Genomic DNA, 129,592 nt, shown 5'->3' with positions numbered 1-129,592 from the left:
TTTTGCATGGTATCTGAACACTAGATTGCACCATAATTACAGAGAGATATCATTGCACTAATTAACATTATCTATGAAGAAAGTGGAGTGTGACAAGTAGCTAGCTCGTCGGCCATTACAGGCATATAACTGCGTAAAGGGGAGGTGTTGGCACTACGAGACCTGAGAAAGAACACGAGCAATCTCAAGTGAGATCTCATTCCCTGGAGTGCTGCAGGAAAAGAGAGATTTTATGCCCATTTGATGCGCCTGCGGTGCTTCGAATTCTTCTAAAGCTGTTGCAATGGCAGAATTGAATAGCTAACCCTTTGATTCTGCATGTGGACTCTGGACTCTGGAGTGTTGGTTCGGCGGCCTTTCTCATGGACCTAATATATTTCAAGATCGAGGAAGAGCACTGTAATCTGAATATGATCGACTCTGTTCAGGTCTGAAACCTGTTGAGAAAAAGGTCAGTCCTAACTTGGACACCACCTTATTTATTGTTAATTAGTTTGAGAGGGAACATATACCACTATACGTATCACCCTTCGTTTTCTGAGCACTAGTAATCCAGTTGCACAACCAGACGTCTGCTTTTGCTTGCATTTGCTGTTCGTCATTGTCCATTATTCAGAAGCCCAGTTGTTCATCATATGTTTTTGCAGCTAACTGCTTATTTAAATGGCTAAATACAAATTGTTTAGTCGGCTTGGTGTTTGTGGGGGCTGGCTATATAGGCTTTGTGTCATCTCGGTTCATATCCACTTATTCACTTAACTAAAGATAATTGTACTATATATGCTAGTTTAACACCTTGCGCTGCCCGTTTTGGTGTATCCAACCAGCGAAACATGGCATTTCTCAAAGGCATTTTTCTACACAACTATGCGAAGGGCATCTAACAACAGTAATTCACAGTAGAAAACATTCAGATTCCTTCTCCCTCCTGCTGATGATTCCGGGAGGAAATTCTTGCCCCGGAATCTGCAATTGACACGAGAGGCTGCTAGCGATGGCCGGAAACATGCAAGCAGTTTCGTGTTCTGTCACGAGTAGTACGTATTGCACTCGGATGGCAACATATGCTTGGATACCATGGTCAATTTATCTGGCTTCAGGGCAGATGCCAGGGGACATTTAATTCCTCCTGTCTGCTATATGATCAAATTTCAGTTCATGTTCTCCAGGAGAACAAACGATCCTTCCTTACTCCAGATCTTAGTATCTTACAGCAAATGTTACAGTTGCTTCAATTCCTTTTTACTTTAGAAACATATAGACTTTGTTTAATTATTTTCTTTTCAGAAACTTAAGCGTGAAAGTGTCACTAACTTGATTATCGACGTATTGTAGGGTCCAAATTAACACAGGAGAAGATACATGCAGATCACGTGCGACATGTCCTCTCAGGCTCTAGGGGGTAGAACTTATCTAATTGCTCCGTGCTATGGTTGGCCTACTAAGCACTGATCGATCGATGGTAGCGACTACCACATGGAGTAGACGACGATCTGTGCATGACTGTGCTGTCCCCTACACCCTCTTGATCCCCTTTGTGCTTGTCGATGGATGGATATCCTCGGTAGCCTTTGCATTTGCAGCTACGGTTGTGAGAGCGAGAGAGTGGTCTCAGCATGATGAACTTTGTTAGGTAGCAGGAAAGTTTCTCCAAATTGGCACACGAATTAGCATGCTCCAAATTGGAGTACTACTTAGTAGCAGTAATAATGTAGTGCACTAGTGCTAGTCAAGGAGAGGATTCAAGAACTGCAGGGCATGAGACACGGCTTTGGTAGGGGCGTTGTAAAGATCTTTGCCTTGTCTGTTGCCTCCCTGGAGAGTTACAAGGTAGAGAAAACAACAGATGCATGTGTTGTCTGCGTTAAGGAGAAGAAGAAGCTATAGCTGCTGCTTTAATCTCCTTCAGAGAGAGGGGGGGATGGGAACCTAGCTTGTCAAGGAGGAGAAAGCATTTCACTGCCTTTATTTTTGATAGCTTTCTTCGAGCATTATCAGGTATGCTTTGATCAAGGACATGAACATTGCAACGGCAGGTCTTTTCCACGTAGAGACCTCTACGATTTGTCGGTTTTTTATAAACTTTGGAGACAGCAATGCTATGACAGTGAAGCCTAAGCTTAGTTTTTAACGAGCTTTAATTTCAGATGAACTGTTAGGTAGGTAGAGGTAGGGTATGGTGCATAACTTGGTCATCTCAGGCAGACAGGCTCCCTCAGTTGAAAACTCTAGAGAGTGGCAACAAATATGTATCAGGATGTGCTCGTATGCTTTTCTATGAGAAAATGCTCAAACCACAAAAGGGATTTCCTGGAGCTGCTTTGTACCTAACTAGTAGTAACTACTGCATTTCCAGAATCTATGTATTTCTTGTGTGTTTTGTGGAAGCACTTCCATAGGATATATTTAATTCACTCGCCAATTTTTTTAATACTTTGCCGTTGCACTTTGGGTAGTGACAGTCACTAGTCGCTGCATGTTTTTTCAGTGGAATCGTACATCACAAAAAATTCGAGGACCAGTATACTTATATATACTAGAAAAGGCAAAAAAAAGGTTGAATAAGTGAAACTATCTGAAACATTATCCTGGAGTTCAGTGCTTGGAAAGGTAGAAGAAGAGCAACAAAAAGAAGTTCCAAAACAACATAAGTGAGACAGGACTCATCAGCATTTGACCGCTTGTTTATGGCTAGCCTTGAGCCCTTGACAACTTACCCCATTACATGACCTTTAGATGATCAGAGAGAAGAAGTAAGCCCCTACAAGCACTAAGGAGTCAAATACTCAAATGGCATGACCAGTCTGGCAAATTCTCGAGAAGGATATATTTCTTTACAATTTCTTCCTTCAAGACTACACCAGGCTGTGACACACAGTTGCCTATCTCTTCTGTGACTTCCCCAAAAGGGCTTCAAAGTGTTGCATAATTTAAACAATCATTTCAGCGCCACTTCAAAAGCAAGAGAGAGGATTCAGCCCCATGTGAAAGTGAGAGCACCAAGAATTCCCAATGCCTTTTATTGCTACTAAAAATGCAGCTATTGGTTGTGTGTTGCCTTTTAGATAAGAGACACACACAAAATATTTCCCTCCTAGCTCTAGCATTACTTTACAAATGCTAAGGCCTAAGAGCATTGTAAAATGGAGGGGTATTTCTCCTTTTCTTTAGCCCCCACGGTAAGTAAATAAAAGAAACTAGATGCTGTTGCCTTGTCATTAGAACCCTCATTTGGCATATCTGAACAGAAATTTCCAATGATTAAGCTCTTCATTGGCCTCACCTTGTGGCCTTGCTTCCTTTTGTATCTAGTACCCGACCATCTAACATTAGCATCAAGTTCAAGTGGTCGTATTCCAAACGTCTTTTGAGTCACCACTCTACCTGACACTGAAGACTTTATCCTGTTGAGCAGAGCTGCTCCTGAGACCAGACAGTTGCCGCTAGTCTATTGTTACTTCCTTTCAGTTAAGCTTTCACGTAGGGTCAACTGTACTGGTAAATGCAGAATCTGCTTTCTTCGACTAGTTTATGATAGCACAATAATTGTAACAGAAGCAAACATATCATTGGCGATAGATTAGGCTGCCCTGTGCAAATAAAGCACCTGCATTTTTACTGTAACAGCAGAAATAATAGGAAAGGCAGGATTGATCCTCATCCCAAGCTCACCAACAACAACAGGCACCACCATCACCAGATTGCAGATAGATAGATAGATAGATTTCAGCAGCACTCATCTCGTTCAGCTACCTACAAAAGCAGGTGCCATCCGGTGCTTCAAGTGCACACCTGTACCTCATAAGGACACCTTTTTAAAAAAAAATAAGAGAGAGAGAATGACATCTCATTCAGAAATAGCTACTAGATTTTTTTTAATATGAAAATAAAGGCAGGTCTAATCAGGCCACTAATAAATCTTCTCATTTGTTTAACAGAGAGCAACAGCAGCAAAGTAGTAGTTTCTTCAGTGTCTTACACATGAGGTGGTGGATCACACCACCCATGAGATGCCCCTGCACGGAGCAGCAGCAGATAGCAATTAGCAAAGCGTAGAAAAAGACTTGGTGTAGAGTTGGGCAAAGCATTGCAAGGAGCAGCATGCAGGAGGAGGAGAAGATAGAGAGGAATCTACCGAGCCCATTGGCCAGAGCGGCTGAGCCGCGGGTGGCTGTGTAGGGCCGTGTCGCTGCGTGGCCTCTCCGCTCCACTAATCTCAGTGTCCATAGGAGGGCTCCCCACTTAAACCTGTCATAACCCATAGAAAAGTGGAGAGGGGGCTTAAAAAGCCCCGGGGCTTTTCCCCAATTGCAAAACACCACGCACACGCACGCCGCTGCCTGCCAATGCGCGCGCGGAGTCCGGCTACGCCCAATCGCGCTGCGGCCTTTCAATTATGAGGGAATCCACCGAGCAAAGAGGGGGATGTGATTTGCGCCTCTCCCGATTACTCGCCGTGCATGTGATGCGAATGCTAGCGCGTGTGGTGCTTGTGCTTGTGGCCTTTGCTCCATCGGCGAGTGCTCGCCGCCCCCGCGTGAACATTCCCCCCGTGCTGCGCCCACTGCCCACTGCCCAAATATTTTACGCGACGCGCCCGGTGCGGTGCGGGGCCTTTCCACGTTGGGCGCGCAACGGCACCGCACCGCGCCGCGCGCCTTTTGTGGTTTGTTTCGGTTCGGCCTCGTCGCATCGCGTCCACCTGATGAGAGCGCGGGGTGGGTGGCTGGTGCCTGCGATTCCCGAGAGGCGGCGCGGCACGTGTGCTGCCCCCGGGGATCAGCGCTCTGTCTCTTCTGCATTGGCCCGTGCGTCCCAGCCGCCCGCATCATTCCGTTCGTTCTGGGGGGGCCGCGAGACGCGCTGCTTCGCGGGCTCCCCCTCCCGTCCCGTTCATTCCGCCGCATCGGATGCGAAAGCGTAGGTGTAGTACTTGTCTCTCGTGTAGTTGTGTTTTGTTGGAGCGGGTCCCGAGCCGGCGCGCCCTGCTACTCCTACTGATCGGCTGCGCGGCGCACACCTGTGGCAGTCGCTGCCGGCCGCGCGGCATGGCGAGGCGCAAAAGGCAGCGGCCGTGGAGTGGAGGAGGGGAACTGGAACAGTGACGTCGACGGTCGCGCGGGCGCGCGTCGTGTCGCCAGGGGAGTGGCCGCCGCTCGGTTCCGGGCGCGAGCTTGACAGCCACGCCACCGATGGGCGCCGCTCCACGTAGCGCGCGGGAATCTCGCGGGGGCGGGGGGCGATCGATCGATCGAGATGCCGCCCCACCCGCGGCCCATGGCTCGCCTCGCCGGCCGGTGGCACGACGGGCGGTGACGCTGGCCGGCCACAGGATGCATGGGAAACCGACGGGGGAGGCGGCGCCCTTTGCCCCTTGCAGCTGAACTGAGACATGGGGTGGTAAAAACTGCCGCGAGTGACCGGGATTCGACCGACAAATTTCCTTTTTGGTTGAGGGAATTCTCTCATCTCATGTGACAAGATTGCCACCACCCCACCACCAGGGGCACCAGGGCACCACAGCATGCAGAGACGAGGATTGATGGACACATCGAGTAAAAAAGATAGGGAGAGAAAGAGGGAATAGCACCGGTGCTTTGCTCAAAGGAGGCACATTTTGACCTATATTTAAAGTTTCACGGCATTATTAAGAGAGTATCTTTCAGGGGTGCAGCTACGTGTACGGACCCAAAAAACTCTAGCAACTATAGGATAAGCCGTGCGTGGAGATCTTTTTCTTCTTAGAGACTAGCTAGTGGGGCCACAAATTTTTCTAGTGACTCTGCAAAGCTCCATTCAAACAAATGTAAGGGTTTTTGGTTTATCAGGATATGTCTCGTTCAAACAAAAACCCTTCTATTTTAGTATGGAGGGAGTATATTGATCAGAGTAGCTTTGTCATTTATTTTTTTAGGCTAGTCCATCGAAATAAGCGAAGAAAGAAGAGGAAAATGCTTAGTCACTGCTTAATGATGATTATACCCTCCACACTTTTTTAACGATAATAATGCTCCTTCATATTTCTACTACCGTTGTATGGAGTTGTAATACAAATGAATTTAAACGCTTCGATCAAATGAGATTAACAGTTTATATTACTTTATACAACTAGTAGATAGCACCGCAGTGGGCTCTTTTCTATATAACTATTTTTCCAAGTAGAATTTATGGTATTTATGGCAAGTGGCAGAATAAAACCTTCTTTTTACCCTTTCATATTGTCAGGGTTATGGATACCACATAACTAATAGTAGTTGACTAAATTTCGGCAGGACCCACCACATACCATGTCTTATACGGAAACAACCTTCGGATATAGGAGGAGTTTCGCATAAGGAAGTATTAATAGAGTTCTACATGGAAACGATAAGAACTACTTGGATTATATCCATATTGGTCTCCCTAATTCTACTTGGACAATGAAACACCTATGGGTATAAATACAAGATCCCCTAAGAGTAGGGGAGACACGGAACAATAGATCAAGACACAAGATCAACGTACAAGCCAACATACGCCAAGACAAGACGCTGTATATCAACATTGGAAATAAGCCTAGTAGTCCCCATACGGTTCCTACGACTACCGTCAGGAGGGATCTAGCGTTGTCTCTGATCTCGCCGGATACGGATTCGAGGAGGATGACTACTCTGTTGTCAACTACGGGATGGTTTTATGGCCGCCAAGTCGACAACAGATAGATGGGCTACCCCAAATATTGTACTGGTGTGATTATGGTGAATAAGAGCAACGACCGGCTTCGGCCAATAGGAGTAGGGTTATTACCTGACAATTCAGGGGCCCGAAACTGTATAAAAATCCTCGCCTCCGTCTTTTTTACCTAAGTCTCGCATATATCCTAGTACCAACGATCCCCATACTATGCAAATACCGAAATCGCGACATCAAACGTCGACACATATGCTTATATATCGTGGCACATTTAGAGATAACGTGCTTTTTTAAAAGCCGTTAGAGGTGTAAAAAAACACAACCGTAACTTTTTTCAATAAACACAATATATGTTTGGCAAGTACAACTTTGTTATCAAATACAGACACGTCTGAGCATCTAGACGTGCAGGGGCACAACAATTTGACAATTTACAATTTCTTTTGGCAAACTAGTATCTTTTATTTATTTCTTTGCTAGTGTTTTCGATCAAAGTTACTATGAATTAAGTGGATCTGACATGGCACAACAATTGCAACCAAGGAGATAATAAATATTAGAGAGAATCCATTGCCACTGACTTTATCACAGGTCTACGATTTGCTACTGACTTTGTTACGTTCTACAATATACCATCGACTTTTGCTTAACTTCTACAGTTTATCATCGCCGTCTGGTTAGTCTCCATTAGCACTATACAATTTTGTCCAAATGACTAAAATACCCTTCGGACAAAAACTTCTGAAATTTGGATAAAAATTCCAACACACCATATTATAAGCATAAGATTGTAAATATCCAAAATTTGGCCACAAAATTAAAATCTGATATTTTAGAACTTTTATCCAAATTTTGAAAGTTTTTGCCCCAGGGGTATTTTGGTCATTTCGACAAATGTGTACAGTACTAACGGAGACTATCCGGACGGCGATGGTAAATCGTAGAAGTTAAGCAAAAGTCGATGGTATTTTATAGAACGTGATAAAGCCAGTAGCAAATCGTAGATCTATGACAAACTTAGTGACATATAATGGATTCTCTTTAAATATTATATAGTGCCAAGATACCACAATCCATAGTGGTGGAAGTGATTAAGCTATTCTTGAGTTGACGGATTTTTTATAGATATTTATATAGTCTGTGCATGGGAGTTATTTATCGGCTGATGTTCAATTGCAAACTTTTTTCTTGATAAATATGCATGGATTTCAAGTCTGTAAGTTAGTAAAACTACAAGTATTTATTTAAAATTTCATTGCAACACATGAGTATTTTACTAGCGGTACAAAACTTTTTTCTATTACCTTCCTCATGTACTAGATTAAAAATTACGGCTTCAGTCAAAGACAAACATTTAGGCTATGTCAGTATATCCCCCAAAGTTATTAAAGTTGTACTTGACACAAATTTGTATTTTAAGTACAATTTCATCACTAGATATAAACACGAATAAGCATCTACGCACAACCACGCAAACAATTTGGCCAGTTAGCATTAATAACCACACAAAAGGCAAATCCTTAATAGCTCTTTCGCCCCGTCCAAATTGCAATATTGAATTAACTAAGCCCTTACCTACTAACTAATTTTTTTCCAAACGAAAAGCACGAGAGCAAAACCAGCAAAAAAGCAACACACAACACCACTTCATATTCCACCACTTGATCAAGACCGGTCACGGCTCACTTCCATTTCCACAGGCCAACACAAGTTCCATATTCGAAAGCCAAAAAATAAAAAACCATTATTTTCACTCGCAAAGCCTACTAGCCGCGAGGGGCAAAGACAGAGACGCGAACCGAGATTGTGCTTGCGAGCGAGAGGGGGAATAAAGTCGATCGGGGGGGGGGGGGGGGGGGGGGTGTTTCGTTAGCCAACGGGAGTGAAGGCGAAGGCGCCAATATTTATCAGCCTTCCTCCTCCGCCTCCACTTCCAACCCTTTTTAACCGCTTTTTAAAGGCGCTACACTACACGGCCTCTCCCCCCCGCTGCCGACTGCCGTCTTGCTCTCCCTCCCTCCCAACCCCCCACTCTCCCTGCTCCTCCTGCGAGGGCTCGGCGAGGGGTGGCTGGGCCTGAGCGCGGGCATGGACGCCACCGCCTTCCCCTACGGGCTGCGCGTCCTCGTCGTGGACGACGACCCCACCTGGCTCAAGATCCTCGAGAAGATGCTCAGGAAGTGTTCCTACGAAGGTTGGAATCTTTTGCTTTCCCATCTGGTTCTTGAGCTTTGATTGCTTTGCCGCGGCAGAGGCTAGGAGGAACATGGGCTGTTGGGGGCGTGCGTGCGTGCGTGCGCGCGCGTGGTTCCGCTATCTATGCATGTCGTGTGTTTGTTCAAATTACGCAGCGAGAGTTCGTTTGAGAAGCGAACTCGCTCATGCGACTAGTTGCTAACTTAAATCGGGTACATGGTACTTGTGTATTATTGGATTATACTAAGGTTGTCCGGGGAATTAATTTTCTTCTGTAGATTTTTGTCGGCAATTTCCCCTGACTTTATTGGCTTCTTCATGTGCTCTGTTATTGCTCATATAGACAGGTAGGAGGTGTATGTACCATTGACATAATTCGCAAACTTTGTGTTGTGAACTGTTATGAGTGGGAGCTGCACCTGGTCCATTAGCACAATATGGAACAAATATATCCATTTCAAGGCTTTGTCAACTGCAAAATGATGAATATTTAGCTATTTAGATGGATTGCTACTAAGTACTAAAATTCATAAGGCTTAGTTACTGTCTCATTTTCTCACTTTTGCAGTCCTGCAGACCATTTAATTTCTTTACTTTTTGTGGCACCAGTAATTGGTTTCCAAGCTGGTAAAGATTCCAAGTGAACTAGCAAGCATAGCATATTTTGTTCTTGTGACTATGTAGATTCGATTTGAAAAACACTTATTGGTTCCTTTGGCACACCAATTATCGGTTTATAACCACTGAATGGTCTGCTTCTCAAGAAATTTGGCTGCTGATCCGATATATCATGGTCTCTTTCCCATTCTTCCTCTTCCAGAAAAACCTGTTTTGTACACACCTATTTTTATATTCCTACTAGTCATGAATTATTCAAGACAGTTAAGACTGAAGTGATCAGTTACCTTCTGCAGTCACCACATGTGGCCTGGCAAGAGTTGCTCTGGATATTCTCCGGGAGAGGAAAAACAAGTTCGACATTGTAATTAGCGATGTCAACATGCCTGATATGGATGGTTTCAAGCTTCTGGAACACATTGGACTTGAGATGGATCTTCCTGTTATAAGTCCGTATTCAAGCTCAAAGTCTTTCTCCCTGCATGTTCCAACTAACAAATTTGGTTTGCATATCAATTCAAAGAAAGTACTAAATTGCTCCATTCTGTTTCCACAGTGATGTCCATTGATGGTGAGACAAGTAGGGTGATGAAAGGTGTCCAGCATGGTGCTTGTGATTACCTCCTTAAACCTGTTCGAATGAAGGAGCTCCGGAATATTTGGCAGCACGTGTATAGGAAGAAAATGCATGAGGTTAAAGAGATCGAAGGTAATGATAGCTGCGACGATCTTCAAATACTAAGAAACAGTTTTGAGGGACTGGATGAGAAGAGCCTTTTTATGAGATCTGACTCTGATACCATGAGGAAGAGAAAAGATGTGGACAAAGACCATGCAGATCAGGAGTCAAGCGATGGCAACACTGTTAAAAAGGCTAGAGTTGTTTGGTCTGTTGATCTTCACCAAAAGTTCGTAAATGCTGTCAACCAAATTGGATTTGACAGTGAGTGTTCTCCAAAAACTGATTCATTTCCCTTTTCCTTTCTACAAATTTCTATGTCATATAATCTCATTCCGAAAGAGCAACTGATGCTATCTTGCAGAAGTTGGACCAAAGAAAATACTGGACTTGATGAATGTTCCTGGCTTAACAAGAGAAAACGTTGCTAGCCATCTACAGGTATGACATATATGTTCAAACAGTAAACTGCTATGTTTCATTTTCTTTTATAAAAGGGGCCAAGTTTTGACGTAACATATTAAACAGTCAGTTACAGCGACTGAAAGATTTTAGACTGGAAGCACTGAATTCAGATAACTGCACAGAGATCTGTTGGTCCAGTCAACAGTACCTGGTCTGTTATGACAATATTTTTGCAATATTCAGAAATAAGGCACATGAAGATCAGAAAATGCAAATTTTAATCTGATACACAGACTTTCTAGTGCAATAAGGATAATCCTTTTAATAAGAGAAGACCGCCTCTATCAGAGGTTGCCTAGAACTATAGGTCAAAGAAGATTCATAGTTTACTGACAGAGAAAGGGATGCTATGGTGTATTCATGATAGACTTTTGGATGTATACAATGAGTTTCTAACATGATAGACTTTTGGATGTATTCATGGCTAAACTCTTAATGCTGTTCTTCTGTAGGAACATAGTTATTGAATAGCTTCCTCTTAAACCCTAAAAAACTCATTTGCAATCTACATTTAACTCAATCAATTGCATCCTTACCTTATTTGGACTTGTGGTTAATTATGATGATCATTTGGTTGAGCTGCTTTTACTATGATTGTATAGTTGTAGTATTTCTAAGAAGAAAATTAATTCTGTGCAGAAATATCGCCTCTACCTGAGTAGGTTGCAAAAGCAGAATGAGGAAAGGATATTAGGCGCTGCTAGGCAAGATTTCAGTCACAAGGGAACATCAGAAAACCTTAACCTCCGAAGTTCCTTCCAAGAGCAACCAAGCAACATAGCAAATGGATATCCGCATGCTTCTCAGAATATACAAACTCAGGCCAACATGCTAGATTCTCAGCTAGAGGACACCAAGAGCACAGTGCCCTTGCCTGTGCCAGATAAAAAAAGAACTCTAGCAAGTGATGCTGCTGACTCACAGAATGTCACCAGTGCTTCAAGTTTAGGTGGGGTTCTGTCTTTCAAAAGCATGCCGGTGAATCAGGACAGGAAGCCATCAGAAACAATGATCTTGGAATGCCAGGCCTGGACCGGAGGCATTCCATCGAAGCAGTTCATGCAGTATCCAAAGCATAACCATGAACGCTGTGACCTATTAGGGGATTATTCATGCCTGCCAAAGCCAGACTTAGAACACCCAGTTGGCCCTAGTAATCTGTATGCTCCACCACCTCTTATCTCAATGAGTTGCGGTATGGAGGGGGATGCCAGAGACTTCTCAGACGTGAAGCCAGCTATTATGGACTGCATCAAGTCCTTATCACCGGCGTTGACATGTACAGTGGATTCAGTTTCTGTTCAACTTAGCGACAGTGTGGTGACCTCGATTGACGGTGACCTGAAGTCTTCCGGTGTGGACGGGTTGCCCAGCATTAAAGATTGTTGCCTTGATCAGACGAACAGCCAAGGAAGTTTGCGTCCTTCGCAAGAGCCAAGTATCATAGGCAGCACAGAGTTGGCTTCTCTGCCTGAGGACTTACCCAGTTATCCACTTCACGGTGTCTCCCTTGAGAATATAGGACTGAGTAGCATTGACTTATTAAACTACAGTGACGCAATGATACTATCCGGACTACAAAGTAACTGGTATGATGATCTAGAGTTTAGCAGCGAAATGATGGACTATCCATCGATAGATGAATGTCTCTTTGCATCATCCTGAGCTGCCGCCCTTCTTTCGACAATGCTATTTTGCGAGGAAGGATGATGTTCTTTGGTATGTTCCCATATAGCTCCTCTTGTAGGGCTATAGTCAGCTAACTTGATCCTACGGTGGAAGGATTTAATTGTAGTATCTCCACTTTTGATAAATGTCTGTATTATAGACTGTGCCATGGTATAAGCTATATACCTTTTGAATGATCTTTTGATCTTCTAAACTGCATATATAAAGACTACCCCCTTACACAACTAACATTTTCAGGAGTTTTATCCTCAGATGCAGCATTACGCATGACATATGAGAAAATCAATACAGGTAAATTTTCAGGTCAATCATATACATACTTTCACCACAGTGCCAGGATTGCTGATCAAACCTGGAAAGATTCTATAGGTGATGATGATTTTTAGATAACTGAAGCAATCACTCCAGCATATGTGATAGTGATCGATACAGCGGTAAGCAGAGTTCTGGTGCCATTTTGATGCAAATGGATGCAAAGGGGGGAACAGGAAGTCACTGAGAAGAATAATGCTAAACAACAGAAATAACAGCCAACCTACTAGTTGCCTACTAGTTTGTACAAGGATGAATTATGCATCACAGTTCAGAATTGCAGCAGAACTCTCTTGCTAGCTGCTGAATCAACTGGACCGACTGATGAAAGTGGCAAAATACTTATGACTACCTTTTAGTGGAACTTGCTGTACAGCACATCTGAATTGAAGCTACTCCCTCCGTTTCGAAATGTTTGACACCATTGACCTTTTAGCACATGTTTGACCGTTCGTCTTATTCAAAAACTTTTGTGAAATATGTAAAATTATATGCCTACATAAAAATATATTTAACAATGAATCAAATGATAGGAAAAGAATTAATAATTACTTAAATTTTTTGAATAAGACGAACGGTTAAACATGTGCTAAAAAGTTAACGGCGTCAAACATTTCGAAACGGAGGGAGTATATGTTTTTGCAGGATTCTGTTTCTTCCGTGAAAACTTGGCCGTTGTTTGTGCATGGACTTTGTGTGTTTGTTGATTAGACTAGAGCCACATGTCACATGTGTTTGCTTTGCGTGATTATAGCTAGAAAGTTCTACTTGCTTATTGCCACTGCTGCAATTTCAACTATTTCATTTCCTAGCGTAATGGAGTTGAATGGGGCATGGAGCCTCGAAGACACCTACTAATAAGCTCTGCTGAGACGTGAGACTACGAGAAACGAACTGTTATCTACGAATTTCCGCGTTCATGTTCAGAATGGCTCGAACTGACATCATTTCTCTCTGCCTTTATTTCCAAGTGATGGCGATTAAAGAAGTCAAATTTTGCTATAGGACATCTAATTTTTGTGTAATTTGCTTATAGACATCGAAAAAACATATCATGGCTGAAAGACATCCACAAAAACTGATAATTTGCTATATGACACTTTCGACTCAATTGGAGAGATAAATTGTTGAGAAAGACAAGAACACACCTAGAATCACGTGTTTCAAAGTTCAAACATAATGTTAGAGTAAAAAAATTAGAAATTATGCAACTCTAAATTTATCAACACCCAAGTACATCACTAGTATATATTATATTTCATTTCACTTTAGTATCAGCTCAAAATCTTTTGACCATAATTTATTATATTGCATCTTCACCCAAGTAAATCTTTTTTAAGAAATTCTCTCTTCTATTGAGCCGAAAGTGTCATTCAACAAATTATCCATTTTTTAAGTGTCTTTCAGTGGTGACATGCTTTTACAATGTCTACTAGCAAATTACACAAAATTTAGTGTCATGTAGCAAATTTAACCAAAGAAGGGAAAGTTTAATATACTCGTTCAGTTCCCAAATACTTGTCAATGGACATTGTTCATAATTAAACTACAATCACCTTTTTTTGTATAATATGTAAATATGTATTCTGTTATCATAGTGAATTGCATCCTACATATATATTTACACAACCAAGTTGTCGGTCATGTACTCTAACCTAGGGATGGAAATTTCGGTTCGAAATTCCGGTACTTTCGGAATTTTGCCCTCCTCCGGCAAGCAAATATTTGGTGAAACTTTCCCCCTTTTCAAATATTTATGAATTTGATCATAATTTATTCAAATTCAGTAACAAAAAGTTAAAAATTCAAAAAATAAATAGTTCGGAATATCTAGAATTTTTCTGAAAAAAATCCAAAATTTCAGAATTTTGGTGCCCACCGAAATTTTTCCAGCTTCCCGGAAAGGAAAAACATGATCTAACCATTACAAAATTTAACAACCTCCCACCAACCATCCTCACACCCAAAAAAATGTTAATTGTACAATATTTTATTAGTAGTTTCAAGTATTTTACATTTCAAACTACTCAACTTGAGTATAGCTTTAAAATTAATGGTTAAAGTTGATCCGCTTCTAATTTTATCGAGATCGACATGTAACGTTAACCGAGAAAACCTACACATCAAGAGCTTAATGTCAATGGATTTAACAAACAAGGACCAAAATATTTTATATCAGCAGGTCAAAACTAGGCAAAATGGTGAGCGTGCGCGGGGAGACTTGAACTTGGGGGTAATTTTTTTTTTCCCTCAGAAGCCACCACTGAAAGCAGAGGTAGAGGATGCTTTTGGATTTGCACTGTACTAGAAGTAGCTTTGGAGAAAAACACTTATGACTTTTAGGCCATTCGGTTGGCTTTTGACTTTTGCAAAAGCAAAAGCAGGTTGAGAAACCCAACCAAACACACCCTTAAGTTTTGGGGTGCATAACAGCTGCTCCAAACACTTCACTATGAATGCATCTCCCGGATGAGGGTGTATCAGTGACTAAATTAAAGTTGAAACAATACTAATTAAAGGCAACCATGATGTATATAAAAAAGGTGACCTTAAGGCAATGGTTGCAATTGTAAAATGAGCCATATACATTGTGGAAAGTGTCGATGTTTGATGTCTCGACTACAGTATTTGGACAGTATGGGGATCGTCGGTGCTAGGATATATGCGAGACTGAGGTAAAAGAGATGGGGACAGGGATTTTTATACAGGTTCGGGTCCCTGAGCAGTCAGGTAATAGCCCTACATTCTGTTGGCCGGAGCCGATGTTGCTTTTTATTCACCATAATCACACCAGTACAATATGTGGGTAGCATATCTAATTGTTGTCGACATGTCGGTCTGAAGGTCTGACTCGTAGTCGACAACAGGGTAGCTTTCCTCCTCGAATCCGTGCCCGGCGAGATCAGAGATAGCGCTTTCGTCTCTCCTGACTGTATCCGGAGACACCGTGGGAGACTAGCCGTGCCTATCCCTGAAGTCGATATCCGGCGGTTTGTCTTGGCGTATGTAGGCTTGTATGTTGTCCCGTGTATTGTGTTGGGTGTTGATTGAGGCCGTTGATTGTCTGTGTTGATCGCCCCATGGTGGGTGTCCCCCTGTCCTCCTAGGGGGGCTTGTATTTATACCCATAGGTGTCCCCTTGTCCAAGTAGAACTAGGGAAACCAATATGGATACAATCCGAGTAGTCCTTGTCGTTTTCATGTAGAACTCTGGTTGTCTTTCCTTATCCGGAACTCCCACCATATTTGAAGTCAGTTTCCGTATAGGACATGGTATGTGGTGGGTCCTGCCGAGATTTAATAAACTACTATTAGGTATGTGGTATCCATAACCCTGACAGTAGCCCCCGACTTCAATGCAAATGAACGAATTCATATTCTCGACCGCTGACCATGGAGTAACTGTTATCGAGCTCACGTGACCGTTCTCGGTGAGTTTAGAGATAACGTTAGACTTCCTTTATCAGCCTCGTGCGGGCACCGAAAGGGCTTGTCTAAGTCAATCTCTGATGTCGACCGAGAAAGTACAGAGCGTACGACTAAGTCTCTCGTCTTGCTGTAATCGAGAATTTGGATTGAAGTCAAGAAATTTTATCTCGGCGGGTACACCATCTCATCATTCCATATTGTCGAGATCCAGCAACCGTTCTCGAGCAATCGAGAAGGCGTAGAGTCTGCGATGGAGCCTTGTCAACATTGGTCGTACTCGCCTTAGTCGATCTTGGTGTAGAACCATAGAGACATGGAGCCCTCGTCAATGTCGAATAGAATTTTCCTGAAATCAATACTCAGAAAATAATATCAAATAGAAATAGCCCCCGAGCGAACGCTCTACGGGTAACATGTTATAATATGACAGACTAATGAATTGAATGTACAAACCAGTGTTTTGTTATATAAGCGTCTTCTCTCTTACCGACTCCGATCAGTCAGTTTGTAGAGTCGTACACTCTCCCTAGCCCCCAGTCTTGTCGTCGGAGAATCGTTCTCGAAGGATAAGGCTCTTGGACCCTTGACCTGCCTTGGTTGAATAAGCACTGATCCTAGCCCCCAGCCGTGAAGTTGGAAGTTAATTTCTGATTACACGGCTTGGTTAATACGCACGGCAAGAACTCTTACACGACCAGATCTTACATGGTCTTTCGTCTCTGAAGGATCCGACAAGGCCTTATCGGCTCTGGGCTTCCCCAGCCGAAGATCCCTTAGGTTCCTCGGAGGCCTTGTCAAGACGGCGTAAAGGGACAGTAGGATAGGTTTCAACGCTAGGTGTCATCGTGGTAAGGGATCTCTGGGTAAAACACTTGGCGATATTGTGTACTTGCTATCAACTTTGTTGAAATAGAGGTAGTAGGAGAATCGCTACACCGCTGTTCGAGGACCAGGCAGTAGTTGTAACTCGACCACTTGAAGTGGAAATAGTGGGAGAAACGCTACATCGCTGGTCGAGGACCAGGCCGGGAGAGACGCTACATTGCTGGTCGAGGACCAGGCAGTAGTCGTAACTCGACCACTTAAAGTGGAAGGTCGAGGACCATGCAGTAGTCGTAACTCGACCACTTAAAGTGGAAGTAGTGGGAGAGACGCTACGTCGCTGGTCGAGGACCAGGCAGTAGTCGTAACTCGACCACTTGAAGTGGAAATAGTGGGAGAAACACTACATCGCTGGTCGAGAACCAGGCAGTAGTCGTAACTTGACCACTTAAAGTGGAAGTAGCTGGAGAAACGCTACATCGCTGGTCGAGAACCAGGCAGTAGTCGTAACTTGACCACTTAAAGCGGAAGTAGCCGGAGAAACGCTACATCGCTGGTCGAGGACCAGGCAGTAGTCGTAACTCGACCACTTGAAGCAAATGTACGAGAGATCACTACGATCAACTGGTTGAGAACCGGTGAGTAGGTGTCCCTCGATCATTTGGAGTTGTGGTACGAGGACCGCTACGCTGCCGGTCGAAGACCAGTCGTAGCTGTTCCTCAACCATCTGAAGTCATGGTGCGAGGACCGCTACGCTGCCGTAGTCGTACCTCGACCATCTGAAGTTAAGGTGCGAGAGATTGCTACGTACTGATGCAAGAACCAGTAAGCGAGCGGAATTATCTCCCGAACACCAATGGAAGTTGCGGTGCGAGAGATTGCTACGTACTGGTGCGAGAACCAGTGAGCGAGCGGAATTATCTCTCGAACACCAATGGAAGTTGCAGTGCGAGAGATTGCTATGTACTGGTGCAAGAACCAGTGAGCGAGCAGAATTATCTCTCGAACACCAATGGAAGTGCTAGAGTTGGTTTATTGCAAGTGTATCTCATGTGGCCAACATGACTCACGTACCCAACTTATAGCATATCCAGATGTCCATTCGCAATCATGTCGGGTGATCAAGCCGACGACGTTCGCGAGGAATTATCCGTTAACAACCTTTTCTCGAGTAGTCCAGCCATGGCCGGTGCTATGAGATAGGTCGTCGGTCTTTGTTGGTAGGTTGGGTGCGATAACTCCGCATTTGTCAAGAATGTTCTCGATAATGGAGTGTACTTGGCCACAACCTACTCGAGTACTCAGTTGTTCCTGAAAATTATTTTCTAGAAGGCAAGACATATAGCAGATAATATCGAGTATGTACTCAAAAACTGCGTGGATCTTCTAGTATTATCAGGATATAACGAGCAGATTAAATATCAGGCATTATGTAAACCGTAAACAAGCATGATTTATACAAAAGATAACAGAGCGAGCCCCCAGCGTTAGACCGTAGTTGGTTTAACATCGGAAACATCCGCGCAATAGATATTGTATAAAAGATATGCTCTAGGTAAACATAATAAATTAAAGATCTGACAATGCTGTATGATCTGAATAGGTACAATAAATTGTATATAAATATTGCGTACCTTTGTAGATATATGCCGGATATATCTACGGAACTAGTAGATTAATTTTGAAAAATCAATCTACTAAATACCTCTGTTGATTTATATTTAGAGTAGACTATATATTGCACAGCTGTGTGTACGCAGCACTGGTGTACACGTATGTGTTGTACTGCTGTGCATGCAGGGCTTGTATTCCCTCCTGAGTCTTGTCCGAGTCCAAACAAGAGATATTGCTGACGTCACCCCGCGATCTGCGTTGCTGCACCAGTCGACCAGATGCCAATCGGACTCGATCAAAGACAGGGGCTTTGTAGATTGAATTGTTGATGATGATTCCGATCTCGTCGGAAGACATATTCCAGTCGGGTTAGATCTCCACAGCCGAAGTCGTCGAGTAGCTTGTTGTTGGAGAATCCATCTTTTGAACCCATCTCGTCGAAATCCTAGAGCACCAAAATCCCCCTACCTGGCGCGCCACTGTCGACGTTTGATGTCTCAACTACGGTATTTGGACAGTATGGGGATCGTCGGTGCTAGGATATATGCGAGAGTGAGATAAAAGAGATGGGGACATGGATTTTTATACAGGTTCGGGTCCCTGAGCGGTCAGGTAATAGCCCTACATCCTGTTGGCCGGAGCCGATGTTGCTTTTTATTCACCATAATCACACCAGTACAATATGTGGGTAGCCTATCTAATTGTTGTCGACATGTCGGTCTGAAGGTCTGACTCGTAGTCGACAACAGGGTAGCTTTCCTCCTCGAATCCGTGCCCGGCGAGATCAGAGATAGCGCTTTCGTCTCTCCTGACTGTATCCGGAGACACCGTGGGAGACTAGCCGTGCCTATCCCTGAAGTCGATATCCGGCGGCTTGTCTTGGCGTATGTAGGCTTGTATGTTGTCCCGTGTATTGTGTTGGGTGTTGATTGAGGCCGTTGATTGTCTGTGTTGATCGCCCCATGGTGGGTGTCCCCCTGTCCTCCTAGGGGGGCTTGTATTTATACCCATAGGTGTCCCCTTGTCCAAGTAGAACTAGGGAAACCAATATGGATACAATCCGAGTAGTCCTTGTCGTTTTCATGTAGAACTCTGGTTGTCTTTCCTTATCCGGAACTCCCACCATATTTGAAGTCAGTTTTCGTATAGGACATGGTATGTGGTGGGTCCTGCTGAGATTTAATCAACTATTATTAGGTATGTGGTATCCATAACCCTGACAAAAAGTAGCATTAGCTTAGGGTGCGCCTTATGTTTAAGGTCTACCACAAGGAAAAAGAAAAAATATTTTTTCTCTCTCATTCACTTTATGAACAAGAGATGAAACAATTATTTTTCCATTCTATATGGGCTTATCTTGTGGCTAAATTCTAACCATAACATTGTGGGTATGGCTTTAACAATAGCTCATTATTTATAAGGTCCACCTTAAAGTTACACTACATCACAAACATTGAGCATGCTCTAACAGCGATAAATATTTAGAGACGTCTAGAGGAAGACAATCGAGCTGGTTGAAAATTAACGGTATTTTCAGCTCTTTGAGGTAGTGGGCTGGTGGCGTATAGTATTGAACTTACGCCAACGAGGCTGGCTTGCGTATTCCTCAATCCTCGCATTGTCAGTGTACAGTGTACATACATACACAGACGAAACGAGAAAAAACGAACCAGCGCTAAACCGGAGGTCAGCCCAAAGGCGGGATCCAGGCTGCGAGATCCGGCCCCCACCCACCCCCACCAATGGCGGCGGCAGCGGTGGCGGTGGTCGCCGCGCTCCTGCTGCTCTGGCCGTCCCCGGTTTCGTCCGAGGCTGCGGCGGGGGAGGGGCGGCGGCTGCACACGCTCTTCTCGGTGGAGTGCGGCGACTACTTCGACTGGCAGGCGGTGGGGCTCCTCCACAGCCTCCGCAAGGCGGGGCAGCCCGGCGGCGTCACCCGCCTCCTCAGCTGCGCCGCCGACCAGCTCCCCTCCTACCGCGGCCTCCGCATCGGCCACACCCTCCAGGTCCCCTCCTACAGCCGCCACCCACGAACCGGCGATTGGTAACTATCGTCGTTCACATACACATCGCCGTTCCTCATGCATTGCCATGACTTTTTGTTCCTTTATAAGTTGTCACACTTGGAAAATTTCAACCTTCCCTGCCAAACTATCCGTTGATTTATGGCATAGTTTGATTACTATGTGAAGGATGCAAAATGTTTACGATAGGATTTGGGATGAATTACGGAATGGACCTGTTGAATTCTCAGCATGATGTACTTGTGCATTGTGAATTTTGTAGTGTTGGAATGTTGGTTTTAACTTTTGAGGATGATGAGGTGATTTATAGTCAAAGACCTTTTGGAATGAGCTGTATACTGTTGGATGATATGCAATAGGAAAGATCCAGCTGAGAAATATGCGACCGGAAAGATGAGCCTAGTTGGAGAAGTTGTAACTGCACTATAATATGCCTTCTACAGAACGAAAGTGAGCTTACTTTCTCCTGTCATTTTTCTTGCGAAGGTACCCAGCCATCAATAAGCCTGCAGGGGTGGTGCATTGGTTGAAGCATAGTGTGGAGGCGAATAATGTTGATTGGGTTGTGATCTTGGATGCTGACCAAATTGTTCGTGGTCCCATCATTCCTTGGGAACTTGGCGCAGAAAAAGGCAAGCCTGTTGCTGCTTACTATGGGTATGATTTACGCATTCAGTAATCAGCATTAACTCCCTTTTTTACCTCTCTGTAGTATTTTCGTACTTAATCAGAAAAGTTAAAATTTACATAACATGATTTGGATATTGCGCATTCACCCTTCATCTTGTAAGATACCTATGTTTAGATACCCATTTGTTAATTCAAGTTCCATTTGCCTTTTGTACAGTACACGCCATACTTCTTTGACATCCTTATTTCTAAACGTGTTAGAACAGCAATAAAATAAAATATTGTCTAAAGTTGCATTGTGACTGTAGGCAAGTTTTATATCAATCATTGCATTTCACTTATGAGAAGACCAGTTGTGTGTGCAGTATCTTTCCACTATTGGATCAGGTCATCAGTAGCTGGCTTCTAATATATTTTATCTTTCTAGGTATTTGAAGGGCTGTGATAATATCCTTGCCCAGTTGCACACTGCACACCCAGAATTTTGTGATAAAGTTGGTGGAATTCTTGCAATGCATATTGATGACTTAAGGGCTCTCGCCCCTCTATGGCTTTCGAAGACCGAAGAAGTGAGGCAGGATAAGTCTCATTGGTCAACTAATATTACCGGTGATATATATGGAATGGGTTGGATCAGTGAGATGTATGGGTACTCATTTGGTGCTGCAGAAGTAAGCTCAGTTGCTCGTCTCCTCTATGCATTATTGCCAAAGTAAATAATCTCCACAGGATGTGTTTTATATGATCCTTCCTGCACCTTCCTTATTTGTTCCCTTGAACAGGTAGGTCTACGACACAAGATAAACGATGACATAATGATTTACCCAGGCTATACTCCAAGAATTGGAATTGATCCTCTTATTCTGCACTATGGTTTGCCATTTAAAGTTGGGAACTGGTCTTTCAGTAAGTTAGAACACCATGAGGATGGAATAGCTTATGATTGCAACCGTTTATTCCCTCCACCTCCTTTTCCTAGAGAGGTAAACAATATTCCCAATCATATTTTTTATGTTCTTTTGAAAAGAATATTTTTTTATGTTTTTGTTTGTAGTTAGTTTAACTGTATGAGGCTCTTTAATGTTGCGAATGTTATATAGGTTGAGATGATGGAATCTGACCCGAACGTAAAGCGTGGATTATATCTAAGCATTGAATGCATTAACACCTTGAATGAAGGTCTTGTGTTGCATCATGCATCGGTTGGGTGTCCAAAACCACAATGGTCAAAATATCTGAGTTTCCTTAAGAGCAGACGGTTTTCAGAGCTTACAAAACCAAAGCATTGGAACGGTCAAACGATTGAAAATAGAAATATTGTGCAACATGTTGCATCCTTGAAAGAAGATCACAAGCTACCAAAAATACATACCCTTTTCTCTACTGAATGTACGCCATATTTTGACTGGCAAACTGTTGGACTCATGCACAGCCTTCGTGTAAGCAGACAACCTGGTAATATTACACGCTTATTGAGTTGTAGCGATGAGGACTTGAAGAACTATAAGGGCCACGACCTTGCTCCCACACATTATGTTCCATCCATGAACAGACATCCATTGACAGGGGACTGGTACAAACTTGTAACTTAATATCATGTCTAATACTTCTGTTCAGGGCATGACCTACGTTCTTCATTCCTTTGCTAGGTACCCTGCAATCAATAAACCAGCAGCAGTTCTCCATTGGATTAGCCATGTAGAGACGGATGCTGAATTCATTGTTATCTTGGATGCTGATATGATAATGAGAGGTCCCATTACACCATGGGAATATGGGGCAAAACTTGGACATCCAGTTTCAACTCCTTATGAGTAAGATTTTGCTGTGATGTTATTGAATTTGTAGCTTGTGCTCAGTTGTTTAGTAATATGATTCCCTGTTTATCAAAAATATCATTGGTTTGGCTTAAAGTACTTGGTCAATCATGTGGTAATATCATCCTTCCTGTGTATCAGATATCTCATTGGTTGCGACAACATACTTGCAAAGATACACACTCGCAATCCGTCTGCATGTGACAAGGTTGGTGGTGTCATTATCATGCATATAGATGATCTCCGCCGTTTTGCCATGTTATGGCTGCACAAGACAGAGGAAGTTCGTGCTGACAAAGCTCACTATGCAACAAACATTACTGGTGACATATATTCGTCTGGCTGGATAAGCGAGATGTATGGTTACTCTTTTGCAGCAGCTGAGGTATGTTTAGTTGTGATTTATCAGCTCTACATTCAAGGCTGTGCCTTGAATCCTTCCACATCACACTACAAGCTATACTCATGCAAATGTAATGCAAGCATTTGACATTTTCAGCAGTTACTATTAACGCAATATCGCCTTTATACTCCTTCCATCCCAAAATATAAGAACCTAGTTACTGGATGAGACATCATAGTATTAGAATATGTCCCATCTAGTTTTAGGGTTTTATATATTGGGACGGGGGTAGTAAGTTCTAGGGAGTTATTATGAGTAGCTGCACTCGTAAATTATACAATACGGAGTAGTAGTAAACTAGTAATGTAGTATGGCTCAGCTAGCATTTGGCTTACATGTTCTATTGTTTCAACTAATAAAATTATGTCATCAGCTAGCTCCTGCTCATTGCTTTATCTTGTCAGCTGACACATTCTTAATTCACTTGACATGCAGCTTGGCCTGCACCACATTATAAGGAGGGACATATTGATATATCCAGGCTATGTTCCTGTACCTGAAGTACATTACAAGGTTTTCCATTACGGGCTGAGATTTGGTGTTGGTAATTGGAGCTTTGACAAGGCTGACTGGAGAAATGTTGATGTGGTAAACACGTGCTGGGCCAAGTTCCCTGAACCACCTGACCCAACTACTGTCATGAAAGAAGATCAAGCTGCACGGGAGAGGGATCTTCTCAGCATCGCGTGTGGGAGGGCTTTGAACAAAGCTCTATATTGGCACCACAAGAGCAGAGATTGCCCTCGACCAAGCCCAGTTGATGGTGCCTCTAAGAAATTCCAGAAAGTCACAGCCTCCAACGATTTAGGAGGAGGAAACACGGAGCAGTCATTCATACATAACATTAAGCAAAAATCCCACATTGATGTGGCTAAGCTGAAGCCTATCGAAAGAGTTGCAGCCACTATATCATCTGTACATAGAGCAAGGAGGCTAGCTAGATCTTCAAGGATCTGCATAATTGCTGTCTGGGCAGCATCAATTGCAGTGTTCTTATTAGTGATCTCCATGTTTTTCACTGATCGAAGGAGAAGTGTTTCGAGATCGAGGATTTCCAGAAGCCAGAAGGCCCACGTCTGACTACAAAATAAACAACATTGCGATCATGAAATGTATTCCTCTGCCAATACAGTACATAAAGGGGTAGAGTTTGGGAGCTCTAGAGGCTGACAACACATCTGTAATTGAAGCCATCAGAATTAGCTTTGGGGACATGTAGAGTTGCATGTTCACTTTTTTTTTTGACTAGTTTGTGTTCGTAGATAGCAAATTTTGCTACCACTGGTGTTGTATTTGATTTATTTAGTGTTCTTAACATGATGTAAACAATTATATGTTGCAGTTCTCTTTGATAGAAACAATCATATGTTGTTTTTATGGAGAGATTCAGTGATATATGTGATTGACCAAACATACAGGTACAGTAATTTGATTTTTTACGGAATAGAATTTTATTACTTAGGTCTTGTTTGGTACAACTTTAGATCCTAGATCCACGATGGATTCAAAAGTTTGTATGTTAAATTATACTACCTCCGTTTCAGGTTATAAGATGTTTTGACTTTAAGTCAAAGTCAAACTACTCTAACTTTGACTAACTCTATAGAAAAATGTAGTAATATTTACAACACCAACATAGTTTCATTAAATCTATAATTAAATAAGTTTTCATAATATATTAGTCTTGAATTAAAAATATTACTACTTTCTTTTACAAAATTAGTAAGTTTTCATAATATATTAGTCTTGAATTAAAAATATTACTACTTTCTTTTACAAAATTAGTCAGATTTAGAATAATTTGACTTTGACAAAAGTCAAAACGTCTTACAACCTGAAACGGAGGGAGTAGCAGTTTAAAATTTATATTTTATTTAAAACAGAAATAAATGATTTATCTAAATGTTATTAATGAAATCGTAGATTCATATCTTTGGATTTGTGGAGTTAGAAGTACTCAGTTAAATCTTGGATCTGGAGCTGTGCTAAATAAAGCCTTGTCAAGATATGCTGATTTTTTTTTTGCTTGTAAAAAAAAAATTCCGGTGTGCGTAAAGGATATCACCTAGTAACAGGCTAAATGGCTAATACGCGGCCCATGGAAAAAAAGTCCCATAAGATAATCATACAGCCCACGAGTATATAAGACACCACCTCACTCGACTCGACCGCGGCCGCGGCATTTCGAATTCCCAACCCCGAAAATCCCCACGCCCCGAAAATTTTTCGCGCCCAAACCCACCAAACCCTAGACCCACCTCCGGCCGGCGACGCCGCCGGCGGCGGCCGGCGAGGATGCACATCAAGGAGATATGCCTGGAGGGGTTCAAGTCGTACGCCGGGCGGACGGTGGTGTCGGGGTTCGACCCGCTGTTCAACGCCATCACCGGGCTCAACGGCTCCGGCAAGTCCAACATCCTCGACTCCATCTGCTTCGTGCTCGGCATCACCGACCTCCGCCAGGTGCGCGCCGCCTCGCTCCAGGAGCTCGTCTACAAGCAGGGCCAGGCCGGCGTCACCAAGGCCACCGTCTCCATCGTCTTCGACAACTCCGACCGCTCCCGCTCGCCGCTCGGCTATGAGGATTCACCCGAGATTACCGTCACGCGCCAGGTCAATATACCTTCCCGTTGCTCTCGTTCGCTATGCTGCCTTTTGAGAATTTCTTCTGTGGTCGTGCGTGTTTGGGCTCCTTGGGTGGATTTGGGGAGGAATTCCAGGGATTCCGTTAGAGTTTGGTCCTCACGAGTTCTCCAAATTGACGCTGTTTATCGGTTTATATGTTGGTCTTAGAGGACACTGTGCTGATTGTGGTGTTACTGGGGCACGGAGAAGATGGATTTCAACATCTGAAGATGAATTCCGAGTTTTATTTTTAGTAATTTGGTACTACCACGAGGTGGTGCTGATTTAGGTCGTTGTTAAGTGTGAGGCCTGGTCCCCTGAGACTATTTTAGAGGCTTACTTACAATTTTGTGCGACTAAGACTTACCGTGGGAATGGGTGAAATGGTTGATTCCAGGGTTTAAGTGAATATATGTTGTGTTGGCTTCCTTGAACTCAAGGCGAGCCTTGGTGGTTTTGGACTACGAAAGTTTGAACACGGAGTTAGGCTTTCAAAATGATTTTAAGTTTTTTCCCCTTTACTAAAGCTATGGCCATCTAAGCTTTGAGTTGATCAATATGTTGATTGAGGAGTTAAACTGGGTCTTTGTGTTAGTTTTTTTTTTTTGGTGGACAAAATATGATTCTGGTAGATTGCAAGGAGTTGTGATTTGTACTGTATGGAGCTGGATCAAATCTAGGAGTAATTTACCTGTGATGTTAAATACTTTGCTTCTCAATAGGCTGACAACTAATTCATAAACCTCTATATCATTCTGCTTCAACCGATGCTACTTTCCACATTTTGATGTCTCCTAATTGATGTAACAAGTGCATCTCATTCTTGTATAACTTACTAATGTACTGTTCCTTACATTTGCAGATTGTAGTTGGTGGGCGAAACAAGTATCTTATCAATGGCCATCTTGCACAACCTTCCCGAGTGCAGACTCTTTTCCATTCTGTGCAGCTAAATGTGAACAATCCCCATTTTCTAATTATGCAAGGACGCATAACAAAAGTGCTGAACATGAAGCCTCCAGAAATTCTCTCCATGTTGGAAGAGGCAGCAGGTACAAGGATGTATGAAATGAAGAAGGAAGCTGCTCTGAAAACACTCGAGAAGAAGCAGAATAAAGTGGATGAGATTAATAAACTCCTTGATGAAGAAATCCTTCCTGCATTAGAGAAGCTTAGGAAAGAGCGGTGTCAGTACATGAAATGGGCCAATGGCAATGCTGACTTAGATCGGCTCAAAAGATTCTGCATCGCTTATGAGTTTGTTCAAGCTGAGCGAGTGAGAGATGGTGCACTCAATGATGTCAAACAAATCAGGGCAAAGATTGTTGAGCTGGATGAAAGCACAGAGAAGCTAAAATCAGAGATACAGGAAATGGATAAGAACATATCTAACTTGGCTGCTGAAAAAGAAGCTAAACTAGGTGGTGAGATGAAAACTTTGTCAGAGAAAGTGGATAAGCTCTCACATGCACTTATCAAGGAAACTTCTGTGATGAATAATCAAGAGGAAACAATAAAGTCAGAGGAAAAGGGTGCTGAAAAGGTAACTATATGTTGATGACGCTCACTATACATGTTACATTTATTTCAAGTTACTTACAAGGTGTACATATACATATTCATTTATAGATTCTCAAGAACATTGAAGACATCAAAAGATCTATAAGTGAGCGGGACACAGCTGTAAAAAATGCAGAGGATGGTGCAGCTGACATGAAAAAGAGAGCAGATGATCTGACAAAAGAGTTGGATGAGAGTGAGAAAGAATACCAGGTACGCAAACGTTGACATGCCATATTAGCTAATAGCCTCTTGACTTTATGTAACATGGGATATTAAATTCTCCTTTTCCAGGGTGTACTAGCAGGAAAAAGCAATGCAAATGAAAAGAAATGCCTAGAAGATCAACTAAGAGATGCAAAAGCTGCTGTCGGAGAGGCAGAATCTGGACTAAAGCAGCTGACGACAAAAATAAGCCATTCTGAGAAGGAGCTAAAAGATAAGAAAGCCCAGTTGGTATCTAAGCGTGATGAAGCTACTGCGGCTGAGAATGAGCTGAAAGCTAGGGAAAAGGACTTGGAAACTGTCAAGGCATCCATGCAATCTGTAAATTATGAAGAGGGACAGATGGAAGCTTTGCAAAAGGTATTTATGAATCTAAATAGAAAGCATTACTTCGGTATAAAAGCTACCAACTAGAAGTGCCTTACAGATAATCTAGACCATGCTTGTGAACAGCGTCTCATTACTCTTGTTGTGTTATGATCATTCCCAGGATCGATCTATTGAGTTAGACGCCGTCCAGAAACTGAAGGACAAAATTCGTGCTCTCTCTGGTGAACTAGCAAATGTTCACTTCAATTATCGAGACCCTGTTAAGAATTTTGACAGATCAAAAGTGAAAGGAGTAGTTGCACGGCTTATCAAAATAAAGGATAGCTCAACTGCAACAGCGCTGGAGGTTTGTTTCTGTAAATTTTGCTACTGAAATTAAAGTTTTCTTTCAGTGAAGGTGCTGGTCTATCTGTATTAGTTCAAACTATAGTCAATTGCTGCAGGTTGCTGCTGGTGGAAGGCTATACAATGTGGTTGTTGATACTGAAACCACTGGAAAGCAACTCCTACAAAATGGAGATCTCAAAAGAAGGGTAACCATCATACCATTGAATAAGATCCAGACAGGTACCATACCTGAGAGAGTTCGGCAGGCAGCTCGTAGACTGGTTAGTGCTTCATTGGGTTACAGTTGTTTGATATACTAACCTTTGGTTGTAGATGACTTATCTAAAAAATCAACTGCATATTAATTTGTATGTAGGTTGGAGCTGAAAATGTAACATTGGCTCTAGAACTGGTTGGCTATGTTGAAGAAGTAAAGGTTGGTATTTTATTGTAATATTTGTACAATTGCGTTGTTTTGAAACAACAGTTGGTTGGGATGTTCTTGCCTGCTAGATTCAATTTAACCTAATTTTAATGCTTCAAAGGTTTTTTACAATCAGTTTTAGAAGATCATTCTCCCTTGTGTACCTTTTCTTTCATTAGATCGTAAGTCCCAGAAATTCCATGCTTCTAGATCTGACTATCTAATAAATTACCTTATTGCAGAATGCTATGACTTATGTCTTTGGTTCAACATTTGTGTGTCGAAATATGGAATCCGCGAAAGAGGTAATACTGCATTCAGGAAATTTTTTTGCTTCAGTTTTTACTGAGGGCTGTCAATTGAAGTATGATATATACGTAAAATGTTGGTTCCTATTGTTACATTTGATTCTGTTCTTTCCATAGGTTGCATTTAACAGAGAAGTTGGCAGTACAAGTGTGACCCTTGAAGGTGACATTTTTCAGCCCAGTGGCCTTTTGACTGGAGGTAGTCGCAGGCAAGTGCCAGTTATAACTTTTTTTTGCTTGCGTATTGTTTATACCTGGTTTATGCTAGTAGAATGTGGTAATTGTGTTCCCTTACTATAGTGTCCAATGCTTTTATGTGAAGAACAATGATATCTCCAGCATTGTAAGCCTTTTAGGATAATCTAGGGCAGAAATGTAATTAATTTCTCCATTCCTCTGTTCGTTTGTGCTTGGTCTTTGGTGTATTACAATGTACTATTTATGTACTTCCTGGAGATAAACTCGATGGCTGTCTGATATTAAAATGAGTACTGTGAATTAGTATTTATTGTACTGACTGATATGATCAGATAAACAGATTCTTTGTTTGCTTTTGTTTATTGATTTTGTTGATGCAGAGGTGGTGGGGACTTGATAAGGCAACTACATGAATTAGCTAAAGCTGAGGCTGATCTTGCCAATCATGAGAAAAGACTTTCTGTTATTGAACAAAAGGTATTAACTGAATTCATTGCAACCACTTGCTGCCTATGTACTTCCTACTTCCTTTTGAACTCAGGACTCTACCAAAAACTCAGGACCTTGTCAAGTGATGCTATATCACAGTATATGCAGACTTGCTGCTAACCACATAATAAAGAATCCATTCTAAAGTTTTTATTTTGCCACATAACAATGCCGTCACATAAAATTTGGTGCCATTATACATGATGGAGAAGATCATAAGAGAGAAATTTCATTTACAGTGCTATCATTTACCTTCAAACTCATCAATACATCCTAAATTATCATGCATATGCTACTTTTCTTAGTCTAGTGTCAGCTTGGTGGCTACTAAGCTACTGTTTATTACAAATTTAAATTTGTTTGATACATGTGAATTTTAACATGCCCTGTTTTCCAGATTGCGGTGCTTTTGCCTCTGCAGAAGAAGTTCACAGAGTTGAAATCACAGTTTGAACTCAAATCATATGACCTGTCATTATTTCAGAACCGTGTTGAGCAAAATGAACATCACAAGGTATCAGCTTACCTCATCAGTATGGATACCAAACCCCTTTAAGCTTTCAGTTGGATCAATAATTTTTCTGTTTGCAATTCAGCTAGGTGAACTTGTAAAGAAACTTGAACAAGAGCTTCAGGAATCAAAGCAAGAGCTAAAAGCAAAGCAAGCGCAGTACGAAAAATCTGTCTCTACTGTTTCTGAGCTAGAAAAGACCATCAAGACTTATGGCAGTGAGCGTGAAGGTAGACTCAAAGCTCTGGAAAGAAAAATCAAATCATTAAAATCGGAGTTGCAGTCCATGTCGAAGCAACTAAAGGTTGGTTTTCTGTCTTGCTAACCAGAAGTAACTAATTTACAAATATAGCTTACTGATGTTCTCTGGGGAGTATTTTCATTTTTTTCCTTCTTTTTTTCCCTGCTAATTCCTAACGAACTTTTTTTTAAAAAGAAAAGAAATCTGAAATGCAGTCCATAGGATAGTTTTGTTGTCTCTTGATATGTATATTCAGTTAGATAAACGTATCCTACTGCTTACTTTGAAGATTCTGAATTTCATTAATTTCCATTGATCAACCACTGGGAAATTGTTGAACATACATTCAAGTTTGCATGGTACCCTATGACTGATTTTGGTATAGAAGCTAGACAATTGCATCTAAATATGGAAAACTCACATACTTTTGAATTTCTGGCATGATATTGTTCATGGCTTCATTCTTTATTTCTATTGTCTCTCGTCTTTTGAAGTGTAATCTTGATTATTGATTATTCAATCTTTAAGACATCTCTTGTTTTCCATTTCACTAATTTGCAACAGGCCCATGAAAGTGAGAGGGAGAGGCTTATTATGGAGAAAGATGCTGTTGCCAATGAGCTTGCCATGCTTGAAGAGCAACTGACAACTTCAAAAGCTCAAATTGCCGCTATGACTGAAACTTTGAATAGGCATCAGACCAAGGTAGTGATGTATGCTGTATAATGGTTTCTTTGTTGGGTTGTTACTAGGCTCTGCACTGCATTCATTAAAGTATTGTGCTGTGTTTCACTCACCATGCAGGTTGCTTCCATAAAGCAAGACTATGATCAAGCTGAATCTGAGCTCAACATTGGGCGTTCTAAACTGAAGGAATGTGACTCACAGATAAATAGCATGGCCAAGGAGCAGCAAAAACTGCAGCAGCAACTAAGTGATTCAAATGTTGAAAGGAAGAAAATGGAAAACGAGGTAACTGTTGGTTGTAATCTCTGCTACATATTTCTGCTTTATAGGTGAAGCAGACCTTTTATTTTTTTTTCTAAACAATTGCATGTAACATGTAGGTTAAGAGGATGGAGATTGAGCAGAAGGATTGCTCTTCAAAGGTTGATAAGTTAGTAGAGAAGTACAGTTGGATTGCAACTGAAAAACAGTTGTTTGGAAAAAGTGGCACTGATTATGACTTTGTATCATGTGAACCTCATAAAGCACGAGAAGAACTTGAAAATCTCCAAGCTCAACAATCCAGGTACATATGATTCTGAATAGCTTCAATTGGTTAATCTGCAATTTCATCAAGCACAAATTATCAATAACTTTCACATGCAGTCTTGAGAAGAGGGTCAATAAGAAAGTTATGGCAATGTTTGAGAAGGCAGAGGATGAGTATAATGATTTGATGTCAAAGAAAAACATCATTGAGGTGGGTCTTACCTTTTCTAGTGATAACCTGGGACTTACTTTAAAAGCAGCATACATAAACCTTTTGTTTTCATCTGCAGAATGACAAGTCAAAAATCAAGACAGTGATAGAAGAGTTGGATGAGAAGAAGAAAGAGACCTTGAAAGTCACATGGCTTAAAGTAAACAAGTCAGTATATGAATTCTTCTTTAAATTGTTATTGTTTCCAGTGGCTGCACTTGCTCAGACTCTGTATCACGGCATTACTTTTCTTTGTAACAGACATTGGTAGATAACCTCTCCTTTCCTTTTGTATAGGGATTTTGGATCTATATTCAGTACACTTTTACCTGGCACAATGGCCAAACTTGATCCTCCTGAAGGTGGTACTTTTTTGGATGGTCTTGAAGTTCGGGTGGCATTTGGAACAGTTTGGAAACAATCTTTATCTGAACTTAGTGGAGGGCAACGGTCCCTCCTCGCTCTTAGTCTTATCCTGGCGCTACTTCTTTTCAAACCTGCACCACTTTATATATTAGATGAGGTATGTTTGCATCCTATTACAACTACCAGTTACCATCATCCACTCTAATCTATCTGGTGATTGGAATACTGTGTGTTAGTTTTGTAATAAGAGCTTCAGGTAGCCCTGCACAGGAAATGAAATTAACAATACCTTTTCAACTATCCAGCTTTAACTTGCGAACATGATTAGTCTTGCTGAATTTCCTACACAATATGGTAAAGAGTAGGCCATAGTACGGGTTAGGAAGAATTGCTACCACATTTCAAGTTGTTACTTTGTTGGCTCTTCATTGTTAACAGGGTTGTTCTCTTGTAAAAGCTATGTCTTGAACTGAAAGTGTCTAAAGGGAAAGAGTTGATGTTGTGGTTCCTATACTGCAGGTTGATGCTGCCCTAGATCTGAGCCATACACAAAACATTGGTAGAATGATCAAGGCGCATTTTCCGCACTCCCAGGTATGTGCCCAGCTTGCTCCAAAGATGCAATCATGTGACAGTTCACAATTCACATCCTTGCACACAATTTACAAATGCATATACTAGGCAAATTTATTTCATTATTGGAGTTCAGGGTTCTGAAAATTGGTGCTACTACATTTTCAGTTCATAGTTGTCTCACTAAAAGAGGGCATGTTCAACAACGCAAATGTGATATTCCGAACGAAATTTGTTGATGGGGTGTCCACTGTGACACGAACGGTCCCTTCAAAGCAAAGATGATTGGATTCATTCATCACTTCGTCTGAAGGTATTCTCTGAGCTCGAAACTCTCTTATCCAAACCTAAAGCTGTTAGAACTATGGATTTGCATTCTCACCAAAAGAAATTATGAATTGCCATAACTTATTATTGAACTGCATATTGCAGGAGGATGAAGTCGTTTGTTATGCTCTTTGCTAACTTTTCTGCTGATGCTACCCCAAAGGGTGTGTTTGGATAATGGGAAATGAGGGGTGGGATTGGGATTGAGAAATGAATGAAGGGTTAGGATTAAATGGATGAGGGAGAATGAATGGTTAAGATTTAAAGAGGGGTGGGAAATCATTTCCCTTAGACATTTGCCAAACACTGCCAAAATGTTTCAAGCGCCTCGCTTGTCAGGCCCATAACATTAACGTGACTCAGTAAAATGTTCTAGAACACCCTTACGTTGATGCATCTATCTAGTTCCCTGTATGTATTTGATCTGACAGAATGTAAGATTAACTATTACATTTGTAGTAAATAAGTGTAGCCTTTTATTATTAGAAAATTGGCTTGACTAACTGGAACGTGTCGAAACTCTCGTGTTCCCCTCTTCGAATTGTTGTAGTTTGTTACGATGGGCATGTAAGCCTATCTAGCCTTAACTAGAAAGTCTCAAGTTTGTGTCTAGTATACCTTTTCGTGTCAGCGTCATATTCACATTTATATTCGAACCTATATTCGTATTCGTTTGATATGCCTGTTCGTGTTAACATGTAAGCCTGTGATCACGACTCAAATCGTAGTTTCGTGTACAGCTGCACGGATCACATGGCTCTACGGAGCAACAATTGGACAACGACATTGAGTCATGGAGTCAAAAACATTCCAGCCAATTGAAACGTCGTATGTTTCTTTTTCTCCGTCAGATACACGCGTAGATCTCACGCACTACACGCAGCTCTTTTTGGATGGGCTGAAACATCAGCCTCCAAAACAGCAGCCCTCATTCTTAAACCTCAAAGAATGAACCCTAGAGTATCATCAGTATTCAGTCGCCATTCCTAAAACTGTTACTATATTCAGCAGTTGATAATCTGGTTTCATACATTCTGTATTTCTCGTTCTAGTGCTCTCCAGCATTGGCAGCAGCAGTCATTACTGTTACTGAGACTTGGTACGGAAAGCGTACATAAGTTTTCCTCGTGTCACAATCTGAATCTGAGTGAAGGTTTGTGTTCATCATTTCCTTCTCTGAGGATCCCGGCTAAGACCATGCTTTCTCAAAGTTCTGATATAATTTCGCGTCAGACTGAACTTTTTAGAACCCAGATGATGCAAGTAATCCCATGTGAAGATCCCCGTCTTGTGCAAATCATCAAATAGTATCCTGTGGCACAAATAACTGGTCATATCAGGCGTTGAAGAGAAAAGAACAAAAATCTCTCTTTTTATAGAAGAAAAGTCCAATTGTTTATAAGCGACTAGATGCCACAACCAATTTCCTTATTATTGTAAGTGAAAAATGTGCCATGATTTTTTTAGCATGCAAACGATATTCCCATCATAAGACCCTTACCGAATTGCATAGTTTCCTACTGATTCAGCTGACATTATTCCAACATACCGTTGCCCAAATATAACCTGATCAGGAGTTACAAAGTAAATACATTATAACATTTTCTGTTACAGCAGAGAGCAAAGTCGGAATAAAAAGCATGACTTTGAGAAAGTACTTTTCTATTATATGTATTATTAAGGATTTGTCCTGAGCTTAGTGCTTTAAGGTTTGTAGGACCAAAAAACCAAACAAATGGGTATAGGCAGAATGGTCTATACTCTATAAACAGAAAGTGTACCCCTACAGAAGCAAAATGTGCATAATTTTCCACCCCAGCATAGGTGCGTACGTCTATAAACCATAAACCAGACGTTCCATAAGATCAAGTGTATCATGGAGTGATAGAAAATATACTACGTAGCAGAAAATTACCTTCTCACCAGATACTGATATTATTTTGCTGTCAGCTGCTGGACTATGTACTCTTAGAAATTCAGCTGACAGATGGAATGAGCTACCATCAGTGAATTCAACCTCCACCTGTGAAGAACAGTAAATATAGTTCAATAGTCACCAATACCCTGATCAAGGCATGAGGCATCATGCAGCAATATGGAGGAACACCTGTTCAGCAAGATCATATTAATGAGAAAAAACGAAAAGAAAATTATGTCAGTAATTTCTACAATAAAATTGCACATAAACTAGAGCACTTATCATGGGATGGCTATAGCACTTCAGTCAATGTGAGATTTTCATTATTAATTGTGGCTTGTAAGCTCAATCCAATTGTGACTGATGCCATTAGGTGTACACGACCAAACAATCACCAACAAATATCTTCAAATTATGTCCTATATTAGCGCACATTAGCAAATTGTATGAAGCAACATGTTAGCAGAGTGCTGATATGTCAGGAAGTTTGATCGAGCATGCCTGTAATGATGAAAGGGTGCGTAACCACTTCTCTCAAATTGTGTGTTTCAGTGATGATGATCTTATAGATGCAGACATGGTAACTCTTCGACATTGTGGTTCAATCAAGAATGGAAACCAATGCACTGGTGGAGAAAGAATATTGATTGTTATCGAGCTAATCAGAGACATCGATTATCATGATTTCACAGAATCATGACAAATGACATTACTTAACCGGTTAACCCTTGCAGCGGACGTGTGAATGCGCAAGATTTTTGGGCTCATTTTGGCCTTAATTGCACCCCTCTTTGCAAGAAGGTACTGGCATTCTCCTCGCGTAAATACTGCCAACCTTAATTGGAGTTACAGTACACCCTTCGCTGAACTTGTGCATCTGTTTTTCAGATATTTCAGTACTTCGATTTTGAAGCCAAGGAATCCATCACATTCCGTCAGGTATCAACTTGAATACAATCAACATAATAACTGATGCCTTGCGCTTACTAACATTCAAGGACGTGATGTATGCAGTTCTTGATTGGATGTGCGCACCTCAGGAAGCAGCCATCGTTTCAGGACGCCTGCGAAACCGCGTTTGAGAGGTGTAGGAATCCCCTAACATCTCACATCGGCAGGGAGCAGCTCGCCGATGTCCTGCGGTCAAGCATGCTTAAGGGGCAAAAATTTAATAGTTCTATATAAGATGTGATGAATCTAACTTGCATGTGAAGTATTTTTACCTGAAAGATTTTCAGCAGCAAATTTTAGGCAAACAGATTTAAGCTCCATAGCATGATGTCGGTCAGCCAATGCTAGGGTAGTTGCCACAGAGTTTACAGAAATATGCTTGCACAAGTAAGATTCACACAATAACCGTAGTCTTGGCAACTCATATCTGTCAGCTGCAGCCAATAATTTCTCGGTAGAAAAACCCGGCAAACAAACTCAGTTGAGACAAACATATAAACCTACCATGGCAGGAACTTTGACAAGGACATGATCCGAGATATTTGGGATAAAGATGACTGACTATTTGCTGCCACTGATTTGGAGCTCCACCTGGATCGCACGCAAGATTTCACAAAATTTCCAGCACCCAATTGGAAAAATGAAGAGCGGGGACCAATTGTAGTGCTCACTAGCGATTCTTTTCATACTTCGCTGTCTGGTCACCCACGGATGAACAGTATGAATGTATGATGAATTCGCTACATTCCCCGTTGCCGAAAAGAGCAATACTCTCAGAACCAATTCGAGTTCCAGCTAGTCACTTCGCAATCCCATTACTCAAACAGAAGGATCAAGGTAAGTTACAACAGTAAATGAATGGATGAAGTGAAGTCGACGGCACAGCAGCAATACAGCAGGTGGTCCAATGCGGCGATGTAGCGAGTTTGGAACCGAAAGTGCACTTGGCTTCGCGACACCAAACGAAGTACCACCAACCAACAGTAGGAAGGAAGCAAGGAACAGGCAAAGCGCACGGGATCTAAGCGGGAAGTAATTAGCCGCCGAGAGCGGAGGAGGAGGAACTCACCGATCTGGGCGGGTGCAGCGCAAGCTTCGTCAGGCGCGGGGGCTGCGCCGCCGCCGCCGCCGCCGCCGCTGCGGCGTGCATCCGCCGGACCGCCGCGCCCATCGCCATGGCGGCGGCGGCGGAGGAAGAGTCCGGGAGTCCGGACAGAGAGCAAGAGGCCACCTGTCGCCGTGCCGCGTCGGCAAGTTCCGCGAGCACGAATCACGAGGCCGTCCTTAGTCAATCAAGACCGTCCATTCTCCCGAACTCCGGAATCTCCACGAGGCCCCACCCACCTCTCCACATTCCGTTCCGCTGGCGTCCAAAACCCAGCGAGCTCACGTGACGCTGATAATAGTATAGATAGATTAGCTATAATGTTGGCTACAATTTTTTTCTTCTCTCTATTTCTCACTTATATATTTAATATATTTATCCTAAAAATTATGTTAAACTAGCTCTTACATAAGAGCTAACCTTCTTAATTTTTATTATTACATCTCTCATCCACGTAAGCTTCTTATAGCTCCTATTATACTTGCTCTCAGTGGACGGCTCGGCTAGTAGTAGCCACGCACGCGAGGCCGCCCGCGAGCCACAAATCGCGTCGCGCCGCGCCGTGCACATCCCCCCCAACCCCACCCCAATCAGGCACAATCACGGCGCGCCGTGCCCGAGGCATCATCCAATCAAGGCGAGGCCACTTCAACCTCGTCCTCGTGCCGTCCGCCCCCTGCGGCGAGCGCGAGCGCGCGCGCGAGGGTGAGAGGGAGGGAGGGAGCAATGCCGCTGGCGCTGGCGCAGCTGCAGGACATCGGGGACCGCATCACCGACCGCCTCCGCCCGTGGAGCCGCTCCGCGGAGTTCTGGGTCCGCGCCGCCGACATCTACACCAGCTACAAGGTGGCGCCGCCTGATCCTGTTCCATTGCTCCATTGGTTGGTGCGCCAGGCGCGCGCGCGCGCGCGGGAGGTGTTTGATGATATGGCTCTGAGGTTTTGATGGGGTTTCGTGTGATCGGTTTAGGTGTGCCAGCTGCGCGCGGGGTTCGTCAAGGATGAGGAGGAGCGGGAGGCCATGTGGGAGCAGCAGCACGAGCTTGGTGCCCAGAAGATGTACTCCCTCTGCTCCGAGCTCGGCGGCCTCTTCCTCAAGGTACTTCCTGCTTCTTTTTTTCTCCCATGGATTGTTGAGCTGCTGGTTGTATATAGTCTTCGAGGGTTGGGACTGAAACCTAGATGATTTATTAGAAGGGAATATTTGACAATTCTTGTTGCGATGGGCAGGAGGTAAAATTGACTTATACTGTAGCTGTAGTTGCACCCCTGGTGCCTTATTCATTCATGAATCATGATCGAGATGTACTGTCTTTACTTCCTTGATGTTTGAATGGTCTGTGATACTGGATTTTGACAGGCTGCACAAATTCTGGGAAAGCCTGATTTGGCGCCAATGGCTTGGGTGAAAAGGCTTGTAACCTTGTGTGACAAGGCTCCAGCCACGCCCATTGATGTAGTTAGAGATGTTGTGGAGAAACAGTTTGGCAAGAGCTTTGATGACATATTTGAATGCTTTGATGTTGAGCCTGTTGGGTCTGCTTCCATTGCACAGGTTCGTCAGGTCTTCTCATCACCTGTATGATCTGGTGAAACTGTATAACACTGCTTCTTTGCACGATCTATGTCTATGCATATGCAGTTTGGCTCTTTGTGCCATAATACTTTATCTGTAAAGGTCATTCGTGCATGTACTTATTATGTATCGTTTCAAATCTGCTAGGTGCACCGAGCAAGGCTTAAACTATCAAAAACAGATGTTGCTGTCAAGGTTAGGATTTCAATTTCTTGTTTCATAATTCTTTCTTGTTGTCTCTTATGTTTTATGTGACCTATTTGTCTTTGGCAATCTGGAACTCTCCAGGTTCAACATCCAGGAGCTGAAAAACTGATGATGGTTGACATCCGGAACATGCAAGCATTTGCATTGTTCTTGCAGAAGTATGATATCAATTTTGACCTGTACTCTGCGACAAAGGAGATGGAAAAGCAGGTTTTTATTCAGTTCAATACCAGTGTCTTCTTTTGTTGCTTATCCCATTGCACTTGCTTAAACCTGTTCGAAAACCTTGATAAATTTCAGACCTCTTACGGTATTATTTTCTTGACTTGTACAAATCAGAACTCTATCAGATTTTTTGTTTTTAATCTTCTGTGCCTTTCTGGTGAAATGGAAGATGTAACAAACCGAACCACTCAGGCCATTTGAAATGAAAGAATGAGTAACAATACATGATATGAAATAAACCCAATCATTCAGCTGTTATAAACAAGAAAGGACAAAATATTTGCAGGGACAATGTTATAATCAATTATTTAGGAGATCAAATGTTTGTATGGACTGTTTAAGATAAAATTTAATGTTGTATGTGAGAATATGCCACATGAGTTCCAGTTTAGTTCTGAAGCAAATGTCACCATAAATCATAGACGGTACTGAAAACTAAAAATTGTAAACTTGTCTTTATACAAATATGAATGAGATCAAAACTGTTGATATTAAATCCATGTTTTTATTTTGCATGAACACATCATTTCATCCAAGATATGCTATGAGTTTGACTTTGTGCGCGAAGCAAAGGCGATGGAAAGAATACGAGAATTCTTACGCGTGACCAACAAGAAAAAGCCTCCAGTTATAGTGCCTCGTGTGATTCCTGAAATGGTTAGCAGGTATTGTGCCATGTCTATTCTATGAACAGCATTCATTATTTTGTTAAAATATACCTCTATACCAATTTACTGGTCAATACATAGGCTGCCATCAATCAGAAGAACTCAATTCAACAGAGCATTTATAAATTGTCCATTTGCTAATTGCTTGAGACTTTATTCGAATGAGCATGTTTCTTTTCCTTCAAGAGGGGTTTTCGTCCAATGAGATAATTCTTATCTGCAGGTTCCAGTGCCTTTTCATTGCACAAGGGGGGCGATGTAGGAGTAATTGCCTTACACGCTATTCCCATTGGAACACACACATTTAGCATATACTTTGTAGTTGGCCTGCCTGCCCCAGTCTATGTATTTGCCCACAGTGGAGTGGCATTCTTGTGTTTTGGCCTAAGTCACCGGGAACATGGAACAATCTCGTCTCTCGCGTGTTAAAACCTCAAATAAGTAGCGTCACGCTTTCCTTGATCCCGTTTCTCGACCCATCGATCCGGGAACTTTTGTGACATAGGTTTTGGCTGGTTAAGAATTTCAAATTTGACAAACAGATGACTATCCATCATGTGCATTCCTGATTTTGTATTATTCCTCGTATTGCAAATGTAGGAAATGCTGTGATGTGTATAAATTTATCCACTTGTTGATAAAAATAAGAAGAGTCTTTACTGAGATGCAATGATGCTGATTTGATGATTTCAATTCGTTGAGCCCATCCCCTCATCTATTTCTTTTCAAAACCATCATGCAGGGTTGTGCTATTTTCGTATGAATAAAACAGTATTTTTTTTTTGTTTCTTTGCTTTGTTAGGGAGGTTTTGGTAATGGAGTTCATTGAAGGGACACCAATAATGAATCTTGGCAATGAAATGGCTAAAAGGGGCATTGATCCTGGTGGTAAGATTGCAACAATGGCAAAGCAGTAAGCCCCTTCATCTCGAAAGAGTATGGCCCTCATTTGCTTGGTTTATGAAACCTTACATTAGTTTTGCTTTCTGGAGTATCTTTTTGATGTTTTAACGATGTTGGAACTGTTACAGTAAAATATCATGCTGTCTAGAATAGATCTAGGGATGATGAGTAGGTCGTATTAGTATTTAGTGATTCCATTCACTTCCACACCACTTCAGATGTTTGAGTTGGTGTGGTGATATTTTGTTCTACACAATAGCCCTTGTCCAACCTCTTGTCACATAAGAAGTTCCACAACAACATTTGAACTATTTTTCCTCTACTGGGATAGTTGGTCCCAACCAACTTAATGGACATATGAGCACAAGTTTCTCTAAAAGAAACCTTTTGGTTTATCAGATGTTCTGATTGTTTCTACTTTCCAGTGCTCAGGCCATCTCAGAAAATATTGTTTTTCTTAATGCAGGAAAATTTTAACAGATCTTACACTTGCCTATGGTCAAATGATTTTGAAGGATGGTTTTTTCCATGCAGATCCACACCCAGGAAACATCCTTATCTGCAAGAACACAGAGGCAAGACTTCTCTCTCTTCCTTTTTTTGGCAATGGCATTTTCTTGTTGAATATAGTTTGTGGTGGCCTCTGTTAGGTAGCTTTGCTTGATTATGGACAAGTGAAAGCAATGCCAGAGGATTTACGACTTGCTTATGCAAATCTTGTAATTGCAATGGCTGATGATGATTTTTTGAGGACTAAAGAAAGTTTCAGGTACAACTAATCGCTTGCCTTGTTAAGTGTCATTTGGCCAATTTTATGCAAATTTCTTTAAACAGTCAAGATTTATATCTATACTGTTTCAAGAAGAAGCCAATGGTGGTGGTGGCAGTGAATTTGCCACTCCACCTCTACACTACATTATTTACCAAGTCCTTCTTGTAGTCCTTCAATATTGCATATTAGTCCCTTCATTTGCCATTATTTTCTTATGTGGTCTCTAAAGTACAAATTAAAATCTAGAAAGGTCTAATATGACTGAGTGCCACATATATTTGTGGTATTAAAGCTAATTTAACTCGCATATATTTGTGGCATGAAAGCTAATTTTACTTATTAGTGCTCCTTATGAGTTATGACAAAAATATGGATGGTAATCTTCGATTAAAAAAAATCACACTCATTTAATTTGTTGTGAACAGTAGTACTAGGACGTGTATGATTCTTTTCTGACCGTAGTGAATGCACTGGTGTGCAGGTAGTGAAGTAATAAATAAAAATATGTTAACATATTACATTCATAGGTAGCATAGAGCTTAATGACATGATGGAAAATTCGTTCCTGTGGAATTTTTATTGGTCTCCATTGCTTATTCTTCTTATGGCATTTGAAATATTCCAGGGAGATTGGTATTGAAACATGGAGTATAGCTGATAATGAGCTAGAAGAATTATTTCAATTATCCCTTAGAATGTTTGATACTAGATTACCACCAGGAGTAACTGCTATGTCACCCTTCGCCGAGGATTCTTCACTAAATAAAGTTGGAGTGCAGGTATGGGATTATAATCTAGTAACATACATTTTTTATGTCTGAAACATGTTTTCTATTTAACAAAGCTTCAAATTTAGAGAACATATTTTCTTCCATTTACTTGCAACCTCTTATGGAGATGGATGGTTTATATTTGTTGGTACTATTTGACTTCCAGAATTGCTTACTAAATGGTGTCTCTATTCTATTCTTTTATTTCAAGAGCTTCCCTGAAGAGCTATTTTCAGTGCTTCGAACTATACAACTTTTACGTGGGTTGACTGTTGGGATGGGCCTCAGATTCTCATGTGCTCAGCAATGGAAGCCTATTGCCGAGGAAGCTTTGTTGAAGTCTGGGAGACTAAAAGGTAACTTTACTTCCAGTTGTTTAATCAGTCTATATCACATTTGGCGTCACATTATCCTATATAAATAGCTAAATGCCGTACTTTCTTGTACTTTTAGATTACTAACTGAGCTTTGTTAATCGCTTCAGCTGCAAGATCAAGAAGGCCGCGGAGAAGTTTTGTCAGGAGACTGTTTTCGAGTGACAACGAGAACCAAGGAACATGATATTACAATTGTTTCATATAACAAATATCATGTATTGAAGTGACATTAATAACAGGCTCAAGCCCAATTTTTTATGATGCATATATGCATATAAGACTACACATATTTCCTTTGTGCCATATGGTTTTGACACGATAATACTTTTATATTTTGGAAGGTAGACTCAACTAAACTTGTTTCAATTTGTATTGTGGAATCTTCCTGCGAATGATGTCTTGTTGGAGGTCTTGCAGCTGCTTCTATATTCGGGATTTCTGGGTAGGGTAAACATTGTAATAGGAGTACTATGTTTGTAACTAAAATTCAGAATTAAAAATAAGCAATATTAAAAGAAGAGTTTATATAAGAACACAATATAAGATTAATTAAAATTACAAATAAAAAAATAAAATAAATTAGAAAAAAAAGAAAGAGTTCAAGTAGGAATAAAAAAAATAACTGAAATAAAAGAGTCCGTACAAGACCAAATATGATATTTATCAAAATTTTGAATAAAAAATAAAACAATCCAAAATAAGAAAATAAAAAAAGATTTCAAGTAGAAATTGAAAATAAAAAATAAGGAATATTAAAAGAATAGCCCATATTGAGCACAATATAAATTAATTAAAATTCAAAAAAAATAAATTCTGAAATTAGAAAAGAAAAAATGTACAACTAGGAATAAATTTTATAAATAACTAAAATTCGTATAAAAATAATGACTATTGAAAGAAGAGACCATCTAGATAGATTAATAAAATTTGGAATAACAAATAAAATAAATTCTGAAAATAGAAAAATAATTATAGGAGTTCAATTAGGAATACAATTTAGAAAAAAATGGAATAAAAATATTGATTTTTTTTAAAAAAATAGTCCATCTAGAGTACAACGATGACAAATGACAATAAAGATAGGAGAAGCAAAACACACGTAAAGGAGTTGAGTGGTGGTGGTTAATGGAACAACTAAAACTATAAACAAAACCCCAAATAGAATCCTAATGATGACTAAGAGGAGGAATGATAGGCATATCATTAAGTAGCACGGTTACAGTGGTTGACGGGACTTAATAGAAAGTAAAAATAAATCACAATGATAATCAAGTTCGATTTTTAAAATCCCAACGATAATAAGGAGTGGAGGCAGCGGGCGGACCGTAGAAGAGTACAGTGGCGAAACCGCTGACGGTTTGGTGGGACTTCTAGAAAATAAAAAAAACACAAACAATAATTATGTTCGATTTTTAAAATCCCAATGATAATAAAGAGATGAGGCAGCGGACGGGACGTAGAGGAGTGCATTGGTGACGTTTGACAGGACTTCTATAAATCATGAATATATTATTTTAAAAACGAAACCCAACTAGACAATAAACTCTAAAAACCACTCCCTCCATCACGTTTTAAGTGCAGACGTAGGTTTCTATATCCAACGTTTGACCGTCAGTCTTATTTAATTTTTTTTATAATTAGTATTTTTATTGTTATTACATGATAAAACATGAATATTATTTTATGGCTTATTTTTTAAATTTTTCGTAAAACGGTACGTTGCAACACGCTGAGCATCGAAATGGCAACGAGACGCCAAGACCCGAGGACGACGCGAGATGACAGCAGCAAGAGACAACGGCCGGGCGGGCGGTGTGCGACGTTTTGTGCTCGATCCCGTTAAGACTACTTGGAGCGGACTCTGCGTGCAATGGAAGTTGACGATGGCGTTGGCGCGGCGGCGCGAGGAAAAGCCATGCATGCATGCTCGCATGGCGCCGAGCGCGCGCGCGGCGCCCATGTTTCCGCGAGTACGTCGTTCCGCGAACTGACCTCGGCGAGAAAATCTGCAGCTTGTCTGGTTGGCTAGCTGCCACCGCGCGAGTACAGGTACGTTGTGCATGAGGCAGACGATCGGGCGGGCTTGGCGTAGAAGAGACCGTTCAGTAGACGGCGGTCGCCGCGGCGAGCCGGAACTTGTGCGCCTGTGGTGTAACTGGTGTGCTGGGGAAGTGGGGATGACCGATGACGCCGGCGGTGGCCGAGGATCTCGCGCCGGACCGGAGCCGATGCATGCAAGGCCTCGGCAGGATGCCGCAGAAAGCGAAGGGAATTTTGCCTGCGCCGACTTGGACGCACGGCGTGGCGGGCGCGCGCGCGACAGGCGCCGCGCCCGCGGTCGTCGACTGCACCTTTGGAGCTTGCATGATCGCATGCGCGGGATCCGTTATTCCTTGCCAGCTACTTACCCTGTGAGCTTGCAAGATTGCATGCGCGCACAAGGAATTTCCCCTTTCTTACAGCGAAAAACTGCTCCATGCGCGCCACGCGCGCGGGGGCACCGATCACCCCGGGACGCACACTCGATCGCGCTGGTGGAAGTGGAAGAAAGCCGCGTGAGCAGAGCGCGCGGCTGCCAAGATCGTGGCGCTCGACGCTCACCGCGCTCTCTTCCTCTGTCTTACAAAGACGGACGCTAGCTTTCACCACGACCGCGCGGCGAACCGTACGGGGGCGGGGGACGGCACGTCGGCACGGCTCGTAGCTACGCTAGCGCGCGCGAGAGCATGCATACACACCTCGCGCGGCGTACGGTGGTCGGGGTGCAGAGAACGCCGTGCTCGCCGCGCCGGCCCGAACGCACAAGCACAGAGGGGTCTAACAGACTAGCAGCACGACGCCACAGAATATGTCTGTCGGGCGCAGGGCGCGGCGTTCTTGAGCGACCAGGCCGGCTCGCAAGCGAGCGAGCATTGGCACCCTGACGCAAGACCATGCGACCGTGCGAGCCCAGGCCACCACCATTATTCTCAGAACCGACAAAATCAACTAGTGCTAGTTTCGTCGGCGTCGACGGCGGCACAAACCCCAACGATCACCAGCTTAACCATCCCGTCATTGCCAATGAGACCACCATGTAGTAGAGTAGAATTGGAGACCACCAAGGAGAGGCTGGTCTTACGTTGACATGTGGGACCCACGTGGGTTCCACGCTGACTCAGCCGCCACATCGAACAAAACTGGGTTCAAAACCGCTGAAGGATCTAGTTTGTACTGGTTTTATAAGTTGGGGGATACGTTATATCCGGTTTTGCGGTTAGAGGACGATTTTATAACTCGTTGACAAGTTAAGGGACCTTGGATGTACTTTTTCCATTTCGTTTCTTCCCACATTCAGATGGGCTTGGATGGCCCATTGGAGCTGCATTGTCACCTGCTGCATGGCTGTATGGCCCATGATGCTGCACGAGCATGCAAGCAAGTAACCGCGTAGAGCCATGTACGCGCCGTGGTGCTCGCTCGAAGCTTCGCCTTGAAGTTAAAAGTTTTAAATTTTGGTATGACTTTTTTTTAGAAAGTTTTAAATTTTATTTAAAAGTTTAAATTTTACGTATAGAATTTTCAAATTTGTAGTAATAAAAAGGAAACAATGTTCATGGAAAAAGAGAAAAAGAATAGTCACCGTAATTCAAATCGTGATTAATCAAAACCTGATTACGCTAATCTGATCTTATCTGCTGCCCATGTGAACGTGAGTATGTCCGGATGTCCCCACCTCCCTGCACTGCGTAGCTGTGCAATCGCGTGATGGGCTGGGACGGAACCGCGCGCGACTTTCGCTGGCGCAGACGCGCGCTATAGGTAATTCGCACTGGGGGATGCGAATGCGATGCGATCGTGCGAGGCGGGGGCAAGTATAAAGGCGACACGTGTCAATCAATTAGAGGGAACAAATGGACCAATTAGCTGGCAAAATTTTTACTCCCTCCATATTTTAATGTATGACGCCGTTGACTTTTTAACAAACGTTTGATCTTTCGTCTTATTAAAAAAATTTATGTAATTATAATTTATTTTATTGTGACTTGATTTATCATCAAATGTTCTTTAAGCATGACATAAGTATTTTTATATTTGCATAAAAATTTTGAATAAAACGAATGGTAAAACATTGGTTAAAAAGTCAACGGCGTCATACATTAAAATACATACGGAGGGAGTACCAGCTTGAGATAGATAGATAGAAGCTTGCGGGATGACCCGCCAGCTTTAGTAAAATTCGTACTTCTGTAGAGCATCTTTACGATATTTTAGTTGTTGTGGTAGTAGTATTGGTTTTTTTCCATTGTTTTCATTCATAATAATTATTTTAGACCTTTGATTTTTTTTTCATAATACATTGTCAACAACTATAAAGTTAAATCATAGAAAAATATAGTTAAATATAAATATTCCTTTTGGGTTGGTAATATTTGTCGTCTTAGACAATTACACGGTCTCCAAAAAATAACTATAACTGCTAATTTTTATTACAATACAATATATATAGAAATATCAATAAATATATGATTTTATTAAACTACTTTTAAGACTAATCCATACGTTTGCTCTGTTATTTATAGATAAAGTTTTTAAAATTTGACCATAGCTTTATCGAAAACAACAAGTATTACCGGCCCGAAGGAAAGGAAGTATAATGATACTACATCCAACTTTAAATTTTAGTTCAATTATTAGTTAGAGTTTTTAAATTTGAATTTCCTAAAACCAAACCTTATATTATCAATGAAGGATTAAACTCCTACAGTTACTTTTGAAAGTGATTGTTTACCATATTATCATTGTGGATTGTTTATTTAATTAACAGGATAAATTAATATTTTAAAAAACTAATTCACAAATAGATTACACATGTGGTCAAACAAATGCATTAGAAGAAAGTTGTTTTAGAAAATGTATTTTTAAAAGCATGTAGCAAATAACCCGTTTCAAAAATATGGAAACAAATCTGAAAAGAACCGGCCTAGCTAGTGCCCTACTCTCTCCATAAAAAAAAACAATTTCTCGAGATAAATTTGGACAAGCATTTGTCCAGGTTTATTCTTATAAGTTATTGTTTTCCGATGTGGAGGGTGTGCATGCATACTCCGCAGGCAAAGAGCAGATGAATCAACAAACGACAGTATACATTGCTCGTACTGGTACCAGGCAAGTATATGTAGAAGCACCCCTCCCTCTGCGTGTAGCTGTGGATCAACAAGTGACTTTTGTTTTGGAATTTGCAACACACAGACATGATCCCGTAGATTTAAATGAAGTGGTGGATGCATGCAGATTAACACACAGCATGCTGATTTTCGTAGCTGGCATATGTTCTGAGGAAGAAATTAAGCTTGTAATTAAGTATCTGCTAACTGACAAACTACAATAGCTCGATCACACATGATGATCAGTAACAACTTGATCAATTGAGTCAAATATGGTGCCGTCTATTAATTTCCAAGCTGTTAGCAAATTAAATGAATTGGTGGATGCATGTACATACCAGTTCACATAATTACATTGGAGAACTCATACAGGCGTCCTCGAGTGGAGAAGATGATCAGTCCGATCTCAGCATCGCAGAGTATGGCGAGCTCGTAGGTCTTATTCAGCAGACCGTTCCTATGCTTGCCGGATGTCACCTGACGGCTTGTCTTCCTCTCGATTCTCCCTATGTCGATCAATCGATCTCCCTTCACAAACATATACACAACCACACCCTCCTAGTCCTCTATTTGCAGTTCATTACAGAAGACATTCAGCAAAACAGAGAGAGTTGCCCGACGCCGCTGAAGCTTGGAGGAGGATATTCATCAGCTCGCGGCAACAGGCCGCCTGACAACGACGTTGTCCGTCACCGCGGCAGCTGGTTCAATCGCCAAGTAGCCGCAGGCGCCATTATCGCCACGCGCATGGGCGGCGAACCGAGGGGATTCGTGCTCGCGTGTGCTGATCTCGTCCGCCGATATCAGGCAAGTGAAGGGACGGCTACGGAGATGGCGTCACGCCCGCGCGTGGGAGGAGAGGGCCTCGCCATCGTCGGAACTCGTCATATATGTTGGGATATACGTAGGCTACCATAACAAAAATTAAAATTTTCTATCGCGTAAACCAGGAACCATGTAAGTATTAGATCATATATCATTACCACTCGACGCACTGTACAGTGGAAGAAGACACTAAGAAGTCGAAGGAATTCTCGTGAAGTAGCGCGCGTCGATGTAGAGGAAGTTGTCGATCGCACCAGCTCGACCTTCTCCTCCTCGTGCGTTCTCCTCGCTGTATTCCCACGCCAATCAGCACCGCAAACCAACAGCGCCTCTACCGGTATCCACACGTACAGGGACGGAACGCCACGCGCAGATGTACTAGCACCCGCGCGCAGCTAAGGTTTTGCTCGGGGAGGGGAGTGACGACTAGGGTTTCTCACGTGATGCAATACCTCCGCCAGTCACACCCCTCACGAATATATAGGATCTATCACTCGGGCCTCCAAGGCCCGTAGGACTCTTATTCGGATCCCTATCCGAATTAAGCTCATATTAGATCTCCATCCAATCCCCTTATTCCGGCTCATTAAACGTGCGACCCTGTAGGTTCATGTACATTCGGCTATAACCCGAAAACTTCTTTTCGGTCCACGCGTCAACAGCGGCCCCTAGCAGAACGTATTGACCCACCGGGCATACATAAATATCATATTGGTTGAACCTCTAGTGTATACTTGTATGAACCCTCACGATATCGATTAAGCTCAAGGCTAGATATGTGTCATCCTCTAATAGCTCAATCATTCACTCGAACCTATTGATAGATTATATAACTTGTGATTGACTCCTCAATCACCTTTGGTATGACCATGCATTTCCATAATCTACAACATTGAGGGCCCAGAGATATCTCTCCATCTTGATTATTCATATCCCATTATATGTTTCATAGCATACCCGAAAACTACTTTTATAACTACCCAATTACAGAGTAGCGTTTAGCAGTCCCTAAGTAAGCTACTACACATGTTGAGTACACATGTTGAGAACCATGATAATCTCAGATCTAAGGATTCAACACCAACACTAAATGAGATCACTGATGACACAACACATATGGCTCTTGCAGTGTCTCATGTTGGGTCTATCCAACAACATGTTCCCCAACATGTGTCCACATTATTAATTTGGTATCTCTATACCATGATCCATGAGACATGATCATCAATTAATACATGTGTTGATCATCTAAACATATTTGCTCCACATATGATATTTGATCAGGGATCCTTTAGAAATAGGAACAAACAACATAAAGAGTCTCATGAAAGAATCACATATTCATTAACCAATAATGAGTTATCTATTTCAAGGAACAATGTTGGATAAATATGTAAACATAGTGTGTGATACAATCATCTCCATGATTGCCTCTAGGGTATATCACTAACAATATATTGCTGCCCACCTCCTCCCCCATCCCCACGCGCTGCCATCGAGCTTATCGTCCCCATCCACAGCGACAAGGAGGGGGCAATGGCGGGCTGTATCTGCGCCGCTTCTGCTCAGGCTATAGGCCAGCTCCAAATATATTTTAAGGAGATAAACAAGGAGAGAGAAGAGCAGCAGGCTACAGATTTGTAGCCAGCTGTAGCGTGAAGAACTCTAAGACGCAGTGTCTGTATGACAGGTGAAACAAGATATTAATAGTGTAGTATGTAACTATTGTATAAACGAGCTATTAGATTGGCTATAAATGAATTGGAGCCAGTAAACTTGCTCTAATGCATACTCATCCGGGAAGCACTGCCAGCAACCTGGGCTTCAGATGGAAGGAGCTAGATGGACACGTGGCAGAATTTTGGAGGTGTCTAACTTTAAATTTTTATGGCGCCACATGGCCCAATCGGAGGCTTGATTCTTGACCCTCAAATCGTATATAGAGATATGCAGATACTGTCGAATCCCTCACGCTGATGGCCGGTGCAAGGTGCAAACTGGAGGTAATTAAATTGATGACTACTTGATTCAGCCCTGCCCTGTGCACCAAGTCATTGTGATTCTATAATCCACCTCCTGTTTTAATTAATAACTCTGATGGTTGATCAAGTTTGCTGCTCGATCTTCATCAGCTTAACGCCATCTGCTTTGTAGGTTTCTTTCTAGCCAAAGCAAAAACAGGAGAAAACTCCCCTCGCTCTGGAACACCTCCGTGCAGAAAACGCCATCCCTCGTCTGTTTTGTACTCCTAAAACGGAACGACTCATTAGCTATCTTTTTTAAAAAATCAGATTAATATATTTTTAAAGCAACTTTTACATAACACCCGTTTAATAATTTGAAAAGTGTGCGTGCGGAAAATAAGAAATACTATATGTTGTATATGTTGAGAAACTGAACCAACAACTCAGCGGGTTTACATCGTCTACCGTTGAGGCTGACGGCAAACATTGCAATTGCATTCATCCGTGCGACCGTGCCACACATCCTCCTATCAACAGCTGCGTGCAGTGATCCCACCATTATGATTAATTAGGGCCTACTAATCAGCAGAATTACTTATTTTTCTTCCAAAAAAATCAGAAAATAGAATATGCACCGGTGGCAAAACGCGCAAGAACAAAAGCAGAGTAGATTGTTTTTTAAGATTTGATGCATTCCATTTTTCTAACTTATATCAGTTTATATATATATGACATCCCAGCCTAGAGCTTAATAGAATTAATAGAATACTCATAAGTTGCAACTTCTTTTCTAGAAGCCAATCTTAATAGAACTCTGAGGTTAAGCGTGCTTGGCCTGGAGCAATTTGGGATGGGTGACTGATCAGGAAATTCTAACCTCGTGCTTGGCCTGGAGCAATTTGGGATGGGTGACCGATCGGGAAATTCTTTCCGGGTGCATACGACTCTGAGGTTAAGCGTGCTTATCGGGAAATTCTTCCCGGGTGCATACGAGTGAAGACAAAATGCTTGGCCTGGAGCAATTTGGGATGGGTGACCGATCGGGAAATTCTTTCCGGGCGCATACGACTCTGAGGTTAAGCGTGCTTATCGGGAAATTCTTCCCGGGTGCATACGAGTGAAGACAAAATATGCAGAATACAAGTGAAGACAAAATATGCAGAAAAGACTTGTGTTAATCTGTGAGGGTAGTCAAATAAATGGCTGTGAGTTGTATTCTCAAGGATTTTGTCAGTAACTTCATTTCTCTACTAGTTTTTGATGAAAAATACTATATCTAAGACATAGTAATAGTGCAGCAATGCTGTTTTTGTCAAATGAATACTTCAATATTTTATAAGATACTCCCCCGTCCCAAAATATAAGCATTTTTGGAACGTGACACAGTCTCCGAGATACTACTTTTACCAACAATATATATATATAAATAAGATGTTTTAAATAAAAAGAGTTACATATTATGATAGTTTGTTTAATAATAAATCTAGGAACATCAATTTTATATGATTGATATTTTTTATTTTTTTCTATTAATAGTTAAAGTTGAAAATGTTTGACTTGTCGTTATGCTAAAAATGTTTATATTTTGGGACAGATGAAGTATGTACAATTATTCGAGTATTTGGATAGCTCTTAGTATAAAAGAAGCTTTGCTTTGCTGTAGTATTTTGCTCTGCTTTACTTCTGTGCTCGTGCGCTTTGCTGCCGAGTGCGTATTCTATTTGCTGATTTTTTTTAAGAGAAATAATTAATTCTACTGATTAGTAGTCCCTAATTAATTATAATGGTGAGATCACTTCATGTAGCTGTTGATAGAAAGATGTGTGGCACGAATAAATGTAAATGCAACGGCAATGTTTGTCGTCAACCTCAACGGCAGACGATGCGAACCCCTGCTCAGCCTAATAATTGACACTGGATGAGTGAAAATTATTCTACCATATTGTGCCAATTTTTAATCTAATTTTCTCGCCCACGTGTAAACTCTTAATGCTCACTGTCAAACAGGTGATTGTTGAGCTCGCTCTGTTGTACTTACAAAGTTAAAAACATCATAGTAAACCAAATAAAAGAACTCCGTATCTTATATTTATAAGGTGTTTTACTTATTTTCTAAATCAAACCTTCTAAGAAACCAACAATATAAAAAGAATTCAAAGGTCGGTTTTTTAGCGTATTTTTATAATATAATATTATAAGTTGTTTTGACTCTAGTCAAAACCAAATTGTTCTAAGTTTAACTAAGTTTGTAAAAAAATAGTAGTAACATTTAAGTTACTACAAATATATTACGAAAATATATTCAAGAAAACTAATATAATATTATAAATATTACTATATTTGTCTATAAACTTAGCTAAACTTGAGTTAGTTTAACTTTTATCAAAGTCAAAACGATATATAAACTAAAACGGAGGAAATATTTGTTTGGACTTGATTAAACTTAGGAAAAAAATCCTATTTGTTTTACTACGACGTGGACAACGCGGGGTCTGGAGGCAACGAGGTACAGCTCGTCCAGGGTCTCCAAGGCCACCGGCTAGGATGGAGATGGACAACTTCGGCTCGCCGTATCAGCAGGCGTGGCCACCAGCGCAGGCCACCGTCGACGTCGTCGGGTCGGTGGAGACGTACGTCGCGCGTTAGGAAGAAGAGGTTCTAGCCTTCTAGGATGTTCTTGTCAGCTGCAAGCAGAAGGTTGAGGCCTTGGAGGCTATAGAGACACCGGCGAGGCGGCGACAGCGCCGCTTCGGGAAGTGAGGGTCAGGGGGTTGGTGGTGACGGTGGCGGTGGCGGTGACGGTGGCGGAGGAGGGGAGGAGCTGACGGGATGCAGCCCGCGCAGCTTCTGGTCGCCTGCGCTGAGGCGGTGGTGTGTGCTGCGACCGCGCGCAGGCGGCAACGCTGTAGGCCGGCGCGCCCGTGCACGGCACGGCGTTCCAGCGCGTCGCATACTTCTTCGTGCAGGAGCTCCTGGACCGGCGAGCATCCGCCGGCGCTGGGCCCTGCGAGCATGGCGTTCTGCATCCTGTAGTACCATCTCTTTTGCACCCTTATTACATGTAAGATGAGAGGCCCGAACATGTATAAAAATCCCTATCTCCATCTCTTTTGTCTCAATCTCGCATATACCCTGGTACCAACGATCCCCATACCATCCAGATACCATAGTCGCGATATCAAACGTCGACACTACGAATGTGGATTTTCATCCCTCGAGGGAACATCCCTCCGTTGTTTGCATGTCATCTAAATAGTTATAAAAAAAATTTAAAAACAATTGACAACATAGATTAACATGAAATATATCACTCTACAAATATGTAAGTCCAAATTCAACTTCTACAAGTTGCAACAAAAATAACAAATTAAAGTGAAAATAGTTATTGCACATTCGCAACTATATTTGTTATTTTTGTTAAAATTTGTAGAAGTTGAATTTAAACTTGCATGTTTGTGGAGTGATATATTTCATATTAATCTATGTTGCCAATTATTTTATATTTTTGATGACTATTTAGGTGGCATGCACGAAACGAGGATATATCCCCTCAAGGGATGAAATGACTTTCCCTATTACTACTCCCTCTATTTTAGACAGAGTAAGTTTAATAGTATAGTCCACTACTAGCTCCAAATCATCTATAGTCAATTCATATAATAATAGTTACTTCCTATACTATCATACCTGGTCCCACCTGTCATACACACATCACGTCTTGAAGTCCGTGCTACAGCTGACTATAGATCTGTAGCCCGTTGCTTTTCTCTCTCTTCCTTTATCTCTTTAAAATATGTTTATATATAGCTGGCTTATAGCCTACTCTTGTACCTGCTCTAAGACATTTTGATGATGCTATTCATAGCAAGTTTAATAGTATAGCCCACTACTAGCTCTAAATCATCTATATCTAATGTAATAGCCAATTCATATAATAGTCGCTTACTGTACAATTAATACATAGTCTCACCTGTCATACAGTGCTGCATGTAGCCCGCTGCTTTTTTTTTATCTCTTTAAAATATATTTATAGCTAGCTTATAGCCTGCTATTGTATCTGCTCTCGAGCCGGTCCACGATGGTACTGTTCATACGACGACCGCGTCGGCGTCGATATCGAGGGTTCAGTACTCCGTACATCCCCAGAGTCCCTTGACCTCTGGATCGATCGATCGATCCACGCCACGCATGCGGAGATCCGCGCGAATCTCGGAGCCTCCGGATCGATTTCGTTGCAGCTGATTAGTTATACACCCGTATCTCAACTGAAAAAAAGGATGGATATATACATCGCTTATATGTAGACCATCCGGTTCCTCTACTCGTTGGTAGACAATTTGGTTATACGTCTCCGCGTTCTTCTCTCATGGCGGCGGATCCATCCCCACAGATGCATAAGACGAAGAAACTAGTCAGGGTGAGGAAGCAAGTAGAGGTGGTGCTGCCAGTAGAGGTGCTGCCGCCGCTGCCGCCGTTGGCCATCATCTGCAAGCACAAGGAACACGTATGGATCACGCAGGACGATTACACATTCAGGTTGTTAGATATCAACCTGGTGCTCACCTTGGCTGCCGTCGGGTGCGCCGGGCTAGGCTTCTTCCTCTTCCCGAGGAACCGGGCCCTCGGGATGGCTCTCGCCGCCGCTTTCTTCGTGGGCTTCTTCGCGCACGCCAAGGCATCGATGCTGCTCCACTGGGACGTCTTCCCGCGGTTCGTCCTCGCCATCCTCGACCGGGGCCGCCGGCTTATGGCGGTGGCGTGCGTTGCCATCGTCGTGGTTTGCGTTCTCCGCTTCGGTACCCAGGACGGCGTCCGCCGTGCCACCTTGTTCATTTGGACCGTCGCCATGGCGCTGGCCGCGCTGACCGGCTGGGTCCTCCGCGTCGAGAGGCACGTCTCCGCCGCTGCGGAATTCGTTGAATTGGACGGCGACACGAGCCTTTGGATCATCCGCAAGGATGGGAGTCTCGCCGCCGTTGCAGATATCGAAGGAGACACCACGTTTTACTTGCTGACATCTCGTGGAATTATTCCAACTGGCTACGATGTAGTAGTACATACTGCCAAGCCATGTGTTACATGTGTATGATCGATCAGGTGATCGAATGATTGATTATTAGCGCCGTTAATCAAATAAGTTACGCCTCTCTGTTTCCGGTCTACTGGCCTGTACGTGGATGTCTGGGTATAAATGTTTGGCTAGAATTCTTATGTGTGAAAAGAAACTTCAGATTTGCTATACCACATTCGCATGAAAATTAGCGCAAAAATTTACATTTGTTTTTTGTTTGTATGATTTGTGCTGCGATCTTGTGCTTTGGTGTGCTTCTCCTTTTCATCCAGCGACCATTTAAGATTCGGTGTAGAGGGAGGCTGAGGCGGCGGCGACAGGAGAGGCGACAGTGGTGGCAACTTAATGGGAAGCAATGGTGGTGTGTGAAAAAACGGTTAGGGTGGAAGATGGGCAATGGTGGAGCCACCTCCTAGATCTGGCTGCAACGTTGCAGTTTGGCGAATTCTTAATAGTCGCTCGGGCTCAACAATATTGCTGGCACTACTACCAAAGATGAGGGAATAGATGGTTTGATGACGTATAGGAAAAATGGTTGGCCAATGAGAAACGCCATTAGTAGTTGAGGATGGAGGAAGGGATGGTTGTCATTGACGTGTGGAAAAAAATTACTACCTCTATTTCAGGTTGTAAGACATTTTTAACTTTAGTTAAAGTCAAACTACTCTAACTTTGACTAACTCTATAGAAAAAATAGTAATATTTACAACACTAGCATAATTTCATTAAATCTATAATTGAATATATTTTCATAATATATTAGTCTTGGATTAAAAATATTACTTCCTTCGTTCCAAAATATAAGAAGCTTTAGAGTTGGACACGGCTATTAAGAAAGTGTAATGCCGCGCTTCGAGCGAGACGTTAAAGATTAATTTAATAAAATCCTATCCGCGAAAAGTTTCGTTCTTTGTGTGCGAGTCTAAGTCGTGCCATGGAATCTCAAATTTTAATCTCCTTGATCCCTCTCATCGACATCCAAAATCCACCTCATCGAAATTTCTCTTCCAATTCAAGTCTCCGAAATCAAATTCCAAATGTCAATCGCTTCCTTTGAATCCTCGTCAAATACTTGTCCCCATTACCAAAAATATCAATTCCCATTTTGATTTCCCCCTCTTTGACTCCACCTTATGTTCCTAAGACCAAGTATCAAAGTTAGATCCAAATCCTTCTCAAATTCTCTCCAAATCAAAAGTTTCTGTCAAAAGTCTAATTAGGGTCCCTCTTGCTCTATGGGCCGGTTTTCTCTTCCCGGCCCATCTCTCCCTCTCGGTCCGTCTCTCTCTCGCACGTGTGTCGCACGTATTCAGGAGCAAGAGAGAGCGTCGCCGTCTCCTTCCTCTCTCGCTCGATTTTGGGCCTGTTCACTTTGATGCCATTTCAACATTACTAAATTTTGGTAAAGTTACCAAAAAAGTGGCTACATTTAGTTTGCTGCCAAATTTTGGTAATTATATAAGAAATCCTGCCAAAATTTTGGCATTGCCAAAATTTGGTAATGTTTTTTTTGGCAATAAAGTGAACAGGCCCTTTCTCTCGCAGCGCCGACTTCCCGCCACCGCTATCTAAATCCCCACCACCTTCGCTGGCTCCCGCCTAGTCGACCGCCTGGTCGCCCGCCGTGTCAAGCCCTGGCACCGCCCGTGCCCACGCCCGGCCCCGCTGCCTCTGCGCGCATCCATCCAAGGATGGGAGGCAGAAGTCCCTGCCTCGCCTCCTCCTCCTTCGCCTTTTTCCCAAATCGGCAAGAGTAAAGCTCCCCTTTTCTCCCTACTTTTTCCTTTTTCCTCTCCCGGACCGATGCCCTGCCTCCACTGCTTGGCACCTAGCGCCATGGACAGTGAGCGCCCCTGACGCCACCGCGCCAGCCCCTGTCCTCGCCAGACTTGTTGCTGCCTCGGCTTCAGCCTGCATCTCCGCCGCTTTGTTTTCTTGCTCTCTCTAATAGGACAGAAACTCTATTAAGCCGTCACGAGGAACTGGCGATGGCGTATATTGTTGTGTTTGTGTGTAAAATTTTTAGGGTGCAGCTATATTTATGACGCCATATTTTTCATCAAAAAATAGTTGGCATGTATTTATATTGTAAGCCCCTAAATTACATATGTAATTTTAGTGTATTTACAATGTAAGTCTCAAAATTACATATGTAAGTACTAAAATTACATACTAATTATATATGTATAAGCGGGGTTTAAATGAGGTGTAACTACTGTGTAAGTGGCTAAAAAAATCGACTGTAGCATATGGCACCATATTTTTAGCAACTCCGAAATTTTTATTCTTGTGCTTTTACTATGATGTGCATGTAAAATCTTTATTTTTTGTCCCGTGATTTAGGATGGAGTGATTCGATGTATAAGTAAAAAAAAAATATTCACGTATAATTTGGGGGTAAACTAATTAGGCCCCAGTAACTCCCTCCTTATTTATTTTTTCCTTATTTTTCTTGCTTGATGCACTCTCTATAAGAAATCTTCAACCGCAATAGTGCAATTACTACAAGTTAATGCACCATCAATTTTTATTTACATCGACAATAATACGAATACTACAAGATTTGATCAACTAATATTGTTCATAATCCAACTACTACAAGCACATACAACATCAATTTTCATTTATGTCGACAGTAACTTGATTACTACAAGATTTCACCAAGCATGGTTGTCGTTAATCCAATTACTACAGGCACATCCGCACATGCACCATCAATTTCATTTACATCGACAGTAATTCAATTCCTACAAGATTTGGTCTCAGTTTATTGCACACCATATCGTAACTACCTCGATTGGAAACAGAGATAAACCAATTACAACGATTGTTTTCAACCGACCACCAATTTTACGGATATGTAAATGATTTACCCCGAATTCAAATAGAACTAAAAAAACACGAATATTAGGGAAGGACCTAATATCAAATAATTAGAAAGGGTGAGGCTTCGAACCCAGGTCATCTAGCCCACCACCTTGTGGAGCTAGCCGGAAGACCCCTGGGCGTTTCTCAGAACTAATCTACACAGATCGAACGTGGGCAACCGAACACCAGTTTTTGCGGACTCTGGGCGCGTTGTGCGGTGCTCGGAACAATATTCCGCGCTCTAGCGCTCGGAATAGCGCTACCGGTAAATATTACTATATTTGTCTACAAATTTAGCCAAATTTAAATTATTTTGACTTTAATCAAATTCAAAACGATTTGTAATTTGATGCGGAGGAAGTATTTGTTTGGACTTGATTAAACTTAGAAAAAAATCCTATTTGTTTTACTACGACGTGGACGACGCGGGGTTTGGTGGCAACGAGGTAGAGGCGTAGAGCTCTCATCCAGGGTCTCCAAGGCCACTGGCTAGGATGGAGATGGACAAATTCAGCTCGTCGTATCAGCCGTCGTGGCCACCAGCGCAGGCCACCGTCGACGTCGTCGGGTCGGTGGAGACGTACGCCGCGCGTCAGGAAGAAGAGGTTCTAGGATGTTCTTGTCAGCTGCAAGCAGAAGGTTGAGGCCTTGGAGGCTATGGAGACACCGGCGACGGCGCCGCTTCGGGAAGGTGAGGGTCAGGGGGTTGGTGGTGACGGTGGCGGTGGCCGTGACGCTGGCGGAGGAGGGGAGGAGCTGACGGGATGAGGCTCGCGCAGCTTCTGGTCGCCTGCGCTGAGGCGGTGGCGCCGTGCTAAGACCGCGTGCAGGCGGCAACGCTGCAGGCCGGCGCGCCGGGCGTTCCAGCGCGTCGCGTCGTTCTTCGTGCAGGAGCTCCTGGACCGGCGAGCATCCACCGGCGCTGGGCCCTGCGAGCACGGCGTTCTGCATCCCGCAGTCGTCGTGCGCGAGGCGCGACGGCGTGCGCGGCGTGGCGCTCCGTACCTGTGGTTCGCGCACTTCCTGGCGAACGCGTGCACGCTGCAAGCCTTCGAGGGAGAGAGCAACGACCACGTGGTGGACCTGGGCTGGGTATGACAATGGGCCTCGACCGCGGGCACCGGTGGCGCGGCCTCCTCGACGGACTAGCCGCCCGAGCTAGCGGGCGAGAGCTCGAGGCGTACGCGGAGGGGCTAGGGATGATGTACCTTGAGTTCAGAGCCGTCGACCGTAGCCTCGAGAGCCTCCACATCGAAGACCTCGGCATCGACGCCGACGAGGCCGTCGCCATCAACAGCGTCCTGGAGCTCCACCCCGTGGTGAAGGAGAACCGCGGGGCGCTCAACTCGGTGCTCCAGACCATCCGCATGCTGTCGCCCAGGGCATTCGTGCTCGTGGAGCAGGACGCCGGGCACAACGGGCCATTCTTCCTCGGCCGGTTCATGGAGGCGTTGCAGTACTACGCCGCGCTGTTCGACGCGCTCGACGCGGAGCTCCCGCGCTACGGCGCGCGGCGGGCGCGCGTCGAGCAGTTCCACTTCGGCACGGAGATCCGCAACGTGGTCGGGTGGGAGGGCGCGGCGCGCGTGGAGCGGCACGAGCGCGCGGACCAGTGGCGCCGCCGCATGAGCCGCGCGGGGTTCCAGTCGGTGCCGACCAAGATGGCGGCCAAGGCGCGGGAGTGGCTGGTCGAGAACGCCGGTGGCGACGGGTACACGGTGGCGGAGGAGAAGGGCTGCCTGGTGCTTGGCTGGAAGGGGAAGCCGGTCATCGCCGCCTCGTGCTGGAAATGCTAGAACGCCGGCATCCGGTGGCCGGTGGCCGGCCGGCCGCCGGAGAGAGGTAGACACCGATGCTGGACGTAAATAAAGAGCTCGATCGAGCACCATTGTCCGACCATGGATGATGGGCAAACACGATGCTGTTCAAGCCATTATATGAGCATGAACACTTGTATAAATAAGGCCACTGGTTAGAGGCTTGTTGTTTTACAATTTTGTGTAGGTTCTTATTGTTTAATTAGCTCATCTAACAACATACACTTATATTGTCCTTTTATTTTCTGTCAAAGCGCAACATGACACATCAGGTTTGTGGTGGGCTGCCCTGAACTTTGACTGAAGACGTTTTGTACACTTTGAGGGAGATGGTTGGATTTTATGATGGATGATTAGAAGATGTTCGGGGGGATACAAATTGGGTTTCTTTTGTGTGTTTGGTAAAAATTTGGCTATCTTAACCAAACCCTTCGTATGGATTCGTTTGTAGGCGAGCCAAACTCTATATCCTACTCCCTCCGTCCTAAAATATAATAATTTTAGCACTCAGGATTTGTCCCAAAATATAACAACTTATCCATCAACATTCTCTTCACAACCTATCACAATCCTCCACCATTCACTTTTCTCACCTACCTTCACTACTCATCCAATCATAACCTTCTACCACTCACTTTTCTCACCTACCTCCACTACTCATCCAATCATAACCTTCTATCACTCATTTCTACTCTCTTAATAACCGTGTACAACTTTAAAACTTCTTATATTCTAGTACGGAGGGAGTAATTGGTTAGAGCCACCTTTGCTGTCACTAGAGTTCATAGAGGTTGATGGTTGCAAAGGATAAGCATACCGGAGCATAGATCGCAACACATATCATATGAAAAGAAATATGTAAGATTTTGCTCACCGCCATCCCTTCCCTCATTCTTGGTGGCGGAGCTAGTCGACATTGTCAAGCCAAAGCGAATAATAGCGTTTCTAATTGGCTGGCCTGTCTTTTCCATAAGTCAACAAACAACCAACCCTTCTCTCATCTCTCTGGCGAAGCCAATGGCGTCGTCTGTCTTGTGCAACTAATGGCGTTTCTAATTGTTTGATATTTCTTTCCACATGTCAATAACAACCATCCCTTCCTTCATCCTCAACGACTAATGGTGTTTCTCATTGGCCAACCATTTTTCCTACACGTCAATAAACCATCTATTCCCTCATCCTCAGTAGTAATGCCACCATTTTTCCTACACGTCAACAAATCATCTATTCCCTCATCCTACACGTCAACAAACCATCTATAGTCTATTCCCTCATCCTCAGTAGTAGTGTCACCATTTTTCCTACACGTCAACAAACCATCTATTCCTTCATTTTTCATACACGTCAACAAACCATCTATTCCCTCATCCTCATTAGTAGTGCCAGCGACATCGTTGAGCCCCAGCGACTAAGAATTAGCCAACCATGCAGCCTGATCTAGGAGGTGGCTCCACCATTGCCCATCTTCCTCCTTATCCGTTTTTCACACACCACCATTGCTGGGTTGTGGCCAATGGGCGATCGACGATCGATCCCCATCCCCCTATAAGCTCTCTCTCCCCCCTTCCTCCTCCCCTTCTTCTCTTCCTACTACACCATAAATTTAAAAAAATAAAAAAAATAAAGTTGGAAAAAAATATGTATAGAAATACTATATATAAAAAATATTTCAATTTAAATTCAAATTTGAAATGGGTATGTAAAGTTTTGACTTATAAACTTTGGATCTATAAACTAATATTTGAATACAAATTCAAATTTGAATCGGGTATGTAAACTTTTGATTTATAAACTTTGGGTTTATAGACTTTAGGTGTATCAACTTTAGATACATAGAAATACTATATATAAAAAATATTTGAATTCAAATTCAAATTTGAATCGGATATATAAACTTTTGATTTATAAATTTTGGGTCTCTTAACTTTAGATGTGTAAACTTGAGGTGTACAACTATAGATGCATAAATTTACTAAAATAGTAAAGTAATGCGGTGCCAAAAAAAAAAGGGGGAAACCGTGCGGAGGAGAGGAGAGGGGGCCAATCGCCCCTTAGCAATCTCGACCATTGCTTCCCATTACGTTGCCACCATTGTCGCCGCCGCCTCAGCCTCCCTCTACGCCGAATCTTAACTGGTCGCTGGATAAAAAGGAGAAGCACACCAAAGCACAAGATCGCAGCACAAATCAAACAAACAAAAAAAAAAGTAAATTTTTGCGCTAATTTTCATGCGAATGTGGTATAGCAAATCTGAAGTTTCTTTTCACACATAAGAATTCTAGCCAAACATTTATACCCAGACATCCACAGGCCAGTAGACCGGAAACAGAGAGGCGTAACTTATTTGATTAACGGCGCTAATAATAATCAATCATTCGATCACCTGATCGATCATACACATGTAACACATGGCTTGGCAGTATGCACTACTACATCGTAGCCAGTTGGAATAATTCCACGATATGTCAGCAAGTAAAACGTGGTGTCTCCTTCGATATCTGCAACGGCGGCGAGACTCCCATCCTTGCGGATGATCCAAAGGCTCGTGTCGTCGTCCAATTCAACGAATTCTGCAGCGGCGGAGACGCGCCTCTCGACGCGGAGGACCCAGCCGGTCAGCGCGGCCAGCGCCATGGCGACGGTCCAAATGAACAAGGTGGCACGGCGGACGCCGTCCTGGGTACCGAAGCGGAGCACGCAAACCACGACGATGCAACGCACGCCACCGCCATAAGCCGGCGGCCCCGGTCGAGGATGGCGAGGACGAACCGCGGGAAGACGTCCCAGTGAAGCAGCATCGATGCCTTGGCGTGCGCGAAGAAGTCCACGTAGAAAGCGGCGGCGAGAGCCATCCCGAGGGCCCGGTTCCACGGGAAGAGGAAGAAGCCTAGCCCGGCGCACCCGACGGCAGCCAAGGTGAGCACCAGGTTGAGATCTAACAACCTGAATGTGTAATCCTCCGGCGTGATCCATTCGTGTACCTTGTGCTTGCAGATGATGGCCAACGACGGCGGCAGCAGCGGCAGCACCTCTACTGGCAGCACAACCTCTACTTTCTTCCTCACCCTGACTAGTTTCTTCGTCTTCTGCATCTGTGGGGATGGATCCGCCGCCATGAGAGAAGAACGCGGAGACGTATAACCAAATGGTTTACCAACGAGTAGAGGAAGGTCTACATATAAGCGAGCAGTCCCGTATACATCCATCCTTTTTTTCAGTTGAGATACGGGTGTATAACTAATCAGCTGCAACGAAATCGATCCGGAGGCTCCGAGATTCGCGCGGATCTCCGCATGCGTGGCGTGGATCGATCGATCGATCCAGAGGTCAAGGGACTCTGGGGATGTACGGAGTACTGAACCCTCGATATCGACGCCGATCGACGCGGTCGTCGCATGAACAGTACTGTCCTGGACGATGGGCTGGCCGTCTTGAACAGCATTATCAAAACGTCTTACAATCTAAAATGGGAGTAGTAATATTCATCATTCATGTTCTCTATATACGCCATTTAGGTTTGTGCAATATGTTCTTTGTCATGTTGCACTTTGGCAGAAAAGGAGGACGATACAAGTGTATGCTGTTAGATGAGCTAATTAAACATCAGAACCTACACAAAATTGTAAAACAACAAGCCTCTAATCAGTGGGCTTATTTATACAAGTGTTCATGCTCACACAACGGCTTGAACAGCATCGTGTTTGCCCATCATCCATGAACGGACAATGGTGCTCGATCGAGAGCTCTTTATTTACGTCCAGCATCGGTGTCTACCTCTCTCCGGCGGCCGGCCGGCCACCGGCCACCGGATGCCGGCGTTCTAGCATTTCCAGCACGAGGCGGCGATGACCGGCTTCCCCTTCCAGCCGAGCACGAGGCAGCCTTTCTCCTCCGCCACCGTGTACCCGCCGCCGCCGGCGTTCTCGTCCAGCCACTCCCGCGCCTTGGCCGCCATCTTGATCGGCACCGACTGGAACCCCGCGCGGCTCATGCGGCGGCGCCACTGGTCGGCGCGCTCGTGCCGCTCCACGCGCGCCGCGCCCTCGCACCCGACCACGTTGCGGATCTCCGCGCCGAAGTGGAACTGCTCGACGCGCGCCCGCCGCGCGTCGTAGCGCGGGAGCGCCGCGTCGAGCGCGTCGAACAGCGCGGCGTAGTAGTGCAGCGCCTCCATGAACCGGCCGAGGAAGAATGGCCCGTTGTGGCCGGCGTCCTGCTCGACGAGCAAGAACGCCCTGGGCGACAGCTTGCGGATGGTCTGGAGCACCGAGTTGAGCGCCCCGCGGCTCTCCTTCACCACGGAGTGGAGCTCCAGGACACTGTTGATGGCGACGGCCTCGTCGGCGTCGACGCCGAGGTCGTCGATGTGGAGGCTCTCGAGGCCACGGTTGATGCCTCTGAACTCGAGGTACATCCCTAACCCCTCCGCGTACGCCTCGAGCTCCCGCCCGATCGCTCTGATGGTGTCCATGCGCGCGCCGACGCCGGTGACCCGCACGCGCGCCGGCTTGCCGCTGGCGCGGGCGGCGAGGCCGTCGAGGAGGCCGCGCCACTGGTGGCCACGGTCGAGGCCCAGCGTCATGCCGAGATCGACCACGTGGACGTTGCTCTCTCCCTCGAAGGCTTCCAGCATGCACGCGTTCGCCACGAAGTGCGCGAACCGCAGGTACGGGCACAGCTCGTAGGCCAGCGCGAGCGCCTCGCCGCGCGCGCCGTCGCGCCCCGCGCACGACGACGGCGGGATGCAGAACGCCATGCTCGCTGGCCCCAGCGCCGGCGGGTGCGCCAGCGCCAGCCGGTCCGCGAGCCCCTGCACGAAGCACGACGCGACGCGCTGGAACGCCGTGCCGTGCACGGGCGCGCCGGCCTGCAGCTCGCGCAGCAGCGCCGCCGCCTGCGCGCGGTCGCGGCACGCCACCGCCTCGGCGCAGGCGACCAGCAGCTGCACGAGACGCATCCCGTCAGCTCCTCCTCCTCCTCCTCCTGCGCCACCCCCGCCGCCGCCGCCGCCATCACCGGCACCGACCCGGAACGTCGCCGTCGCCGGTGTGTCCATAGCCTCCATGGCCTCGACCTTCTGCTTGCAACTCTCAAGAACGTCCCAGAACCTCTTCTTCCTGACGCGTGACGTCTCCGACGACCCGACGACGTCGACGGCGGCCTGTGCCGGCGACCACGTCGGCTGATACGGCGAGCTGATCATGCGGTCCATCCTGGTGACCTTGGAGAACCTGGAGACGAGCTCTACCTCGTTGCCATCAAACGCCGCTTCGTCCACGTCGTAGAATCGGTAGTAATAATCAAGTTCTTGATTAGTACAAATAATCGTTGAATCTTGTTGCTGTGTCAGAGTCAGATGATGGCTCTGCTGCTGGGAACAGTCTGAGATGGAGTTGCATGGCTCAGGGGACATGCCCATGTTCGTGTGAGGTTTGCAAGGGCAAATGACCTAACAAAATTTGTTACAAGGTTAATACATACCCGGTATATATAGACTTGTAGAGTTCATTAGTATAGTGTTTCATTAGCTTAAAAACATTAGCATTGTGTTTAAGCTGTCTGACATCTCAGGCTAGCCGTTTGCCTGTCTCTCTTTTCGATAAGTAGTAGTGCTACTAGAACCCTAGCTAATACTAGTGTTTTTTATTTGGTTAATTACGATGCTGTTTAACTTGTTAAGTAAGTACAATGCAGATAAAACTCACAATCAGTCTGTCTGACAGTGAACATTGAGAGATTACACGTGGGCGAGAAGATTAGATTAAAAATTGGCACAACATGGTAGAATAAATTTCACTCATCCAGTGTCAAAAAAAATCAGAAACATGCACAGTTCAGAAATGCATCTCTATCGTCTGTGCTATTCAATTAGTAGATGAGTACAAGACAGATGAGGGATCGCGTTTGTTGCACGGAGGTGTTCCAGGGCGAGGGGAATTTTCGCCTGTTTTTGCTTTGGCCGGAGAGAAAGCTGCAAGCAGATGGCGTTAAGCTGATGAAGATCCAGCAGCAAACTTGATCAGCCATCAGAGATAATTATTAATTAAAACAGGAGGTTGATTGTAGAATCTCAATGACTTGGTGCACAGGGCAGGGCTGAATTAGTCTCTTCGTTAATCGTTAGGAGCAAAGTGGTTATCAATTTAATTACCTCCTGTTTGCACCTTGCACCGGCCATCAGCGTGTGGGATTCGGCAGTATTTGCATATTTGAATGTATTTTTATATTTAGACTGCTAATCTTCGCCACTTCAAATTCATAGTGTCAATTAGATAATAACAACATAAATTTCAGAAAAATCTCATGGAGTAAAGTTCGGTACGCTGTTGTGCAATAAGGGACACAGTGCAAAAGGCAAATGCTCGCCGGCAATAGCCAGCAAAGAAAGAATACAGCAGTTGATTACAGCTACACGCAGAGTGTCTGAATTCTGCAGTCTGAACGCATGCATGCAAGATTGATTCCACTAATCAAACAGCTAATCTCGATCAATTAAGTAAATGCTTTTGCTCATCTCTATGCTCATGGAGAATTAAAATAGCTGGAGAAATTGGAGCCCTTTCACCCAAAACGTCACTGTGGACGCCACTCTCTTTCGTCTGAACCGCAGTAGCACGATCAGGCTCAGCTCCGATCGAGGGCCAGGTATACATTCTTCCTAGTTCGAGCGTTAAAATTTTAGTTGCCGTATGATTAGTTTGTGCGTTAATACTCCATCGACAATGCGTGTGAGATCTAGATGATTGACAAGTGCATGCCATTATGTCATCATGCCAACCATAAACAAATTAATTATGGTGTTACTGATCCAATTAATATCTTGCTAAGTCATTAGTGTAACGCGAAAAAAATGCCGTAATGATATAGTTTTTAACCATAAAAAAATGTCTAACATCATACAGGTTATCTTCATGTGTTCCAATTGGCTTTACTCTTAATGTATGATGCTTTCACAGAAACAACAGGATACTATGCGCAATGGTGCTACACGCTTGGAATTGGTAATCAAGTAACTTTTATTTCTGTTTAGATGGCGTAGTACCTACAGAATCTCATGATAGAATCTACGTGATTTTAAAAAACATTATTTTAGTAGATCATATTATCGGTAGAAGTTGGGGGTTTGTCCCATCTCGTCTTTTTTAAGCTCTTTTCTATTCACTTCTAAACTTTTTGGCTGTGTGTCTACGAGCAGAGACCGGAGATGCAACCCATTTCTATTATCTTAAAAAAAAAATGAGTGTAACGTGAATGAAATATCTCTAGCAGCTTAATGCGAAATATGAAAATTAACTAGCTGTAGTGAATCTATGGTTTGTAAATAGTTCGGTACTACTGAACATGACGTACGCATCAGAAAATTCAGTACTATTTTTAAAATATAAATTGGTTCAAAATATATATCGAGCTTGAAGTGGTTCTGAAACTGAAACAAGTGGCCTTGCATTGTTCGTTCCGCTTAATGGTATTCTAAGATACGTGGATTGATGATTGATCAAGGCAAGAAGACTGTTGTGCTTCCTTTCGCTTTCAAATGAAATTTGAAATTATATAGCATTTCGCTAATCGCTAGTCATGCCTATGTACATCATACATGAGCCCTCTCTACAGTAGTCAGTTTGTATCTGAATTGGTTTTCAACTTGGTCGGCGCAGCTAATCATGGACATTTGGAACACCAGTGTGCTAGTGCCCATTTGTTTAATTTTGGCGGTTCAGATTATACAGAGTGGTTTTTCTTGAGATTTCTCCCGGTCCCAATCCATTCAGGAGAAGACAGGCTATATAGTGACATTTTTGAAAGGGACACCAAAGCCAGATAATTTCCATGTTATGTTTGGTCCAAAACTGGCAGCAGCGGTAACTAATTACTAGCTAGGTTACCCCGATGCACGATGCATCTTACTTAGGTAATTTTTTACATTTTCGCCGAACATAGTGGAGATGTGGCTCAACTTTCTCCAACTTGTGTAGCTCTGAGAGGAAGCAGGCGTACGTACGCATGTTTTGCAGTTGCTTTCGTGATATACACGCACTCGAAAGGTTAAAAAAAGTAAAAAAAAAATAAATTGGTCGATTTAATTGAAGTATTTTTTCTGAATAGATATATGTCTAGATTAGTAGTAATAAGATATGTCACTTTTAAAACTGTTTTTTTCGTTTCATAAAAAATGAATCTACACATCCGATATTATATTGATTTTTTATAGTACAGATGTATAGGTCATGCGTATTCCTTGTACGAGGAGGGTGAAACCATCGTACGATTAGTGCGAGATTCGTCACTACTGACGATCGAAAAGCAGGAACCATGCGGCGAAGTGGTCCAATTCTCGGTTAATTAATTGCAAATGGTAGTTAAGACCGATGTTGCATCGATGAGATGGGAGCGCCAACGGGCTAATATTTATGCCTACTTGGGAGTGCCTAGCAATCATTCGAATGATTTTTTCATTCATCTCACTCGGATTTTTCAACATATGGATGTGCGCCACGTTGCAGAGGGAAACGGTCTAGCTTAATCGTAAGTTCGTAACACCGGACCCAATCTAACAGTTATAAGTCCAAAGAGGTTTAATAAAAAAAAATGTCATCAACATATGCATTAAAAAGTTACACTGTAATTTTAGTATAATTGCTGTAATTTTACTAGTTAAGTGTAATTACTACATAATTACACTGTAATTAATTTGTAAGTAGTATGTAAGTTTGTTCTTTGGACACAAAACAATATTGGTTCCTTGCTCAGTTGGTAAAAGGCCTTTGTTCGGCAACAAGAGATCGTGCGGTCGACTCCTCGCTTACACGTGAACACACACATTTTATTTTCCCACCCGGTCCAAAAATCAAATGATATGTAACAAAAATCTGTCGCAAGATTTATAGCAAAACCGTTGAAATTTTTCGAAACGACGCCTTACATGCAAAGCCGAACTGCTGGGGTTTTGGTAATTCTCCATGGGCTAACAGCTGACATGAAGCATGAAGCTTAACTTTTATTGGGCCAAGCCCATTTGTGTCATAAATGGGCTTAGCGAGTAAAAGTTGCCAAGTCAACCCGGCCCATGTGCACTAGTCTACGGTCTTCTTGTACGTGTACCAGCGTGCGATGAGGAGGTAGGCGGCGAAGTTGGCGACGCAGAGCGCGGTGAGCAGCCAGAAGAAGTAGTCGAGGTGGCCGCGGTTGATGTCGTCGGGGATCCACCCGGGCGCGCCGCCCCTGCGCGCCGCCACGACGACGAGCGCCGAGCTGGCGTAGTCGCCGAGCGCGAACGACGTGCTGGAGAGCGCCGAGCAGAGGCTGCGCATGGCGTCGGGGGCCTGGTCGTAGAAGAACTCCATCTGCCCGATCAGCGTGAACACCTCCGACGCGCCCACCACCGCGTACTGCGGCACCTGCCAGAACACCGACGGCCGCGCGATCAGCCGGCGGCGCGCCGCCTCGAGCGCGCCGGCGGCGGCCATGGCGACGGTGAGGATGACGAGGCCGACGCCCATCCGCGCCAGCTGCGTGAACCCGCCGTCGTGGCGCGTCACGCGGCGCGCCAGCGGCACGATGGCGCGGTCGTAGAGCGCCACCCAGAGAATGACGCTGAGGGTGTGGAAGATGGAGAGCGCGGCGGCGGGGACCTTGAAGCGGCCGAGGCTGCGGTCCAGCGTGTCGCCCTGGAGGATGAAGGTGGTGGTCACCTGGGTGTACGCCGCCGCGTAGATGATGCCGGTCGCCCACACCGGCAGCAGCCGGAGCACGCACTTGAGCTCTTCCACCTGTGTCACCGTGCACAGTCGCCACGGGCTCTGCGCCGCCTTCTCGCCGGCAGTCTTCACCGTAGCTCTGTCCAAGAACCTAGATCAACAAGCAGCCGAGTTCATGAGGCAAACGATTTGAATAGGTGATTTAGGGGCTGATTAGTGAGCTTAAAATTCTAAAAAATAGTTAGTCGGTAACCAGTTTCTAAGAATTTAGAAAAGCTCGGTTTTTCAGCTTTTGACTTCTAGTTTATTTTCTAGATTTTACAACTATAACTTTTCAAAATTATGACCAACGCTAAACTTTTTAGGGGAGTTTTTAATTCTAGAAAAAGCTGCAGCAGTTAGAAGCTCTCCAAACAGAGCCTTAGTTGCGCCATGACAATATGACATGTCATCTCAAAGAAAGGGTCGGCAACTAAAAGTTGATATATATTATTCTAAACTAGCTGAATTTTTATGTGCAGTGCATAGAGCTAATATATGTTCCACTAAAGTAAACTTTTTTGTTTACCTCCCTTTGATAATAAATATTTGACGTTTACTTGCAAATGTTCCACTAAAAGAATATTTATTAGTAACATCTCAAACTTTAAAGTTTCTTTGTTTATTTTTGTGGCAATCATGGTTTTTATATCTCTTAGTATTAATGCGATGGCTTGTACATAAAGAAAGACCTTTAAAAAACTTGCATTTATTATACTTTTGTCGAAGTTGAATTACCTTGAGTTACAAATAAATTTGATGCGAAGTGAGTGTAACTTAACTTGTTGGTTTCTTTGTGGTGGAATCCGCTCATCCAGATTCAAGTTTAAACTTGGCGTGAGTGCTCGCATTTGCGGCTAATTATTTTTTTCAATGGTACATGACGTACCCCTTGATACCAAGACATTCGTAGTGAATTTGTCAGTATCAAAATATGTCGACTCAGTCTTTTGAAGATGCTCATAACTAGAAATAGGATGTGCATGTATGCATTTATAGGGGTGAGTATGCGCGCGTTATGAGCGCATACGTTTGTACTATGTTTCTAAAAAAAAAAGAAATATGGCATATTATGTGTTTATGGAGTGATATTTCACATATTAATTTATATTATCATATTCATTTTAAAGAAAAATTTGAGTGACATACGAGAAAGGAGAGGATGCCCGCTTGAGACCTTGTTCGTTCGATCCCTACAAGAATAAGATTGAGAGGAATTAATTCCACATCATAATAGGTATGAAATTATTCTTCTTCAAATTCTCTTGTGGGTGGGATTAAAAGGAAAAGGCCTGAGGCGGAAAATCCATCTCCTTATAGACTAGACTGGACGATTAGTACTATTAACACAAGAATTTGATGGTACCAATATTTGGGGTTAATCAATCCACATGATTTTTAGCAATCTCAAATCATTTTTTCCTCCAATTCAAAGAGAAACGACAAAGGCAATTGCCCTAACTGGAAATGCATACGCTTGCTCACCTAAACTGACCGGTGTGGAGGAGTCGGCGGCGGCCATGTATCGCCGGCATGCCATCGACGGCGTCGCTCTCGTACAGCATGGACGAGTCCGACGGTATCTCCACGTCGAACTTCCTGACCGCGGCGACCACCACCTGCGCGATCCTCGTCAGCGGGCTGCCCCCCGGCGGCTGGTCCCGCCGGTACGTGGCGGTGCCGGCGAGGAACACGGCGACGGACAGCGCGCTGAAGATCGCCGGGACGCCGTACCCGACCCCCCACCCGACGCTGGTCTGCACCCACACCAGCACGGTGCCGCCGACGAGCGAGCCGCAGTTGAGCGAGAGGTAGAACCAGTTGAAGAAGGAGCTTTGCCGCCGGCCGCGCTGATCGTCCTCGCCGTCGTCGAACTGGTCGGCGCCGAACGGCGCCATGATCGGCTCCAGCACGCCGCCGAGCGCCACCAGGTACATCCCGGCGTACAGCGCCGCGCTCTCCAGCCTGATCACCGACGCGCTCGCCGCCAGCACGCCATAGCCCTGCATGCTCGAAAAAGAACACGCGATGTATAAAGCGTGAGCTAGAGCTCTCTGCACACATCCACGACGTACGCCGGCGGCGGCGACGAACGTACCACGGCGGAGATGACCATGGAGAGCACGATGGTCCAGTATCGGCCGAGGAAGGCGTCGGCGAGGTAGCCGGCGACGAGCGGCGCAATGGAGCCGGTGCCCTCCCAGTTGGTGACGTTGTTCGCCGCCGACTTGCTGCCCTCGTGCAGCCTGTACTTGAGGTAGTTCACCAGGTTCGTCGACACGCCGAAGTAGGCCATGTTTTGGAAGAAATTGTTCGCTGATCGACCAACGCATGCACCAAAGCACAGAAGATCGATATGCAAGTATGCAACACGTTACACGTACTGGGATATACTACCAAAATGTCTGAATTTACGAGCGTGTTTTACTTTACCGAGGATGAAGGTGCAGGCCCACCGATTCCGGCGATTTGACTTCCGGCCGTCGGCGGCGGCGCCGCCGTGCCGGTCATTCGATTCCGCGCCCTCCATGGTTTCAGCAATTCAGAGAATCAGAGATCCTGGAAAAATGGCTGGAAAAGGATGCAGGGTTGGTGTATCAGAGATGCTGCGAGGCTGAGGTCGAAGGTTTCGAAGGCTGCTGGAGCTGTACAGCTCTATCTTCGATACACCTATACGATCTCAATATCTTGGCCCTTTTACTTAAGGAATGGCTTATCCCTGAGGGATAAGCCTTATCGTTTACTACATGTCATTTAAATAGTTATAAAATATTTAATAATAATAATATAATATAATATTTGATATATTACTTCGCAGTCTAGTAGCATTTAATAAAATGCACCATTTTTTTTATTTAAAAAGCACTTTCAATTAATGGACTTGCAGATGCAACTTATATTCTATTGAATGCAAGAAGCAAAACCAACATGCTAGAAACAGAGCTAACATGCAACTAGTACTAGTAAAGAAAGAAATAAAGGAACTTAACAATCTATGAGCCGATTTCAAAACGGGAAGACCGCCACTCAACAATGCTAATGAGGAAACACTATACTATTTCAAAAGAAGGAAGTTTGGAAGCAATCCAAGGAGCAGAACAACATGGATATGAAAAAAATATAATCCACTACTTGGGGAAGTGCCGTATAAGTGTAAAGCAATAACCACAAAAAGGAGGATTATACTCAAAGAGTCAATGTCTAAAGAAATAGGAGTATATTCCTATGTCCAAATCAACTAATTCAACTGAGCATCTAAGTTTAAATTCTACCTATATAGGTTGTAAAAAGACAGTAAACTCTAATTAATATACGTTTTTGTTTTATTGTAACTTGAAGAAGTCTAATCTGGGCATATTATTGTAAGAAAGTCATAAAGATAATTATCAAATGCTTAGGTTTTAAAACAACAGTACACATAAATTTGCCTTCAAATATTATTATAACATTATAATTATAAGTTTATTGTATTTTATAAACTCCTAATATCAACAGCATTAGATATGCATGTCTTCATCGATAAAGGGTAGAGATGGAAGATCACATCGAAATGCCTTAAAATTTCATAGTGGCATGTATTTTAATAAAAATAAATAAATGGTAGAGCAATAAGTAATTTGAAACGAGCGGAGTACATATTGGTAGTGTTTAGCAATATCTATAACCAGTAGAGTATTCATTAGAGTTCAAAAAGAATTCCTAAGCACTATTATGTACTCCCTCCACCTAATTAAAAAAAAACAAACATCACATTAGATATGACACATCCTATTATAACAAATCTAAACATTATTTACGAGATTAGTTTATTTTGTGATGGAGGGAGTACGACATTATTCATCAGTCACCCCCGAAGGTACTAGCATACACTGAAATATAGGCTGTATGTTGACCATCATACCCTCTATTCAGTATGGGCCAACATATATGTAGCCCACTCCGCCATACAAAGCCCAAATCCAAAGTGATGTGGCCTATTGAAGCCCAGCCCAACACTGCTGATATACGGTCGATGCAAGTACGGCAAACCTTACGGTTTAGGGTACGGTGGGCCCCACCCAGCTAATCTACGGTCTTCTTGTACGTGTACCACCGTGCGATGAGGAGGTAGGCGGCGAAGTTGGCGACGCAGAGCACGGCGAGCAGCCAGAAGAAGTCATCCAGGTGGCCGCGGTTGATGTTGTCCGGGATCCACCCGAGCCGCCCGCCGCGCGCCGTGGCGCGCGCCACGACGACGACGATCGCCGAGCTCGCGTAGTTGCCGAGCGCGAACGACGTGCTGGACAGGCCGGAGCAGAGGCTGCGCATGGCGTCGGGCGCCTGGTCGTAGAAGAACTCCATCTGCCCGATGAACGTGAACACCTCCGACGCCCCCACCACCACGTACTGCGGCACCTGCCAGAATATCGACAGCGGCAGGTACCCCCCGTCGCCGTCGTCGCCGTACAGGCCGTGCTGCGCGATCACGCGCCGCCGCGCCACCTCCAGCGTGCCGGCGACGAGCATGGCGACGGTGAGGATGACGAGGCCGACGCCCATCCGCGCCAGCTGCGTGAACCCGCGATCGTGGCCGGTCACGCGGCGCGCCAGGGGCACGATGGCGCGGTCGTAGAGCGGCACCCAGAGCATGACGCTGAGGGTGTCGAAGACGGAGAGCACGGCGGCGGGGACCTTGAAGCCGCCGATGCGCGGGTCCAGCGTGTCGCCCTGGAGGACGAAGGTGGTGGTCATCTGCGTGTACGCCGCCGCGAAGATGATGCCGCTCGCCCACACCGGCAGCAGCCGGAGCACGCACTTGAGCTCCTCCACCTGCGTCACCGTGCACAGCCGCCACGGGCTCGGCTCTGCCTTGTCGCCGGCGGTCTCCACGGCCGCCTTGTCCAAGAACCTGTGAATCATGCAACAAACCGGACGAGGAATGGCTAATTTAGTCAATGGACTAGTTATAAAACTTTCGAAAGAAAATTTCTCTAAAATCTTTCAAATATAACTACACTGTAACTGTAGTGTGTTTGTATTATTACTCAAGTGTAAATCGAATGTAACTAGTAAAAAATTTTAACAGTCTTGTAACAGCTCAAGTGGCTAGCACGCGTGGCTTGCGAACATAGGTCCTGAGTACGATCGTGCAAGCGCACAAGCAAATCCAACGGACGAAAAATGGAAAGTTTTTTTTACCCTATTTTCTGTCCACGTAAATTTAGCAAATCCGTTTAGGGGAATAGATAGATCGTCTTAATTACTTCTGTTCCGGCGCAAACGTAAGAGTGGGATGTTGAAATGGTCACGGTGCATGCGAAAATGTCTTCCCAAGTTCTCATTCACCTCTACCCAGGTCAGAACCAAATGGAAAATGATGAGAAATGGACCAGACACGAGTACGACAAACTTACTTCTCATTCATCTCCACCCGTAATTTCCAAGAGAAAAGGACCACATTTATATGCGCTCGACGACTCCAAGTCAACCAAAAGTATTGCCCGGCTACAAACTTTCTCTTGAAAAATACTCGTATAAGCATTTTGAAAGATACCCCAAATTTTGTACGCGCCTTATGGTTGAGAACGTCTCTCTTTACAATCTAATCGCTAGTCTTTCTTTCACTAAAAAAAAATACCGTCGATGTCACAAGGAACAGTACGCAAATTAGGTGCACCGGTAGACTAAACACTGTCACTAGAGTCACTAGACTACTATAAACTTTTTTAAAAAAAATTCAGAGAAACTACTGAGCAAGTGAGCAGTGTGACACGTGTCCCAATTTTTAAGGCGATGCATGTTACGCCTACTCACCTAAACTGGCCGGTGTGCACGAGCCGGCGGCTCCCCTGTATCGCGGACATGCCATCGACGGCGTCGCAGCACTCGTGCAGCAACGACGCGTCGGCCGGCACCTCGACGTCGTGCTTCCTGGCGGCGGCGACCACCACCTGCGCGATCCTGGTGAGCGGGCTGCCCCCCGGCGGCTGGCAACGCCGGTACGCGGCGGTGCCGGCGAGGAACACGGCGACGGACAGCGCACTGAAGATCGCCGGGACGCCGTACCCGATCCCCCACCCGACGCTGGTCTGCAACCACACCAGCACGGTGCCGCCGACGAGCGAGCCGAAGTTGAGCGAGAGGTAGAACCAGTTGAAGAAGGAGCTCTGCCGGCGGCGCTCCCCCTCGTCGGCCTCGTCGAACTGGCCGGCGCCGAACGGCGCCATGACCACCAGGAGCCCGCTGCCGAGCGCCACCAGGTACAGCCCCGCGTAGAACGCCGCCGCGCCGCCGTGCAGCAGCGCCGGCGCCGCGGCGCTCGCCGCGAGCACGCCGTAGCCCAGGACAGAGATGGCCATGAAGAGCAGGATGGTCCAGTACCTGCCGAGGAACGCGTCGGCGAGGTAGGCGGCGACGAGCGGCGTAATGGAGCCGGTGCCCTGCCAGTTGGTGACGTCGTTCGCCGCCGACTTGCTGCCCTCGTGCAGCCTGTACTTGAGGTAGTTCACCAGGTTCGTCGACACCCCGAAGTAGGCCGTGTACTGCATGAAGTTGTTCACTGCCCCCATACGTGACAGCATATGATGCATCCATCCACATCAATCACAGATGCAAAATCATCTCGAAATAATGAGATAATGAGTATGTGTTTTGTGTTACCGAGGATGAAAGCGCTGGCCCACGTGGTCCGGCGATCCTTCTTGGACGTCCGGCGATCGTCGGCGTCGGCGTGCCGGCCATTGCAGGATTCTACACCTTCCATGGTCTCAGCGGTTTCAAAGAACCTGGAAAAGAGTTGAGACGATGGGGACGATGCATACAAGACGAAGGCTGAGGGTGAAAGGTTTCAGGAAACGGACCTCTGCACTGAACCGTTTGGAGCGATCGATAGAGCTGTGAAGGCCAGCTGCTCTATCTTCGCATTCACTCCAGCTTCACGCTACGCTCTCGGTATATTCGTCGCGCCCTTTAATAGACACTCTCGTAGAACTCCACGATTTTGCGTTTTGGTAATTTGCTCTGCGTCACATATAATTGGTTATGTCGCCACTTGAGCTAGTTGCAGAGTTGAGAATGAGAGTGCTGAGGGAGGGACCTTTGCAGTACTGCATGACATATGGGTCCCATAGATCATCGTTGTCTCGCATGTCAATCTGTAGTATGTATTGCATGTGCAGTACTGTAGAGGATCTGAATTGGAGAGTGCTGCGTGCACTGAACTACTGATATGGTGCGAATGGCAAGGGGCAAGAAAAGGCCAAGTCAAGTGGTCTGCATTTTTCATGATAAAATTTCACAGAACTTCCAGCCTTATTGCTTGCCCATATTCCCTGATAAGTCAAAATAGCTGCCTATATTCCCTGATAAGTCAAAATGGCTTATTAGAAAATAAAAAATAATTTATAGGTAAATCTTTTATATATTTGTTTATAACAACTTAAAAGTCAGTGCTAAAAGGAAATTATATATGTTGAAAATATCTTAAAATCAACTTCATATGCAAGTTCAAAAATTTAAATTTTAGCTATCGCTTTAATTTATTAGGCCAACCGATGGTGCTCTTCATATTTTAGGGCACTAGTTACTTTCACAAAACCCTATATTTTGAGGCTTGTTTCAGCAGAAGAATCAATCCTGTCAATTCTACTGTCAACACGTGGTTACAATATGCCCCAAGACCCGTGTGGTTCACTAAAACAAACCTCGAAGTATATGATTTTGTGAAACCAATTACAATTTATAGTTTTATAAAATTTACTCATTTTTCATGCCGCATAAAAGACGACAACACATACATAATAGGCCACAAATAAACTTCCGTGATAAATCGCTTGCAAATTCACACTGAAGCACGGGAGTATATATGAACTCCAAGATTTCTGTACCGTCATGGATAAAGTCATACACGCATTAACTCTACATCATAAAAAGAGTTTCCCACCGAATTAAGTATAGTTTAACTGGTTAGGTTTCTTATGTTGAAACTAGTATATCCAGATTCAAATCCTATATTTAACACGGGTACTCCTATTAAGGGCTAATTATTATTTTAGTGGTAGACGACGTATCTGTCGACAGTGAGATACTTGTGATGACTTCGTCAAACCCAAAATATACCGATCCAGTCTTTCAGTGGTGTTCATAAGTGTGTAAGGTGCAGGGTGTGCGTCTGTGCGTTCATTACGAACAGGAGCGGATTCAACGTGGGTGCGGGGGGGGGGGGGGGGGGGGGGGGCTTGAGTCCCTCCTACAACCACCAGACTCATGGATACCCCCCGAGTCCCCCCTCAATTTTTTTTGGGTTGGTAAGATAGAAGTTGTTAAAGGTCTCTTAATAGCGTTTTAGCACAATTTAATACTGAGATGATATGTTTATGCTGGTGTACTAGCATGTTGAGTCCCCTAATCTTCTATTCCTGATCCACCCCTGATTACGAAGAGTGTACGTACGTTATGAACGGCTGTGTTTGTATTTTCTAAAGAAAAAAAAGAGCTGGCCACTAAAAGCAAGTGGCCGTGGCGGCTGTCAGTGCACAAACATGTGCAATATGCAATGTGACGTACTACGTGGCCGTGCTTCTACCAGACAAACGGAGCCGCACCGCACGAAGAATAGGCAACGGCCGCGAAAACGCATGTGTTTTCCTTTCACTGTCCAAGCCCTCCCATGCATGCATGTGTCCGTGGCACATTGGTCAGCTGAAACATAGGCCCACACGAGAATGATGGTGCCTGCATATTTTAGTACCAGTGGCCTCATTGGTTCCCTAAAGCGAAACTATATTAAAAATATCTTAAAACCAACTTCAAAAATATATTTTAAATTTGAAATTTTGGCTTTAGCTTATCTTTTTTTAAGCATAGCCGATGGGGCTATTAAGAGTAACAGGGAATGCGTGATGGTATTTCTCTGAAATTGTCCGGAAGCATGCATGGTGTGGACTCTGGAGACTGGAGTGGATATCTAAGCCATAGCTAGGCTTTGGCCTTTGCCCGATCCTAGCTAGTGGCTGCTGGTGACGATCGATATAGGCCATTATCTCCTATCACGAATTCAGGATAGGCAGTAGTGCTCTAGTACTACTCCGGTTTACCATCTCCATCCTACTAGTGCGTACCAATTGGAGCTATTGCTATCTATCATTAATACTCCTTCACGTTTGCGTCCATCTCGATCACCCTACAGAATATAATGCATATACGGAGAATTTTCTCGTGCTTTTCATTTGGCTTCACCGTGAGCAGGACATGCACAAAAATTAACCGTGCGCGGTGTCCAAACCTTTGGTCCGCCGCGCTTGCCGATCGGTCGGCGTGTTACGGGAAAACGGACACGGTGCGTGTGTGAATGAGCGTTGTGGTGGCTTGCGCGCAAACGCACAAAACCGTGGTTCCGAAGGATATTAGTTCATCCGTGTCATAAATATGTTTATCAGTATCAGGATGTTAGTTATATTTAGACCATAATATTATAATATACAGATAAGCAGTTTAATCATTGGTTTTATTAAAAATCGTCGGTGTTGTATGACACTGGCACAACCACTATGGATGATCCGACCGGAACAAGGAGGCGCCGAGCGACGCGCGGCCTTTGTGCAGCCGGATGCAATGCGGCGCGCGTACGTCACGAACCGCCCAGCGCAACGGCCGTTGTCTGGGTGGCGGAGCAGAGTGAATGAGTGATGGGTGGAAAGCAAAGCGCGCGGTGCCACGCCATGACGCGGACGGAATTTCAGGTTTGGGATGAGATGGGAAGGACAGTGAGTGGTGTGATGTGGTGTGGTGCGGCGTTGGATATGTTTCTTTTCTTTTCCTTTTTTATGTATCAGCTCGATCTCTTTTCACTGCTAATAATGCAGATCAATCAGCATGGGTGTAAGTGTGCAAGGGCGTAGACGAGCAATAGTGGCGACAGGTCATGTGTACCGTCAAGCTCGCTGCCGCCTTTTCCGTCTTTTTCTCATGCTGTGTTTGTCACCGTGCGCGTCCACCACTTTAGTCCGTGTTGCTCTGTTCCGATGTGCATCAGTTCATGCATGAGTGCACGGATCACGGATGAACCTATCGATCCCAGGTATAGCCGCCGTATACCAGTTCCTACTTCCTAGTGCAAAATCATCATACCGGGGTCCATCTCATTCTCATGCACCAATGCAATCAGTCTACTATTGCAGTAGTACGTGCTCTTCGTCTGTCTATAGATATATATTGCTCCCAAAGTTGCATGTCGCTGTTGATGCCGTCGGCTGTCGGGGATCCAGCCGAGCCGAGCCGGCGCCAAGCCCCTTGGCGTCCTCGCCGGACGGCGGGGCGCGCTCTGGTGATTGGGCGCAAGCATGGATGGCGCGCGGATTGCGTGGGGCAGTGAAGCGCGGGAACGGAGGACGTGGAGATTTCGAATTAAATTTTCAAATATACATCATTTTTCTCAATTTTGTGTATGCATATATGCTTCTAAAATTTTTACAGAAATATACGTCTTCCGCTGGTTGGGGACGCGGCTCGAAGACGCGGGACCGACTGGAGGGGGCGGTCCCGCAGCTTCAACCGGGACGGTCCCGCGCCGAGATAATGCGGCACCGCTCAACCCGCGACTAGGCCGTGCGGCACCAACGCGGTACCGATGGGAGCGGACGGGAGTGACGGCGGAATGCGTCAGACTAGGTCACGGTTCCGCGGAATGGTTAAGCGGGTCCGCCAAATGCAAACGATCAAACACATAATCAAATAAACTTTTGTTCGTAATGCTGCTAATGCATGTGTAATGTGCTATATATGCTAATATGCATCACTGTGCTACACTGATCAAGCGGCGGTGGCGCTGACTGATGACGCGGGAACGCCCGCGGTGCCGCATGCCTGTTCTGCGCCACCGCCAAGCGGTGGCAGGCATGCACCCGAGCAGCGGCCGGTGCGGCACGGCGGCCGATGCGGTGCCGCACCGCCCCGGCGCGGGACCGGCCCCAGTCACGCATGTTGGCTGGAGGAGGCGGTGCCGCATCACCAGCCTGCGGGAGACGTATATTTATGTAATTTTTTGACGTATATTTATGTAATTTTTTCAAACACATGTGTATATATACAAAATCGAAAAAAAATGTATATTTTAAAATTTAATTCCGTGGATTTCGTGGAGAGACAACCGTGCGCGGTGGAACGCGTCCGGCGGCGGCATCTCGATCTCCGTACTTCAATCTCGGAACAAGCTGGGAGGCTGGGACGGACCAGATTGGATTTTGTGGGCCTAGTTGTTCCGCTGGCACGAGGCCCCGTGCCGTAATACTGGGCTGCGTCAAAAGCCCGTTGTATTTACGGATGGAATAAGTTCACTCCCTTTAAAGTGATCCGAATCTAATGCATGACCCTCGACCGCAAAACCTAGATAGGATGACTCCCTAAACTATACTCAAACCAATGCAATTTGACAGCGGTTTTGGACGGCGGTTTTATTGACGTGGTGATGTTGACCTAGTATTTTTTTTTGAATGACGAATGGGGCCCACATAGTTTTTTTATTTTAATGCCTCCTAAGCGTGACGTCAACACCACAGACCAGGTCAACATTGCCACGTCAGTGCCATGTCAGCAAAACTGTCATCCAAAACCACTAAGGAATTCAAATTGCGCTGGTTTGAATAGTTCGGGGGGTCATCTTATCCGGTTGTGCGGTTGAGGGTCACGGATTAAATTCATGTCACTTTTTAAGGGAGTTAAAGTGGGACTTGTTCCTTTACGGACACGGGACATAGGCGAGTTTTGGGCCATCTAGATGGCCCGCATAGGATCTCTATCGGTACCAGGCTGACTTCTCCAGCCCGTACGGTCAAGAAGCGGCCCAAGTAACCAGGGTCACGTAGGCGGCAGGCCAGCTGGCCATTCCAGATAGACACCGAGGGTGAAAAGAACGGCTTGACTCGGTTGCGTTGCAGCCTGCGTTTTTCCACTTTGAACCTTCGTGCTTTCGCCCGTCGCGGCTGACTGGTTACTATTACTCGTATATACGTAATACCTCCGTATTTTAATACATGATACCGTTGACTTTTTGACTAAACCATTCATTTTATTCAAAAAATTTTATGTAAATATAAAAATATTTATGTCATGCTTAAAAAACATTTGATGACGAGTTAAGTCATAATAAAATAAATGATAATTACATAAAATTTTTAAATAAAACGAATAGTCAAACGTTGGACAAAAAACCAACGGCGTCATACATTAAAATTAAAATATGGAGGTATATACGTCATACGTATATTGTACCTGCTGGATTGGTCATTGGCAACGCGTTACTACATCTTACCCCATGATTACTTATACCCCGTGCCGCCGTGCGTACGTGCGTGCCGTTGAACCGTTCCGGTTAATCGATCAGCTGCTTCTCACAATCAAAATTCTCCGCGGCCTAGTTGTCTATAGTTATAATCGCCGTGTCGCCGGCTCACACGTACTATGCGCACAAGTAGCACAAGTACAACGACACGGTCTTTGCGACGAGCGAATTGGCTGCAGGATGCAGGGGGTATCCTCCGCCGCTCGTGGCGTTGACGGCGGCTCGCTCGCGGGTGAGGATTTGTTACCTCTTCCCAGAAATCGCCTGACCCACCCGCACCGACAACACATGGAACGTGCGTGATCAGCAACCCCTTTTTTTCTGGGAGGAGGTAGAGAACGTGACCAGCAATCTTGGGAGTGAGAACTGGATGCTGTGTACTAGTACTAATCTCGGATACTTGGCCTTGTGAACAGGCTAGCTAATTGGTCTCGATTGCGCTTTGGTTAGACTGGTTAAAACGGTTGACACTTACACTAACCCGTAAACATACAATAATTTCAGAACATTCTAACGGAATTCACCATGAGAAGAGAAACAGAGGGAGGCGGGGGTTTGAATTGAAAAAACACGGTCGCATTTGGGAGCGGGCGTTCGCGTCGGCTCGGCTCGGCCGCATCCACGGAATCAAATCAATCCAACGAGCGAGCGAGCGAACGAACCAACCCCTTCTTCGCCTCGGCTTCGCTTCCCCGTCTTTTCCTTCCGCCTCACCAACCTCGTCTCGTCTCGTCTCGCCTCTCGATCTTTCCACCCCACGCCGCCCTCTGCCATCATCGTCGTCATCCCATCCGGATTGCCACCCAACCAATCGCCATTTGCTTCTCGCTTTCCCCCTCCTCCCCCAACCACTCCATCATCATTCGCAATCCATTCTCGCTCTTGGTTGGCGTCGATTTTGACGCGGTCTGGTTCGTGAATCCGACGGAGCCGGGTGATCTGCGGCGGGACTTGCAGATCCGAGCGGGCGGGGCGGGGCGGGTTCGCTCGTCGGATGTGTGGATCCAGGTGAGGTGAGGCGATGCCGGGCGTCGGCGTGAAGATCTACAGCGTCTTCTTCAAGCTCCTCCTCCGCCACAAGCTCCAGTCGCTCGCCGCGGCGGCTGCGGCGGCGGCGGCGGGAGGGGAAGACGACGCGGCGGCGTTCGGGGTCTCCTGCCGCGCGGACGAGGCCACGGCGCCGTCGAACCCGGCCTTCTCCGCGGCGGACGGCGTCGCCTCCAAGGACCTCCACATCGACCCCAACTCCTCCCTCTCCGTCCGCATCTTCCTCCCCACCCCGCCGCCGCGCCCGCACAGCCGCCGCGCCAGCGAGCCCCCGCCCGCCACCGCCAACGGCGGGAGCGCGCCCTACAGGGGCTACCTCCCGCACGCCGTCTCCTCCCCGCGCGCCGCGGCGTCCGCGCGGCGGAGGCTGCCCATCGTCGTCCAGTTCCACGGCGGCGGGTTCGTGTCCGGGAGCAGCAGCTCCGCCGCCAACGACGCCTTCTGCAGGAGGGTGGCCAAGATGTGCGACGCCATCGTCGTCGCCGTGGGATACAGGCTTGCGCCCGAGAGCCGCTATCCCGCCGCGTTCGATGACGGGGTCAGGGTGCTCAGGTGGATCGCCAAGCAAGCGAATCTCGCCATGATGAGCAAGGTCGGTGGCGGGGTGGACACGTTCGGTGCTTCTACCGTCGAGCCGTGGATTGCTGCCCATGGTGATCCGGCAAGGTAAGATTTGTTCGATCCCTCTTGTTTGTACTTGTTTTAATCGGTAGTAGTACTGTATTGCAGTAAATGGGTAGGAACTTAACACTGCATTGGCAAATGAGGCAAACAAAAGAATTGAGTGAAGATAATTGGGTTTTTCTTTCACAACCTTCTATCTATTGATCTAATAGTTCTAATTTGTCATCCACTAGCATTTCTTGGTACTGTACATCAAAATTGCTCTAGTTTGGTGACCATATTAGAAGGGATGAGTAAATACTTGGTCTGTTGGAGATTCAAATGGTAATAATATTATGAATGTGTTGAGTTCCACAATAGTTTCCATTTCTGAGTGGTACCAGATTTAAAATGTGCGAGAATGTTCGCTGAGACAGGTTCAATGTTTAGTGCCCGTTAATTAGGCTTGTTCGATATGTCATGTGTAATTTATGTTGTATCACGCCATCTGCATGCACTTCAGCTTTTCGTGTGGATTGTGATGATACACAGGCTCACAACAGTGTGTAGCTCCAGAATTAAGAATAAGCATTCAAAAAATTCCAAATGCCAGCCCACCAGGACTGTACTCCAGATGGTTGTTGGCATTTATAATACATTGTGCCATTTTAAGATTCGTTTGACTTGTGGCATGTGTGTTGACTTTTTCTTTGGAAAAAAAATGTAAGTTTTTATCTTGTTGGGAAAGTTCTATTCATCTGGAAGCTAAATGTTGAGTAGATGTCTGTTAATGGTCTCTCCACAATGCAATTGCTTTAAATGCAAGCAAAATTACATGTTTTCGTATTGATGTACCATCTTCACTTCAACCTCTGTCGATTGATGTTGCAACTTCCTGGGTGTAGATGTCTCAACGTTCAAAGTGTTCACCTAAGTTCAATTTCCAATATAATATGTTAGTCTTTACCACGCCAACAACTATTCTTGTCTTGCTGGTCAATATACCTGATCATTTGTAGTTATTCCTTTTGTTCTAGTTATTGAGCATTACTATTACTGTAATCTGACCATGCATTCTGTCTTTTGATTGAACAGATGTGTACTACTTGGTGTAAGCTGTGGTGCCAATATTGCTAATTTTGTCACTCGGAAGGCAGTAGAAGATGGAAAGCTATTTGACCCTATCAAGGTTGTTGCACAGGTTCTGATGTACCCATTCTTCATAGGAAGCGTTCCAACACACTCGGAAATAAGGCTTGCGAACTCATACTTCTATGACAAGTCCACATGTATACTTGCTTGGAGATTATTTTTGTCAGAGAAGGAATTCAGCCTGGATCATCCTGCTGCGAATCCCCTGGCTCCTGATAGAGGAGGGCCACCACTGAAATGTATGCCTCCGACCTTGACAGTCATCGCGGAACATGACTGGATGAGGGATCGAGCAATTGCATACTCGGAGGAGCTCCGCAAGGTGAATGTCGATGCACCTGTTCTTGATTACAAGGATACAGTTCATGAGTTTGCAACCCTCGATGTTTTCCTCAAGACACCGCAGGCCCAGGCCTGTGCCGAGGACATCGCCATATGGATGAAGAAATACATATCCCTCCGAGGACACGAGTTCTCGTATTAGTAGTTGTAGCAAATATATCAGAACTGTGAAATAGACTTACGGGAAAGCATCAACATGTTCTTTTTCACCTGGTAATGGGAGCAATTGCAAAGTGGAGGCCAGGAACCTGTTAGCCTAATGTGAGTGAGTACTGGGCTTTTTCCCCCCATTTATTATGGTCTTTGTGAGAGAAAATGTAGTGTGCAAATTGTAGACTGAACTCAAAGACGATGCTCTTCCCCCTGTAGAGCTCAATTCTTTAATTTCTTTTGTACCCTTTGTGTAATATGAAATTGTTGGGGCTTGAATTTACCATTTTTGAGAAGGCAAGTGTCATTGTCCAATGATCCATTTAAAGAAAAAGCGTTGATATACCATCGCGTCTGCCAATCAACTCAATTTTCTTTTACTTGGTTAACCTTTACTTGTTTTGGTTGTAATTTTGATACCACTCAAAGGTTTTCTAACGCAAATTCCAGAACAATATTCAAATGGAAGTTATCTCCAACTTGTTTTGGTTGTTAATTTTGATACCACTCAAAGGTTTACTTTGCATTTCACCCGTTTACTTCAACCTCACCTTCATTTTGCAAGGTTTAAGGCGACACATTGCTTCGTGCTTACACCAACAGATTTCAGGCCTAAGTTTCGTATGTCTTCCAGCTTCTTGTTTAATCCACATGCATGTTCTTTTGACACATGTATGCTCGTATGATCTTTTCAAGTTTCAGCATCGTCAATGAAGTGAAGTTAACTTCACCCCCTTTTCCCAGTTGCTAATTGTACAATAAACGGACATTGCACTACATGGCTGAAACTTGAGGGCAGCTCCGATGTGAGAAAAATGACTGCTCCTAGATACCTTGTCACTGCAAAAGCATTCTCGTTGCAGTAAAAGGTTGAACAAACGAACAGATGATAATCAGATCTCAGCACTAACTATTCCCTCAGAGAGAAAAAAATAATTCAACACTAATTAAACCTTCAAGGGTTACACGATCTTTCACAGACTGTTCCTCGTTCGGCTCTGAATGAAAGCTTGCAATGATGGTTCTCGTCCAAGGTAGTCAGATATGATATCAAGGGGATTTTTCGAGCCTCCTGGAGCCAATACCTGAATAATGAAAGCATTTTAGAACAATTGCCATGAGTCGATGATGGAAATACATAATGCCTCAGGAGCACTAGTCAGTACCTTATTTCTAAACCGCAACCCCGCATGCTGATTTAGCAAGTCGTCTTTAAATTTTGATGCAAACAGATCAGCCGCAAACACCTGCATTGTAAAAGTGAATGTGCTTTACTAATGGTTTAAAATATATGATGAGTGTAATATGCCTTTGGAGTTATGCTTAGATCAGACCTCACTCCATATGTAACTGTAGCACACAGCATCATAGCCAATAGCAATACGTGGAAAACATGAAGCTGGGCTATTCCCTTCCAACAAAGGTATACCTAGCATTACCTGAAAAAAAAAGGAGCATTACACCTTCAGTTGTCCATGCAAGTAATATAAATAATGAATCAGTTATTTACAATGTACCTTTGGATGAAGATCCTTGATTAAGTCATCAATGTTCACATTTTCGCCTGTATGTATTATCTGATCAACAAGGCCTGGTAACAGCAAAAGAACACGTATTAGCTAGCACTAATGAACATGTCAAAAAGCATATACCAGGTTGGGATTACACATATAAAAACAGTAATTTATTCAGTGAATAGGCGGAAAACAAGGGAAGTAAGACTGTTTTTCTTTTGTTCAAAATACAGGTCTTAAGAACGACAAATGAGTTTATTTATCAGTTATTGTGTTGCACAATTAGAGAAAACGAGGTGCTGGGGACATCAATCGTCAATGTCTCATAGTATCCGTATCTCACTATGTTGTCAGAGTATCAGAGATAGTACTGTTGAGAAACAATCTTCCCAGCAAAATGACTCACACAAAAGGATCTCTTGTTTTAGTTTCAGGCCAGCAAATATGTCACGCCTTCTTTTCAGTGATTGGCAAGCCTCACTAGTGATAGACTTCGTAATGTCCTACAATGATAAGAACAGAAACTATTTCAAGTGCAATTTGAAACAAGTTTCATCAGGTCAACACTAACTTGTCTAAGTCTAAAAAGCCTGTATCACCAATACAATTTTTTTTTATGTGTCATCAGATTCACTTCATGTCATAAACAAAAGAGGAAACTATTCCCAGTTCATATACTGCTTTCTTAATCTAAACAATGTTTTTCCGGTCATGCAAAAAACATCCACTTCTTATTCATAAGCTTGGTTGTTCCATTGCCTAAAATAACTTGGTAGTATAAAAATCCAAATATCTCCTCTGTAGAGGCAGTGCACAATGTTTCAAATATTATTTCGGCACATAAACATCATGCTAACTTGCATCACCTGATGGAAGCCAGACATCATTTTTAGAGAAATGTTCTCATAGCACCTGAAATGGCAAATTTCATCTTACACATCAGAAATGACAGCTTCCAAAGTGTTGGTATGTTACTGAAGAAACACAGCAATACCTACCAATTCTCAAGTAACAGACTTGGAATTTCAGCAAAATCCCCCTCCAGTTGAAGACCCGAAAATCTAGAAAAGGTGGCTCTGTTGGAGATATGATGGACCTACAGAATATTGGAGACCAATCAACGCAGTTTTATTTGATGTTCAACAGCGGAAGAGATAATCAGCAATCTGGCATTGGTCAAAAGTCGAATTTCTCAAGAAAGAAAGCTAAATTTCATTTACCATAATTAAGGTATAACGATAATTCCCAAGTGGCAAAAACAGTGCCTAATGAAGTAATAGTATTATAAACTTAAAACAAAACATATTTCTGTGAAGCCCTATTTGTAAAGAACATTTCTGTTAAAAAGTTTGCTAAAAACAAAGTGAGAGAATTTAGCATACCACATGACTGAATTCATGGAATATCCTTACAACTTCTGGGAACCTCAGCAGTGCTGAATTCCCATCAAACTCTTTCGGGCATTGAGACAATAGAACTGCAACTGGAACCTGTTGGCAATGACCACCAAATTAACACCGGGCTCCACTAGAATCCACATGTACATTTCACCGATTATAGATATCGCGACTCGTGAGAAACTGAGAACCGCAGAGTCGTTTTCTAGCTTGTAAAATTTTGATTGTCTTAAGTCTCCAGTAGCTTTGCTTTAGCAAGACACCCTTTTTACACTACTTTGAATAACCAGTCCTTTCAATTGAGCCGATTCGAACAATTGATCATGCTCTAACTGCACTAGAAATACATGAATTCTCTACATTACCTTTCTTGTGCCATTAGAACACAGGCATCCATTCTGAAGTGCCACGACGCAGGTATGTGCATATTTTCCTTCCCTGGGAATAAAGTCAAGTAGTTCATCAAAATTACTTTATTTGGTTGCAAGTGCAAGTGGAAGTGTGCATTTTTTTTCCCTTGTGATTTGTGTTTCCATGTTATGCTGTTTATCCTTAATGTTTCTTTCATGTGTTCTGTGTCTGCATTTATCAAGATAAGATTTTATCCTAAGAGAATTGGCTTTCAGAAGTAATGTTTCAATATGCATGCTCAACTAGATTTCTAAATAGTAGCGTGAGGCTATCAAAATTATTAAAACTTCACCAGCATGCATCCAAACAAACCTGGAAAAGATATCCAGAAAAAAGTAACCCAAAAGATCACTTGAACTTGCATCCCAGACAGAAAAGAGACGAACTGTATCGTGCCAAGTCTCAGCATCCTTCATTTCCTCAAATCGCAGTGCTGCCAAAATAAGATGAGAGCAAAACACATCCAGTCATATTTTGGAAGAGGTATATCCAGTCGAATTTTATGAATAATGGGGGGTTATGGTTTATTCTCTGATGGGTACATCTTACCAAACAGATCTTGAAACATCTTCAATATTCCTGATATGACCAGGTCAACAGGGAAAAATTGTTTAATTTCACCAATGTCAAGATCAACCTTGAGCTCCTCAGCTCTTTTCATGTAGTATAACAGGTCTTCCACGCTAAATTGAGCATCACCCTCCTCCTTCATCTGAAATTAGAAGATTGACTATGAGTTTAAATTGTTAATAAAAAGAGTGTAATCAATAAAAAGAAAGAGAGAGATCAATAAGAGCTTTGTCCAAAACCTTCAGATCTTTGAGTACGCTGAGCTCCCTATTAGCTAGGCCATTTAATTGTTCTGACATCTCCTCCAAAAACTCCAAGACCTGTAGGTACAAGTCCTTTAGAGCATGAGTGGGTCTTGGTATCATATGCAAATTTAGGTGAGCATGTGAAAGGGGATGCAAATGAAATGGCTAAACATCATCTTGTTGGAAAACTGATGATCTGAGAGTAATTATATCAGTATATTGAGACAAAATTAAGAATGCAGATTTAGCTAAAAAAAAATCTCTAGCAGATCTGCATAATGGGAAAGTACAAACCTTCCTTGACGTCCTCGGCATTCTAGGTTCAATAGCATAATCAGCATAATTGGGATACCCCAGCAATCTAGCAAGCCGGTGTCTTAGCTGGACCTATTATTATGTTAAAAGGGGGGAAAACACAACTTGTCAGCTGCTGGTTTCCATTATGAACTGAGATTATGCATCTAAAATAAGCAATTGCTTTACCAGTTAAGAAATTAAAACATTGTAACGCTTAAGTCAAATAATGCTCATAAATGTGGATTGCACCCTAGTGCACCTCTACAGCACAGGTTGGACGTAAAATAATAAAATCCTATTTCAATGAGCTATAATGTTACATATCTTTCCTGGGTAATTGACCAACTGCAACATAGAACTTAGTTGTGCGAAATAAATGAAATCATGAATCGAAAGGTATAAGTTCCTTATGAGTTTACAGATATGGATATTTGGAGTTACCAATTTTTCCAGGATGGCTATATTCTCTTTTCCACCTTTCTGGCCATAAGCAACAGCAATCAGTTTCCTGGTAGAGCCAACCTTGAAAACAAGAAATAAATTAGACCAGTTAGCGATTATATAAAAGAATTGTAGTAAAAAGATTCTAATCTTAAGTACTCCACAGCATATAATATTAAATGCCTTATGCAGATGTGCATGAAAAGAAGCACAAAATAGAGCTGACCTTGCAATGCTCAAGAATTGGAGTAACATGATAACTGGTCAGCAGAACCTTCCACTTCCCATTTGTATTTTCCAGTTCCTGAGTTGAACAGTCATTGTAATGTAGGATCAGATAGAAATAGTATCATCCTTTTTTCTCTTATCACACTTCAGTTCATTCGTAAAGTCCGAAAATAGCTTTCAATAAAAGCTGAGTACTCCCATTTTTTAACAGTCCAATGTTCGCACATTGTAGTTCCTAAAGGTAAACTCATTAAAGAATGATATTGGATGGATCATGGATGTGTGAACATTCGGAAGTGTGTATACTGCATCCTCCCAGCTTACCTTTAAGAACTCTAGTGGCATCCCAGCCAGGTCTTCCTCGTTCAATAGAAGAAATTTTGTGGAATCATTCAAGCTTTGAATATACTTCAAACTTAAGTCATCAATGTGAGATTTCAGTTTCTCCATCTCCGTTTTCTTGCTTTGAGTTAGTTTAGCACCATTGCGTTCAAACTCTCTTACCTGTATGTGTCATTGACATAATGATTGAATCAGCAAGCAGGTACTCGTTGGGTCAAGAAATATGCTGGGACACCTTTTAAGCAAACAGCATATCCTTTATTTCCCAACAGATTCATAAGTAAAGTAGCTATACATCCACTGTCTACCTTCAACTTTGATCTATAGCTAAAAACGAACAGATATTAATCTTTTAAAGTCAATAAATCATAGGTGAAATGCAAAACGAACAAGAAAAGATAGAGCACACACAAAGGTACTCCCTCCATTTCATACTATAAGTCGTTTTAACTTTTTTCCTAGTTAAACTTTTTAAAATTTGATCAAGTTTATAGAAAAATATAGCAACATTTTCAACACAAAATAAACATATTATCAAAATATGCTCAATGTTACATTTAATGAAACAAATTTGGTGTTGGAGATGTTGCTAATTTTTTCTATAAATTTAGTCAAACCTAAAGAAGTTGACTAGGAAAAAAGTCTAGGCGACTTATAATATGAAACAGAGGTAGTACATCGGATGAAGAAAAGATACAATGACAAGGGACATCTATAGAGCTGCGTGATCATAGCATCATTCAGTGAAGGGAATCGTCTACCATGCACTGGACAAATCTTGTTGCTTCAAGACCTATTCTTTCACCTTTCTGTGTGAATGCCTTTATGACACGATACACATCTTCACGCTGCCTGGACACCTTGCACGAAAAAACAAGGTACTTATACTAGAGTCTCAACAGGAATTTATTAGATCGGAAAGGTCAATAACAGGGAATTCAGGTTACTGTTTTATTTGAAACAGGGGCCCTTGTTTTATTAAGGAAAGGGAATTCAGATTCTATTAAGAATGTGTTTTCTTAATCATATCACTTCATTTAACCATATCAACAATGGAAAGGAATGAATACTGGAATGATGTTATGTGTTACGAATGCTCACTGAATTGGTTATATAATAATACAAGTATCGTGGATTCTTAAGATACCAAGATACCAACCTATGTGCATGGTTTCACATTATTTATCAACAGTGATTGCAACTCTGTCTGGTAGATGTATAACTACCAGCAGTTACACCGTGTAGATAGAAAAGGAAATAAGTAACAAGTTGCACCTGCACTGCTGGAAGTGAGAATCCAATCGTTTCTCTGCTTCTGCACTGGCCCTTCGTACATCATCAGACGGTGAGACCATTCTAGGAAGCACACAGGCTTGAACCAGTGGGAACTGCTGAGCATCTAATTCCGCCAGAGGTGCAATGACATTAGAGAAGCTGACCTGCAACAGAACATATCATGTACCAAAATATGAAACCCGTGCCACTCTTTGGCTTTATGCAGGCAAATAGACAGTATAGGATGAATATATCCTGCCAGTGTTAAGGCATTTAAAAAGAACCCACACATTTATTCATGTCACATTATCAACTTAATGAAATTAAGAAACAACATACTGTAAAGCGTACGTGTTTCTGCTGCTATACCACAAAAAGCATTTCAACGTAATGGTGGGAAGCAAATGAAATAATGCAGCATATACACATTCCAAAACAATGCCTAAGATTTGATTGAAAAGGTATATTCCATAAAAAATGCAGAGGCAGCAGAGTGTTGGATACATACTTTATCTAGGGGAACCGCAGCCACAGCGTCGTATGTTTCCTTCGACTTAGAAACGACGCGATCAGCTAATCTCTTGATGTCAGCAGCTGAGAGGTTGACTTGCGCAGTAAACCCTGGGAGCTCTGCAACCATCCAACACATTCAAACATTCAATCACGCGAAAATTACGCCACTAAATCTTCATAACTCCATGCCCCAAGAGTTAAATTCCTGCAATATTTATTGCAATCAAACACATATTTCTACATCTCACGCGTGGATTTGCGGACAGAAGGGCAACATTATGGGGGCCATTTTTCCACTCTTCACGCCCCCCCCCCCCCCCCCCCCCAAAAAAAAAAAAAAAATCAACAGCGGATGCTACATTGCTACACAATTGAGCAGAAGCAGGAGAGGCGTGCACAGCTTGAGGAAAAAGTAGAGCGCCATGAGGGGAACATCGTAACCAAAACTCCGGGGGGGTTTCGGGCGGCGCGTACCTCGCCGCTTCCTGCGGCGGTGGGCGGCGACGGCGGAGAAGGCGAGGTTGAGGCCGACGGCGACGAGCGCCGCCGCGCCGGCCGCGGCGATGACCCGGCGCTCCCGCCTCCGGAGAGACATCGGGGCGAGAGGAAGCTTCTGGAAGGTTCTGGAAGGCGCGCCGCGGGCGGCGAAGAGGAGAGAGAGGGGAAAAAAACGGAAGAGCAGCTGGAGCAGCGGGCGGCTGAGAGCTAGAGCTAAGCGAACGGAGGTGACGATGATATGCGAGATCTGGCCGTTGGTATCCGCGTGGACGGCTGGATTTAAGGGAGATTTTTGCACGCCTCTATAGCTGTATACAGAAAATTGATTTGTACAGTACTTTCTACTTTGTTTATGCTGGTTGATAGCGGATTACCAGCTACAGGATCAGCATTAGGATTAATGCTAAAGAGATGGAAAGCTTGTCCATCAGGTTTTTTTTCAAGCCAAAAGTCACTGTTGAGCTATAGAGCTAAAGATAAGATCTTCTGGATTTGTTCAAATAGAGTTTCGTTATTAAAAAAATAGAGTTTTGTCCCTATCTTTAAACATTGGCGTAGTGAATTTTTATCTTGGTTTCAAGGATGTGTTTGAGATGAGAGGAAATGAGACGATTGAGATGATACACGAAATGAGGTGAGTCATTACCATATGACTTTTTTATAGGAAGTGTTAACATATGATTAATTGAGTATTAATTATTTCAAACTTGTAAAAATGGATTAATATGATTTTTAAAGTAACTTTGCTATAGATATTCTTTTAAACGAAAAGACGTACCGTTTAGTAGTTAAAGAAATGTGCGCGTAAAAAAAGATAGACTTTTTTCTCTTGATCCAATACCATTTAACATAGACTTAATTAAGCAATATAATATGATTAGCTTATAGCTTAAGAGCTCATTTAGAACACATGATTTAGAAAATAAAGGAATAGAAAAAAATATAGAGATAGGATGACATGGATGTTGAATCTAAAAATGGTCCACATGAGTTTGTAACAAATGTCTTTTGGCAAAACCAAAGAAAAAAAATATAGTAACTTCATGACTCTAGAAAGAGAGAGCATTAGGTTAGTTTTCCTCTGAAAATTTTATGAATTGATTATTCCAAAGGAATTTTAAAGAATTTTGTGGAAATCCAGTCCTTTGTTCCAAAGGATCAATTTTCATATAATTCTAATTCTCTAAATTTCTTCCATTTTCCTTCATTCCAAGGGTATATTCTGTACCCTCTCAACTTCTATTTTTTTTGTCACACGCATACTTCTCAAACTGCTAAACGGTGTTTGTTTAAAAAAATTTATGTAGAAAAGTTGTTTAGAAAAACCATATTACTACCATATTTTAAGTTTATATTTTTACTAATATTCAATTAATCATGTACTAATGTGTCTTTTCATGATCGCAGCCTAAAGAGGCTCGTTTGTGCAGTGCCCATCGGACCATCTCTAAATACAAGCCCATGCCTCGGCCCACAGGCCCATGTGCATGCATCCGGAAGGTTCAGATCATGAGCGAGTTTAATGCCTGTGTGCGTACGGAATCAAGTTGCACATTGCCAGTCATGACAAAAAAAAAAAGGTGTACAATGTAGACTCGTATACTAGCTGTCGATTCATCCTCTCAAACATGCCCTGATCCCGAAAAGGTTGTCCAACACACTGAAATTCCTGTGTATAATTATCCATGTTCGTGTTGAAATTGAACGTGCGTTACACGCACCATGCATGTCAAGTTGATTTTTTTTTTAACACGGGAAATGGAAGACTGGGTTGATGGTAAGATATATAGAAAGAAATTTAAGCAAGCGGTAATCGGTGAAATAACTAGCTCTAGGATGATTTCTTATATTTCAAGACTTATTTTGAATGTTTAAACTTCATTTATTTGGGGACGAAGATACTAATAGATAACACCGCTCCATGATGGTGTGTCTGTTTATACCTCTGTGGTTAATATAGATAGAGAAAATATAGTGCAAATCACATATCTAGTGGAAAACTAGAAACTACTCCTAGATTGAAAAATGAACATATAGGATTTTTTACGTTATAATAAGAGTAAAACTTTTATTTAACAATAGTTTTTTTATTTTCAGTGCACTTGTTTTTCATATAGATAATCCATCCGTGGTGTTTGAATCTCCTGAAGATGAAGATTAAGTGTTTTACGCAAAATGAGGTGATAATAACGTGTGATTAATTAAGTTTTAATTTTTGCAAACTTGAAAAATAGATTAATCTAATATTTTAGAACAACTTTCATATAGAAAGTTTTCACACGATACATACCGTTTAGCAGTTTAAAAAGCGTGCCACGAATATTCAAAACTTAATCCACTTTTTTTAAGTGGAAACGAACGGAGCAAGAAATGTTGGTCCTGCGGCTTAGCTGTTCGTGGCCCGCGTGCCGTCAACTCGTACTCCTTCCGTAAAAAAAAACAAATCGTGAGTTTTCGTATCCAACTTTAATTGTCCGTCTTATATGAAATTTTTTTATAATTCGTAGTTTTACTATTGTTAGATAATAAAACATGATTAATATTTTATGCGTGACTTGTCATTTTAATTTTTTTTATAATTTTTTTAAATAAGACGGATACTCAAATGTTGGGCACGGAAACTATGTTTGTCTTTTTTTTTTTCTTTTTTTTTTTTACGGAGGGAGTACGTCGTGGTGCCTGACTGGCGACTGCATCTGCATGGTGGACACGCTGGGTCCGTACGCGCGTGAAACCGATTGCTCACGCGCCCAAAGTACAGGGCAAGCTAAGCTATAGCTGTACTAGGCTACTGGCTAGCTAGTGCTACGGTGGTCCGTGGATGTGTACGAGCGCTGCAGGCAATGGCAGGGGGCAGCGTCATATTTACGTGGCAGACGAGGATGCATGGACCGCCGCCCGCCATTCGCTCGCCGGAGACATGCATAGCATACGTCTTTCTCTCGCCGGCCGCCACACTATTATGTCGACACGCTGTGCACACACGCACGGGTACATACGTCCAAATGTAGGCGTTTGCCTTTAATTTGCGAGCTGACCAATCCGAGAGAAACACGTTCAAAATTGGGTGGGTATACCATACTCCCTCCGTTGCGTAAAAAAAAAACATACTCCCTCCGTTTTTAAATATTCCCTCCGTTTCTAAATATTTGACACCATTAATTTTTAGCACATGTTTTACCATTCGTCTTATTTAAATACTTTTGTGAAATATATAAAATTATATGTATATATAAGTATATTTAACAATGAAGCACATGATAGAAAAAGAATTAATAATTACTTAATAAGAAAAACGGTTAAACATATTTAAAAAAATCAACAGCGTCGAATATTTAGAAACGGATGGTGTATTTTTTCAAGTATAAAAATGCTATATATACGCGCATATATATATATATATATATATATATATATATATATATATATATAGACACACACACACACTTACATATACGAGTGATGTTGCGTGCGTCTGTCTCCATGGCGGTCTTCATACGTCCTCTTGGCTGAAGCATTGGGACGCGGCTGGTCACTAGTTAAAAGGCTGTGTAGATGAGAAGCAGACTAAATATTAATGATATAGTATATATTTTTATATATAGGCTACTAGATTTATTGTAAGTGACATATTAATTGTCAAGATAATATACTAACTGATTATACTATCAAACTTAACTTAAGCTGCGTTCGTTCCTGCTAGTTACAAACTTACTCCTCGTTTTTCTACACGTATGCTTCCTAAACTGTTAAACGGTGCGCTATTTTTACAACAAATTCCTATAAGAAAGTCATATTAATCCATCTTTAAAAAGGAGCCAATACTTAATTAGTTATACGCTAATAAGTCATTCTGTTTTAAGTAATGAACGTAGCTTCAGAGCAAGTATAATAGAAGGTTATAAGTCGGCTAAACACTGAGGTGAAAGAGAGAGGAGAGGAGAGAGAGAAGAAACGACTGTAAACTTACAACCGGTTTGGCCATAAGAACCAAGATGTTATATGAGAGAAAGTGGGCCATATATTAATGGTAAATAGCTATCTATTATATATAGACTAAGAGAAGGCTGCAACAAATTTTATAGCCTACAAATCAGCTGAATTAGCCTTGCCCGGGTTAATTACTTTAAGCACGTATTTGCGTGTTGCCGTCTACGAAGTCTCTGGATTGTCATGCATGCATACAGGTAGGCATGGGCATGATTAAAGTCACTCGCAATCTTCCACTGGTATCTTCACGAAGGTTCAAATTCCTGAATGTTTTTAGAAACTCATCAGATGTGAAAAACAAAATCTCAGATTCTTGCGGGAGTGAATTGGTTCCTGCCCAGAAACTCCGATATAAATCAATGAATCCAAACAAAGGGCTTATTCACTTTGATGCTATTTTCAGCCATACGATTTTTTAAAAAATTAATTAAAAAAATCTACGTTTAGTTTGTTGCCAGATTTGGTAAATACATAAGAAATCATATAAAAATTTGACAATATTGCCATCTTGTCAAAATTTTGGCAATACCAAAATTTGGTAATGTTTATTTTGGCTACAACCTGAATAGACAAAAAAAAAAAAAGTCCTGATTGTTTCAAGGAAGAATGAGCAAGAGCGATAATTACCGGAGAAATCAAGTCTTTTACAAGGAAACACTACCATAATAATTTAGTTGGAACAGTAACAGAGTGAGATCAGTAATTTAGTTGGAACAGTAACAGAGCTGTAGCCAGTAAGCGAAAGGGCCTGTAGCCTAGTGGTTACAAGAGCCTCAGTAGCACCTGAGGTCCTGGATTCAACTCCCCATGGGAGTGAATTTTTCAGGATTTAATGGCGTTGTGCTTTTAGTGGTAGGCGATGTATCCGTCGACAGCGAGGCGCATGTGATGACTTCGTCAATTTATCCAGGATTTGCCGAGGCGCATGTGATGACTTCGTCAATTTATCCAGGATTTGCCGGCCCAGTCTTCGAAGATGCTCATAGGGATAGGGTTTACGTGCGTGTGTTCATAAGGGTGAGTGCGCGTGCGTTGTGAGTGTCTACGTAAAAAAAGAGCTGTAGCCAGTAGCCTGTAAAGGCTCCCAGCACGAGAAAGATCTGCAGGAAAATGACAAGATTTGGCAATCTGATGATCTGATCAGAACGGCGCCGCGCCGGCATGTGCAGATAAAAGAGCATCGGGATTCACGGGCACTGAGTAAAAGCAGCGTCGGGCCCTTTTTCTAGCACGAATCTGGATGCTACAGGTACACCAACAGCAAAACGACTGAAAAAAATTGGGTCCAAACAATATGCACTACCACATATGGTGCCATGGTCCTATTCTCCGCTCTTTCCTTGCCAAAAAAGGGGCATCGATCGCGACATGCAACCAAGGCTCAAGTCGTGATTAAAAAAAACATATAGTCATTCCAGATCATTAATCTAAACAAGAACTACTGCTTGACGGGAGGAAGTAAAATAAATATCAAGCATGAGACACATTTCCGGCTGCAACATCGAACAAATAAAAGAAGGGAAAGAAAAGATGCTATTGCATGTGTTCAGTAAGGCACGAAAATAAAATAGAACAAACCGTAGTCCTCTCTTGGTCAATGGCAATATTGATCGTACTGTGCTTCCTGAATCCTTCTCCCGACCATTTTCATGGTCACATGCACCTGAAAAAGATAAACTAAATAGAGAATAAAGTGATAATTATCATCAAATCAACATGACACGACAGTACCATCCATCCATACAGACCACACACACAAAAAAGAAGACATTACCACTTGCTAATACAATTGAGATGTGCTTCTATGCTTCTTTAAAAAAAAAAAAAGCACGAATGTTAAAGATGGTGAATGGTCTAGATTAAAAGGTGATTAACATGCTAAACGTTATTAGGAAGGGCAATTTCATCCTTGAGGTAGTTACCCATATCCCAAACGTTCAATCCTGATGCAGCGCCGCCCCGCCTGCCGCCGCATTCGATCGCAAGTACGAGAGAAAAAAAGAAGGCATTCCATGATTCCAAAACAGCGAATCCTCTGTTCCGGCTACACATGTGCAGCACCTCAATCCACCATTTGATTGGCATCCATGTTCTTGCCAAATCAAAAAATGAGATGGGGTAGAGATAAGAAGCATGACAAGAAAAATCAGAAATGGGCGAAGGCAGGGAGCACGCCGCGGTAGACCAACGGGACATGCGGTGTGGCGAGATGTAGAAGAAGGGGGTGGCGCAGCAAAAGTATGCAGGCGATGCACGGTGGAGGAAGCAAGCGCGATCGCTGAGAGTCATCGATTTGTAACTCCTCATCGGCTGATCGAGTCTGTGATAACTTCACAGGACAAAACTGCCCCTCCCTAATGGCTTTTACTCTGTTAAGCAACTTTTAATCTAAATCATTCATGAGCTTTAATATCCGTGCAGGTTTTTTTAGTGAGAAGCATAGAAGCACATCCCAATACAATTTCTTTTAAGTTCACCTGCTACTAAAACATGTTCTGCGACGTGGATAATGAACAGAAGATAAGATAAAACCACGAAGTATGAAAGTTAAGCACTCATTTTCCCATTCTTTCTTCCCAAGTACATCACTTACCTAAAGTAGCGGATCCAGAAAAAAATAGCAGGTCTCTTATACCTATTAATAGTTTACTTATCAAGTAATAATATTGTAATTAACATGGCCAAAAACAACTAGAGATGGACATCCTACCAGGTGTCGTGTGCCCCAGGCTCTAGGTTCTACCTTCTCTTCCACAACCACAAGGTCCTAACCAACCAAATTGGACGCATGTATGTGTCTTTCGCTCACCTTCTACTCACATGCCGTCCTCTTTTGCATTGGCCACCTCGGTAGTTCAATGATCATGCACTCGATCGTACAGCCGAAGGACTCGATGCAAGTGCACGCATGGTGGACACATGCATGTCTGCACAGCACACTGTTGGCAGTTTCCACTGCCACCGAGATGCCGCTCCAAAGTTGCCGATCCGGCGTCAGGATGCCGTAGCGAGATTTGATCTCTGTGGGCAACTTGGATTGGTGTCCCGGTTTGCCATACTTTCTGTCTGCATCTCATAACATGTTGCAGATATAGCCATTGCGTTTGGATAAACACTTCAGCTGTAGTTACTACATTTTCTTTATGCTGCAGTTCAAGGTACCTTGGAGGCCCGGACATGGAAATGGAATCTCAAAAGTCATGGATATGTCTTTTTAAAGATCAGAGCACTTCTTGTCGTGAACGAGTTGATTGCAGGTCCGATTAAAAAGAGGAGATCCCAAGTTCAGATCCTATAAGTCATATGCAATCAGGTTCTTCTTTTGGTCTGCTCTTATCGGCTCTGCACTCCTCACTTTGTTTGCTGGCTCTCTTTCAAGTTTGCCTTAGCCCTAGACTCTTGCCTTGCTCCAATGTAACAGTGCAGTTCCTGTCATCTTGGTGTTCTGTTTCTCTCTGCCATAAGCCCATTATCCGTCTGGTGATTTCGGCATTGGATGGAGACCTTAGCAGTATTGGATTATGTCCGCATAGCATCGTTCGCTATCTTGCTGGTTTGGATCCTTGCAGAGCTTGCCAGGCTGAACAAGAGACATCGCCGAGAAGAACATGGCGACATGGTTTCATCACAAAGAAAAGGGGAAGTCCTGCTACCAGCTTATATAATTGTACTTTGCAATGCTTCAATCTCCTTGATGCATATTTGTTTTTCTGTTCTTGTGTTCTGGAAGCGCCAAACTGTCTCCCTGGATTTGATCTTCAAATCAGTCTCATGGCTTCTAGTGACTCTCTTCTTGCTCTACTGCAAACATGAAGGTGCAGGAGTTGTATCCAACTGGCCTTCAGTTCTTCTCTCGTGGTGGTTCTTCAGCTTCTTATCCGAATCACTTCTCACTTCGTTGCATTTGCTTCACCTCTTCAACTCTGCAACTGTTGTCGATTTCACTTCTCTTCCCTTGTGCACATTCATCTGCCTCGTGGCAGTAACTATGAGACCTTCCAAAGCAAACCAGCAAGACCAGAACCAACCGCTGCTTGTGAGAGAAGACAGTGATGACAGTAGCACAGACAGGTTCTCCAACTCCGGGTGGTGGAGCTGCCTCACATTCCAGTGGTTAAACCCAATCTTTGAGAAGGGACACAAGGTGCGTCTTGAGCTCGACCATATCCCATCTGTTCCACAGTCTGACACGGCAAACCAATCTTATGCATTGCTTCAAGAGACACTTCACAAGCAGAAACCTGAGCCAATGCCTATGCGGAGAGCCATTATTTGTGCTGTCTGGACACCTTTGATCGCCAATGGAGTCTTTGCAGGTTAGTGAGCCATTGGAAGAACAAAAGTGGAGCTACCCTTTGACCTTTATATTATACTAACATGATGCTTTGCATTTATTACCAGGGCTCAACACTATTGCTTCCTATATGGGGCCATTCTTGATCACCTACTTAGTGGAGCTACTCTCTGACAAGAATCCTGACAAGGGCCATGGCCATGGCTACATGCTAGCATGCCTTTTCTTTGCCTCAAAGACAGTGGAGTCACTTTCACAGCGGCAATGGTATTTTGGTGCCCGCAGGATTGGTTTCCGGGTGCGTGCAGCACTGATGGTATCCATCTATCAGAAATCCCTGCTGATGAAGAACTCAAGCACAGCCAGCGGGAAAATTGTGAACTTCCTCGATGTCGATGTTGAGAAGGTTAGCGAATTCTTCTGGTACGTACATGGAATTTGGCTGCTACCCTTGCAAATATCCTTGGCACTTGCCATTCTCTACCGTAGCCTTGGTGCAATGGCCTCGCTGTCTGCAGTCCTTGCAACAGTTTTGGTTATGGTGAGCAACACACCACTTGCAAAGTCACAGGAGAACCTCAACATGAAGATCATGGAAGCGAAGGACTCACGGATCAAGGCTATGGCTGAAGCAATGAAGAGTATGAGGATATTGAAGCTGCATGCATGGGAGACAGCTTACTTTGACAAGCTACTGAAGCTAAGGGATGTGGAGAGGGGATGGCTCAGGAAATATCTCTACACATGTTCAGCAATTGCCTTCCTGTTTTGGGCCTCACCGACCTTGGTGTCGGTTGTCACATTTGGTGTATGTATTCTTGTGGAGATGCCATTATCAGCTGGAACAGTCTTGTCCGCCGTTGCCACGTTCAGAATCCTCCAAGATCCAATCTACAACCTCCCAGAGCTCGTTTCAATGGTCACACAAACCAAGGTGTCCCTAGATAGAATTGAAGAGTTCATCAAAGAAGAACACCAGGGGAAGCCAAGTCGTTCTGACAATAACACTAGGACTAAGGACCTGTCTATGACTGGTGCAATGGAAATTGAACCAGGGGTATATGGTTGGGAAATTGAAAATAGCTTGAAGAAGACAAAATTCATGCTTAAGATAGACAGAAAGCTGAGCATCAGCAAGGGTCAAAAGGTTGCAGTGTGCGGGTCAGTTGGTTCTGGTAAATCAAGCCTCCTTCACAGCATCATGGGGGAGATCCCAAGGATTAATGGTGCAGAAACAACAGTTTTTGGGTCAAGGGCATATGTTGCGCAGAGTGCATGGATTCAGACTGGGACAATTCAAGACAATGTGCTCTTTGGGAAGGATATGGACAGAAGCTTCTATGAGGAGGTGCTGCATGGTTGTGCTTTGGATAGAGATTTGGAGTTATGGGCCAATGGTGATATGACTATGGTAGGGGAGAGGGGCATGAACCTGAGTGGAGGCCAGAAGCAGAGGATTCAGCTTGCCAGAGCATTGTATAGTGATTCTGATGTTTACCTCTTAGATGATCCCTTCAGTGCCGTGGATGCACACACCGGAGCACATCTCTTCAAGGTACAGTACATGAGAAATCTGCAACAGTTTAGCTGTAATGAGCTTCAAATGAAATGTTCAATAATGTTACAGCACAAAGGCACAAAGCAAGAACCATAATCAAAACAGGAAAACACAAAAGTATGCCACCCATTAGACAATCTGCAAATTATCTATAAGCAATCAAGTACCAAATCTATTTAGTAACCGCAAATGGCTTACTCACTGAATCGTGAGATCATCAGCACAAATATTTCTTCAATTTGTGAAATAAACTAATTCATATTTTGCATCTGCAGGAATGTTTACTGAGGCTAATGTCCTCTAAGACAGTCATATATGTTACTCATCAGCTAGAGTTCTTGAGAGATGCAGATCTTGTTCTGGTAAGGTATCAACTCAATTTCAACATGTTTCTAATTTTAACTTGTGATAAAATGGTTGGTAATTGTTAGCTTTAGGTCAAATAAAATGGCTATATTGTTGTAAATATCTTAATTTGAGCAGCTGCTAGGGATGCAAGTGGGTCATATTGGACTTTGGTCAGCCCATTGATGCATCCTAGTCCCTTTGCTTGACCATTAATGCAAGTGCCACACGTGCAAAATAAACATCCAACTAAATGGGAAGCGAACCACTAAGTGGGTGGGTTTTGTATCCTTCAAACCTGTCACAAGCTGTCATATTTCATTTTTGCAATAATTACTAAGAACATACATGTAGAGTTATATGGTCTAACATATGATTGCAAATGTCCAACTGTAGGTCATGAAAGATGGAAGGATTGTTCAATCCGGAAAATATGATGATTTGGTAGCAGACAGGAATGGAGAACTCTCAATGCAAATGGCTGCACATAACCAATCCCTTAGTCAGGTCACACCTGCAAAAGCACATGTCTTGACTAAAAATAAGAGTCACAAGAGAAGGCAGACTGAGCTCACAGAAATAGAATTAGATCACAATGTAATAGGCAGGGAATGCGAGGAGGAGCGCGAATCTGGAAGAGTTAAATGGGATATTTATCGCAAGTTTGTCAACTCTGCATATGGCGGAGCTCTCGTTCCTGTTATTCTTGCATGCCAAGTCCTTTTCCAGGGATTGCAGATATGTAGCAACTATTGGATTGCATGGGCAGCTGAGAGGCAGGAACAAGTAAGCAGGGAGAAGATGATAGGTATCTTTGTGCTGTTATCAGCTGGAAGTTCTGTGTTTATATTGGGAAGAGCTATTGTCCTTTCAACGATTGCCATTGAAACTGCTCATCAGTTCTTCTTAGGCATGACCAGGAGTATTTTTCGAGCACCAATCAACTTCTTTGACTCCACTCCATCAAGTAGAATCCTCAATAGGGTGAGCCAACTACCTCTTCATTTGAATATCGTAATAAAAACGCCCCTTACTTCCAGTTCTCATGGCTTAGTTTTCTGCTTTGCAGGCTTCAACAGATCAAAGCACAGTTGACACAGACATTCCCTACAGGCTTGCAGGGCTTATCTTCGCATTAATTCAGCTCCTCAGTATTATTTTCATCATGTCTCAAATTGCCTGGCCTATATTCATTCTATTCATAATTATAATTGCCATCTCTACTTGGTATCAGGTACACTTTCATTCATTGCAATATGTTTTCCTCAGGTTTGAAAATGCTAGTAATTTGTAAAAACTTCATGCAGAGCTATTACATCTGTTCAGCTAGAGAACTAGCAAGGATGGTTGGCATAAGAAAAGCTCCAGTCCTCCACCATTTTTCAGAGACTGTATCAGGAGCAGCAACTATTAGATGCTTTAATCAGGGAGAGAAGTTCTTCAGGAAGAGTCTTGCGCTAATTGATGACTACTCCCGCATCACTTTCCACAATTCAGCAACAATTGAATGGTTATGTGTTCGCATCAACTTCCTCTTCAACCTTGTCTTCTTTGTGATGCTAGTCATCCTTGTCTCAATGCCTCGAAATACTATTGATCCAAGTAAGCGTTCCCATGAAAAAATAGTATCGTATCTAACAGCTATAATTAGATCTGCAGTCTTGCATTGCATTCCTGCTTATTCTTTTTGGTAAAACAGTGTTTGTTGTTACAAAAAAAAAGGATTTACAGAGAAACCATGTGGTTGTATTTTACGTTTTTCAGAAACCCTAAATGTGTAACTCTACAGTACGTTGATAAATCACAATATTATTACATGGCTATAAACTCTAACCCATTTTGGTTTTCTCCTTGTTTAGGCCTCGCAGGGCTGGCAGCTACCTATGGCCTTAACCTTAATGTGTTACAAGCATGGGTCATATGGAATCTGTGCAACGTTGAGAACAAAATGATTTCAGTAGAAAGAATTTTGCAGTTCTCAAACATAACAAGTGAGGTCCCTTTAGTCATTGAGGACTGTAGACCAAGAGAATCATGGCCCTGGTGTGGAACCATTCAGATCGATTCTCTCCAAGTGAGGTACAACCTGGACATGCCAATGGTGCTCAAAGGCATAAGCTGCACAATTCCCGGAGAAAGGAAAATTGGGGTGGTAGGACGGACAGGGAGTGGGAAATCGACTCTAATTCACGCCTTGTTTCGGATTGTTGAACCATCTGAAGGACGGATACTCATAGATGATGTTGATATATCGCTTTTGGGAGTGCATGATCTGCGGTCAAGATTAAGTATTATACCACAAGAACCGACTCTTTTCCAAGGGACAGTCAGAACAAACCTGGATCCTCTACAGCAGCATCTGGACACTGAAATATGGGAGGTAAACAATCTATAAACTATAGTGCTGTGAAGATGCTCTTCCAAATGAAATTTCTTTAAGTGTCTATAGCTGTTATAGGTTTTCAAGAAAGCAGTTAACAATTTAAAGGCAGCTTCCTTTATCGAGTCTAGTGCTGATTTTTCCCCCCATCTTTTAGGTTTTGCATAAGTGCCGCCTTGAGGAGATTGTGAGAGAAGACAGTAGATTGTTGGATGCACCAGGTATGAAGAACTATCTTTCCTTGCAGCAGTTTTAATTCTCACGTTCCAAATTCCTTGCTCGAGATGGACAAGTTATATGACTAAAGTTTGATGTTGCAGTTGTTGAAGATGGGGGAAACTGGAGCGTAGGACAAAGGCAACTTGTATGCTTGGCCAGGGTATTGCTAATGAAGAAGAAAATACTTGTTCTGGATGAAGCCACAGCATCGGTTGATACCGCAACAGATAATATCATCCAAAAGACTATAAGGCAAGAGACAAACAATTGCACGGTTATTACAATTGCACATAGGATTCCTACTGTGATTGACAGTGACCTTGTTCTTGTCCTAGGTGAAGGTAAAAGATATCCACGAATAACCCATGTTTTTCCTTTGGTTCAACAAAAGCAATTCTAATTTATAAAAAACTATATTAAGCGATGGAAGTACCTTTTTTATTGTTCGTACTGCAGGTAAGATACTAGAGTTTGATTCTCCAGAAAATCTCCTCAGAGATGAATCATCAGCTTTCTCAAAGCTGGTGATGGAATTCGTGGGAAGATCATCATAGGGTAGACATCAACCAGAGTTAACATAGAGACATCAAGCAGCCACCAACCTACTTAACTCCATCTAGACTTGTATTTATCAACATTGAAACTAACAGGGCATGAAGAAGGTTTACGAGTGGACAGCAGGCATCAGAAGTACAGAAGGAAATTTTGGTTTAAGTGAAGACTATGCTAGCATTAGATACTGATCATTTCCTGATCGAGCCCTTACCAATTGGACAGTTGCTGAATGGTGTTCATATTATATTGGCAATGCAAGTGATCTTAGATAGATTCATATTCTTTTCCACCAACTACTAGATCAAAATAAATTGTAGCCTTAATTATATTCACCAAATCATTCGTTGTTGATTTGTTTGGATAACCGGGGTATCTTTTATATTGGTTGTCACAGTACGATGCCACCCTATAGTTTGATTTTGTAAACAAAAAGGGGCATAGCTCCTATTTCCATGCCACCATATTTGCTGAAATAACACATGGATCGGTTTTTAGCACATCAGAATTTCCAGGTAACAGAAACATATCAAGAGCAGCGCCTACAGCTCCTCCCACCAGTTTAAGAATACCGGGTTTCTACTCCACAAGCACTGATGCACAATATGCATTAAAAAAACGCCGAAGCTGGCAGATCAGAAAGTAATTGGAAATACAAATCCATGGTCCCTAAATGCTACGATCAGAAACAGCGGGGCGGGTTGGGAGGGAGTCCATACCGACCGTACGCCCTGCGAGGCAAAAGGTCGAACAGTTGGCGAGCACTTGAAAACGCCCCACGGCTCCATTACACGGCCGCCCTCCCCCACCAGCTCCAGCTCCCCTCCCTCCCACGGACCCGCACGCACGGCCGAACGCGAAAGCAGGCTGGCCAGCGCGTTCCACCGCCGCTGTCTCGCTCTCTCTCCGCCGCCACCGCCGCCGCCGCCGCCAGCCTGCGCGTTCCACCGCCGCTGTCTCGCTCTCTCTCCGCCGCCGCCACCGCCGCCGCCGCCGCGGCATTGGTCTGCGTCACCGTGGTGAATTCGTTGTAAGGCCCAATCGGACGGAAATCCAAATTTTGGTGGGCCTAGTTGGGCCTCCGCCTTCTCATCTCATGGGCCATTATACTGTAGCAAAAGGACTGAATCTCTCACTGACATGTGGGGCCCACGACCTGCCTTATCCTCACCTGCTTCAGCTCACTTAAACCCCTCGACGTCGCCACCGCCGGCGACGCCGTCGTCCCCAAAACCCGAGCAAGAATGGCGGCCACTCCGGCCACCGCCACCTTCCCGCACCTCGGCCTCCGCCCCAAGCCCCTCCTCAGGCGCCGCCTCCGCCGCATCGCCGTCTCCGTCTCCCCCTCCGGCCCCGACGAGACCCCCGCGGATGACCCGCCGGTGATCCCCTCGATCCTCGTCAAGAACACCGAGCCCGAGGACGTCGCCCGCCGCCGGAGCTGGGTGGAGCACGGGTGGGCGCCGTGGGAGGAGATCATGACCCCCGAGGTCGCGTTCGCGCGGCACAGCCTCAACGAAGGGGAGGAGGTGCCGCTCCAGACGCCGGAGTCGCAGGAGGCGTTCCGGATGCTCACCCCGGCGTACCGGGAGAAGGTGGAGTCCGAGCCCGGGTACGAGGAGCGCCTCTTCGCCACGCGCGACACGCCCGAGCCCCTCGAGACCTCGTGGGCCGGCGAGCTCCCGCTCCGGCTCGTGCCGCCGCGGGACTGGCCGCCGCCGGGGTGGGAGGTGGACCCCGGCGAGCTGGAGTTCATCAGGGAGGCGCACAGGGAGTTCACGGAGAGGCTGGACATGGCGGCGGTGGCGGCCAAGGGGGTGACGCACGTGGACAAGGTGGAGAACGCGCCGGATGATCTGGGGCTGGATCGATACAAGATGTTCTTGAAGCAGTACAAGGAATGGGTGGAAGCCAATCGGGACAGGTTGGAGGAGGAGTCCTACAAGGTAAAGCCGTTAATTTTGTTCGATCATTTGTGTGATGGTTTGATTTAACTGGGAATTTGCGTTTGACTGTGCATTGTGTTAGTTAGATGTAGAAGTGTTCATGCTTTAGTGGTCTGTGCCTGTAATTAGATATCTGCAGACCAATTGCTTCAGTTCACATTGGTTATGGAACGTGTTGGCATGCTGCTAATTACTATGATAATTATCAGAGGTGATAAGTTCACAAAGGATGGAAGAAATACCTGTAGAGTGTAACAGTAGTCCAAAATCATTATTCTGGTAATAACTAGATAGTTGAAAATAAACCTTTTTAGTGATTACTGCAGTGGTTTATTGTGAATTTGTGATATCTTAATAAAAGTATTTTACATTTGTATGAACAGTCTACTATTATCAGAAAACCTAGACAACGGTATCCCGTTGGAACGGGATACCCTTATATGAGACTTACCTGATACCTAATACCTGTTGTGGTACCAGCTGCATGGTACCCTATACCTGTGATACCTGTTACTCGGTACCTGTGATACCTAGGACCTGATACCTGTGATACTCGTGCAAGAGAATAGTTAATATATCTATCCCATTGCAACGGGATCCCCTTTTGTAGCGGCCCTCTACTATTATTGTATTTTCTTATCACTTAAAAAAAAGTTCCTTTTCGACCAAAAAAAAAAAAAACTGTTATGGTGTTCAGAACCCCCCTCAGATGCCTGTTTCCTTGTACGTCATGAACACCTGTGTCCTAAACTCTTAGGTTCGATGTTGGCAAGTTGTTTTGTTATTCATTTGAGTGGCTCGGTATTGTCTGTTTTATGCTCTCTTCAGAGAGAGGCACGTCAGATAACCATGGGTTGATTTTATCTCCTGTAACTAAGCTTTGTTTGTTGGTTTAGACCTTTAGTTTAGGGGTTGAGTCTCACTTGTCATCTTTAAGAGTATTTGTAGTGTTCTTGGCAGTAATACCCCTCTTTGGCTATTTTTGTCGTGCAGTTTGATCAGGATTACTACCCTGGCAGACGGAAAAGAGGTGAGGACTACAAAGAGGACATGGTATGTTCATTACCTCTTGACAATTCACTGCCTGGTCAATTTTAATTTCTTGATATTATTAGTTCCTGATGTCTTGATTGCTTTTATGCAGCTTGAACTCCCGTTCTTCTATCCTGGACAGGTTTGCTAGAAGTTCTGATTGTACTCTCATTCTTCAGCAATTTGTTGACTGTTCTCGCCCTTAAATTCTGATTGTTTGGTTGAATGCATCTCATGCAGATCTGTCGTGGTCGAGTGATCAGTGTTCACCTCTACCAGGGAGCTTTTGTGGACATCGGTTGTGTTCATGATGGGTATGGTTTCTTGTTCTGATATACAATTGTGGACCTGGTATACTTATTTGTGAAAGAATTCTGCGTGCCATTTACATCTCATTATTTGTTTAGGTGGGTACCAATAAAAGGAAATGATTGGTATTGGATCCGTCATCACATCAGACCTGGCATGGAAGTCCATGTAGAGATTCTGGTTAGTGATCTCAAATTTCACTCTTACAGTGGTTAATGATATGATGGCAGCAATACAAAAGATTAAGGAAATATTTAAGAAGTTCGCATTGCTAAGTGAATATGCCAATTGTGTCTTTTCAATTTGCATTAACTGAAAATGAATTTATTTTTCATAGAAAAAGTTTTATTCCTTTGTTGCCTGAGTTGTGGAAATTTCTTTAATTAATTAATGGAGCTTGTATAACTGTATGATGTAGGCCAAACGAGATCCCTACCGCTTCCGTTTCCCACTCGAAATGCGCTTTGTATATCCTAACATTGATCATCTAATGTGAGTATCATCACTTGAAATGCGTGTGCCAATGATTTCTGACAATCTGGAGGTTTCAGTGCCCTGTGTCTTGTGCATTTCTTCAGTTTGTTTTTAGTTGACTAACTGTTTGTCATCTTATTTTTCTTTCTAACCGCAGATTCAATAGGTTCGACTATCCACCAATATTTCACCGCAAGGAAGATACTAACCCAGAGCAGTTGTGGGTGTGACCTCTGTCCTCCTGAATCCATAATTTTGTTGAACTTAATAATTTGTGCATTCTCACGTACTAGTTTTGCCTAATGAAATGCATACTCTTCAGTATTGTGCTGTGCATGCATCTGACTCGTATATGCACTGACAGCGTGAAGGTGGAAGACCACCTATTCCTAGGAAAAAACCTTTGAAAGATATGGAGAAAGAACCTTTGGTATCAGACCACCCCTTTGTTGAAACGGTATCTCTTGACCATGTCTCAAATGATAACATGCTTATCATGCCTCTCGCCACCTATATAAGCATCCTCTGGCAGCTTTCATGCCTTGTTTCCTTCTATTCCTGTATTAAATTGATCCTTTTTTTGTTTGCAGCTTTGGCTGTGGCATAATGCAGAGCAAATGATTTTAGACCATGAGGAGGAAAATCCAGATAAATTCAAGGATACGACATATGAGTCCACAGTTGATAGTTCCATTGTTCATGAAGAAAATAGAGTTCAACATACTGAAGGGTATTTCAAAGACACACTGCTGAAAAAGGAAGTTGTGGTACGCAGTCATACGTAGCTACTGATTACTAGCTTTCAATTATCGTAGGGTGTTTTTTTTTACAGTACAATGATCCCCCAATGACATTCTGGTTGTGTTCTGAACTCTTCTGTTAGAATATAGATATCAAGGAGCTTGATCTGGATGCCGCTCGTGCTGAGCGTCAGGTACCCTTTCCCTCATAGCGAGGACAATTCTTTATTGATCACTCACTATTTCCTTTCAACATACTGAAGTTTAATTTCTGCAGCTGATAAAAAAACTAAGAAAGGAAGCAGAGGAAAGAGGAGAGGAATACAAAGTAGGGAAGCTCCGACGAAACAAAGAAATGGATGAGTACGATCTAATGCAATGGCGCCGTTCTTTCGAAGAGCGGGAAGCTCTTATCAGAGACATATGCTGGTAATTGCAACTAATGTTACTACTGCTACAAATTTGATGCCACCGAATGTATATCCACTAACTCAAAAATTGGCAGCCGTAAAGCATTTGGGCTTCCTGTTGACGAACCTGGGCGATATGACGTGGATGAGACCGAAGTTTATGGCAAAGATTACTACGACCCGAGTAAGCCTATGTACCGCTACGACTACTGGGGAGAGCCCAAGAACACCGAGAAGACCAAGCTAGAGAGGGAGGTGGAGCTTCACAACCAGCAGGTTATCGGAGACGCGAAGAAATGGTGCGAGATGTCGTACGACGACTATGTCCGGCAGAAGGTGCGGATGGAAGCCGCTGAAGCCAGGGAGAGGCAGAGGAAGGCATCGGAGCCACAGGAGGAGGACGAGAAGTATGAGGATGAGATGGACCTTGACTTGAAGAAGATGATGGATCCCCAGGCGCCACACAATCGGTGTTTCATCACAAAATGACAGGTTAGAATGTTAGGCACACTATGATTTAGACATAGTAGCTCTTTTTTTGGGTGTTGTATGTGCAAATTTTGTAGGAGATGTAACACTGTTGATGATAGACCAGCAATATGCTTTGCCTGGCATAGGCCTGGATGAAGCCACAGTTGAAGCTAGACTGCTAGAGGCTATGCTGTTTGCTTGGTCACCTGTTCAAAGCTGTAATTTTGGCAATTTTATGTGTGATGGTTTTCTGAAGAATGCAAAATTCAGTTGGTATTGGAAAGTGAAAGAGGAGTTTAGCCAACAATTTCAAAGTCTAAGTCAGAGCAATCCAAATTGACTGACTTTAGCATGGAAAATCCACCGTGAACTCCACTTCACAGCTTAAAAAAAAAAGCTCTGCAAATCTGCAATTACAGGATGATTGCTTGGATTAATAGCAGGCTATGTGGATTAATGCAGAAAACATAAGTCAACCCTCTCCAACTGGGGAAAAAATGAAGCAACATAAAAGGGGAAAAAAAAGATCTGGCATTGTCTTCGTTGACCTGACTTTGGCGTTCTTCATCTGAACTCCTCGTTTATTGGCTAATCTATGGTTTGTGGACCTGATCAACACCAGACGGGTTAACTACGTCTACATTTGTTATGATTATTGCGCCATTAGGATATTAATTAATCTGGCAGTCTGTTTTATACGTGAAGCTTTGTGTAAGTTGCTCTTCGTTGCGTAACTGCAAAAGTTTGTGCCAAAAAAAAAATGGCCGCTCGTAAAATGTCCCTTACACGAATCGCCACCATGCAGGTCTTGTTAATCGCTTAATTACTCACATAGTTAAGAAAATTGCGTTCGAGAAAAAAACATAGTTAAGAAAATTATTGTATTTTAAACTGTCAGTAGAGTAAACTATGGGCTAGACAGCAACATTTTTCGACAATTCTGAAATCATAATAGATTTTTTTCGGTTGAATTTAAACTGTTTTTGCACACCCACCCACAGATTCACCATATTGGCGTGGCGGTAAATTCCGCCAATTTTATTTTTTGCGGCGCGAACCAAGCCCGGATCTACCGCCGCCGCAGCAGCACGGACAAAAAAATAAAAATAAATAAATAAATAAATAAAAGCGCGCCAATAATTCATCATCCATAATACAAGCAGCCGCAACTTGCTTCTTCCTCGGCATATTCTTCTCCATGCTCCCCCCTCCAAATTCCGATTCCTTCATGTCCACGAGGTACTCCGAAAGAGAGAGTAGTAGTTTTCTGCAAGCTAGAGAGAGCGAGGAGAGGGAGACAGTCCGGTAGGGAAGGCAACGGTTGCAGCAAAGAAATCTCGAATCCGGCGATCGATCGAGCGGAGCAAGATCGCCATTGGTGCAGAGGAGAGAGAAGGAGGAAGCATTTTAGGGAGGAGGTGAGGTGAGGTGAGGTGGGCTATAAATATAGTTGGGGAGGGGAGGGGAGGGAAGACCCGGGATTAGGCGAGGAGAGGGAAGGAAGGAGGGAGGGAAGGGACGCACCTTGGGGGGTGGGAAGGAGAAGGGAGAGCCATGGGCGACGACGGTGGTGGTGATGGCGGCGCCTCCTCCGCGGGATTCTCCTACTTCGCCGTCTTCCACAACTACCCCCTCGTCGCCGCCTTGCTGGGCTTCGCCGTCGCGCAGTCCATCAAGTTCTTCGTCACCCGGTTCGTACGCCCTCTGCCCCCTCCTCCTCGCGACCTCAATTCGAATCTCATGGGGGGATTCGGATGATGTTCGGTGGAACTCCGGTTTCCTCTCCCGGAGATCTGATCCGGCCGTCAGAACAATCGGTTTCGATTCTTTTTTTTCTTTTTGCTTGCTTAGAAGAATGGTGGAATTGAGAATGTTAGGATTCCGTATAGATTTATTATCGAATGATTTCGGGGAATTTGAGATGGGGGGCAAAGGAATTGCCGGTGATCTCTTCGGTTTAAGAACCGTTTAAAGGAGAATAGGTGCCATTTAGATTTGCTTAGATTTAATGTGCGTTTTATTCATGGCTAGACTACAATCGACAATTTGACATGTTATTGTGTGCATTTGAGAAATTGGAGTCCTTTCACAAGTGAGAAAATTATAGGTATGAATTTTCTCGCTTGACATTGTTTTGTTATCCGATTTCCACTTTGGATTAGCAAGTAGCTCGATGGTGATTGTTGTGCCATTTGAGCCAATTGCAGAGGATACAAAAGCATTGTTTATTCTTTGTATAAAAAAGTTTTCTTTGCGCACATTGTAAATCTTAACTATATCTTAATTCGGGTAGAAGGACATAGATTTTGTTCATTGACATCAGCCTGATGCAAGATGAGCAATGTATCTTGTGACTTAGTTCTCATTATGTCCTTTTATGTAGAAAATATTGCAACAAGTTTAATGTGTGTTTGTTCTGAAATTAAGGTATAAGGAGAACAGATGGGATCCTAAGCAGCTTATCGGTTCTGGTGGCATGCCATCGTCACATTCTGCCACAGTTACAGCACTAGCTGTAGCGATTGGCTTCCAAGATGGTTTTGGCTGTGCCCTATTTGCGACAGCAGCAATATTCGCAAGTGTGGTAGGTTATCCATCTCGTATCCTGTTTAATTAGTTCAATCGAGTTCCTTTGTTCTGACAAAGACAACGAGCATTGATGGTGTTGCTTGGACTCAATTTCTTGCCTCGACTTGGACACCATGATGTTGAGTGTAGGCATTGTGCAAGAGTTTTTGTTGATTTCCTGTTTGTTATTATTAAACATGTAGTCCCCATCGTTTCGCTTATTGACTGAAGGACATAGATTTTGTTCATATTTACAAACGAAAAAAAAAATTGTGAATAAAACTTTTATATACGTGTTCTTAGCAATCTAAAAGCAAAGGCTGAAAAATAAACTTCGATGAACAAACCCTAAAATCAACTTCAAATTTAAGGTTGAAAATTCAAATTTTGGCTGATAAGCATAAGCATAAGCGAAAAGATGAGGCTCGAGGGTTCATAATTTCTGTCGTGACTTGATTGGCAGGTTATGTACGATGCTTCTGGTATCAGATTACATGCTGGAAAGCAAGCAGAGGTATGCAGTTACTGTTTCTTTATGTGTTAATATCAATATGAACATGCTAATATCATCATGAGACACCTTTTAACACCATGTATTAGATTTGCCTCTATTGTAATGACACGAAGAAAGATATTTGTTTGTGCAGTTATACTGAACTGTATCTCATTTCTAACTATATTCAGGTGTTGAATCAAATAGTCTGCGAACTTCCTTCTGAACATCCCTTGTCTGAAACAAGACCATTGCGTGAACTCTTAGGCCATACTCCAACCCAGGTTTGCTCAAATGCCATTTTCGCTAATCATTTTATTATACTGCACCAATCGAAAGCGATGTCATATTGATTGTGCTGATTACGTGGATACCAACTGAACCACAAACTGGCTGTGCCAATGTCATCAGATCCCCTTTTACCTAGCACCCCATGCTTATCAGTTATCGTCACATCATGCAGCTTCGTCAGCAGTGCTACCATCTTCTTGTTTCTTTCAGTCATGGCCAACTATTTTGTATGCTATCTCAAAAAAAAAAAAAATCTATTTTGTATGCTGCTAACTTCTTTGGGTGTTAAAACTTGTTCCAGGTTGTTGCTGGAGCTTTGCTTGGGTCTATGCTAGCAACAGCAGGGCAAATGTTCCTTGTAGTATCAGGTTCTGTATGATGCTGTGTTTGAAGGTGGATGGGAATTGCTAGCATTTGAAGGGGACTTGAGAAGAAGAAGAAGAGGCTTCTCCAGTGTCCTGTCACTTAGGTATTGGTAAGATTTGTGACAATGAGATGTTGTGGTGCTGTTGAAGTTTTGACGGCACGTGATACATGTATGTTCAGGTGATGTACTTCTCAGGATTGTTGTACAGTATTTGTTCGATAACTTCATTATTCTGGTGAAATCTAAAATGTGAGTATGTCAGTGATGGTTGTTGATCTACCATTTTGTTATATTTGGTAAGTTCATTGCATTGTACTTAGTGATATTCAGTTCTTTGATTTGATATTAATGCTATCTATTCAATAAAACAATAATTCGTTACCATATTATGATTCTGAAACTTACCATTCGAAAAACAGAAATGCTGTTATCATAAACAAGAAATCACACAATCAAATTATTTACCACATTTTTTAACGAAGAGAAAATCACTCACGTTGACATAACATCTCTGAGTTAAGATCATATGCATTTCAAGGTAATCAGCGTACGTAAGAACTACACAAACAAAAATTATTGGTCATGGACAGGGCATTTTGTCATAGCAAGCAACACTGAACTGCATGGCAGTTCAGATCGAGCAGCTGAGATCCCTAACTACACTTAGCTCCTGTCACTGAAATGATAACAATTACTGGATGCGGCTAGTTAGACATAGAACTTCAGAAAAGACTCTCCTAACTTCTGAATCTGCATCTGTCACCCTGTCAGATTCTGTTCTCCATGCTATATGCTCGTCAGGCCGAACCAAAATTACACTTTTACTAGTTATCTGGCACATCTCCCACCAAGAATTAACAGGAGCTCTAGGTACTTCTTCGACATCAACATAGTTTGTCCATGGTGCCAACTCCGATCTGCTCCCTTTCACTTTAGCATCAACTGAACCTTGTGGCCATATAACACAAATTTTGGTTGGTAACTTGAGTTCATCTGCTATCTTCAGCATAGCACGAGCAAGCTCATATGACACTTTCAATGGGGCAATGATGAGAGCAAACTCAGGCTTGTCCCCATTTACTAGATCCAGAGTTGAGAACACACCCTGAAAGAGCCCATTGGAGTACACAATTTACACATGTAGAATATTAGCTAAAAATGTGTACATCAAATAGGTGGTGAATTGAGCAAACCTCGTTTGAAGTGGACAATGCTCTCATTAGCATATGTGGAAGCCGTGAGCCAGCCTTAGCAGAGGGGATGTACTCTCTTGACCTCTTAGAATGCTTCTGCTTTTCTGCTTCATAAGTGGTTTCAGCACAATCTTCAGCAACAAGCGCTCCTAATTCGTAACTGGAAGTGCAGAAGTTAGTTAACATAAGAAACCAGACATAGTAAATGTTATTGAAAATGCAGCACTAATTCTAGAAGTGTGTGATCTACTTTATCATTTGTGCTGTCCGTATGTCCCATCAACAAAATTTGTGAAAGTAAAAATATCAAAATTCTTGACAAATCATTCACTGTAATGAAGCTTACTGGAAGCCAAGATCCTCTGCTGGGAACTGCAGCTGTAGACTTTTGCCTTCATCAAGAATGCTTCTCAATCTTGCTAATCTCAAGGATCCAAGGGGATTTTTCTCATTCAAAATATAGTCTGAAACCTGTGCCCGACCAATGGAAAATAATCCTTCCAAAACCGATTTCTGCAGATTTCTTGGAATGACTGATCCTAGGCTGCTGTTAATTACTTGGTGCACTGGCAAATACATGCAAAGGGTACATAAAATGAGATGATAACACATTACTTAGCATTCAACTATCACCTAAAAACAGTTGTACACACTGCCAATATTTTACTTGAAAATAACAAAAATGTGCATAGCCCTCTTGCACAGGCAGGACATTTCACCTGAATTTGCAACTGTTGGGTCAAGACCAAGGGCTGCAGGAATAGACATTGCTGCTTTGAAATTTTCCACACTAAGTTCTGTATTGAAAATGGCAACCTGCAATTAGCAATCATGCATATCATTATTCATGAATTTTGCGACAGATTAAAATTGGATTGTAGAAAGCCTGTGAGTGTGAGGAGAGTCTAACAGGTCGGCGCTCTGATTCATAAGTCTGTAATATTGATGGTGAAGCAACACCATTCTGCAGTAAGCACAATTTCCAAGCCAAATTGTGTGCATCCTGGACACCAGTGTTCATTCCTGCAAATAGAGATCCCGACGTGCACAGTTTTAGACACTTCAGATACATAAGTGCATAATTAAGCAACTTCACATGGTGATCTTTCAGTACCAAAACTGAAAGTTATACACTAACCAAAACCGCCAGCAGGAGGAAAACGATGAGCAGCATCACCAACAAGGATTATACGATTGTCGCAACCAATGTATTTCTCTGCAACTTCAGCATGCATTACCCATGGTTTTATGTCTAAAACCTGAACATCTGATGGCTCCCATCCAACCAATTTGACTATAATTTCCTCGCATATCTAGAATCACAAAATAAGAAGCATATAAAAAGATTATGCATGGATGCAAGCATATCATGTTTAGCCTGAAGAATGGCTATGCACCACATGTTCAATTCTGAGGATAGCAATAGCAAGAAGATACTAAAGTTGATTTAAGAATACTTATAAATATATATTTCAGAAGAAAAAAAAAAGCTTATATACAATTTGATACAAGTTGTACATGTGAATGAGGCAAGAAATGCTGATGAATTGAAAAAGAGAAAAATATCCAACTGGAACCACCTTTGTGCTGAAATCTTCAAACATCTGCTGGGGAGGATAAAATGGAATCTGAAAATATATAGTAGATAAAGTGAATACAAATAAAGCACAAGATAAGTTCACATCAACCATCTAGCATACAACATCATAAAAGCCACAATAAGCACGAGTCTGTTAATGTGGAATACCTGCAATACAAATTCTCCATGTTCCAGGTCATGTGCAACCAGCACACCGATTGCACCAGGATTGAAAATAAAGAATAGCATCCCTGGCCTCTCACGAGATAGATACTTGCCGAGATCTTTGCTCCGAAAATGCACACTGACCAGTTTCTGCAGGTCTCTCTGACCTTTCATATGTATGCCAGCCAATTCACGCACTGTGCTTCTGGCACCATCTGCCCCTAGAAGAAGCCCACAATGAATCTTCCTTTCCTGCATCCTCCCCGCTTCGTTAAACGATGCTCCAATCAAAATGCCTTTGTCTGTCAGTTGAACAGAACTACACTCATGACCCATCAAAATCTTATTTTCCAACACCAAATCTTGAGTCGAGCTACCAATATCACCAGGCAAGCATGTCTGAAAGCCAATGCCATCCAGCTTCTTGAGTAACAAATCAACTAACTTGTGCTGTGAGAAGTGTGCAACAGATATAGGACTAATGATCTTGTCAAAATCTGCAACAAAACAATCATCAGATCTATGTGAAATTGCACAAAGCTGCAGGATACCATGACAGAAGAACTAAACCTGCCTTCCTGCTTCATGTGATCAACTGAACCAAGAATGGAGCCAGAGAGTGAAGTGCAATACACAAATTTCCTCCACAAATCCACTGGTGGCTGAGACCTCTCAATGTCCCCAGCCAACCCGTCCAATTTCCGGAAGATCTGTTCATATCATCCCTCCAACCAAACCACACTGACTAACAGAACACGAAACAAATACATCTGAAATGGAAATGTTGGCGAACGCGGTCAACACACCTCCATGGTGCGGTTGTTGATGAAATGCGCTCGCGGATGCCGAGTGAACTCCACATTCTTCTCTAGAACCGCGCACTTGATCCCTGCGAGATTTCAGACAGAGAGGAGAGCAGCGCGTCAACGGGATGCAGCTCTTGCCACAGAAGCAAAATCTCCTTCAGCTGAGCGCGACTGGAACCGGGAGGCGCGAAGTGGGGGTTACCGAATTTGGTGAGGAGGAAGGAGAGGACGAGCCCGACCGGGCCGGCTCCGACGATGACCACGGGCAGATGCGGCGTCACGTCGTCTCCCGTGCCGCCGCCGGCGAGGGATGAGAAGAGCGGGCGCTGGAGGAGGAGGAGGCGGCGGCGGCTGCTGCCCCAGTAGGCCGCGGCTCCGTTCACGGAGAAGAGGCGCCCGCCTCCGGCGCCGGCGATCGACGGCATCGCGGTCGGCGGCCGCGGCGGCGCCCACTGCAAATTCGCGAGGACCAAAACCGAGAGCGGTTTTATGGGTTTAGAATGTGGACACGATTCACGAGCCACGTGGACACACGACGGGGCAGTTCGTCGCGGAGGAAGTCGAGAGGCGGCGGCTGACGGAAAATACGTCTTCTCCACTATAAGACGTATTATTATCACGGGAGCTATGGGGGAAAAGGTTCTTCTATTGAAAAAAAAACAACTTCTTTTATTTTGAATAAAAAAGCATTCCTATTTGTCTATTTGAAGATAATATATTATAATTTATTAAAAAATGGATGAATAATATTTTTGTTAAATTGTAATGTCATATATGTCTTCAAATAGGTAGATATTAATGATATTTTTTAAAATTAAAAAAAGCTGTAATGGCATATATCCAATAAAAGAAAAGGAATGGAGATGTAAATGGTTTATCTATGAATTTTGTTGCGTGCCGTCATTTCATCTTCTACCTCGAGAAAAATAGCCATCCAAGGGCACGCGGTAGTAATGGTTCCGACTTTCAATTCAATCTATTTAGAGTTTTAAGGGCATGTTTAGATCCCATCCTAAACACCGTGTCACATCGAATGTTTAACCACATGTATGAAGTATTAAATATAGGTTAAAAAATAACTAATTGTATAGATTGCGGCTACTTTGCGAGACGAATCTTTTAAGCCTAATTGCTCCATAATTTGACAATGTGATGCTGTCGACGGGGGATACCTGTAGACCGGATATAGAGGGTATTGGGGTACGCTGGTACGAGGATCTACGAAGTACGACATCAGGGAAACAGGAGACAAAGATTATACTGGTTCAGGCCCCTTGATAGGTAATAATCCTAATCCAGTTGGTATGGGATTATATGGTGAGAACCACAAATTACAAAGGGAATAACAGAACACGATGATACCGACGAGATCGTAGTCGAGTTGGTTCGACTAGATCACCCGGCGACTTGGCTCCTGTAGACCCGGCTTCGTAAGCTGTGGTAGGTGTGTTAGCAGTAAGATTCGATGCCTTAGGTCCTCCCGGGGGGTCCCTTTTATATCGCAGGTCAGGTGGTTTCCAAGTATGACTCGGAGACACGGACCCTGCATGATACAGTGACGACCCAGTCCTATACGGGTAGGAATCTTTCCATCGGTGAACTTCGTGATGAATTTCCTTAGCGTATACAGAGAACATCCGTATACACGCAGATATACCATATTGCAGTATAGCGTATATCCAAGGGTAGAGAGTATGCTTTATCCGTAACCCTGACAAATGCTACATAAAATATGTGCTGCTGATGGATTAATTAGGCTTAATAAATTCGTCTCGCAGTTTATTGACGGATACTGTAATTAGTTTTTTATTAGTGCCCGAACACCACATGCGAAACTCTATATAATAACCGATGTGACACGCCAAAACTTTACACCCCTAGATCTAAACACCCTCTAACTAACACGAAAACATGGTGGATATCTAACTATATGTATGACAAATTGATCAGCTAAGAACAGCTGAATCAATGTGAAAATCATAGGAAGAATGGTATATATCTCCAGTCTAAATACAACATGCTCCTATTAGATATAATCATATACGCCTCTTCTGCTAGAATATAACAGTATTTTTTTTGTTGTCAAAGTCTGGAGGTGGAGGCCATGGCCTGCAGTACAAGCTCTCGTCTCAGGATCTTCCCTGCAGGAGATTTCGGTATTGCATTGACAAAAGCCACACGGCGCACTTTCTTGTAGGGCGCAACCTGCAGTCAATTGATGAACATTTTGGCCTGAATTTGTGTTTGAATTTGAGAAATGCTGAAATAGACTTAATAGGCAAACGGACCATTGCACTACAAGGTAATTAAATCCAAAAGCGAAGAATTTGCTTGTAGAAAAATAGAGCTGACTATATAACAGACACATTTTAAGCCAGCATCAACATCAATGTGGTAATGTAAAACTTACATGTTTAGCGACGCAGTTCATGACTTGTTGCTCGGTAAGGTATGCACCCGGTTGCCTCACTACAAAAGCCATTGGCAGTTGCCCAGCTTCTTCATCAGGATATCTGCATCGTGCATACATCTTACATGTTCCATGACGAAGGAAACACCGTTTTTTAATCTACAGTTCATACAGAATAACTGAAGGTATACTCTCGAAAGAAAGAAGAGAGCAACAGAAGATGCTTACGGGACAACAGCAGCATCAGCGATTTCAGGACGAGACTGTAGAATGTGCTCCAGCTCAGCTGGTGGTACCTGAAGATCACAGGTGTAAAAATCAGCAATTAGAAGCATCACGCAAAAATGGCAAACAAAAACTATTTCAGATAATTCTCCAACGATAGTGTTGTTACTGTGGTTTCTGAATCAGCCGTGCAACCATGAAGTCAGTACCTGATATCCCTTGTATTTTATCAGCTCCTTCAATCGATCAACAACGTAGAGATAACCATCTTCGTTGAAGTAGCAGAGGTCACCAGTTTTCAACCAGCCGTCTGGAGTGATCGTTGCTGCAGTTGCTTCAGGATCACCCACATAGCCTGAAAAAAAGATCCCCATATATGACAGTGTCAAGCAAAGCCCCTAGATTAACCAAATAAAAAACATACCGAGTAATTCACTATTTCTTCTAGCGAAATACGGATACGAGAAGAAAGTATAGGACATGCTACCAAGATGGACCTCACTCAAGCAGATCAAATCGTCAATGTGGAACACAGCTACGACGGTTCATGAATGGGGAGCGGCGCTGGCCACTAGTAAAGGGCTACCAAAAAGAGGCCGTATTCCCATTCTATTAACGGCATGTGAAACTTGAAAAAAAAGAAACCGGAAAGTGTTTTAACACAAAGAACTTTTAACGATAATCCTAGTGGCAAAAATTAAGGAGGAGACCAAAACCTGAGGTCCAGTATAAGCAAAACGATTCTTGCAGCTTATCCTATAGTTTTTTTTTCTTTATGGTACAATTCTTGGTACTTATACAACTCATTTTACTCTTGCTATATATTTAATGAATTTGAAACTCTCTAAGTATCGATTCATTTAAAAAAATCACTAACTCTCAATTTCAAACATAATAAACCAAGAAAACATGTAAAGCAAAACGTGCATTCAGCCCAGTGACTTGCCTTTCATGACGACTGGGCCTCGGATCCAGAGCTCGCCGCGCCGCCCCGGCCCCAGCGCCTCGCCGGTGGCCGTGTCGACGATCTTCGCCTGCACGCGCGGCGCAAGCCTCCCCACCGATCCGTACGCCGCCGACTCCTCCGGCCCAGCCATGGTGGCCACCGGCCCGGTCGACTCCGTCAAACCGTAACTCTGTAGCCGTAAAATTACGTAGTTAAGCAACAAATTAATTAATTAATAATGAGTGAATTTTCCAAAACCACATATATAATTGGCCAAATTGCATAAATTCACAAGGATTTTGACATGTGACACATAACTCAAGGTATTATGATCCTAAAATTTCACAACGCCATATTGCTGATCATTTTGATATTAATCTAATATATTTTTGAGTTCTAAAATCACATCTCAAAATTATAAGAATTTTATTCATCATATAAATATTACATCTATTTTATAAAATTTTGATACGAGAGTAGGGTAAAACATTTAACGGTGTGGTTTTGAGAAACTTTAGTACCATAATACCCGGCATTATATGCCACGTGTCAAAATTTTTGTGATTTTGTGCAACTTAGATCATAATAGTTGGGGTTTTATAAAATTTACTCTTATAGTTAATTAATTAATAATTCGAGGATTATGTTAACCTGGACGATCTGCACGCTGGGGAAGACGGTGGCGAAGCGCTGGGAGACCTCGCGGCCCAGCGGGGCGCCGCCGACGACGATGGCGACCAGCGACGAGAGGTCACGGCGGCGCGCCTCGTCGGACTTGGTCAGCGCCACCACCACCGGCGGCGCGGCGGACAGCTTCGTCACGCGGTACCGCTCCACCGCGCGCGCCGCGGCGGCGAGGTCGAACCGGCGCATCACCACGGCCGTCTCCCCCGACGAGATGGTGCGCGTCAGCAGCCCGAACCCCATCACGTGGAACAGCGGCAAGGGGAACAGCGTCACGGCGGCCGGCGGCGACGGCGGCGGCGGCTTGCCCTTGCCCGCGTCGGTGGCGGCCTCCCTCGCCACCGTCTCACGTATCGCGTTGTACGCGCTGATCTGCGCGATGAGGTTGCGGTGCGTGATCGCCACCGCCTTGACCCGCCCGGTGGTGCCCGACGAGTACAGCAACGCCGCGGTGCTCGACTGCTTCATCGCCACCGCCGGAGGCGCCGCCCATCCGCCGGCGGCGGAGGCGGAGGCTAGCCTGTCGAACACCTCCGACCCGATGACGACGCGGCTCACATGGCGTGGCAACCTCGCGGCCACCTCGGGGGCCACGAACGCGACGGCCGGCCTGGATAGCCTGACCTGATGCGCGTACTCGTCGGCGGTGGAGGCCGGGTTGGCGGGCGACACGACGACGCCGATGGACATGAGCGCGAAGTAGAGCACGGCGACGTCGAGGCAGGACGGGCTCACGACGAGCGCGACGTCCCCGGGACGCAGCCCGAGGGAGCACCAGAGGCCGCCGGCGAGGGAGCGGACCCGCGCGACGAAGGCCGGGTAGGAGACAGCAATGCCCGTGGCGGCGTCGACGAGCGCGGGGCCCCGGCCGGCGACGACGAGCGGCGGCGCCGAGGACAGCAGCGAGAACGCGTACGCGGCGACCGTCAGCGGGAGCTCCTCCGGCGGGAGAGGTCCCACGGAGCGGAGGCTGTGGAACGTCCGCGTGGCGGCGCAGAAGCCGCTGCGACTGCGACGGTCGACGCCGCCACCGCCGGCGGCGGAGGACGCGTACGCGTACGGCGGCCGCCACCGCTGCTCGGCCATCGGGATGTGAGCGCGCTGCGGCGGAGGCGAGCGTTTGGACATGTGGCCGTGGCGGGGGTCGGACACTCCGGAGATAAAGCCGCGGTGTGCGGCGCCCCTGCAGACTCCGGCGACGGCGATGGCGAGAGCGAGCGAGTGGGAGAGTGAGAGCGTTTGGACTCTGCAGCCTATTTGGATCGTAGTAATGGAAAAAAAATATAGGAGTAGAAAAAATACAGATTCTAGCGTAAATACAAGTCTAAAATGAAGGATTATAAAACGCACAAATACAAAATGGAGGATTATAAATCGCAGAAAAACCAGACCATTTTATTGGATCATGAAAAAAGAAATTTCTAAAAGGTTAAAGCTCTTGCTAAGTTTTGTTTCAAAATCTCTATAGAATCGTCTATTTCAAAGGAACTTTAAAAGATATGATATAACTCAATCCTTTGTTTAAATATTTTTATAGGAGATTTTTTATAGGATTAAAATACTCTACAATTTTTATGTCTTTCCTACAAATTACAAATTAAAGGGAGCCTTTCATTTGAGGTTACAGCTAGCCTGACAGGTGGCGGGGGTCGGACACTCAGAGATAGAGCCGCGCTGCGCGGCGACCTCCGGCGACGGCGAGAGCGAGCGAGTGGGAGTGAGGACAGCGAGGACGCTGGCGTGTTCCGGCGACAGCGAGCGATCTGGAACCATGCAGCGGCCCAACGTGATTCTCATTGCACACTTGGTTGCCAAAAACATCGCCTTCAAGCTTCACTGTTCGTTTATACCACTTTTAACCACAGGGACTCATCTATCTTGGCCTCCGTTCTGAAGCAACGGGAAGGAGGAATATTCATTTATTATTCCACGGTGATGCCCACTGATCTCTCTCTCTCTTTCTGACGTGACTCGTGAGTTGCTCGCCTCCTCCTCCTCCTTCATATCGGTCTTCCCTCGCATGTCGCCACTCGCCGCCTGTCTGTCTGCGAACGGAGAGCGTTCGCGAAAAAAAAATGTCTGCGAATGGAGAAGGTATTGAAGGTGTTGGCTCTTGGCTGATTGCCAGATGGTGATGCATGGTGCCCATCCATGTGCAAGGAATGGCTGTGGAAGCGGATCCTCCGATGTTACTGTTCACCGTGATTGACATGTCTACTCCACCACTTCTGGGCCAACATGTCAGCCACCACGTCATATGAAAGTTACGGTAGAAGATCTCAATCCAATAGCTGCATTCTACCTTAGACCAAAAAACATATTACAGATTCTACACTATTTACAATTTACAATCAAAATGGAAAACTGCCATATGTAAATCCATGCAGAAAATATACGGTGTAGACATGGAAATATGATTGGACATTTGGAGGCCGAGTTGTTGAGCTAAAATATACTGGCTCTGGAACATGGGAATTTACATAATTTTCGTAGTCCTCCAAAATTCCCCCCAAAATTTCTCAGCCTCCAAAGGAGGTGTTAATTGGTAAAGCTTGAGGCATATAAATCTCCAGTTCACTATATGTAAGCAAAATATTCTCTACTAGACTACTGCAGCAAATTACACATTTCAAAGCTTGGAGGCACCCATCGACAGGGCCTGCTGCACAAGCTCCCGCCGAAGGATCTTCCCTGCAGGCGATTTTGGTATTGCAGTGACAAAAGCCACTCGTCGCACCTTCTTGTATGGCGCAACCTGTCGAATGAGAACAAGGGTTTGAAGTTGTAAGCAATTGTCAAAATGACAGAAAGGCCTTGAAAATTATGCTATATTGAAAGGATCGCTCATATAATTTGATATGCAGACTAAGATTTCCATCCATACCTATCACTGCGAACAATATTTCTTTTTGCCGGGTCGGCCAAATGTTATGCGAATGATATTTCTGTGATGCAATTTTCGCAGCAAAAGAATGTTTTTTTTTAAAAAAAATCCCTAACTGGCAGCAACCAGTGGTGCACTAAACCACTATCTTTTTACAAGGAAGATGGAACTTAACCACTAATGATACTAAAATACTAGAAAAAAAATTGCTCTCAAAAAGCAAAATAAAAAAAAAACAAAGATGATTATGACAGGCACCTTAAAAGATATGCAAATTTATCAGGTACGTAGAATGCAACATTCAGATCACTAAAAAGAGAGACCATACCTGTTTTGCGACATAATCCATGACTTGTTCCTTGGTAATATTTGAACCTGGTTGCCTTACTATGAAAGCCATTGGTAGTTCCCCAGCTTCTTCATCTGGATATCTGAATGGTACACACAGAAGAAACATCAAATGTTGAATGACGAAGGAAGCTTACAAGCTATCTGCAATTTTTTTTCTTAAGATACTAACGGGATAACTGCCGCATCAGCGATTCCAGGATGGGACTGCAGAATATGCTCCAGTTCTGCTGGAGGTACCTGAGAAAAAATTTAAAGGCCAACATCATGCAAACAGAAACTTGTGACAACTTACCCAGGTGGCTGGCGTGAATGTAGTTTTGAACCAGCTGTGCAGCTATGGCAGGCAGTTACCTGGTATCCCTTGTACTTTATCAACTCCTTCAGTCGATCAACGATGTATAGAAAACCATCTTCATTGAAGTAGCAGAGGTCACCTGTTTTCAACCAGCCTTCTGAGTCAACCGTTGCTGCGGTCGCCTCATCATCACCCACGTAACCTGAAAAAGCATCCCCAAAAATGATACAATCAAGAAAAGGCTCAAGTATTAAGGCAAAAGCACAGATATGCTAGATGTCCTTGTATATGCTGCACTGGGAAGGCCTACTACCAAAAGGTCAAATCCATCAACAAGCTAAATATTGGCTTTAATTATTTCAGATTTCTATATCCTTAAGCGCTTTTTAAACTAATAACACTACAATTCCAGAAGTTCAATTGGATAGTCGAAAACAAACTTGATGTCTAGACCAGCACTAACTTTCTAGTCTCTCTGATAAAGCATGGATGACGTTTAGTAATATATCAGATATCAAAATCCATGTAGGACCAGTAAGTGATGCCTCCATACAAATAAACAACTTGAGAGCATACCTACTCCTACTGGCATGCTGGCTAGCCGTCAAGTAGCTGAACAAGTGTCCAATTATCTGTTGCAAATGCTATTACTACCACATGGTCCATCACTATTTGGTCTGACAAACTCTCATTTTCTGAAACTACACCGATAACTAAGCCCTTGTTTAGTTCCAAACTTTTTCTTTGAACTTTCAACTTTTCCATCACATCAAAACTTTTCTACACACACAAACTTCCAACTTTTCCGTCACATCGTTCCAATTTCAACCAAACTTCCAATTTTGACGTGAACTAAACACAGCCTAAAGAAGAAGGTGTCGTGCCACAAAGCACAAGCAGGCAAAACGAGCTAATCATTTACACTTTACCCAAACAACTATTGACCACAACATTTACGTGATACGAGGGACCTCTTACAAGACCTATATATGACAAATAATTGACTGTATGTACCTTTCAGAAAGAATCAAACGATAACATAATATTATGTATGGAAAGTTTCAGGCCATGAATCGTCATTGTTGGATGTAATGTTGAAATTTCCTGGCTGTATTATTATCTAAACAAGTAAACAAAAAATGCATAGTTACTACTTGCCTTTCATGACGATTGGACCTCTGACCCAAAGCTCGCCGCGCTGCCCTGGTCCGAGGGCCTCACCGGTGGAGGGATCTACAATCTTAGCCTGCAAATGCGACCCCAGCTTCCCGACCGATCCGTATGCCTTCGATTCCTCTGGCCCGACTGTGGCAGCCACAGCGCCAGACGATTCGGTTAAACCGTAGCCCTGCAATCGTACAGAACATTGTTAGTTTAATTAGATTCAGTAGATTATTCTGCTGGAACATTATTGTAAGTTTGATGAGATTCAGTAGATTATTCTGCTGCAGAGAGAGTGCACGGGATTGTTGGATGGATGCTTTGCTTAACCTGAACAAGCTCCACGTTGGGGAAGACGGAAGCGAATTGCTCGGCGACCTCGCGGCCTAGGGGAGCGCCGCCGATGCCGATGACCAGCAGGGAGGAGAGGTCGCGGCGGCGCGCCTCCTCGTACTTGACCATGGCGACGAGCACGGGCGGCGCCGCGGGCAGCAGCGTCACGCGGTAGCGCTCGATGGCGCGCAGCGCGGCGATGAAGTCGAACCGCTCCATGAGCACGGAGGTCTCCCCCATGGAGACGGAGCGGAGCACCATCATGAACCCGAACACGTGGAACAGGGGGATGGGGAGCAGCGTCACCGCCGGCGGCGGCGGCTCCTCGCCGGCCTCGGCGGCCTCCCTCGCGACCTTCTCCCGGTTGTCGGCGTGCAGCGACATGAGCGCGATGAGGTTGCGGTGCGTGATCGCGACGGCCTTGACCCGCCCTGTGGTGCCCGACGAGTAGAGCACCGCCGCCGTGTCCGACTGCTTCACCGCCACCGCCGCCGGAGCCGCCGCGCGGCGGCCGTCGGACGCCGCCAGCCTCCCGTACTCATCCGACCCGATAACGACGCACCTCACATGCCCGGGCAGCTT

The 129,592-nt window shown here is 43.7% G+C and overlaps 16 protein-coding genes, 1 long non-coding RNA gene and 1 pseudogene across 29 annotated transcripts in view; 9 read left to right on the top strand and 9 right to left on the bottom strand.

The window, feature by feature from the left end:
• Positions 1-8,549: 8,549 nt before the first annotated feature.
• LOC127760415 (two-component response regulator ORR26) lies at positions 8,550-13,088 on the top strand. Of its 2 annotated transcripts, XR_008015077.1 has the most exons (7): positions 8,550-8,866; positions 9,783-9,935; positions 10,043-10,429; positions 10,530-10,606; positions 11,270-12,349; positions 12,557-12,610; positions 12,689-13,088. XR_008015077.1 is itself a non-coding variant. In XM_052284668.1 (5 exons), exons 1-5 carry the CDS (start codon positions 8,761-8,763, stop codon positions 12,293-12,295), a joined length of 1,749 nt encoding a protein of 582 aa, XP_052140628.1. In that variant the 5' UTR covers positions 8,550-8,760; the 3' UTR covers positions 12,296-12,543. The 2 variants fall into 2 exon arrangements, 1 of the variants encoding a protein (XP_052140628.1); XM_052284668.1 differs by lacking the exons at positions 12,557-12,610; positions 12,689-13,088 and having other exon boundaries at positions 11,270-12,543.
• A 7,090-nt stretch (positions 13,089-20,178) lies between these two features.
• LOC127760549 (peptidyl serine alpha-galactosyltransferase) lies at positions 20,179-24,868 on the top strand. Its single transcript, XM_052284831.1, has 8 exons — positions 20,179-20,541; positions 21,008-21,178; positions 21,579-21,822; positions 21,934-22,134; positions 22,252-22,724; positions 22,801-22,965; positions 23,110-23,353; positions 23,807-24,868. Exons 1-8 carry the CDS (start codon positions 20,240-20,242, stop codon positions 24,449-24,451), a joined length of 2,445 nt encoding a protein of 814 aa, XP_052140791.1. The 5' UTR covers positions 20,179-20,239; the 3' UTR covers positions 24,452-24,868.
• Positions 24,869-25,554: 686 nt separating this feature from the next.
• LOC127760017 (structural maintenance of chromosomes protein 2-1-like) lies at positions 25,555-35,889 on the top strand. Of its 2 annotated transcripts, none has more exons than XM_052284224.1 (21): positions 25,555-25,984; positions 26,859-27,539; positions 27,626-27,769; positions 27,851-28,141; positions 28,272-28,457; positions 28,555-28,719; positions 28,815-28,874; positions 29,105-29,167; positions 29,288-29,379; positions 29,749-29,845; positions 30,255-30,371; positions 30,454-30,672; positions 31,174-31,314; positions 31,414-31,581; positions 31,677-31,861; positions 31,942-32,035; positions 32,115-32,203; positions 32,333-32,558; positions 32,921-32,995; positions 33,143-33,287; positions 35,772-35,889. In XM_052284224.1, the coding sequence occupies exons 1-20, from the start codon at positions 25,667-25,669 to the stop codon at positions 33,257-33,259; spliced, it is 3,528 nt and encodes a 1,175-aa protein (XP_052140184.1). In that variant the 5' UTR covers positions 25,555-25,666; the 3' UTR covers positions 33,260-33,287; positions 35,772-35,889. The 2 variants fall into 2 exon arrangements, with proteins under 2 accessions (XP_052140184.1, XP_052140185.1); XM_052284225.1 differs by lacking the exon at positions 35,772-35,889 and adding an exon at positions 33,407-34,188.
• Positions 34,285-37,419, bottom strand: LOC127760019 (uncharacterized). 7 transcript variants are annotated; one of them, XM_052284228.1, is made up of 4 exons: positions 37,240-37,419; positions 35,217-35,324; positions 34,803-34,867; positions 34,285-34,613 (listed from the first exon to the last, which is right to left on the bottom strand). In XM_052284228.1, exons 1-4 carry the CDS (start codon positions 37,345-37,347, stop codon positions 34,466-34,468), a joined length of 429 nt encoding a protein of 142 aa, XP_052140188.1. In that variant the 5' UTR covers positions 37,348-37,419; the 3' UTR covers positions 34,285-34,465. The 7 variants fall into 7 exon arrangements, 1 of the variants encoding a protein (XP_052140188.1); XR_008015034.1 differs by lacking the exons at positions 34,803-34,867; positions 37,240-37,419 and adding exons at positions 36,211-36,356; positions 36,443-37,225 and having other exon boundaries at positions 34,465-34,613; positions 35,217-35,408; XR_008015038.1 differs by lacking the exons at positions 34,803-34,867; positions 37,240-37,419 and adding exons at positions 36,211-36,356; positions 36,443-37,225 and having other exon boundaries at positions 34,465-34,613.
• A 336-nt stretch (positions 37,420-37,755) lies between these two features.
• Positions 37,756-43,128, top strand: LOC127760018 (uncharacterized). Of its 2 annotated transcripts, XM_052284226.1 has the most exons (12): positions 37,770-38,121; positions 38,245-38,373; positions 38,635-38,829; positions 38,998-39,045; positions 39,139-39,267; positions 39,820-39,947; positions 40,753-40,863; positions 41,320-41,428; positions 41,504-41,622; positions 42,251-42,404; positions 42,607-42,751; positions 42,880-43,128. In XM_052284226.1, exons 1-12 carry the CDS (start codon positions 38,002-38,004, stop codon positions 42,954-42,956), a joined length of 1,464 nt encoding a protein of 487 aa, XP_052140186.1. In that variant the 5' UTR covers positions 37,770-38,001; the 3' UTR covers positions 42,957-43,128. The 2 variants fall into 2 exon arrangements, with proteins under 2 accessions (XP_052140187.1, XP_052140186.1); XM_052284227.1 differs by lacking the exon at positions 42,880-43,128 and having other exon boundaries at positions 37,756-38,121; positions 42,609-42,745.
• A 15,905-nt stretch (positions 43,129-59,033) lies between these two features.
• LOC127760720 (GRAS family protein RAD1-like) lies at positions 59,034-60,704 on the top strand (annotated as a pseudogene).
• A 3,580-nt stretch (positions 60,705-64,284) lies between these two features.
• LOC127760615 (GRAS family protein RAD1-like) lies at positions 64,285-65,883 on the bottom strand. The gene has a single exon (XM_052284903.1). It carries the CDS (start codon positions 65,881-65,883, stop codon positions 64,285-64,287), a length of 1,599 nt encoding a protein of 532 aa, XP_052140863.1.
• Positions 65,884-69,535: 3,652 nt separating this feature from the next.
• On the bottom strand, positions 69,536-72,728 carry LOC127759821 (protein NRT1/ PTR FAMILY 8.1-like). Its single transcript, XM_052284043.1, has 4 exons — positions 72,632-72,728; positions 72,297-72,514; positions 71,684-72,201; positions 69,536-70,310 (listed from the first exon to the last, which is right to left on the bottom strand). Exons 1-4 carry the CDS (start codon positions 72,726-72,728, stop codon positions 69,536-69,538), a joined length of 1,608 nt encoding a protein of 535 aa, XP_052140003.1.
• Positions 72,729-73,834: 1,106 nt separating this feature from the next.
• LOC127761473 (protein NRT1/ PTR FAMILY 8.1-like) lies at positions 73,835-77,192 on the bottom strand. Its single transcript, XM_052285770.1, has 4 exons — positions 77,038-77,192; positions 76,838-76,962; positions 75,992-76,736; positions 73,835-75,086 (listed from the first exon to the last, which is right to left on the bottom strand). Exons 2-4 carry the CDS (start codon positions 76,938-76,940, stop codon positions 74,261-74,263), a joined length of 1,674 nt encoding a protein of 557 aa, XP_052141730.1. The 5' UTR covers positions 76,941-76,962; positions 77,038-77,192; the 3' UTR covers positions 73,835-74,260.
• Positions 77,193-83,121: 5,929 nt separating this feature from the next.
• Positions 83,122-86,090, top strand: LOC127780117 (probable carboxylesterase 16). Its single transcript, XM_052307070.1, has 2 exons — positions 83,122-84,227; positions 85,260-86,090. The coding sequence occupies exons 1-2, from the start codon at positions 83,536-83,538 to the stop codon at positions 85,798-85,800; spliced, it is 1,233 nt and encodes a 410-aa protein (XP_052163030.1). The 5' UTR covers positions 83,122-83,535; the 3' UTR covers positions 85,801-86,090.
• A 55-nt stretch (positions 86,091-86,145) lies between these two features.
• Positions 86,146-93,731, bottom strand: LOC127780107 (probable thimet oligopeptidase). Its single transcript, XM_052307060.1, has 20 exons — positions 93,516-93,731; positions 93,037-93,158; positions 92,529-92,692; positions 92,015-92,105; positions 91,236-91,415; positions 90,910-90,987; positions 90,684-90,764; positions 90,240-90,332; positions 89,940-90,020; positions 89,680-89,842; positions 89,443-89,563; positions 89,085-89,157; positions 88,705-88,812; positions 88,321-88,418; positions 88,189-88,234; positions 87,729-87,825; positions 87,326-87,399; positions 87,143-87,247; positions 86,975-87,055; positions 86,146-86,893 (listed from the first exon to the last, which is right to left on the bottom strand). Exons 1-20 carry the CDS (start codon positions 93,634-93,636, stop codon positions 86,783-86,785), a joined length of 2,088 nt encoding a protein of 695 aa, XP_052163020.1. The 5' UTR covers positions 93,637-93,731; the 3' UTR covers positions 86,146-86,782.
• Positions 93,732-100,324: 6,593 nt separating this feature from the next.
• LOC127752635 (putative ABC transporter C family member 15) lies at positions 100,325-107,635 on the top strand. Of its 2 annotated transcripts, XM_052278050.1 has the most exons (11): positions 100,325-100,842; positions 100,951-101,845; positions 101,931-103,378; positions 103,657-103,743; positions 104,123-104,710; positions 104,796-104,960; positions 105,034-105,328; positions 105,586-106,106; positions 106,264-106,327; positions 106,427-106,666; positions 106,782-107,635. In XM_052278050.1, exons 2-11 carry the CDS (start codon positions 101,026-101,028, stop codon positions 106,877-106,879), a joined length of 4,326 nt encoding a protein of 1,441 aa, XP_052134010.1. In that variant the 5' UTR covers positions 100,325-100,842; positions 100,951-101,025; the 3' UTR covers positions 106,880-107,635. The 2 variants fall into 2 exon arrangements, with proteins under 2 accessions (XP_052134010.1, XP_052134004.1); XM_052278044.1 differs by having other exon boundaries at positions 100,325-101,845.
• On the bottom strand, positions 102,646-107,740 carry LOC127752678 (uncharacterized). Its single transcript, XR_008012389.1, has 3 exons — positions 107,597-107,740; positions 103,322-103,396; positions 102,646-102,763 (listed from the first exon to the last, which is right to left on the bottom strand). It is a non-coding gene; the product is annotated as an uncharacterized LOC127752678 (long non-coding RNA).
• A 289-nt stretch (positions 107,741-108,029) lies between these two features.
• Positions 108,030-112,610, top strand: LOC127752660 (protein PLASTID TRANSCRIPTIONALLY ACTIVE 10). Its single transcript, XM_052278069.1, has 12 exons — positions 108,030-108,823; positions 109,817-109,876; positions 109,968-109,997; positions 110,096-110,169; positions 110,263-110,344; positions 110,583-110,656; positions 110,796-110,862; positions 111,003-111,095; positions 111,229-111,405; positions 111,522-111,572; positions 111,656-111,807; positions 111,884-112,610. Exons 1-12 carry the CDS (start codon positions 108,122-108,124, stop codon positions 112,275-112,277), a joined length of 1,956 nt encoding a protein of 651 aa, XP_052134029.1. The 5' UTR covers positions 108,030-108,121; the 3' UTR covers positions 112,278-112,610.
• Positions 112,611-113,438: 828 nt separating this feature from the next.
• Positions 113,439-116,257, top strand: LOC127752668 (uncharacterized). Its single transcript, XM_052278077.1, has 5 exons — positions 113,439-113,950; positions 114,687-114,843; positions 115,291-115,341; positions 115,512-115,604; positions 115,913-116,257. The coding sequence occupies exons 1-5, from the start codon at positions 113,814-113,816 to the stop codon at positions 115,988-115,990; spliced, it is 516 nt and encodes a 171-aa protein (XP_052134037.1). The 5' UTR covers positions 113,439-113,813; the 3' UTR covers positions 115,991-116,257.
• A 273-nt stretch (positions 116,258-116,530) lies between these two features.
• Positions 116,531-120,213, bottom strand: LOC127752651 (uncharacterized). Its single transcript, XM_052278058.1, has 11 exons — positions 119,924-120,213; positions 119,722-119,804; positions 119,490-119,625; positions 118,919-119,412; positions 118,752-118,799; positions 118,310-118,484; positions 118,082-118,194; positions 117,891-117,987; positions 117,518-117,737; positions 117,172-117,331; positions 116,531-117,083 (listed from the first exon to the last, which is right to left on the bottom strand). Exons 1-11 carry the CDS (start codon positions 120,144-120,146, stop codon positions 116,670-116,672), a joined length of 2,163 nt encoding a protein of 720 aa, XP_052134018.1. The 5' UTR covers positions 120,147-120,213; the 3' UTR covers positions 116,531-116,669.
• Positions 120,214-121,450: 1,237 nt separating this feature from the next.
• LOC127768243 (4-coumarate--CoA ligase-like 6) lies at positions 121,451-125,251 on the bottom strand. 3 transcript variants are annotated; one of them, XR_008016567.1, is made up of 6 exons: positions 123,954-125,251; positions 123,303-123,492; positions 122,566-122,711; positions 122,360-122,427; positions 122,132-122,290; positions 121,451-121,926 (listed from the first exon to the last, which is right to left on the bottom strand). XR_008016567.1 is itself a non-coding variant. In XM_052293784.1 (6 exons), exons 1-6 carry the CDS (start codon positions 125,112-125,114, stop codon positions 121,804-121,806), a joined length of 1,791 nt encoding a protein of 596 aa, XP_052149744.1. In that variant the 5' UTR covers positions 125,115-125,244; the 3' UTR covers positions 121,453-121,803. The 3 variants fall into 3 exon arrangements, 1 of the variants encoding a protein (XP_052149744.1); XR_008016568.1 differs by having other exon boundaries at positions 122,132-122,251; XM_052293784.1 differs by having other exon boundaries at positions 121,453-121,926; positions 122,132-122,234; positions 123,954-125,244.
• Positions 125,252-126,379: 1,128 nt separating this feature from the next.
• LOC127760736 (4-coumarate--CoA ligase-like 5) overlaps positions 126,380-129,592 on the bottom strand; it is a 3,763-nt gene continuing 550 nt past the window's right edge. Inside the window, exons 1-6 of the mRNA XM_052285035.1 lie at positions 129,008-129,592; positions 128,675-128,864; positions 127,573-127,718; positions 127,391-127,458; positions 127,199-127,301; positions 126,380-126,741 (exon numbers count right to left, since the gene is read on the bottom strand). The exon at positions 129,008-129,592 is cut by the window's right edge and continues 550 nt beyond it. Coding sequence (XP_052140995.1) covers positions 126,616-126,741; positions 127,199-127,301; positions 127,391-127,458; positions 127,573-127,718; positions 128,675-128,864; positions 129,008-129,592 — 1,218 coding nt within the window. The 3' untranslated portion in view covers positions 126,380-126,615. The remainder of the gene's footprint in view (positions 126,742-127,198; positions 127,302-127,390; positions 127,459-127,572; positions 127,719-128,674; positions 128,865-129,007) is intronic.

The sequence above is a fragment of the Oryza glaberrima genome, chromosome 1, assembly GCF_000147395.1.
Source record: "Oryza glaberrima chromosome 1, OglaRS2, whole genome shotgun sequence".
NCBI lineage: Eukaryota > Viridiplantae > Streptophyta > Magnoliopsida > Poales > Poaceae > Oryza > Oryza glaberrima.
Note: the sequence above shows the minus strand (reverse complement) of the source record. Positions and strands in the feature narration are given on the sequence as shown.

Coding starts and splice junctions, on each gene's coding strand:
- LOC127760415 (XM_052284668.1), top strand. CDS start 8,761: ATGGACGCCACCGCCTTCCCCTACGGGCTGCGCGTCCTCGTCGTGGAC. Junction 10,430..10,529: donor CAACCAAATTGGATTTGACA/GTGAGTGTTCTC, acceptor GCTATCTTGCAG/AAGTTGGACCAAAGAAAATA. Junction 10,607..11,269: donor ACGTTGCTAGCCATCTACAG/GTATGACATATA, acceptor AATTCTGTGCAG/AAATATCGCCTCTACCTGAG.
- LOC127780117 (XM_052307070.1), top strand. CDS start 83,536: ATGCCGGGCGTCGGCGTGAAGATCTACAGCGTCTTCTTCAAGCTCCTC. Junction 84,228..85,259: donor GCCCATGGTGATCCGGCAAG/GTAAGATTTGTT, acceptor TTGATTGAACAG/ATGTGTACTACTTGGTGTAA.
- LOC127760615 (XM_052284903.1), bottom strand. CDS start 65,883: ATGGGCATGTCCCCTGAGCCATGCAACTCCATCTCAGACTGTTCCCAG.
- LOC127752635 (XM_052278050.1), top strand. CDS start 101,026: ATGGAGACCTTAGCAGTATTGGATTATGTCCGCATAGCATCGTTCGCT. Junction 101,846..101,930: donor CGCCAATGGAGTCTTTGCAG/GTTAGTGAGCCA, acceptor ATTTATTACCAG/GGCTCAACACTATTGCTTCC. Junction 106,328..106,426: donor TAGATTGTTGGATGCACCAG/GTATGAAGAACT, acceptor TTGATGTTGCAG/TTGTTGAAGATGGGGGAAAC.
- LOC127761473 (XM_052285770.1), bottom strand. CDS start 76,940: ATGGAAGGTGTAGAATCCTGCAATGGCCGGCACGCCGACGCCGACGAT. Junction 76,737..76,837: donor GGCCAGCGCTTTCATCCTCG/GTAACACAAAAC, acceptor GTATGGGGGCAG/TGAACAACTTCATGCAGTAC. Junction 75,087..75,991: donor GTGCACACCGGCCAGTTTAG/GTGAGTAGGCGT, acceptor CATGATTCACAG/GTTCTTGGACAAGGCGGCCG.
- LOC127752668 (XM_052278077.1), top strand. CDS start 113,814: ATGGGCGACGACGGTGGTGGTGATGGCGGCGCCTCCTCCGCGGGATTC. Junction 114,844..115,290: donor CAGCAATATTCGCAAGTGTG/GTAGGTTATCCA, acceptor CTTGATTGGCAG/GTTATGTACGATGCTTCTGG. Junction 115,605..115,912: donor TAGGCCATACTCCAACCCAG/GTTTGCTCAAAT, acceptor AACTTGTTCCAG/GTTGTTGCTGGAGCTTTGCT.
- LOC127760017 (XM_052284224.1), top strand. CDS start 25,667: ATGCACATCAAGGAGATATGCCTGGAGGGGTTCAAGTCGTACGCCGGG. Junction 27,540..27,625: donor AGGAAAAGGGTGCTGAAAAG/GTAACTATATGT, acceptor ATTCATTTATAG/ATTCTCAAGAACATTGAAGA. Junction 28,875..29,104: donor GCTATGTTGAAGAAGTAAAG/GTTGGTATTTTA, acceptor ACCTTATTGCAG/AATGCTATGACTTATGTCTT.
- LOC127760549 (XM_052284831.1), top strand. CDS start 20,240: ATGGCGGCGGCAGCGGTGGCGGTGGTCGCCGCGCTCCTGCTGCTCTGG. Junction 20,542..21,007: donor CACCCACGAACCGGCGATTG/GTAACTATCGTC, acceptor TTTCTTGCGAAG/GTACCCAGCCATCAATAAGC. Junction 23,354..23,806: donor ACTCTTTTGCAGCAGCTGAG/GTATGTTTAGTT, acceptor CTTGACATGCAG/CTTGGCCTGCACCACATTAT.
- LOC127768243 (XM_052293784.1), bottom strand. CDS start 125,114: ATGTCCAAACGCTCGCCTCCGCCGCAGCGCGCTCACATCCCGATGGCC. Junction 122,428..122,565: donor TAAAATACAAGGGATATCAG/GTACTGACTTCA, acceptor TGTGATCTTCAG/GTACCACCAGCTGAGCTGGA. Junction 122,235..122,359: donor GCTGATGCTGCTGTTGTCCC/GTAAGCATCTTC, acceptor TGCACGATGCAG/ATATCCTGATGAAGAAGCTG.
- LOC127752651 (XM_052278058.1), bottom strand. CDS start 120,146: ATGCCGTCGATCGCCGGCGCCGGAGGCGGGCGCCTCTTCTCCGTGAAC. Junction 119,805..119,923: donor CTTCCTCCTCACCAAATTCG/GTAACCCCCACT, acceptor GAAATCTCGCAG/GGATCAAGTGCGCGGTTCTA. Junction 117,332..117,517: donor GCAGAGGATCTTGGCTTCCA/GTAAGCTTCATT, acceptor CTGCACTTCCAG/TTACGAATTAGGAGCGCTTG.
- LOC127760019 (XM_052284228.1), bottom strand. CDS start 37,347: ATGGCGATGGGCGCGGCGGTCCGGCGGATGCACGCCGCAGCGGCGGCG. Junction 35,325..37,239: donor CGCTGCACCCGCCCAGATCG/GTGAGTTCCTCC, acceptor TGTTCTTCACAG/GTGGAGGTTGAATTCACTGA. Junction 34,868..35,216: donor TATCAGTATCTGGTGAGAAG/GTAATTTTCTGC, acceptor ACTCCTGATCAG/GTTATATTTGGGCAACGGTA.
- LOC127759821 (XM_052284043.1), bottom strand. CDS start 72,728: ATGGAGGGCGCGGAATCGAATGACCGGCACGGCGGCGCCGCCGCCGAC. Junction 72,515..72,631: donor GGCCTGCACCTTCATCCTCG/GTAAAGTAAAAC, acceptor TTGGTCGATCAG/CGAACAATTTCTTCCAAAAC. Junction 70,311..71,683: donor CTCCACACCGGTCAGTTTAG/GTGAGCAAGCGT, acceptor TTGTTGATCTAG/GTTCTTGGACAGAGCTACGG.
- LOC127760018 (XM_052284226.1), top strand. CDS start 38,002: ATGCCGCTGGCGCTGGCGCAGCTGCAGGACATCGGGGACCGCATCACC. Junction 38,374..38,634: donor TCGGCGGCCTCTTCCTCAAG/GTACTTCCTGCT, acceptor GGATTTTGACAG/GCTGCACAAATTCTGGGAAA. Junction 38,830..38,997: donor GGTCTGCTTCCATTGCACAG/GTTCGTCAGGTC, acceptor CAAATCTGCTAG/GTGCACCGAGCAAGGCTTAA.
- LOC127780107 (XM_052307060.1), bottom strand. CDS start 93,636: ATGTCTCTCCGGAGGCGGGAGCGCCGGGTCATCGCCGCGGCCGGCGCG. Junction 92,693..93,036: donor CTGCGGTTCCCCTAGATAAA/GTATGTATCCAA, acceptor GTTCTGTTGCAG/GTCAGCTTCTCTAATGTCAT. Junction 87,400..87,728: donor AAAACAAGAGATCCTTTTGT/GTGAGTCATTTT, acceptor TGCTGTTACCAG/GCCTTGTTGATCAGATAATA.
- LOC127752660 (XM_052278069.1), top strand. CDS start 108,122: ATGGCGGCCACTCCGGCCACCGCCACCTTCCCGCACCTCGGCCTCCGC. Junction 109,877..109,967: donor AGGACTACAAAGAGGACATG/GTATGTTCATTA, acceptor GCTTTTATGCAG/CTTGAACTCCCGTTCTTCTA. Junction 110,170..110,262: donor ATCGGTTGTGTTCATGATGG/GTATGGTTTCTT, acceptor TTATTTGTTTAG/GTGGGTACCAATAAAAGGAA.